Below are 144,179 nucleotides of genomic sequence, written 5' to 3'. Positions count from 1 at the left end.
AGCTGGGGGTGGCGATGACCGACAGGAAGCTCTGGCGTGGGCTGGTCCATGAAGTCACGAAGAGTCAGAAGCAACTAAACGAATAAACAACAACAATAGTTTGCAGAAATGCAGACCTTCCCCCCCCCCATCTATTCCAAAATGTGACTGCTTCCAACTCTGCAATTCTATGAAAATATTGACCAAGTGAAAAATGTAAATTCCCTGTTGGGAAATCATCTAGGAAAGAGACTGAAAGAAAAATGATGCCTTTATACCAATGAACATGGTTTTAGAGAAAAAGACATATTGGACAGCAGGGAATCCTATAGAAAAAGTCAGCATAAATGCTGAAGTGACTAATTTAGGGGGGAAAAAAACAATGGCTGGTTTCATGCATTATATTAAACCATAATCTGCTTTGATCAGTTTTGGTTTAGTGTGATTTGTCATCCCAGCCATTGTAGTTATGAACCATGGATTATGCAACTTAGTCAACAACTTATAGTTTATTTTATCTTATCTTTTATTCCTTATTTTTGTTTCTGATTGTCTTTTTTTTTAAATGTTTTTACTTGTGAACCACCTAGAGTCATTGGGAGGCAGGCAGTGTACAAAATTAATATTAAAATAAATAATAAATAAATAAATTTAAAAGAAGCCATGGTTTAATATAATGTGTGAAGTCTGCCAATTTGGGGGGGGGGGGTTAGTTTAGAAAAAGGTAACAAAGAGTAGTTTGGACAAGAAGATACAGTGTGGAAAAAGTGAATGAAGAGACTTTTTCATTCCTTGGTTCTAATACTAGAACCAAGGAATCATTTGATGAAGCTGAGGAGTAGGAAAAAATTAAGACAGATGAAAGGATGTGTCCTTCCATCCTGGAACACAGTTAAATTACAGAATTTACTACCACAGGAATGTGCTGACTACGAACCAACTTGACCCGTTTTCTTAAAAAGAACTGACACAAAGAATGGGCTAAGATGTGTTTGGCTAGGTTGTGGATCAGAGTGTTAGACCAACCGAGCCAACAGAATTTATCATTCAGCCTGTTCTGTGAACACAGATAAATGGGTTAATTCAATAACCCATATTTCAGTAAAGTACAAGATGAGGAAATATAGACAAATAGGAGGAAGCGATCAAGACTCAGGCATGGCAGATACATATAACTATATTTCCAGAGGTAGCAAACCTTTCAGTTCCAATTCCTAAGATTACATAAAGGGGAGAGTCATAGCCAGCTTCCAGTGGTTCAAAGCATATGGCCGGTCATTCAGGGAAATAAGCTATTGGCCCAGAGAGGTATTCCATATGATCCACAGGACTTGTATGTTGTTAAGCTGCATTTTGGCTTAACTATCAAAAAAATACTATTTGTTACACAGAAATTTACTAGATCTGGTTTGCAAAAACCTGAACAACCACTAGATAGCAACACAGTTACAGTTGTTTTTATATCTATCGTCTGTCTATCTATCTATCTATCTATCTATCTATCTATCTATCTATCTATCTATCTATCTATCTATCTATCTATCATGCCATCTAATGGACATCTGGATCTTTGTAGACCAGCTGTGAATGTCTTAGATCTATGGAACTATTGCTATCCCATTTCTGTATTTTTGTTTTTTTATTAGGAACAACATTTTCCTAGTAGACAAGTGGGTTAAAATTGGAATTTGGAAGATGTGATTCAGAAAAAAAAATCCACTTGGCACATTACAGTTTGATTCAGCAAATCCTAGGACAGCCCTGCTGTTTTCAGCTGGTGGTAGAGATTTTCCTGTGACATTAAAAGCAAAATGTTTCCAGATGAGTAATGCCCATTCACAGCAGACATACACTGGAAAGGACAAGGGAAAAAAATCAAAGAAGGTGTGGTTTCATGGTTTTATTGCTTGAGCAAAAGTTGAAATAAACACAATTTTATTCCAAAAGTCTCTGCCTTCTAATTATATTTCCCAATTGCAAATGCCCCTAAGTTCTTTCTCTGACTACCATCATTCCAATGATTTAAACATTTTAGTTCTATAATATTTGAATGAGAACTAACAACCAAGCTTTAAAAACTACTGGAACCGAGTCTTCTCTCAGAGATGCATGAATTAGTATGGGAAAAGGAACGTAAGGTGACCAAATGAAATTTTATTTGCATATTTATTTCATTATTTGGCTTCAGATTCATTTGCTGGTCATTTTGTTGAATGAACAGGTGTTTTGATTTACAGAGGAAAGTTATATGATCTTTAGCAGATATTCTGATTTTGCAAGATCAGTTTCCAGCTGGTATCAAAAGCTGCCAGGACTCATTGCCCAATCAGGCCTAAAGTAATGCCTATCCTTAAATTTTCCCTTAATAAAAATGTTGTAACTCAGTATTAGGATCTGCTGAATTTAGTTCCCCATTTCAAATTCCCACAATGTCCCTAGCATAGCGTCACTCTTTTCCTTTCAGCTGTTTATTATGTCTTCAAGTTCAAGTATATCTAAAGTTCCTCGGAACCTGGAATTGCTCTCTAACCTGCCAGATAGAGTTGCTTTGCATCATGAAAAAGAAAATCTTCACTATAAAAGAGGACACCGTTCACATGTCCATAAAATACAGACTTGTTCATTTGTAGGAATAGATTCACATTTTAGAGATAATCCATTTTAAACAATGAAACAATGAAGCCCACTGTTGTGAGAAAGACTAAGGCAGGGGTGTCCACAGTGGAGGACCAAAAAAGTCAAGATGGTGGCTATGACAACACAATCAATGTCCTGCCTCTTTTTTTTTTACATGTATTGATTTTTTAATCATCTTTCACCTTGTACAGTTTGGTATATTGTCTGTCTTTCTGTCTTTCATCTGCTGCATTTATATTTTGCCAACCAGTTTGGTGGGTGAGGCTGAGAAATAGTGACCTCTGGTCAGCAGTAAGTTCTACAACTGAATGGAGACCCAAACTTGGGGCTCTGGGTCAAAGTTCAACATCTCACCTTCTGCACTATACTGGTTCTCCAGGGGATTTATACAAATGGATTGTCCTTCATCACTCTAGATCAGTGTTTCTCAACCTTGGCAACTTTAAGATATAAGGACTTCAACTCCCAGAATTCTCCAGCCAGCATTCTGGCTGGGGAATTCTGGGAGTTGAAGTTCACACATCTTAAAGTTGCCAAGGTTGAGAAACACTGCTCTAGGTCATTCCAAGGAATGACTTTTAATGTACAGTACATGGAGCAATCTTGAAGGCATGAGAGCTATGCCAGGAAGAGATGGAGGGAGAAAGCAGATAAATCTATTCAGCTATTGTACTTCTGAAATATTTAATGGTATTAATATTTAATCATTCCCATAATAAAGCTATTCCATTTCCTTCCCTCCCCACCATCCATTTGTGCTTAATATATGTCATTGTTAATTTGTAATATTATGGACAGATCAATAACTTCAAATTTTTTAAAAGTTTAGTGTTATTCATTTGTGCCATTTTTTTTCCAGTAACAAACAAAGAACTAGTTTATAAAAAGTCAGATCGCAGTGTAAGGATGTTCCCATCCTTTTTGCCTGGAATGAGGCTTAGCAGCTACACCACTGGAATAACTGAGCCAATGCAGCTTTTTCCCTTTGCTCGGCTTTATGTCATGGAAATGCTGGCAGCTGAACGTCTGCCTCTCAGTTAGCTGCTCAGGATGCAGCACTCCATCAGAGCAAACCATTGCAATTGTAATGTATTTTGCAGTTCATTCCCACAAGGGGGGCTTTAAGCTACAGTAGAGTATTAAAGTAGATGAAGGACATCCTGAACAGATGGCTCACATTCCCTTTTCCAATGAGTGAGCTGTAGACCAATACCCAATTTCAGACCACTGGTGAAACTTTTATAGCATGAGATTGGGAGAACACCTAAAGTGTCCTATTGGGTCATCATGTAAACCAGTGTTTCTCAACCTCAGCAACTTTAAAGTGTGTGGACTTCAGCTCCCAGAATTTCCCCAGCCAGCTTTTTGTCAGCCTCTTTAAAATTTTAGTTGGCATTGTCTAGAGTTTATTTATGGCCATTAATGGGCAAAATGGCTTAAGCCATCCATTGCTTCGCTGGCTGGTGAATTCTGGGAGTTGAAGTCCACACACCTTAAAGTTGCTAAGGTTCAGAAACACTAATATAAACACACCAGAAAATAGATTTGCTTCTCCACTTTGCCATATGCCAACTTCCCCCAACTGGGCATCCCACTCCCTCAGATATGGTAGTTCTGCAACTCACTCTTGGCATTCTAAATTAGCTTGGTCTGGGTGGGAAGCCAGGAGTTGCATTTTCAGTTATTGTGGGGCTCTGGTTTGGGAAAAGCTGTCCTGTACTCTCAAACTGAAGTACATGAGAAGCTTAGCTTGCAAGTTCCAGCTTGAGAATATCACGGTATAGCAGCCCCTAACAAGACAGCCCTCTTGCAGAAAGAAAGCTGAATAAAATGTTGGCAGAAAGGGGCTCATGATTCTCCTAGGGCTGCCATCTTTTTCCCATGGGTTCCTTGTATCTTTAACACAATGGCCTTTTTGTATCTTACTTCAGTTGACTAAGGATGGCAGGAGAAACACGAGCGCAGCCAAAAAACTGGGCAACATGTCAGAATTCGCCAAAGGTGTCTTCCCAAGTGCAGGAGTTGAGAAATTGTTTTGCCTGCACCATCATAACCATGCAGCAATTCACAGAATCAGTCCGTGCACACAGACCATTCACCCCGCCACCTCCATCTAGACATCTCTTTCTTATGAACACTACTTGACACAAATCCAAATAAGGCAGCAGCTGGAACGTGTCCTGGTTGCATCAGCTTTCTTGGTTGCCATCTGCTTCCAGAATGATTTAGTTGCACTTTGCTGAGGAAAAGAATCAGAAAATCAGAATTCCTTTCGAAGGAGCAGAAGGTGAAAGAAATGTTTGTTTGTGTGCATTCCTTTCCTCTTGTGTATCTCCACAACAGATCAGCAATGGACCATGTGCAGCCCTCCTTAGCTGACGCATTCAACTGGACCCAGCCCCATCAAGCATTCCCAGTGCTGAGGGATGATGGGTGAATCTAGCAGCACCTGGAAGACCACCCATTGCCTAGCTGGGCCTCCGAGGCAAGGATGCCCAACTTTTGTCAGTTTGGGAGTTGCCAAATGTGCGGTAGCAGGTTGAGGACTCAAACCAAAAGTGAGTGCCAGGACAATTCTGAGGGAGGTCTGAGGATCTGAAAGCTTCCATGTTTTTTTGCCCCTTAATGGTCATAAATAAACTCTAGACAATGCCAACTAAAATGTTAAAGAGGCTGAAGAGATTGGCCCTACCAATTCTAAAAATGGATAGATCAGAGATGAATAGGCCCACTGCAGAATGAATATGGATACTGTTCATCAGTAATATACACACTCATTGATGAGCAATGCTAGGATGCCATTTATTGCATTCACAAGTCTGGTTTTTAGCTTCTGAATAACTGGTCAGGCCAGGAATCTGAAAAGAGCTACAATCTCCAGGACTGTCAAAGAGGCTGCAGCAGGTGAGCCCATTTTCTGTGTCTGCACCTTAGCTTCCCACTCTCTTCTTCAGTCTCCCCACCTCTTCCTCTTCTGTGGTCACTTTTCTCTCATGGTCTCTGCCCCCAAATTCCTGTTTTATTTTTGGGTTTTTCTTCCATCCATCCATCCATTTATATAGCTGCTTATCTCACACAAGTGACTCTGGGTAGGTACAGGATTAAAACAGACATCACCCCTAGCACCCAAGGATAAACAGTGACCCCACTCCCCATCAGTACTAACAGAGCTCATCTACACACCTGACCCAGATGCCTAGGGATATCTGTCTTTCTCCTCTGCCTGGGGCTAGCCTACTTCAGTTTATTTCAGCCACTTCCATCTCTGATGTCTCCTTTTGCTCTCCTACCACTCTTCTCAGCATTGGTCCACAGGCCTGGATCTGGCTCTCCTCTTTCATTCCTGGCCCCCATTCATGGATCTAACTTCCCCACTTGGGGATCCAGCCCTCTTTCCCATTTCCTTGCCCATAGCCCAGGATCCATGTTTATTATTGTTGTACAATTACTATTACAGTCATATTACTACAGGGAACAGGCAGTGAAGGGGATGGATCAGTAGGAGCATGGTGAGGACTAGGATTCTTATGTGCTTGTGTATGTGTTGTATGGCTATGTGTCTGATTGTTCTGTGTGTGTGTGTGCTCAAGAGAGTGTATGTTTGAGTATTAGTATGTTAGGCCAGTGGTTCTTAACCTTGGCAGCTTGAAGATGTGTGGACTGCAACTCCCAAAATTCCCCAGCCAGCCTTGGGAATTCTGGGAGTTGAAGTCCACACATCTTCAAGTTGCCAAGGTTGAGAAACACTGTGTTGGACTTTGATGGGGAAAGCCACTGTAAAGTCCCCACTTGTCCATGAAATGTTCTGGATGAGTTTATACCATTCATTCTCTCAAATTATTCTATTTCACCAGGTTGTTTGAGATATGAGGGTAGACACCTCCACCTAAGCCCCTCTGATTTTGCAGAGAACAAGCAAGATATAAAGGCAAAAATATATAAATTTCTCGTAGGAAACTAAGCACGGCACATTAGGTAAACCAATTTTCTTCCTTTTTTGAACACTCAAAAATATACCAAGGGTCCCATGGGCTTCCTATGGATTCTCAGAATTTAACAGAAACTCCATGCAAAACATAATTTCAGGTTGTTTTTCTTTTTATTCAAACAACAGACATAAAAGCTGGCATTTGCTCAGCATTTACTTTCAATTTCCCAGCCACATTCCTTATCAGAGCTAGCAAACATATTTATGGCAAGAGATGCCAAGCTTTCCACCACCCTTCTTCCCATTTCCAAATAAGCCATAGCCACTTGGGATTCTAGACTGGAGAGTAACTTAACTTGTTTTCTTTTTACTTAATATTAGGTAGCATGAAGTTTTTCTATCTGGATATGTATGCACCCTGAAATGTTGGAGACACACATACATACAGTTGCTGTATTTCTACACTCTACTTACTTCCTATTTAAGAATTAAGGAAGGGCTTACAGATACTGGCTACAATTTTCCCTTTGGGAGTCAGGCTGGCAGGTGGCTTTTCTCTGGCTGGTAGAATCTTTGATCTTCCATCAACTTCAACCCCTACCAGCACCGTCTGCACTGGGTAGGCAGGTCCCATGGAGCATCTTCCTCTTCGGCAAATGTCTCTGGGTCATACTCTGTTCTACTTCAGGAGGCTTCAAACTCCCCTTAAACCAATATCCCAGAAACAATCAAGCTTCAGCAGCATAACAGTCCGTTTTAGCATCTGTATGTATTATTAAAACTATATATCTTCAACAGCCTGTAAGAGACTGTGAGAATCACCTTGGGAGACAGGAGGAAGAGCTGCTGCCTGGACAACAGTCAGACAAGAGATTTCTGAGCCCATGGAAGGAATGGGGATGGAGAAAATGTCACAGAAGGGACCCTCCCTAGTTCTCTGGAAAGTAAAAGCAAGGGAGGGGAGAAGTGCTTTCAGACTTGCAGGATTCTGTTACTGTAATCTAGTTTTTCTCAACCTTGGCAACTCTCAGATGTGTGGACCTCAACTCCCAGAATTCCCCAGCCGGCATAGCTGGCTGGGGAATTCTGGGAGTTGAACTCCACACATCTGGAAGTTGTCATGGTTGAGAAACACCATTGTAATCTTACAATAAAGGTAGTGTTCATATTCATGGTTTTGGTTTTCTGCCTGGATTACCGTGAAGGGCTGATATTGCCAGAGCTGTCTAGGTCCTTCATTTCTGCCAGCCATTACCTCCCTCCCACCCAGTTCCTCGGGTAATTTAAGATCCACCTCTAATGCCAGCCCAGGATGGGGTGGAAATCTATGTTTCAATGCCTCTGTAAAACTTTTCCAAAAACAATATCGACTCTGTATTGATTCTTCAAGAGACACAAACACTAGGGGAAAAAAAATGAGCGAGTCCTAACTTGGCTAATGTAATTGGATGCAATCTAATATTAGTGTGTGAAGGAATGATGATGGTTCATAATTTATCTGCTCTGTATGGTCAGTCCTTGTGACAGTTCTGTGGCCCCTTTTCTGCAATGTCTCCATGAGTAACCTCCAAATTAAGATATGAAATCATAAGGTGAATATATTTAAACAAACTTTAAAGAATCAGTTCTGTAACATCAATATGTAATCAGCAGCATTAGACATTGATGGATTTTAATATCTCTTGGCTGTATTTATATTTAATTTTCTGTATTGTTTTAATTGTTTGAGTGTTTTTTTATCATTGTGAGCTGCCCAGAGTCACCGGTCTGAGATGGGCGGCTATATAGCTTAAATAAATAAATAAATAAATAAATTAGAACCAACAAGAACAATGATTAAAATAGAAGAAAGTCCATATTTCACAACTCCTGTTTTAAATCCCTCCTGGACTTTAGGAAACAGCTAAAGACCTGGTTCTGTAATTATGCCTTGGGCGGGAGAGAGAATAGCCATTCGTGGGGATGGTTAGTTTCTTAGAAGGACCCAGCTCTGCCTGCAAATCATAAAGAACTTCCAGCCATCGAGGTTTTTATTATATTTATTTTATTGTGTATTATAGTGTTTTACAGTTTATATTTTTATTTATGTTTTATTGTAAACTGCCCAGAGTCCCTTTTGTGAGATGGGCAGTGATAAATTTGATTAATAAATAAATAAATAAAATAATTTTTAAAAATCTTTTTCTGGGCTATTTAGATTAGTTTGATAGTTCTTCCCAGGTCAAATGCAAAAAAGTCCTAGTGTTTTAAATGCAGCCAACATTTGTAGGAGTGATATACAGTATATAATAAATAGCAAGAATAAGCCCACTTTCAAAATTATTCAAAAGAAGCGCTTTGGATTGTTTAACAATATCAATACCAATATCTTATTATGCTGTCTGACTCCCAGTGAGTTTCAGGCGTGGGAATCGGAAAGCAAGGTTGTGCTGCTTTCATGAAGAGCAGAGAGATGGTGTGCCCCTGGAAAGACCAAAGCGATTCTTCTGAATCATTTTCCAAGCATGGACAGCCCTAATTATATACATTTTTGTATAACTCGGATATGTGAGAAATAATATTTTTCCCCTGGTTTGAGAAATCCAGCAAACCGCTAGAGGGCAATCACGTCTAATTTATCACCAGCAATATTACCACTGCTTGGGCAAGCATTTAGCATCATTTTTTTCCTTATAGTATTTTTACAGCCAAACATCTTGCGGAGACATGTGGATAGTCTCTTGGCGTAGGATCATCAATAATTGCCCAATATATTTGCAGGTGGAAATGCAGGACACTAGAACAGGGTTCCTCAACCTTGGTTACTCTAAGCTGTGCGGACTTCAACTCCCAGAATTCCCCAGCCAGCACCTCAACCTTGGCAGCTCTAAGCTGTGCGGACTTCGAATTCCCCAGCCAGCACCTCAACCTTGGCAACTCTAAGCTGTGCGAGCTTCAACTCCCAGAATTCCCCAGCCAGCACCTCAACCTTGGCGACTCTAAGCTGTGCGGACTTCACCTCCCAGAATTCCCCAGCCAGCACCTCAACCTTGGCAGCTCTAAGCTGTGCGGACTTCGAATTCCCCAGCCAGCACCTCAACCTTGGCAACTCTAAGCTGTGCGAGCTTCAACTCCCAGAATTCCCCAGCCAGCACCTCAACCTTGGCGACTCTAAGCTGTGCGGACTTAACCTCCCAGAATTCTGGGAGTTGAAGTCCTCACAGCTTAGAGTCGCCAAGGTTGAGGAACCCTGCACTAGAACAATCATCTCTCTGAAGTTGGTGATTAACTATTCATTTTTAAAAGATTATTTTTTGCTGTGTCCTGAGTGTGTCAAATAGATTGCATGTATTTCTTAACTGGTGGGATGAGGACAATAAAATGTTGCAGGTAGTCTCCAGATTGGAGGTTCTAGCTTGTACAGAATAGAGTGAGCCTGCTTGGAAGGAAGAATAATGTTACTGTAAATTAGCTTTACCTTTACTGAATTTCCCTTTCTTATCTCATTCTTTTAATTTTTTAATTTCTATTTATTTATATTTCAAATTTTGTCACTGCCCATCTCAAAGAGCAACAGTTCCTGTGGTTTGCTATTCCTTCCTCCTTGTCTGTGCTTTGTTTTAACTGTTTTAACTGTATTTTAACGGTTTTGGTTTTTTAAATTGTTCTGATTGTTTGGTTTTCATTATTTTAATTGTGCCTGCTGCCCAGAGTCACATATGTGAGATGGGTGGCTATACTGTATAAATTTAATAAATAAAATAATATAAAAAGAGAACAGCATGATGGGTACACATCCACTGTTGGCTTTCTGTTTTAGCATCTCACATAATACGCTGAGCACTCGATTTGTTTAGGGCAGGGTTTCTCAACCAGGGTTCTGTGCAACCCCAGGGTTCCACAAGAAGTCACTAGGAATTCCCTGGGAGATCACAATTTACTAAAAAAAGTATTTCAAATTCAGGCAACTTCAAGTTAAAGAGTGAGTTTCATTATTTTTAGTTTAAGAACACTGTTAATGCTCATATACAGGCCTACCCATGAAACAAATATAACTTTGTAACTTCTGGCCTGTATTTGAGCCTAAATGTGCAGGGATTCCCCGAGGCCTGAAAAATACTTCAAGGTTTCCTTCAGTGTCAAAAGGTTGAGAAAGGCTGGTTTAGGGTAATGTATGCAGCTTTCCTGTACTACCACACATGCATGAGTATTGGTCTTAGCAGAATTTGTTTTCTCATCCTATCTGAGGAATTATTTGAATACTGTATTCTGATCCTTGTATCCAAGTAAATTGCATTGAATTGACGGAGTGTATAATTTCTGGCATGTGGCATGCAGCAGGAAGGGAGTGGAGAGGAAATACTGTTTCTAGTCTCCTGCCCAGCCACAACTACTTCCAGAATCAACAAGACAGATTTGGAGAGATGAAGCAGCTTGCTTACACGAAAGGGAAATGCCAGAGGGCGGTAGGATGATGCTCAACCACAAATGCTTGACTTTGATTTTGGCAGTAGCGGCAGTACAACCACTCAGAAGGAAGAGCAAATCTGTGGGCCATGCACAATTGGATGGGGCTTCTCAGAGGCTGAGAAGGAGAATGGTGGTTTACAAAACATTACAACTGCACATCGTTCATTTATCAAGGAAACGGTTAACCATCTTCCCAGTGCCTTAGTAAGCAATTAGGAAGAGATTAAAAAACTCTGTCTCAACACATTTAAAGATAAATTGGGTGCTAAAGTAAACAGTTCTTGTTCCTTTTTGGCCCACCAGGAGTTCACGCAGCAATTGATTATGTCCGCTTATTTCAGCTGTCTTGCACTTTTTCCCCTGCCAAATGGGTTAGGGTTAGGGCTGTTGATCAATGGATGACAATTACCTCTGTGAATCTATGTACCAATGTTGTAATTGCAAAAAGGGTACTGCACCAATTGGTTACGTCCACTGATTTTGGTAGTGTCTCTTTGGCAGGCGAAAACCGTTTTGGACATTGCATTTTATTGCTAGTGGTGGGGGGAAAAAGGGACATGAGACAAGGAAAAATACTAGCCTCCAAGATTTGTGTCCCCTTCAATAAATCTGATTAAAGAAGACCCTTTGAGTACCTTGCTTTTTGGTTGTAAGTTGCTACTAAGGGCTCAAGTGGCCATTAGCAGAGGACTATCCAGAGAGGAGTACACAGGCTGGAGACTGAAGAATACGTTTTTATAGCTCCCATCATGGACTTACTACGTTTGTTAGGCATGTGCTTGTATCTTTAATGACAGTGGCTCAGAGCCTTAAGCAAATGAAATGTGTTGCATTTACACAGCAGGAAAATCATGACCTATGGCACTGTTACTCTACCTGGAGAAAGCCACCATCACCACCGTCCTGTTCTACACAGGAGCATCTACAGGCTCACTGCTTTTCACATGCCACAAGCTCTGCCCCTTTAGATCATGATAGCAACATCAAGTTGCATATAGAAAAGGGGTAGGGCTTATGTTGTGACACTGCAATGCTGTTTTCATCACTCTGTTCCCCCTTGAACCCCCTCCCTGTGGACACTACGGCTCCGGCAGCAACAGCTCTGATCAATCCAGCCTGTCCATCATCACCACATCCAAGTTTGCTCTCCTGACCTCCTCCCAACCACTAGCCTATCCCCATGGCTAAATCCCAAGATGTCACCATGGGAGGTTTCTTGGTGCTTCTTGTTCTTCTGTTGTCATGAGTAGTCAAATGCCTCCTGAAGGTGCCACGGAGTGTTGGGAATTAGGGCACCTGATTAATGATTATTTGGGGTGGTTTGGGTTTTGTTTCAGCTATTTTTGCTTTGTTAGACTTAACTGGTTTAATCCGATTGCTGGCTTGTGTGCCACTCAGAATCATGTCTGACTAGACCAGCATGTAATTTAGCAATTAATGAATGTCTTACAATGTGTCTTAAAAGCATAGAAATAAGATGAAGGTGGCAATTTTAGAGAACTTCCAAATAATCAGATTTTCTCTTGTCCCTTTTGATTAATTTTTCAGCTATTCTAGTTATTTTGTCATGAGTACTGATGGTGAGCAGGAGGGGGCCCCTATCCAGGGGGGAAAACGCATGCGTAGTTTAGAGACTTTGAGCTGTCATTCAAAGAAACCCAGAACAGACCCGCCTTGAGTTTTGGGGTTTATCTGTCTGGGTTTTCCCACGCTTCTTCAGTTTGGTAGGATTGTCCATCTACAATAGCAGTTAAATAAAATGCTAGAGACTTTCTCCTCATCACGGCGTGGTCTTTGCTTAGCCAGGACATATTTTTGGATTTCTTTGGCTATCAGGCCACAGTGGGTATGTTCACATGTTACTTAGTCTAATCCTGGTTTCTCAACCAGGATTCTGTGGCATGCTAGGGTTCCATGAGAGGTCACTAGGGGTTCCCTGGGAGATCACAATTTATTTAAAAAATTATTTCAAATTTAAGCAACTTCATATTAAAGAAGTAAGTTTCATTCTTTATTTTTAGTTTAGGGACGCGGTGGCGCTGCGGGTTAAACCGCTGAGCTGTCGATCGGAAGGTTGGCGGTTCGAAACCGCGCGGCGGGGTGAGCTCCCGTTGCTCGTCCCAGCTTCTGCACACCAAGCAGTTCGAAAACATGCAAATGTGAGCAGATTAATTGGTACCGCTTCGGCGGGAAGGTAACGGCGTTCCGTGAGTCATGCTGGCCACATGACCCGGAAGTGTCCTATGGACAACGCCGGCTCCAAGGCTTTGAAACGGAGATGAGCACCGCCCCCTAGAGTCGGACACGACTGGACTTTACGTCAAGGGAAACCTTTACCTTTACCTTACACTGTTCATGCATATATACAGACCTACCCCTGAAACGGATATAATTCTGTAACTTCTTGCCTATACAGTATGTGAGCCTGAACATGCAGAGGTTCCCTGAGGTCTGAAAAATATTTCAAGGGTTCCTCCAGGGCCAAAAGGTTGAGAAAGGCTGGTCTAGGAAGTTACACAGAACCCCCAGGGCTTGTCCTTTCTGACAAATCGTTGAGACCAGAAGACTCTTCACCAATCAATGTACAGTTGATCACGAGCCTAATCTTAGGCCCCCACATCCTCAGACACACATCCCTCCCACTTCCCCAAAAATAACTTTTAAAAAATTACACATTGCTTCTATGTTCACTATGGTGGCAAGCCCCTGTCCCCTCAGTGGTATCTGTAAGGGGGTCAAAAAAGTCAAGCTGGAAGCCACAACCATACAATGGAAGCCCCACCTCATTTTTATATGTGTCGTATGCACAATGCAATGTAAAAAGGGGTGGGACTTCCATTGCAAGGTTGTGTATGCCATCTTGACTTTTTTGACCCCAACCCCCACTAAGGGTTCTGGGTTTTTTGTTTGTTTTTTGTATTGTTGTGCCTTCGAGTCAGTGCTGTGTCCTGGCAACTGCCTGGAGAAGTCCCTGCAGTTTTCTTGGCAAGGTTTTTCGGAAGTGGGTTGCCATTGCCTTCTTCCTAGGGCTGAGAGAGGGAGGCTGGCCCAAGGTTGCCCAGCTGCCTTTGTGCTCAAGGCACGACTAGAACTCACAGTCCCCCGGTTTCTAGCCTGCTGCCTTAACCACTACACCAAACTGGCTCAAGGCTCCTGTATTACCTTCTAGACTTCTAAGTGCATCTGTGTTTCTTTACTGAATTGAACATTCCACCGTGATGGTACATGAAACTAACAGCTGTGATGAGCCAATTCCTTTCCACTGGGAGCAGAGGTTACACTGAAGCAAAAGATTTCTGAGCTGACGTGGGCTGCTTTTGTGGAACACCAATAACTCACCAGAACCTCTGTCTATGGCAACAGCTGGATACAGAGTCATTTCATCCCTAGGACAGAGGCTCATCTCCTGCCAAATCTGGAGCTATGCCTGTACTTAGGCTTCTAAGCCACGGGTGAGAATCCTACTTAATTTTGAAAACACCGTGGAAAGGTTTACACAGAAAACAAAGGAGTTAGAAGTGATAGCAAATTGTTTCCTAACCAGAGACATGCAAATTCTGGTTTATCTTTTTATTCTCAGGTTTGTTTGTTTGGTTTTCTCTCTTTCATTTCCTTTTACAGTTTTCCCTTCCATAAGAGAGAGAAAGAGAAAAGAAATGGGAAGGATAATCCAATACTGAGGTTTATTTGAAGTATCTTTGCTCAGCCTTATTTAGAAATGCCTCTTCAAATTCTAAATTAATCCATGAAAATAACAAAAGGAGCTCCAGATGGTTTGGGCAATCACCATGGAGATAATCCAGTTTAAATAGTATGCAAGAACAGCGCAAACAAGATTAAGAAAAACTCTGAAATGGCAAAAATGCTTCCAAAGTTGCCAGGGAAAAGTTTGGCCTGCCCACAAATATGTCATCCATCAAGGCAGAGGGATGAAGGAGCAGGCTAAGAACTACTTTGTCAAAGTGGGTGAAGATGAGACAATAATCGGGTCTGCACATAGCAATAAGACACAGTGCGATTGGTCGGTTGGTTTACCTCAGTGTTGTTGGAAGTCCTGGCAAATCCAGCATGCCTCATTTACATGTGAATTTGCATGTAAATTGAGTTGTCCCACAATACAACTCTGAGGAAGCTGTTTGTTGCCACTTTCCACTTCTTCCTTTCCTTTTCCCCTTCTTCTACCCAGGGAGAAGCAAGCATGCTGCTCTGCTTTCCATTCATCAGGGCCAGGTGCTCGGGCCTTGATGAAGGATTCTGCCCCTTTCTTCCACACAGCTCTTGGCAGCTGTAGGGCTGAGAGTTTAGGGCAAACTAAGTATTTAGAAAGAAAAGAAGAACAAAGAAACTTCATCTTTTCCACCAAGATGGATGTAACGGAACAACAAAGCATAAAGTCAGTAAGAATTCTTTTACTTATCTTAACCTATTCTATCTGTGTGTGTGATTCTGTATGCTTGAGAGGGCTGAATATGTAAGATTAATAACCTGTGTTTTTCTGACATGCTCATTGAAGCTATGTAAGATAATTTTCTTTTTCTGTGCCAGCTTCTCAGCTGTGTTATAAGCTCTGCCCCATTTCAGTGGTTCTAACAGGCCACTAAATTGGCTTCAAGCATGACATGGTTTCTGGACAAACCCAACAACTGTAGCTCGTTCAGCAAACTATAATTCATAAATGGCAGGCCATTCATTCTTAAATGAATCATAGATTCATACAGTAGTTCAGCAAACTATGATTCATAAGAGCCTGCAATAAGAGTCTGGGCTCACAGATTGTACCAAGCTGTGGCTTGCTTACCCAGAGTTTATTAAATAAACTTCGCAAAGTCTCTAGCACAGTGTTTCTCAACCTTGGCAACTTCAAGCTGTGTGGACTTCAGCTCCTGGCTGGCTGGGGAATTCTGGGAGTTGAAGTCCACACAGCTTGAAGTTGCCAAGGTTGAGAAACACTGGTCTGGAACATGACACATAAGTAGAGGCAAAGGGACCCACGTGTGTCCTTCAGTAAGTGTATACTGTTCCCCAGTTACTTGGACTATTTCCAGGGAAGAAAACAGTCCCCCCTACATCTCCTTTTTGCCAATAACATAGCCCAAATTTCCAATTATGCCAACGGTATATAGCCTTTGATCTTCAGGTTGAGTGCATAGCAGTGAGGGATGCATTAAACATCACATAAACAAAAGCCAATATCCTGGAATTATGTAAGAAATATGAAACCTGCAACGTCTGAAATCAATAAACTTCTAAATCAAGCTAATCAAATTATCCTTTCAAAAAGGAAACCAGGAGATGGGGGTGCATAATGAATCAACACAGGACTTTTCCCTGGTACTAGATCACAGCCTTTTGAGGAGGATCCTATGGCAAAGGGCCATATTGGAAGCATATTGTTACAGTAGTGAAGGCATAATTAATGGAGCTCTTAATTAAAGAGGTCTTCTACCAACAAAGCAATCTGCATAACTTGTCTGGCTCATACGGAGGGCTGCAGTGTAGTAAAAGCAAAGCAAAACAGCCCAGGTTTTCTGTGAACACTTACATGCAGGAATCTGTTTTCAGAATGGTTTTCTTTGCCAAGCGAGCCAGGGGGAGGATTCAGACATATTTCACCTACAGAAATTACTCTTTCCGGCCAACAAGAACTTGGATCGCTTCCAGATGGAATCCGGACTTTGAAGCAACTGTGTCTCCGTAGGGAGAGCATTGTATATCATAAGGCATTTAGCTAAAAGGGAATGGAATGTAATTCATTGCCCCAAGTGCGCTCAGGTTCACTGAAGGTGGCTTTGTCAAGTCCTCCTTCTCAACCCCGTTTGTTTTCTGTTAATGGAACCAGTATGTTGTCAGGGATAGAAGGTTGCTAAAAGAGGAATGTAGGCATCGGTTTAGGAGACAGCCCATGGAAGCAGTCTGGGGGGAAAGAGACACTTGGGGACAGTGGGGGACCCCAACCCGTAGAGAGTTGGTTTACACAGGTCGCATCAACAGCTTGTCTGCTCATTTAGGCCTGGAGTAAATGCATCCAAACCTATTTTGCTACATTATCTTGGACATATTGGCGAGTTTCACATATTAAATTAAGCCATAAGGTGGTTTGTTTGATGTTGGCTAAACATGTTGGGTTAGCCCAGCTATTGTGGTTGTCAAAGCATGGTTTATTCTTTTACCTAGAAAGAAAACAGATTCCTGAATCTTTACTGTGAAGTGAGGAGCCATCTTTGTTGTAGTATCGGCTGAGGCAGTTGCAGAAAATCCCAGGGTGTTAGCAGCAACAGTAGTGCACGTAGTTAGCGAGCAAAGTATTGGCTAAGATATAACTTCCTTGTATCATTATCCCTCCCTATGTCCCTTGATGTCACTTCCTTGCCTGTTCAATAAAAGGGAGGTGCGCAATTGTTCTGGGCTCTCTCCCGCCTAAACGAACCGTTGTGCTGAGTGTCATTCTTCCCGTGAGGAGCCCGCCCGATCAGACCAGGCCGGTTGCGCCATCACCTGTTGGCACCACATCCCGCAGAGGACCCGCAACGCCACAACTGGTGACCCCGACGTGATCAATTCCAAATACATGGCGTGACCCCTGTCTAGGGGTGCGCTGCCTTCACTCTCATACTACGCACCTGGCATAGGCTCGCGCATCGTAAGTATGGGCTCCGCACTCTCTCAAGTTCAACGCAAACATAGGGATGAACTTCTCTCATTAGTGAAGAAGGCGAATTGTTTACAAAAGGTTAACGGCACAACTGTATACCCCGTGTCAAAGAAAAATCTGACCCTCTTTTTACAATATCTCGATAAGCATTGTCCAGCTTATCCGGCAGAGGGGACCTTTAAGCGTTCCACATGGGAACGTATGGGAGTTTGGCTTCATAAATCGCCTAGAGCTCCACCCGACTTCCTTTGTGTGTGGCGTGCCCTTATGGCAGCCCTCACGACTTTATACCCCGACCCTTCCACCCTGCCCCTATTAGACCACGGGACCTCTTTGCCACCGTCCGACTCCTTGTCTTCGGCTGAAGCCTCAAAGACAGCCACCCCCAACCCCCCAACCCCTTATGACCCTTCGGCCTCAGGCCCCTCCACTCTTTATCCGTCGCTACCGCCAGAGCCGGCGACAACACCCACTGCTCCTACCCCAACCCCGTGTCCGCCTCTAGATCGCCACCCCCCCCTGGTGTAGAACACCCCCCAGGAGGGCACATCTTACAAGCCTTGCAGACCGCTCACTTGGCGGGCGAACTCGACCCCGATGAGTTCGAGACGTGCGCCGCTTTTCCTGTCACTTGGGGGCCTGCCGGGCAGCCGGCCCATTCCCCCTTGAATTGGAAGCAGATTAAGGATCTTAAGGAAGCGGTCCGGAATTATGGTCTTCAGTCCAGATATTCTTCCGGCCTCCTTATGTCAATGTCTTCCCACAACCGAGAGCTTTGTTTGGGGGATTGGCAGATGCTTTTTAACATGATTTTGACCCCTGCCCAGTATGTTCTATGGGAGTCGGAATATGGCAAACAGGTCATTATTCGCGTCAACGCTGGCCTGCCCCCCTATGTTACCGTTGATGACCTCAAAGGGACCGGTAACCGGTCTACGATAGCCCAACAGCTTATGTCTGCCAGGGCCTCTTTCCCGCTCATAAAGGAGTGTGTCATGGCGGCACTGCGGAAAGTGGATGACGTGCAGTCACGGCCCGTTCAGACCTTTTCCAAAATCATCCAGGCCCCGACAGAAGATTACTCCTCCTTTGTCTCTCGTCTGCAAACAGCTCTCGAGAGGCAAATTGACAACGTGGAGGCCCGCCATGAGTTGCTTTTAAAGTTGGCTTACGAAAATGCCAACTCCGATTGCCAAAAGGTCTTGCAGCCTATCGCTACCAAACCGGGCGTGACCCTGGCCGAATTTTTACAGGCTTGCAGAATCGTTGGAACTACCGACCACAAAATGGCCGCCCTCGCCTCCGCCATTACCACCACCCTGCACCCGCCTTCATTTCCGGCCGCTAACGCGGCGGAAACGTATCCGGTGGCCCGCCCTCCAGGAAATTGTTTCAACTGTGGTAAACCTGGCCACTTTAAGGCGCAATGCAGAGCGCCAGGAGGGGGAGCCAACACACCAGCCCCTAGACAGCCTCTCAAGCCGAAAACAGTTTGCCCGCGGTGCAGGAAGGGCTTTCATTGGGCGAGCCAATGCCGCGCAGCCCCCCCTTCGCCGAGTCAGCCGGGAAACTATTAAAGGGGCGTTCAACCAGCCCCGCCTCCAAGGTTGACCCACTAGAGGGCGCTGTGGTCCCATCCTCCGTAGAGATGGTTGCTAACGATACCGTCACTTATTCGTTGCCCGCTCATGTATACCACCTTTTTATTTCGCCCCGCTCGCCTCTCACATTGCCTCCGGGCCTACCAGTCCTCATATTCCCCAACCTGGACCTTGTATCTCAAGGAGTACTTGCCGCGCCGTTTTTGCGCAGCTCTGACTCCTTTTCTGATTTGGCTTTAGCAATTATGATAAATTCCCCGATAACTATAACTCAAGGCGAAGCAGTAGCCACTATGATAGTACTTGATCGCCCCGCAGATTGTCTGGCTTTAGAGCAAAATCTGAGACCCACCCGACCTACGGCGACCTTTCAGCTCAACGGCCGCTCTTTTTCTGGTCTTTTAGATACTGGAGCGGATGTTTCGGTTGTTTGCTCGGCTGAATGGCCCGCTGACTGGCCTACCGACCCCGCCCCGGCAGTTCGAGGGGTAGGCGGCACCCAGACTGCCCTTATTAGCACTAACTGGATTGCGGTCACTTCTCCTTCTACCGCTGCCACTGCCTTCATCAAACCCGTTGTGTTGCCACTACACACCAACTTATGGGGAAGGGACTTGATGTCCCAATTTCAGGCTAGACTCATTCTAAAATAGTCTCCCCGTCATGCCTGCCCCCTTTGTGCTCCGCTTGGACCTATTATCTCAGGCGCCCGTTTGGGTAGACCAATGGCCCCTGACTGCCGACAAACTGCAGGCCCTTAAACAAATGGTCCAAGAACAGCTGGATAAAGGCCACATAGAGTCTTCTACAAGCCCCTATAACACCCCAGTGTTTTTATTAAAAAAGAAGTCAGGGAGCTGGAGATTGCTGCACGATTTGCGAGCCATTAACGCCATCATCAAACCTATGGGAGCGCTTCAATGCGGCCTCCCTAACCCGAATTTAATCCCCCACTCTTATGATATGATGATCATCGATTTGAAAGACTGTTTCTTCTCTATTCCATTGCACCCTAAGGATACCCACATATTTGCCTTTACTGTACCGGCCCTTAACTATTCCCGCCCCACTTCTCGCTTTCAATGGAAAGTCTTGCCGCAAGGGATGTTAAACAGCCCCACCATGTGTCAACACTTTGTGTCTCAGGTATTACAGCCTTACAGGGATGCTTATCCCGCTTTTTTAGTCTATCATTATATGGATGATATCCTGGTCGCCGCACCGGGACCAAAGGGCACTGTTTTTAAGACCTTGCCTCACCTACAACACGTATTACGCCAAGGGGGCCTATTCATTGCCCCAGATAAGATTCAAATTGCCCCCCCTTTAATTATTTGGGGCATAAGGTCCTTGCATCACATGCCACCCCGTGGCTACCTGACATTCAATTACCTGCCACCCCGACCTTATTACAATTGCAACAATATTTGGGGTCCATTAATTGGATACGACCCTATTTAGGCCTCTCTACCAGCCAACTCTCCCCACTTTTTGCAGCGTTAACAGGAGGCAAACGCCCAGCAGATGTCGTTCCATTGCAATCTACCCAATTGGAAGTTGTTAAATTGATTAATCAGGCCCTGCTTACCAAATGGGTAGACCGCATCGAGGACAACGTCCCGTTTTCTTTATTATTAATTAACACCCTCACATTACCAACTGCAGCTTTGGTTCAAGTGACCTCGTCTCTGTTGATCCTTGAATGGATCCACCTCTCGCACACGCCACGGGCGACCTTGACACCCAAGTCCTCTCAGTTTGCCTTTCTTATTCATAAAGGCCGTCAGAGGTCAAAAGCCTTGGCGGGCGTGGAACCCTCCGCGCTTTATGTGCCATGTTCGCTTGCAACGTGGGAGCTTTTATTCGCCTCCAGTGAGCAACTTCAATTTGCTCTTGTTGACTGGCCTGGCATTGTCTCTTGCCATCCCCCCCCTGACCCACGTCTCCAACTGTTGAAGACCACGCCTTTTGTGTGGCGCTCGCCTTTTTCTTCATTACCCCTTTTGGATGCTGTTACGGTTTTCGCCGATGGCGGCAAGACCTATGGCGCGTGCGCCTGGCGGCAGGACAGCCGTTGGCACACCCAACTTACGCCCCCTCAACCCTCTGCCCAACGTGCAGAGCTTTATGCCTCTCTACTTGTTTTCCAAGAATTTTCTGACCAGCCCTTTAACCTCATATTGGACAGTCTTTATGTCTCTCAAATTCTTTCTCACCTTTATGAGGCTTATTTGTCCCCCTCTATTGAACCCACCCTCATGTCCTTATTTTTGTCATTGCAACACTTTATCTCCGCCCGCATCCACCCTTTTCATGCTTCCCACATTAGAAGCCACCAGCCCTTTCCTGGGCCTATCCAGGAGGGCAATGATGTTGCTGATGCTGCGGCTGCGGCTGCGTCCTCTCTTTTTTGCCTTTCCCTGACCACGGTTACACCATGGGAAAGTCACTCGTATTTCCATCAGAACAAGAAAGCCCTTATTAAACAATTTCAGATCTCTCCAGGAGAAGCGACGGCCATTGTCCAACAATGTCCAGCCTGTAGCAAACAAGCACATTCAATTCCCATGGGGGTCAACCCTCGTGGAACTGAATGTTGCCAACTCTGGCAGATGGATATAACCCAATATGCTTCCTTTTCCCCTTGGAAGTATTTGCATGTTTCCATCGACACATTTTCAGGGTTCATCATGGCCACCCCCCAGAGAGGTGAGGCCGCTAAACATGTGATCAATCACTCTATTCGGACTTTTGCGACGCTGGGATGCCCAAAGCAAATAAAAACAGACAATGGGCCCGCCTACACGGGCGGTGCTTTTGCTGCCTTTTGTCAAAAATGGGGAATCACTCATAAACTTGGCATTCCATACAACAGTCAAGGCCAAGCCATAGTGGAAAGAGCAAATCAGACCTTGAAACATGCTCTCGATAGATATATTGACAACAAGGGGAAAGGGCCCCCCAGCCTCCCAGCGGTGCAAGATATTCTCAATATCTGTCTCTATACTATCAATTTTCTCAACCTGACCGGACAGCCAGCGGCCTCTGCCGCTTCTCGTCACTTCGCATCGCAACCCACTGCTGACCGCCAACGACCACCTGTCTATTATCGAGAGCTTCCTGACCTGACGTGGAGAGGTCCTGTGCAACTCATCACTTGGGGCAGAGGTTACGCTGCTGTTCAACTTCCAGACCGTGTTCTCTGGGTCCCTGGACGTCACATTCGACCGTACTTGGTGAAGTCCGCCCCTCAATCACTTCCAACCCCCGACCTTGCCTCTGAGGTTGACACAGGTAACCTCGCCTTTCAAGATGCTCAAGAGGAGTGATGGCCTTGTGTTTGGCCTTGTGTTTCTTTCCCTTCCTTTGTCCGCTTTGGCGCGACCCCCCGCTCATGAGGCCCACCGACCTGTCAACTATACATGGACTGTGCGAGACTTCCAGGGTGTGTCCCTATTCAGCATTTCAAATCGAACTCTTTGGCCGTGGTTCCCTGTTCTTCATTTTGATTTTGCGGAAATGGGCTCTGGTTCCACTGCTTTTATAGATAAAAGCTCCTGTACCCCATCGCCAAAAGAGGTGTCTCACTTACATCTTTATTTTTGCCCTGAGCAGCCTGCGACGCCAGCCCGGTCCAACCAGTGCGGAGGCGCAGGCCATTATTTTTGTCGACAGTGGTCCTGCGTTTCCACCGGTGACATATATTGGGACCCCCCAACAAAACGGGACTATATAGCGATAACGCGAAGCCATGGTAGACCCACCATGTCTTGCAGGGATTGGCACTGTTGTGGCCAACGAAAAAATCCAATGAACATTACCTTCACGTCCATTGGTCAAGCGGTTCCTCAAGCAACATGGCTTGCTGGCGTGCGATGGGGCGGCAGAAGATGGAGCGGCGATGGTGATACCGGACAGATCTTTTCAATTCAACTTTCTATCACTCCTGGGTTTTCGCGACCCATTGGCTCAAACAAAGCCTCTCCTTCCAACCCCCTTATTGTTCCTGCTGATCCCCGACGAAACACCCTTTATAAACTTCTCGATGCCTCTTACCACATGCTTAACACCTCCCGACCCAGTCTCACTAATTCATGCTGGCTTTGTCTCACTGCTACCCCTCCTTTCTATGAGGCCTCCGGATCTTCAGAAGAGATCACCACTAGTACTCAGGACACTGGCTGTCGCTGGGGCAACACCTCCCAAACGATTGCTGGCCTTTCGGGCCGCGGGTGCTGTCTCGGCCTCATACCTGCCAACCTCACTCAATATTGCTCCAACTCCTCACGCTGCGATATGTATACATGCTTCACACCCCGCTTCGAAACCTTCAAACCTGTCTGTGGTTGGGCCTCGCCCTGGCGATCCGCCCAGTCAACTGCCAATTTTTCCTCTGCGTTTGCTAATCAATTCTTTATACCAGGCAATGACTCTATGTGGGCATGTTCATTCGGCTTGTCGGCGTGTGTATTTGCACCAAAACTCGTGACTGACAATCATTATTGTGTACAGGTTTACCTCTTACCCAAGATTTCATATCATACTGACTCTAACATGCTTTCCTTTTTTGCCTCACCTAATCCTACTGTTAAACGTGAGGTGGTCACAACATTAACACTGTCTGTCCTGTTGGGTTTGGGGGTGGCTGGGGCAGCCACAGGCATCGCCGGTATTGTGGCTGGTCAACAGAGCTAGCAATCTCTTCGTCTCAGCATAGATGAAGACCTGGAGAAGATCGAGACTTCCATCCTACATTTACAGACATCCCTCACCTCCCTCTCGGAAGTGGTGCTCCAAAACCGCCGCGGTTTGGACTTGTTATTTCTGAAAAATGGAGGGTTATGTGTGGCCCTTCAGGAAGAATGTTGTTTTTATGCCGACCATTCTGGGGTAGTCCTAGATTCTATGAAGGAGCTCAAAAAAAGGCTCACTGATAGGAAAAGGGAACGCGAGGTACAGCAATCTTGGTTTGAGGGATGGTTTAATATCTCCCCTTGGCTCACCACACTTATTTCGGCTATTGTTGGCCCTTTGATTTTGATTCTTATTATCTGTGCTATTGGTCCTTGTATATTTGGGAAACTTATAGCATTTTTGAAACGTCGCCTGCTGGCCATAGATACCGACATTACAAAGATCAATTTGCTGCTCAAAATCGAGGCTGATGCGAGGCTCTCCTCGGAAAAACAATCCCTACTGGCGCTCTCCTCTGATTCGGATGACTCAGGGGAAGAGTTCCCGCTCAAAGACGAAGGACCTCAAGTTCCCATGTGTCACCGAGCCCTGGACTCGGAGGAGGTTTAGCCCCCGGAGACACAGGAATCGAAGGTCTGTAAACAAATAAAAACAGAGGAGATGTTGTAGTATCAGCTGAGGCAGTTGCAGAAAATCCCAGGGTGTTAGCAGCAACAGTAGTGCACGTAGTTAGCGAGCAAAGTATTGGCTAAGATATAACTTCCTTGTATCATTATCCCTCCCTATGTCCCTTGATGTCACTTCCTTGCCTGTTCAATAAAAGGGAGGTGCGCAATTGTTCTGGGCTCTCTCCCGCCTAAACGAACCGTTGTGCTGAGTGTCATTCTTCCCGTGAGGAGCCCGCCCGGTCAGACCAGGCCGGTTGCGCCATCACCTGTTGGCACCACATCCCGCAGAGGACCCGCAACGCCACACATCTTTAATATCAGATTAGATTAATTCCCCCCATCGTGTATTCGTAACAACAGTGTGGAAGTAGTTACCATTACCAACTTCCAGGGTACTTTTACAGTTTCTGAGTCTAGCTTATGGTCCTTGTGTTTCCTGGTGGTCTCCCATCCAAGTACAAACCAGGTCCAAACTGTCTTAGACCCGAACCCCAACTAGGTTATCCAGGTGCTGCTATCTCCTGAGACCCTAAGAAAAACTAAAAATTAGTAATGCAAAACATGCATAAATAATACAAGCTTTGGTTCCAAAACAACAGGAGAGCAATCTTCTTGAAACTGTCTTCTCTGTGTCCTTCTGTCAGTCCAGGACTATGGCTCTGGACCAGTGTTTCTCAACCTTAGCAACCTTAAGATGTGTGGACTTCAGTTCCCAGAATTCCCCAGCCAGTTGCTTAAAGTTGCTAAAGTTGAGAAACATGGTCTAGACCAGGGTTCCTCAACCTTGTCAACTTTAAGATGTGTGGATGTCAACTTCCAGAATTCCCCAGCCTGGCTGCAGAATTCTGGGAGTTGACGTCCACACATCTTAAAGTTGACACGGTTGAGAGACTCTGGTCTAGACCATGATGGTGGTTCCTCCAGATTCTTCCGCATCTGTGGACTCTGTACATTATGGTTCTTCTGGTGCATTAGGGGATTTCCAAGGGATGATTCAGTGTCTCTATATTGGCACAGAGTTGGAAATTAATGTTGACCTAGGACAGTGGGAGAAAGGAAGAAAGCGGGGAGGAGATGCTCTTCCTTTTCCCCCAATTCCTTTGGGAATGTGTAACATCTATCCTGAGGAATGGGTTATACATATATTCTGACATCTAAGCAACTTTTCATGGAAAACCGCACAATCATTTCTTCATGGCAGAAAATAGTCTATTCCAGGTCAAGACCACAGATTTTCCATGTAGAGTGTTATCTCAGTCACACTTCACCATATAGTTAAGGAGTTTTTAGGCTGAAGGCCACTTTGGGGGCTTTGAGGGGTATACCATGGGGCACACTCTGAAAAGTAATGGGTGGTACCAAAAGAAACATCTGATTTCAGTTCATTTCCATCCCATTTAATTAAAATTAATTTTTTAATATAGCTTTTTATTTAACATATTCTTCCTTCTGTCACAATAAAAATTTTGGGACAAGTTTTTAAGTAGTCAGTTTGTAAGCATTTGGAAAAGAATGTACAGGTAGTCTCTGACTTATGACCATTTGTTTAGCGACTGTTCAAAGTTATGACAGTGCTGGAAAAAGTGACTTGCAACCATTCCTTGCACGTACGACTGTCACAGGGTCCCTGCGGCCACATGATTAAAATTCAGGCACTTGGCAACCGGCTCACACTTACAACAGTTGCAGCATTCCAGGGTCATGTGATTGCCATTTGCAACCTTCCCAAGCTGGCTTCTGACAAGCAAAGTCAATGGGGGAAGCCAGATTCACTTAACAACCCTGGTGATTCACTTAATGACCACAGTGATTTGCTTGACAACCACAGAAAATAAGGTCATAAAATTGGGTGTGACTCATTTAACAATCGCCCCGCTTAGCACTGGAAGTTTCAGTCCCGATTGTGGTCATAAGTCGAGGACTACCTTTATTGCTTGGCAGAAGCCAGCATGGGTTTATCAAGACTTATATCATGCCAAACCAACCTGATCTCTTTTTTTTGATATCTTGACCAGCTTAATTGACCATGGAAATGTGGTGGACATAGCATACTCTGATATTAGCAAAGCATTCAGCAAAGACTCCCATGAGATTCTAGTAGAGATTATGGCAAAATGTGGGATGGACTATGCTACCATTAGACAGATACAAAGCTGGCTAAACAATCATATCCATCAACTATATGTCAATGGTTCCACATGAAGGTGGAGGGAGGTTTTGAATAGAGGACTTTGCCTAGGTCTTGTACTCTTCAGCATATTTATAAATGACTTGGAGGAGAGGTTAGAAAATAGAATCATCAAATTCTATTGGTGTATAACACCAAGATGTGGGGGGGGTGGGCATAGTGAGGGCTAGATTCAGAAGGACCATGAGGAGCTAGAACAATGGGCAAAGACCACCAAGTTGAACTTCTACCCTATATTTGGTTAAGAAAAATCAAAGCCACAAGTATAGGATGGGGAGAACTAAACTAGGCAGCAATCACGCAAAAAGGAATTGTGTCCACAAGCTGAACATGAGCCAACAATCTGATGCAGCTGCAACAAAAGCAAATGCAGTTCTTGGTGGCATCAACAAAAGTACAGTGTCAGAGAAGTTATCATTCCTCTTTATTCTGCATTTGTTAGACTGTACTTAGAACACTGAGCCCAGTTCTGGACACTGCGTTTTAGGAAGGATGTTGACGAACTGGAGCATGTCCAGAGGAGATCAACCAAGATGACAAAGAAAAACAAATGAGAAAAGACTAGAGGTGATGGGAAAGTTTAGCCTGGGGAAGAGAAGGCCACAGGGAGATGTGGTAGCTTTTTTCAGGTTTCTGAAGGGCAATCTTGTAGAAGACAGGGCAACATTTTCAAAGCTGTTCCAGAAGACAGGACAAGAAACAATGGGTTTAAATGACAAGGAAGGAGATGTTGGTTGGATATCACAAGCAAGTCCTAATAGTGAGAGCTGTTCAGTACTGTAATGGAACAAACTGCCTTGGGGGTGTTTAAAGAGAGGCTGGATTGATTCATACCCACAACCACAAGCCGGAGTGGCTGGATTCACACATTGTACTAAACCAAAACTTAATTCAAACAGTACAAAGAGTCAGTGACCTCTTCTGAAAGCTAAAACTGCCATTGTTTCCAGGTCTGGCCTGTCCAACCTGTGATCTCAAGAGCAAAGGCAGCCAATCACTAGCCGTATATGGTCGCTTTCTCAGGGTTTGATAAATTTCATTCCGCATAAAGCATTGGCGCCAAGGGGAGACCAAATAAAGTCACCAAAGAGTGCTGTCAGAACACTGGCTAGCATACAAGACTTGAATTTTGACATGTTTGCTCTAATTTCAGAGTGATCGTGCTTGGGATAGACTGAAAACTGCATCTTGTGGTTAATTCTGAGTAAGCATTAATAAAACTTGGATTGGGCTACAGACCCTGCATTTTAAGTGCTTCTCTCAACTACATGAGTAACTGTGCCCAGTGTTTGCAAAAAAGGAGATCCACACTAATTGTTGCTGAAGCTATTTCAGCATGGAGGGCCATCAAAGAGGGCTAGACAGTGAGGTGCTAGTGGGCACAGTGTCATCAGATATTCCATTGGTGCCCACCAGTTTTTTTGTCCCTTGTGACTTTTTAAAAAATCTTTTAATAAAAATATTAAATAGGAAGCTAAATAGGAAGCTTACATGCAGCAAACCGGAACATCAACCTCTGACATCTTAGCTATTTGCAGGAATGCCTTTGACCCCACAAAAATGCCACTAGAATGCTAGAGAGCATCCTTTTGATAACATGCATTTTATAATTGGCCATTGTGGCAACCTCCTTGCAGGTAGGCAGTCTCCTGTGATAGCCATGTCAGTGTACCCAATACATGTCCTCAAAATTCTAAATATAAATATATAAATATAAATTATAATCTGAATTTGAGCTGCAATAGGTCCCCAATCTTAGACTGGCTTACTATCTTAAATGTGACTACAGTCCTTCTGGTTCTAATCATTTGTGGTTCTAATCATTTGGGTTCATTTTTAGACATTTCTGTACATTAGTCTTCTTTTCATCATTATGCCAGACAAATCAGATTGCCACTAAAGTTCATATATCTTGTCAAGCCATAATATGATTTGTTCAGTTTGGCCTGCATGTGATATCTAAGACTAGCCATTGTGGTCTGTCAAGTATAATTTATGACTTGTTCAATAAACTAAAGCTAAAACAAACCATTTATTGACATGATGTGTGAACGGACAGTGTCAGACAAGAGATGGTAATTTAGCCCCCAAAACTTTGGGAGCTTCATCCAATGTCTGGGCCTTGTGTAGGGACACCAGCAGTTCACAAAGTCCAACTTGCGCAGAGATTTGTCTAAGCACAACTAGACTGAACCATGAGCTGTTGGAATCTTTTCCCTCCTTTCAGACTGGAGTTGGTTTTCCTTTTTGTTTCATTTGGGACAGAGTCAATCTGATAGGGCTGTCCAGGGCGTGATTGTTGCCTTAGGAAAGTTGGTGACATTCCAGAGAATTTTCTAGGGCGTAAGGCTGACTTGACTGAACACGCATTCCAAGCAAGCACTGAAGGTGTGACCTTGTTTAGGACAATAATCTCCCTTTAGTTCAAAGTGGCCAAAGGAAATGAATGCCAAATGTGACTTAAGAGACTGTGTTCTTCCTTGAAGGATGTGGGGAAAGAGAGACTCCTAACCTGACATGCCACAGCATGCAGGGTAAGAGATTGTCAAGCCACATTTAACAGGGCAAGATCAAGCAAGCAAGGACTACGCAGATTTCAGTTATTTTTAACACTAGTCATGGGGAAGGGTAAATACATAATCTCGGAAATTGCAAGAGGAATTTCTAATCTTCATTTATCGTGAATTCATTAAGGTGGAGTCTCTTAGAATGATCAGAAATACTTCTTCACAGGTTTCTTGCCATCTGAGCTATGTTGCCATTTATAAGATAAGCGGCCAGCTGACTCACCTGCGCTCTTGACTGTTTATGCCTACTATCCCTTCCATTACTTTCCAGCCTCCCCACAATGCTCTCACAGAGATCCAGCCAGAATTGTTTGCAACAGTGTAGAGCAGAGGGTTTTCAGGCTAAATAAATAAATAAACAGGTATGGAGTGGGTGTGGGTTAGGCTGACCATACGTCCCATTTTGACCAGGACAGTCCCGTTTTTTTAGTATTTCCAGACTGTCCTGTTGTTTTCACATAAATGTCCATTTTGTCCCATTTTCTTTAAAAACTTACTTAAAAATGTGAAAGTTCCTGCGAACCTGTCAGAATGCAGTCAGACTTTGAGTGGAAGGAGGGGGAGCTCAGCAGAAACGGTGGGAAAAAAAGCCGCAGAGCTCAACCTGATGGGAAACCTAAAAAGAAAAAAACAGGATCAGCTGATAGGCAGTGATCAAAGGGCAAGCCGATTGAGTCCTGCCTTGAAACAGTGGTAAGAAAAGAACATAAAAGCACAGCCAGAGGAGGAACAGCTTGTCGGGGACAACCGTTCACTAGACTCTCCAGCCCAGCCTTACCTCTCGCAAACGAAGGAATCTGAAGATTCCCAGCCTGAGAAAACCGGAGAAGTTCCTGCCTGCCAATCCAGCCCATCGCCTAGCCCTGCCCCATTTTGTCATCCCAATGTCCCGTTTTTAACCCCATCCCGTTTTGCCATTCCAATGTCCTGTTCTTGTCTCAAGGAAATATGGTCAACCTAGTGTGGGTGGCTGTGTATTTGTAGGTTAGAAAAAATTCTGTGCATGTCCCTGGCTGCATCCAAGTACACTTTTTTCTCACAGAACCCCATCAGTTTGAAAAATCCTCATGCAAGCCATGGTATTCCCTGTGACCCTTTATGGAAGCAGTGAAGGTTGCAAATGGCAATCACATGACCACAGGATGCTGCAACATCATAATTGCGAGCCAGTTGCTGAGTGCCCGAATCACGATCATGTGACTGCGGGGATGCTGCGATGGCTGCAACTACAAGGACCCATCACAAGTACCTCTTGTTCAGCACCGTTGTAACTTTCAATAGTCACTGAACGAATGGACGTTAAACAAGGACTACTTGTATTATACCTAAATTTGCTTTGCATGTTTGCTTTTATGTATATTTTAATGTATTTTTTATCTGGCTATGTTTTAATGCTATTTATTATAAACCGCCCAGAGTCCCTCATTGGGGGAGATGGGCGGTGATATAAATTTAATTAATAAATAATAAATAAATAAATTCTGCATCCATTTAGTCATGCAGTTTCTAATTTGTTCAGTTTCTGAGTGATTTTATATAGAAGGCCCAACAAATGCTCTGAATTGTGTATAAGGATTTCAAATTCAGCCAAGTCACTCAATATTCCCCTTCTTTTTCTAGTTCTTTCAGTGCTATCCTGCTTATTTGAAGATTCTGAAACTAGTCAGGTGCTTCTGGCTATTCTGAACAGAAAGTCTCTGAAGACTTTGCCTTATTAATAATTTAATTTTTGCAGTCTATTCAATCTGTTATCTCTCCACTGAGTGAACTTTTGCTGTTTATAAGATGGCTTGGGATGTTCTGTTAAAACAACCATAACTTTATTCATAATACAAAGTATAATAACTGTTGTATGTACAGTCTTTGGTTTTCTCTTCCTAGTTCTCAAGCTCTTTCATTCTGTGGAGTCCTTGGTGCTCTCTGAACTTGGTTGTTTCATTGCAGATGTTTCATTTACCCAACAAGGTGACATCATCAGTGCTGGTGAGTGTGGGGTATGCTCCCTGTTTACATACAGAAGTTTGCCCTGCTAATGTTGGTGGGGGTGTGGTTCTCCCCTTGGTAGTTCCTTGATTAGGCTGTTGTTTACTGCTTGATTGTTTGTCTGGTCTTTGTATTTCCTTCTTAGCTTTTTGTTGTCTCTTTTGAATGGTGTGTAAATATGGTTTATTTCTATGTGTCTATTGATGGCTGATAAGTCTGGGTACCAAGCTTCCAGGAATACCCTAGCATTTTTGCATTTGGCTTGGTCTAGGATGCTCCCAGTTGCCCAGTTGAAACTATGGCTGAGTCTGTTCATGTGTTGTGAGATTAAGGAGTTTTTCGTCATGTTTTCTGGCTGCTGGTTGGTATTCCTGGATGCTGGGGAATTCTGGGAATTGAAGTCCATACATCTTAAAGTTGCCAAGATTGAGAAACACAGTTCTAGAGGAATCAAAGTAAGAAACAGCTGAGCCAGTGTTTCTGCACAGTAGCTTGATTGACAGTCACAGATGCAGAGGAGGCTCATGGGGTAAAGTGGGAAGGTATGCCCCATGCAATCCCTGCTTTGTGCCTCTTTCCTGTCATCCTCAAATTATGGAATGTTTTACATGAATATTAAATTAAAGATGGATACGAATGTTTAAAGTAATATATGATGGAAGTAAAAAATGGATGAGAGTAAAACTGAGTGCTTAATGAATAGTTCAGCACTGAGCAGGAAGTAATATAAGGATATGTGATGTATTCATGGATAAATGTATAAGGAGTGTTTGTGTTGACGTTAGAGGTGTGTTGTTTGGGAATATGAATGTGTATGTATTTTTGTATGCAGATGACACTGTGTTGTTAGCTGGGAACACAAATGGTTTGCAGTGAAATGGTATGCAATGAAGAACATGGATCTCAAAACTGATTGACTGATTGATTGATGAAGTCATTTACAACTCCTAGTGACCACGTATAGTTTTTCTCCATGACGATCTTTCCCTAACCTGTTCTTTCAAATCTCCCAATGGCGCACTCATCATCACTGTAACTGAGTCCATCCATCTTGCTGCTGGTTGTCCTCTTCTCTTTCCTTCACCTTTCCCAGCATTACAGCCTTTTCCAGAGAGCTGGGTTCTTGAGTCATGTGTCCAAAGTAGGATAAATTGAGCCTGGTCATTTGTGCTCAAGTGAGAACTCTGGGTTTTGTTTGATGATCCAGTGTTTTCTTGGCTGTCCTCAGTATTCTCAGGAGCTTTCCCCAACACCAAAGTTCAAAGGTGCCAATACTCTTCCTATCCTGCTTCTTTAAAGTCCAACTTTCACTTCCATAGAGTATCACAGGGAATACCATAGCTGGCATGATTCTGATCTTTGTAGGTATAGACACATCACAGCATCTGAATGTCTTTTCCAAGGCCCTCAAGGCTGCTCTACCAAGTGCTAGTTTGTGGCGTATTTCTTGACTGCTTGTTCCTTTACTGTTGGTGATTGATCCTAAAAAGGAGAAGTGATCCACCACTTTAATATCTTCACTGTCAACTCTAAGGCTGTTTATTCTACTTGTTGTCATTAATCTGGTCTTTATGTTTAATTTTAGTCCCATTTTTTCACTGTGCTCTTTGACTTTTAAAATTAATGTATCAAAAAACCAATAGTTTTGTTTAACCAAGAAAATATAGTGAAAATTTATATAGAAATCGTGAAAAACTAGAGCAGGCAGATGCATTTGTGTACCTTGGTAGAATGTTTACTTAAGAGGGGGAAATGGATGGAGGGATTTTAAGATGCGCAAATGCTGGTAGAAGGAGAGTGAGTAATATACGGTTCTGTTTATCCAAAGAAGTGAAAAGCGTTCCAAGAATGGTCTTCTGCCCACTTTATTATATGGAAATGAGAGTTGAAATGTCAGGAGAAATATGAAATAAGTTGAATGCAGTAGGAATGAGGGTCTTAAGAACTGTGCATGGCAAAACACGAAGAGAGAGGATGAATGAATGTGGGATGAATACAAAAGTGAGTGACTGGTATAAAAGAAGTATGTTTTCATTGTTTATGTATGTATATGAATAAAGTCCCTGGGTCTGGATTTGTCTAGCACAAGAAGAAGGGGAAAGCGGCATTTAAAGACCCAAGCTATGAATCTGTGTGTGTCAGAAAGCAACAATGACCATAACAGCTGAATTTGTCATCAGTTCTATTTATCAGCCTTGGTACTCAAAGGGTAAGTATATAAATGTAATATAATCCTGGTAAATCTTCTATTATTTATGAAGGATGCAGATGGGACAGGAATTGCTTGACTGATGGTTTATTAACTCCACAAGGAAACAGGATGAATCTCTCTCCCCCACAACTGATTTTCCAGGATCCTGAAAAAAGGATTTAATGGTACTGTTTTGTATGTACTATTTAAAAAAAAACAAAAACCTACAAGTTAGTACAAGGGGTACAACAGATTTAGAAATGAGATAACAATCTCTTACAAACCTATAAAAGAAATCCATTCTTCACTTTTCACATTACACTGGAGTTTCAGTGATAATGGGGCAGATCCCCAGCAATATAGTATTCATTTCGGTTCTTTTTACTTACTTTAACACCCCATCAGTTCAGCCTCCATTATGTTTTAGAAGTGTCTATTTGTGGCTTTGCTTAAAAGTGATTAGAGTACATCTAATAAATTATTTGTAGCCTGCATGTTAGCCACCGTTCAAAATTCTGCATGCTTGTTTGGTTAAGAGTTTTTTAAAAATAAGATTTTGAATATTAATCCCAGTACATAAGAAAAAGATTAAATTTGGCCTAAATAAATGGATGCTACAAACTGTAACTCTAAAAAAGCCTTGTGTGCCAGTTATATAAGAAATTCAGGATACAGAAGTTGAATGCCAAGCTAGTTATATTTCCATTTGATCTTAAATCATTTTATATAACACAGCCTTTTGAATATTGCACAAGAATGTTTTTTCCGGGTAAGCGTACTACAGACACTCAGCCTTAATTTAAAAAGTATTCAGATTTGACTTGCATCTTAGTAGTCTCAGAGCATTCCTCAGCTGCACCTCTGTTCTAGGCAAGCTAACTCAGAAGAATTTTTGCCAAGCTTTTCTACTGTCCTTAGCCAAAACCAAGCCAAATCTTGGTTGAGATTTGATGGTTTGTTCAACAAATCTTAATAAAGCAAACCATAGTTTAGTCTAACCTGTAAGAAAAGTGGGCTCACAATGTACTAGCCATGGTTTACTTAATTATGCTTTATTGAACAAGCTGCAGTTGATTGGGTTCACACAACCTGCTATGCCCTAAAACATGGATTAGAAACTAATGGCAGCCTTCACACATTGTGATGCATGGACCCAGCAACCAACGCCTTGAAACTGTGACTATGTAGCTTAGTGGTCACACTTAGGCATGAATATCCCAGGTTCAGTTCAAGTCTTCACATTTCCCAGGAGTTCTGAAAAGGCCCTGTATTGTGTGACGCCAACCAACTGCAGTATATTCAGTCCGGCATCATGGCCTGGGAACCTTCTCAGCAGCAGTGCAGATCTGGCCAACGCTGCCATTGACCAAAATATAAAGATATGTACCACTTTTAGCTTGCTTAATTTAGCCCTTGGAAAAATCATTCCATAAGTATACCGAAGAATAGCATTTTGAGGCTCAAAAGGAGAGCCAGAGAAAAGACTGAGGTTGATGTTAATGGACTTGCCAGAGAAAGACAAAGGGAAGTTGTTTAAATCTATCATTAGCTAGTTAATCACCCTAGTTAACTGAGTAATGCTTTCTGGTTAACAAGAGAAAAGCATCATGGAAGGACTCAAACAGAGGTGCGAGAGAAAAGAAAGCTGGAAAATAAAGCAAAAGGCAGACAAAAGCTGAAAGCAGATACAGGTAGTCCTCGCTTAACAATCATTCGTTTAGTGATGGTTCAGACTTACAGTGGTGCTGAAAAACCCGACTTGTGACCAGTCCTCATTCTTACAACTGTCACATGATCACAATTTGGGAGCTTGGCAAGTGGTTTGCATTTATGACCATTGCAGCATCCCATGGTTGCGTGATCGCCATTTTCAACCTTCCTGGCCAGCTTCTGGCAAGCAAAATCAATGAGGAAACATGTGATTCGCTTAACACCCACATGGCTCGCTTAATGCCCACAGTGATTTGCTTAACGGCCACCACAAAAAAGGTGTAAAATTGGGTTGGATTCACTTAATGACTGCTTCACTTAGTAACCAAAATTCCAGTCCCAGTTGTGGTTGTTAAGCAAGGACTACCTGTTATTCTGCAGCCCTGGGCTGCAAATAGCGTTTTCTGCATCTCACTGCTGCCACCTAGTAGCTGGCCTGCTTCCCCGCTTACCAAAAAATATATAAGATCAAGGAAAGGGAAAAGAAAATGGAAACCTCCAGATAACAGTCAGGACAAGACAATTATTTTCAAATGCTGCAAAAAATCAAGCCCGTTATTCCTCCCCACTCCCACCTCCTATCAAATGAATATATTAAATGAATCAAATGAATATATCAAATCTGGGTTAGTAAGAGAATGTTTAGTGCAGGGATCCTTTCTGCTGTAGACCCCTGGTTACGGTCAGACCAGTGAAGCAAATTATTGGCATAATTTAGTCTGATTTGTTTAATTTGTCATTAAAATGGATTTCTATCCCATTAGATTTATAGCCTTTTAAGGACTTGGTTCCTGCTGTATTAATGCTTGTCTTGTACAATCAGTTGTCGTGCAATGAGTTCCTTGTCTAATCCCTACTTTATGGAAGCTATCCTAGAGTACAAAGAAGGGGTGCTATTGATTAAAACAGATCTGAGGAATTTGAGAGATAATAGCTATACTTCTGCACACATAGGAAGGTTTCTTTTCAACGTAGGAGAAAGGGAAGTCGTGCCTTTAGGACAAATAAAAAAAAACACCAATGTATTAGAGCAGGCACACACCATATACAGCTACAAAATAAAATGCAAGTGAGCTACCAGCCATGTGCGGTTGCTCGCTAGGAAGATAATAAATATCCTGGTTTTGCTCACTGCCTGGAATCAGAAGACCCAGCAGGGGAGGGGGGGAGGAGGGGTGACAAGAAGGCTGTTTCCAAGGGCTGATGCAGTTGCCTTCATCTTAATGGGCTACAACTTACGCTGGTGTGTATTGGTGCATTTGCTTTCATAAAGTGACATGCAGTAAATTGGAGGGGGGCCTCCGTAGCTCTGGAGTCACGCATGACCCACTTGCGTGCCTGTTTTTGATCATCTGCCATGCCTGTACCAGATGTTCGCAAATGAATCATGTTTATAACACACACCTTCTTCTCCAATGGAAACTGACTCCATAAAATTTGACCATCCGCTTTTTTTCACGGTAAGTCATAAATGGGGATAAAGCAGTTGAAGTATCAGGGCTGGGAGGTGTGTAGTGAAGCTCTTTGCCATAGCTGCTACTTACAGAATAAAATACATGTAACGGCATTGATGCAATTGCCATATTTACTTGAAAGGAAGATGGGCCTGCATTTAATGCAGCCTTCTTAAATGTATTTATATGTTTCTGTTAAATATTATATTCAAGCAAACTTCCTTTCCTGATCACCTTGCTGAGTAGGGTTGCCAATTCCCACTGAAATCAATTCTGGAGATTGCCCCACCCCCAAAAAAGTGTGTGTACATGCCTTGCTTGGGTGCATATTTGTAAGTAAAAGGAGGGTTATTTCAGGGGGTACGAGTCACGCAAGCACCATTTCCATCCTCCCCCCAGGCACTTTGTATTTTTCAGAAGGTTTTAGGCTGAGCGGGTCCTGCAAATTTAAAGCAGCTGCCTTCTTGCCTCCTTTTAGGAAACTTTGGGCAGAGCATCAGGATTAAAGAGATTCGAGATGGTGGTTGTTTTGAGTTTGGACCACATAATAAGCCTAAAACTTTAGATAAAACTTTGCAGCACTAAGTATGTTGGATAAACACAGCCATAATGTGGCTTGCATAGTCTGATTTCTCAGCTGTGTTCTGACAAAACAACTGTCCCAAGCAGCTGTTACCTCAGAGGAAACATCTCAGGCTGCCTGCAGCATATGGGTGGAGATGCCCCAGAGAATCATTTTTGACCAACTTCCATTTGCCACAAAGGTGGCTGGGAGGCTATCTCTGCCACAGGGTCAAAGCCACCCCGGGCCCCTACCCCTTTCTTCTCATACTTACTCCACACATGACTGCAGCAGGGTTGAAAAATAAAACCGTCAATACAATGCTGTTTTCTGTCTTAGAACTTAACACGATGGGGAATGCTTGCCAGTGAAGTGGGCAGCCAAAGGATATGTATGTTCTACAGAACTATTTATAACTGTGATTTCCTGGCCATTGCCAAATATTTTAAATATTCAGGATGACATTTAAAGTTTTCTTCAGGTTCCCAAGTTTGAAACTTTGGAGGAAAATAGTTATAACTGAGCTTAGCGTATCTGTCAAATCTTTGCCACTTTCCACTTGTTTTTGGAGCTTGTTGTACGTTAGCTCAAAGGCAATGGAAGATTGCCCTCATCCAGCAAGAAAGAATGAGATTTCCAAATCCCACAGAAGTGAGCACATGAGACATATGCCTATGTGCATAGCAATGCTTATCTAGGTCCACTGGATGTTTTTTGATGTCATATCCCTGGTTGCCTCTATTTTGCTGGGATCACAATGTCTTGACAAGATCTACCTATTCTGAGCTCTGTCGGATTTGTAGTTGGTCTGCTATACATTTAATTAAATATCTCCATGAGTTCAATGTGAGAGTATGATGCCACATGCAAAACTTCTGTTTGCAAAATCTATTGCCGTACTTTGCTTTCTTTTGACTCTTGGTCAACCTAGAGGAGCAGCCATAGAGGAGCAGTACTCCAATCTAGATCTTCTAGTTCAGGATTCCCAAAGTCTCCAGTTCAGAATCCTCAAACTCTGTGGCTTTAGTAGAAGCCCATAAAGCTAGAAGTGACAAGCAAAGACAAAATCCAATCCAAAATCTTAGTACCAGCTGATGTTCCTAGAGGCCACACCTAGTTCTTTCGGTTCCTGAGAACAATAATACCATCCAACGGTAGCTCATTTAGACAGCCTAAGTTCTAGGGTCCTAAAGTTTGAAGACTGCCTCCATCACAGAACACATGACTCATCCCACTCTCCTGATGCTGCTTTTTTGAAAAATTGGGGAGTGGGGATATTCCTTCCCTGGCTGCTTTCTTAACAGGTCTCATGTATCCTTCCAAATTTTTGGTTTTCATAGCTGAAGTCCTATTCATTTAATTGCTTGGGGAAGATGCATATTGTTTTTAAAAACAGTAAAGATTAAGATGGGGCCTTTCCTACAGACCAGAGTTTCTCAACCTTGGCCACTTTAAGATGTGTGGACTTCAACTCCCAGAATCCTCCCACACATCTTAAAGTAGCCAAGGTTGAGGAACACTGCTATAGCCATTGTGAAACAGAGAGGAGATTATTAAATGGACTAGATTGGATTCTGTGTAAGACATTTTCGAAAGAATGGACAAAGCCTTGAGAGGCAATGGCATGCTTCCCTGAAGGATAGGTGGGCGAAGAAATACTGATTTCTTTTTAAAACAAATCTTCAAAGTGCTGGAATGTAAGAATTATGGTTCGAACTTGTGCATATGCACAGACAGAAAAATGAATTCCAAACAAACATGCCAGCAGCTAGATTCTGCAACTGGAACTTATTGGGAACATTTATGTTTTTTTCTAGCATCTAGATTCTGCACTCAGACTATAAATTCAGGGGATATTGCCCCTTATTATCACATGCCTGTTAAGCAACAGTTGCATTTTAGAAAACTATCGTGCATAGAAAGGATTCCAACACGTTCCTGCTCAGGATTCTCTGTATATAAGAGAAACACAGCAAAAACTTTTGTTTTTCTTTCATTGTAACTGTATGTAATTACATCCTTCTTAATGCCTCTTGGATGGAGAAGGCTTACACAAGGTTTATATCTGTCCTCACCCAAAGTGCAGATGTCCCCCAGGTCCTACTTTAAATCACAAAAGCTAAATTTTGGACAGCATCCTGCTTTCCATCCCTTTGATATTTCCCTCCAATGCTTTGGGACATGCGATATACATTATCTCTTCCCAGAAAATAAAAAGAATGTGGTTCTGAATTCCGTTTAAACAAAGACCAACTTTTTTTTATATCACTTTGTCCTATAATGAAAAGAAGCAGTATGGTCTACAATGGGGAAAAAACTCTCTTTTTTTGTTCTTAGTCGGATAAGCTCTTTATGTTGAGGTATGGAGGGAGGGTTTAAATGCAAGATCCTGGTATTGAAAATACTGAAATAATTTAAAGGATGCATTAGATTTTTGAACTTTATCTTGGAGAAGATTTTTTTTTAAAGAAAGAGGGATATTTTGCATAAGAATTTGAAAGGAATATATATGGGAATGTTTGCACCAGAAGTCATCTATAAAGCACTAGTTATGTTGACATCTGAAAGAAAGTTACCAATAGTCGGTTAGATATTCATTTTTGTTCATTTATCCATTTTCAGCAAGCTGGACAACCCACAGGAAATAAGACTGAACACATGATTTATAGTTCATAATATGCTCCCTTTCATTCTTCAGGCTTATGTCACTGTATATTAAATAGCTGTGGTTTTTTACACCATAACAGTAAAAGATTTTCTGCATTGTGATAGATTCCTCCAAGAATTCTTCCTTCTGAGCATATGTTCTAATTATTATTTGCGACTCCTTTTTTTCCACTGGCTGTAGTAAGCCTGCATTTTTGTTTGATTCGGTTTTTATCAAGATTATATCCTGCCTAAATATGGATTTGTGGGAATTATGTGGAAAATCCAAAGAAGTTGAATCTACTTCTGAGCATTTGTAACATGACCGTTGATTTATTTCCACGTGATGCTTGAGCCAAGATCTCACAATCACAGTCACTGATATTCCACTTTGTTGTGATATTCTGTTGACACTGTGTAAATGAACTATGTGTGCAAAATGACATGGCTGTGGAGGATATGATCTAGAGAACTGTCACTACTTCTGAAGCCATTGGATCTTGGCTTTGGTGGGATCCTTCATATCTGGGATAGCTCCCTGGTTGAGTATGACTTTCAAAAAAATGTACCAGGACATTATGATGGCTTTGAGTCTTGAAAGCAGTTTGACCTCAGGATGTTCATGATAATGTTTCATTCCTAAGAGAGTCTGGTGTATTTTTATATTATACCAACAGATTAGAAAGTAATAGGAGGACAATGGAAAATGAATATTACGTGCTTTTACAGTCACAAAAAGGTTGATACTACAAGGTGGGAAGAACATTCATTAGGGTCAGTTATACAATACTCTGAAGAACTTACCTTGTTTTCTGTATCCAAATTAGTATTTTACTGCCTTAAATCTTGTTTGGGAAAATAATTAACATTTGGGCTGTAAATACTTGACTAGAAGTTCATAATATACCAGAGGGAGGGAGTTTATACATGTCTCTATACTTAATTTATCTTGTTGCCTCTTGTTGAGTGCACTAACTTAAGTATTAATAAGGTAACTGCAAAACATGAAGCCAATATATAGGACATCTTTTTTAATACATAAGAGATGTATGCTTCTGAGGATTTTTATTTCTTTTTTCTTCTTCTCTCAAAATGGATCTAATAAAGATTTAGATTTAACATATTTCTAGGAGAATGCCTGCTGTTATCTTGTATTTCCCTACAGATGGATATGCTCTGAAATTAATTTAAGAATGAAATCCTTAGAAATATGTATCATTAGGAGAGCATCTGCAAAAGAAGGATATTAGGTTACTAAGGCCCAAGAGCTAGATAGAAACTCCAGAGGAAAAAACTCTCAAATCATACAATGATGCTTTGGGGATATTAACCAAGGTCACTTTTCCATCTTCTGAGCAGACTACAAAAAGCTGATTGTCAGTCATAACAGCAAGACAATATATCCATTCTTGGTGTTATGATGGAATCAAATGAAGGGAGAAGCATGCTAAATTCTCTGTCTGTAAGTAGTTGTAATATCTTTAGGTAGATATTTTAAAAATTCAAACACTCTTCCTCTTGGACAGAAAAGAAGTACAATATACCCAAGGAAGCTGAAAGGCAATACAGGAAGGTCACAATTAGTGCAAGTTTGAACTGTGTGAAATACGATTTAGTGTGATTTATAAATTGATACCAGATTACGTTTAACACGAGCCAAAATTCAATTAGTGTGAGGCTAGCATGTGCAGTTGAGGCATGAGCAGTTGCCATTGCGGTTTTAGATGCGAATTGTCATTTGTGCAGAATGGAGAAAAGGGAGATTCCATTTGAGGAAAGCTCAAAAAAGACGACACTCATTTTGAAGAACTACAGAAGAATACAGGAGACAGCAGATACGCTTTGGATATGGGTTTATCCTCTTTTACTGTTCTACAATATCTCATTAATAAACATATAAAAATTACGTTTAAAAATTTTAATTCCCTATTTCCAGCGAGCTGGAACCAATTGCCCTATTTCCCATAGAAATATCACTTCGAATAGTGCAAATTCGAATAATGTGACCATTTCATGGGATTCGTTAACCACACTAAACTGTAGATACAAATTAAAAACATGTTCTTTGTTTGGTCTGGATGCATTAGCCACCACACTCTCTGGCTTTGAATGTATTGGAGAAGGGTTTTTACAGAGGAAAAATCTACAGTTCAATATTGTCAACAGTTAAAAAAAAATTATTTAACTAACATTATTTCTAAAGGAAAATAACAATTTAATCGTCAAAACCCAAAATCAAATGGACTCTTTGCCACGGTCATCACCTCTACTTTTGCAGAGCTCTCTTCAGTTCGCCATACCTCCCCTGGAAACCCCAAATGTATTTGTTGTTCATTGGTTTCTCCTCTGTGCCCACTTCTCTTTCATTTTATGTTTTATTTATTGCATCCTATTATTGTGTTGATGTTTTTACTGAGTTAGCCACCCAGAGTAGCTTATGTGAGATGGACTGCAATATAAATCTAGAAAACAAAACAAAACAAAACAAAAAGCATTTATCCAGTTGTGTTATCCCCTCCATATTTTTTTTCTTTGCTTCGCTTTTTTCCTGTGGTTTTTCCTGCTTTAAGTATTCCATTTTTATTATAAGTACCATTTTAATATCACTCAAGAAATTATTGTTTTTAAAAAAAGATGGTAAGTGGATGAATCAGCAAGAGGATATGACAGTGTCAAATGTATTATTTATTCACACCGACCTCAATGAGATATTTGCCCGAGCCACTGTGCTTCGGGCAGAGTTGTAAAGGTGCTAGAATGCCAAAAATCTCAGTCAAAAAGCATAATTAAGGTACACACGCTAGAGGAGCAAGAAGGCAAGATCTGAGGCTGGCAATGGGCCCTACTCATTAAAAAAGAAAAAATAGTAATTATCCAGCTTTTGCACAGAATGTCCAGAAAGCAACACAAAAGAATTCTTACATTCCATTGTTCTTTCAAAGGGATCCACTGACAATTATTTGACCACCCTGACATTTATAATGTTCAAATATACCATTGGTTAAAAATAACACCCATTTTCTTTAAAAGGCCTCTTTAATTGTTACTTTTACAAAAATAAGCTGACATGGTTCTTTGTGCAGAAATAGGTTGTTTTTTCTTTATTGTGACAAACTCTTGTTTTGAGTTTTGCTTTCCAGACACAAGAAACGGATCACAGCTTTTCCCAGAAAATGTTTGTAAAAGATGCCCGGATCTTCAACCTTTCCGTTGCTCCTTATATGGGCCAAAGCCACCAAAATTTCTTCCCTGGCACTTCCATGCTTTGAAGGAACTGGTTTAGATATTATTAGAGTCAACTGGAGAATGGTTTCTCCTGCTAATCTCAACTATTGTTCAAGGAGTTGTCAAAATTTATTGAAAGGTTAAGTAACTTTCTGGTTCCTCAGTTCCACTGAGGTGGTATGATTACAGTAAATGATTTGTGTACACATGGGGTTAGCATTATTAAATGGAGGACTTGCCTCCAACACCCTACTGGCTTAAGAGCTCCAGTGTGCTGTAGTGGTTGAAGGATTAGACCAGGATGGGAGAGAGCCCAGGTTCAAGTCCATCCTCAGACACTCACTGGAGTGGGCCTTTTTCTTTCAGCCCAACCTAGCTCACAGGGCTATTGTTCTGGAGAACAATGAAAGAAGGAGTGCTACCTTGAGTTTTTGGAGGAAAGGAAGATATAAATCTAACAAGCTTGTGCTTTTAATATAATCCCAACTGTTTATATTGGGAAATGCCTGAATATGGCTTTCATCCCCTTTCTGGTCTTTCTTTTTTAGTCCCCTAAAATCCCTCCTTCCCTCCCTCCCATATGGCCATCTATCTCATATAATGATCCTAGGTGGCTCACACAACAACCATTTCTTGGCCTCTAGTACACTTAAGCACCCTAAGAAGATGCTCTTTGATTCGCCTTTTCTTACCTCAGTTCCCATCTCCTCTGACACACAGAATACCTTAAATCTCATTTTCTATCCATTCAGATTCAGTTTTTCCTTTGTCTGTTGCTTAACTGCATCCTTCCTTTGGCCTCCTTCTTTCTGGGTTCACTGTTCCTTACTTTCCTGTCCTCCTGGGACCTTTTCCCAGTCAACCTCCCCATGTGACATTTGAATCCCAACCAAACTATCAAGTTTCCCTTTTCTCAAAGAGGTCCAAGGATAAACTGCTTTGTTCTCTGAGCAACTGGACATTCCAGTTCATCTCACAAATTGCCCAGTTAGCATCAGAGTGTATGAACACAATCATGCAGAATTAGGACTTTCCAAGAAATTATAGACATTAGCAAAATCTTTCCATAGAAACTCATATGGATTCTTCTGCATCTTGAATTGTTTTTTTTTTCACTGAAGGTAACCACCAGGTCTGTCAGACTTAACTATATCCCAGAATTCCACATTGGAGTAACCCAAATCCGGTGCCTAGAAAAGCCATCCTCCAACCCAAGTATGAACATTGTACAAATAAAGCACATTTTCATAAATGTGCTCATTCTGTGCATTTATGAAAACACGGAGTCTGATCTTAGGGCCCTCTTCATAAGTAAGTCCCATTTGATTCCCTGGAAGTCCCAGGAATTCTTCCTGAACAGTTTACACCTGCTTCTGATGGTTGTGGGAAAGGAACAAAAGGTCCGTGCTTCATGCTATTGTCAGCTGAGATTGGAAAAACATTCTGCTTCCTCTTTTTCACCAGACATGGCCCATGCACTTTTTGCTACCAAAAGTGTGGAACTAAAGTTGTTGTCTGAGTTAAAAAAATAAAGATTTTTTTTTCCACAACATGTACTTAAACTTTGGAATTTGCTACCACAAGATGTGGTGCTGGCTTGAAAAATAGTATTAAAGATAAAGGAAGACTTGTCAGGGTTGTGGTTTCTGAAATGAGGAACACGCAGTATGTCTGCATGGGACAATTCATGGAAGTCTTGGGGATCGATGGACATTTGCCTTGCTGGCAGTAGGTCTGCCTCTGAAGGCCATCTGCTGGGAGACTAGTGGGCTTCCTTGGGCTATTGGTTGGCCACTGTGAGAACAGACTGCTGGACTAGATGGGCCTGAGGTCCAATCCAGCAATAAGATCTCAGGATAAAAAGCTGGATTTTGCGGCAAAATTAGATAGTGTGAATTTCTAGCCTTCTAGGCAGAGTCTTACTGAAAAAAGTAATAAGGCAAGGGATGATATTTTATGTTTAAATATTTGAGAAGTGGTGAGATGAACATACCAAATGGAAACCTGCTCATACACTAGGATGTCTTCTTGCCTTCCTCCATTGGAAGGCACATACCAGAAAACTGTCCTGGAAACCCTAACCCTATCTAGCATTACTCAGTAAATGAAATCAAGAAGAATCCTGTTCTCATGAGACTATATCTGAACTCCCATTCAACAGGCAGCTTATTGTTTCATAGCAAGAACAAGGTGAAGGGAACTGACTCACCATCCTGTAGAAATGCAAATGGAGATCTTTTTAGCTCAAAGCAAGTGCTGATGGGAAGAGATGCTGATGAGTCATGAAAAATATTCAAAAATGGTAGGCTAAACAGGGTTGTGATTTTCAGCTAGATGATGCCAAGAGGTTATACCTTCCAGTTGAGGCTGGACCATACAGGGAATCTTGGGATTTCTTTGGATCAAGCTGCACCCAGGCTAAGCATCAGAGGATACTAGGATTTAACTGGCTGCAAGAAAGCTTAGATGACTGACAACAAAGTTATGTATTGTCAAACTGGCTATGAAAGCTGGATTCAGAAAGCCTGAATTAAGAAAAATGGATGCCTTTCAACTGTGGTGCTGTAGAAACTTGCTGAGAATATCTTGGATCGCAAGAAGAACAAATAATTTAATACTAGACGAAGTAAAACCAGACAGTCACTGGAAGTGTTAATAATGAAACTAACACTTAAAATATTTTGGACACATAACATAAAGGCAAGAGTCACTGGTGCTTGGAAAAAATCAAGGCAACTAAAAAAAGGCCAACAGAAGACAAGGAGGTTAGATACAATTACTGATGACACAAGTGGGAGTTCAGAGAACTCAAGCAGCTGTTCCTGATGGGCAAACTGGTGAGGTGTCTGAACAACAATAGCAATGTGGATGGTTACAGACATTAAAATGAGCTGGACAATTGATGCTAGGCATGGGGGGATAGATGAAAAGAGCTAGAGTGGTATATGCAAAATAACAGACAGCTTTTGGAACAGGATAAGGAGGAAACCATTCTATCAGTAGACACTTACCATTGAGTAAACCCACAGCAATGCCACTGAACATGATCAGACTGGAGAACATACTAGACAAGATGTCAACAATTCATAATTCGACTTCTTGCCCATTACCTTTATTCTCAGAGCAGACAAGTGGGGACATTGGTCTTAAACCATGGGCAAAGAAGTGACAGTCCTGGGTTGGTCTGAGGTACCTTGATTTAAGACATCGAATAAGATGACAGCACTAATTTCATCTTCCTATGCAACTTTACTGGTGATGCCTCCCCTCCCAGTTCTAATGTTGCCCACATACAAAGGAAACAGCTAAATTAGGAAGTATAGGACAAGATATGTGCCATGTACTGTAGTTCTTTCCTCCAACATCTCCTAGCACCTGAAGCCTGTAATGACTGCCTTACTCTGTTTAATATTACACCAGCCCCGCCCTGTGGATTTGTTTCTTGGCTGGACTAATGTTGTATGAGTTAGTGCGTAGAAAATAATATAATGGGAATTAAAACTGCTGAGGCATCAGAGTAAAAATTAAATGAGTTTTTTTTTAAACAAACACCCCACACCCATCTGAAATGAAGAAAATAGCAGACTACAATTAGCAGACTACATTCCTGGGATCTTGCAAAAAGGTTGGTGTGTAATACTGAAATTGTATATGTAGGTAGTACCAGAGTGTGGTTGTAGTTGTGGAATGGTTCCAGTTTTTCTAATTGCCGCATGGGCATCTGGAGGAAGTTCTCACTTCCTCTGATTAGACTGAAAGCAGACTAGAGAAAGAAATGGACAAGTCTCAGAGGACCAGAGAGGAGCAGAGCGCTGACAAGCTTAGGGCTTCCGAGTAAATATTAAAGGAAGACTTGTCAGGGCTGTGGTTTCTGAAACGAGGAACATGCAATATGTCTGCATGGGACGTTTCCCCACCTGATGCCCTCCGGAGGTGTTGGCCACAGTGGATTGGCCAACATGTCTGGAGGGAAGCAGGTTGAGGGAAGATTGTTGTATGCATACGCATCTAGTGTCAGACAACATTTCTGATGGATCTGGGAACAGAGGAATGGCAAGAATTAAATCCCGTTATTTTATATCCCGCCCTTTAGAATAAGGGATATCAGGTCCTGACCGGCTTCTGTATGACATTTGTTCAGGTATCTGAAGAGTATGATTGTATGCCCCCTCAGCTACCTTTCTCAAGATTAAACAGATCCCCCTTCTTCAGTCTTTCATAGGCCTTTGTTTCTAGTTCCCTAATTATCTTTGCTACCCTTCTTTGAACCCATTCCTATTTCGCTGAATCCTTATTGAAGTGTGGTATGGTTCCCAGACCTAGACAGAGTATTCAAGATAGGGCCTGACCAGCACAAAATAGACTACTTTCCATGACCTTTAAATTATTACTATTTTTATTAATACCTTCTAAGATAGCATTTGCCACCTTTGCAGCTACATAACACTTTTGGTTCACATTCAGTCTGCAATCACTATTCCAAACCCTCTTTCATAAGAATTATAACCAAGTCAGCTATTCAGCTATCTGGGCATTTGATTTTTGTTTCCTATGTGAGGAAGTTTGCAGTTAAATTTCATTCTTTATTTGCATATGATTTTCCATATCAGGTTGGAATTTCTGTCTTGAAGGGAAAGAGTAGACTCAGCTGCTGCCTAGATAAAAGCATGGGCAATTTTCTTATGGTGGGCCCCACCCTTTCTTCTTCCATGTGGTCTCTCAAGACCTACAGAAAGCTTGGCCATGATGTCATCATATTGGGAGAGACCAAATTTTTAGCAGGTGTTTGGGGTAATTCTATTAAGCCTTACAAATACCCATTTGGCCTCTTAATCCCCTGTTGATGAGGAAAATCAACTATGATGTGGCTGGATAATTGACGGTTCAGTACAGTGTGTGAACCAAGCTTAGGAATCTTTCTTGAGAGATGGAGAATGAAAGAAAAAAAAAATAAAACAAGTGCATCTTTTCCAACCAAGCAGGAACAGAGTCATGTTAATCTCTGGCAGCCAGCCTCTCTCTGATCTTCTTTGGACAAGAACTGGGCCAGTAAAATGAAATCTGTAATTTCTTTTTTAAGTATTTGGATAATCTTTTTCACTTGAAAACAATGGTTTAAGAAGATTTGGTGGACTACTTAAGAAGATTTAGGCTACTTCAGAAGATGTCTGATAAAATTCACCTGCTCAAAAAACAGAGTAGAAAATCATTACAGGAATGGCAGAGTTTAGTCTTTTTCATCTATGACAATCAGCATATATGAAAATTTTAAATTAAATGGCCGGATATAATCAAAATTTTAAATTAAATGACCGGATATAATAAAGGAGAAGCTATTGTGTTACATTACATTAATCCTAAAAATTCTAAAAACAATTCCGTACAGTTTATCCTGACCTATGCCACACACTGATTTCAGAGAGGTTTGGGCCATGCAGCCTTATAAAATACCTATTTCTTTCAAATGCTTATAAGCTGTGTTTTCTGACAATGAGGCATTTGTAGCAGCATATTACCACAATAAAAACAACCAGGAATGAAAAGATACCAACACTACAAATCTAAAAACAAACCCTAAAAACCACAAAGCCAACAATTGTTACCCAACAATCTTGAAAAAGAAATAGGCTGGGTTCACAGAACCTGCTCAGTTGAAATGTTCTTTGGCTTTTTTGTGACTGAACTGTGACTAATGTTTACATGAAGCTTCATACAATGTCTGCATCCAGTCAAATGGGTCTACCCCAAGCATGTTAATCTAAATACTGGCTGGGGAATTCTGGGAGTTGAAGTCCACACATCTTAAAGTTGCCATGGTTGAGAAACACTGATCTAAATCCATCAGCCTTCTGCAACTCTCTGTAATTCCCAGCCAGGGTATAAATCAGATTTAAAATACTATATTCTGCAGGTGAATCAGCACTTGAGTGTCATTCCATATAAATTCAAAGAACTCTTATTTCAATGTCTTCCATGGGATCAACTGCTTTTGTTATTTTTGCAGCCTGGGGAATATGTTTATTTAGAATTAATCCCTACTGATTTAAATAGGAAGTACTACCAAAGAAACTTTGTAGTTTATTTGAAGCCATTTATTATTCTGGTTTATTCATTCATTAGGTTTCAATCCCAGCTTTCCTTCAGAGCAGGAGATTGGGGGGCATAGCGCTCCCTATTCAATGTTATCCTAACAACCCTGCGAGGTAGGTAGGATTAACATGTCCTTGGCCCAACTCATCTGGGGAGCTTCCATGACTGAGGGTGGACTTGAATCTGGATCTCCAGAGTTCTGGTGCAGCACTTTATGACATCCTGAACTAGTTGTCTGATGCATTAGCTCCCAGTTCATCAGAAGTGAAATCTATCAACCAGGGTAGGCTCAGAAGAGGAATTAGGCAGAATTCAGAAGCCAGTCTGAGAATTAATTCCAACGCACCTGAACAGAAAGAACAATCAGCCTTAGAACTGACAAGGAAGATATCAAAGTGGTGGTAGGATCAACCATCAACAGTAAAGGAACAAGCAGTCAAGAAATACCCCGCATACGAGCACTTGGTAGAGCATGAAGGCCTTGGAAAAGACATTCAAATACCCTCAAAGACCAGAACCAGGATAATCCCTCTGACTCTCTATGAAAGCGAAAGTGGGACTTTGAAGAAGCAGGATAGAAGAGTATTGACACTTTTGAACTTTGGTGTTGGAGAAGACTCCTGAGAATACTGTGGATAGCCAAGAAACCAACACTGATCATGGAATAAATCAATCCAGAGTTCTCACTTGAGGCAAAAATGGCCAGGCTCAAATGGTCCTACTTCGGACACATTATGTGAAGACTCAACTCTATAGAGAAGGCCGTAATGCTGGGAAAGGTGGAAGGAAAGAGGAGGGCGACCAGCAGCAAGGTGGACGGACTCACTCTGACAGTGATGACGAGTGCACCGTTGGGAGACTTGAAAGAACGGGTTAGGAATTAGATCGTCATGGAAAAAAACTATGTGGTCAGCGGGAGTCGAAAATGACTTGATGGCACATAATCAATCAATCAATCAATCATCTGAACAGCATCGGATTAGGCAAATAGATTTAAAGCGATTTCGGTGCAAGATGACCTGCTTCGCCAGCCTTTCAGGAGACACCAGCCCCGGCGCTCCCGGGCATCTCTATCGGCTGAAGCCAAAGGAGCGGGCCCGAGCAGAGGAACGGGCTTGAGGGGTTTGCTCCCCACCCGCAAAAACGAATTCCCAGACCTGACCTGCCGCCAGAGGCGCTAAAGAGCAATTCCGACTGCCAATCAGCTGCGAAGTTCACAGAATGGAAATAGAGGGGCCGAGAGAGAGAGAGAGGGAGAGGGAGAGGGAGAGCCACGTGACCGACCTCCAGCCTGTTCGAGGAGCGCCCCAGGCCCGGCGCCACGCGGTTCCCCCGAGGCGGAGCAGCGGTGGCGGCGCCTTTCGCCGTGCTCACGTGGTTCCACCGTGACGTAATTGCCCGCCCACTCCGGGGCATTTAGAACGCCGAGAAGTAATTCTCGAGCTTCAGCTAATGGGCGGGCGTACGGCTCGGACCGAGCCAGCAGCAGCAGCAGCAGCAGCAGCAGCAGCGAGCGCCGAGGGGAGGAAAAGCAGCGCGATTCTTACCTTTTGCAAGCGGCAAATCCGCCTCCTGCATCCGAAAGCGCCGCTCGGCGGCTCGCGGCGCTGCAGCCGGAACCGGCATCAACTAGCAACAGGGTGCAGCAATCGTCTATGGGGTGAGTGGGGTTTGCGCGAACTTTTGGACGAGCCGGCTCTCCCTCGCTGGGGATTTTCGCTGAGCTTCGGATTCCCGTAACTCCACGCCCCCCCCCCCGGCCTTCCTTGCCTTTTTTTCCTTTTGTAGCTGGGAGTCTCTTGGGGAGGGGGGGCTTGACGGCCCAAGAAGGAGCGAGCGAGGCGGTGAATGGCTGCATTGTCTCGCCCGCCCTCGGGAAAGAATGAAGGTGGCTGGAGCGGTGGACAGAAAGCGGGGGAAGATGCCCGAGGCGGTGCAATTAGGCGGGGGCGAGTCCGTGGATTTGCCTTACCGGGAATAAGAGGTGGGAGGTGCTTTTTGCCCTAGCTTCGGTAGCTTGGACTTCAGCTTCCATCATCCCCGGCCCGTGGAAGGAACGATGGGAATTGCGGTCCAGCACACCCGGAAGGCGCTGGGTGGCCGGGGAGCGAGCGGGGTATCCCGCGTTTTTGATGGGAAGATACGGCGACGGGAGGGGGCTTCTTCCCTTTTTGCGCGGGGGGGTCCTTCGATTTGGACGGAAGGGGGCGACGTCTCTGTAGGTGAACCAACCCGCCGCGAGCGCCCCGGCGTTGCAGGCGCGCGCGCTCGCCCTTTTGTTCTGCGCGGTTCGAAGCAACCTTTGGATTGTGCTGTCCGCTCAGCGGGAAAGTTCCTCGGCGGGAAGGGAGCCGGGCGCTCGCAAGTTTCCTCGCGAGGCAGGGGCAGGGGACCGCCTTCCGCCTCCCAGTCCCTGCGCCCCGACCCACCCCCGGGAGCCTTCCGGGTGACTCGGGGCAGCCTTTAGGTTTAACCTCCCGCCCGTCCTCTCCTTCGTACTGCCGGCCGTGGCTTGGAAAGTTGACAGCTCCGCCGCTTCCACGTGAGTCATAATTCCCGGGGAAGCTCTGAGGGCTCCGGGGGAATTCAGCATTCGGGGTGGGCTAAGGCGGCCTCAGACGTTTGATTTAATGGGGGGGGGGGAGCCCATTCCGGTGAAGGGGTCTGCTCAGCCTGAGTGGATGGTTTATGCATCCCAGGTCTGAATTCCTGCCATTTTAATGAATATATGCGAGCCTTTTTTTCAAGAGGTTTCTTTTACTGCTGTTTGCCAGTTCTTAATTGCTTCTGCTTATTGAAACTCAGGAAATAGCCATAAGGATGAAAAATTATCCCTAAGCTTTAGCCTGCAAAGTTTCCCGCTGGATCGTGCTAGTAGGGCGAAAGAATCCGCGTCTTTCCTTCTACTGCTTAATCACTAGAAATCTCAGTGTAAGAAGTTCAGGCATTACGTAAATGTACAGGGGAGATATCTTTGCCTCTCTCTGATGGGTTGTTATAAACCAGCAAGGATTGCATGAGAAGTTGGTGCTGATTTGGGCTTTGAAAGGGGTCCTTGCTTCCTTAAGGCTTTGGTGACTTCAGGAAGTAAGGAGCAGCCTTCATTTTGTTCAGTGAGGCTTCTTTAATCTTGGGGAGTTCACCTCATTTCTTACCTTACAGAGAAGCAGTCCTGGCTTGTGAGCATTCAAACAGGAGGAGTCAGAGCCAATTTCATCATGTTCTGTATGGTATGCATATATCTTTTCAGAATACTTTATCACATTCCCATGCTACGCCTAAATGTTTACAAGGAACTATAAAGCAGTTCCCTATGATCTGAGCCACCTGTGTAGTGCTAAGCTTTGGTTTGTTGAATAAGCCACAATAGCTGGGTTCGCAAAACCCAGGAAGCTGCACTAGGCCTTGGAATGATGTGTGAATCCTGCTGTTTCCTTTGACTCCAAGGCTACTGAGATAGCATTTTCCTTTGCATTAAATACCAGTGGAGGTGCTGGTAAGTTTCTGTAAAGCAGGTTGCTGTGTTAATTGAGGACACAACTGCATCACTTTCAACCATCCTTTCAGTTTGCATTTCATGGTTGGCAAATGTAGTAGCTCAAAGTGACAACGAAGCTAGAAGGGAGCTTGTTTGTTAGAGTGTTGTTCACAGCACAGAGCTTCTGATGGCAACTGTTGAAGTTGGAACACAACCCATCCACAGGACCAGAGGACAATTGGTGATTGTGTCCTCATTTTTCTTTAAAAAAAGTAGGCTTTATTCATTTGAGGAGAAAGGGGTGCTTTTTTCCTTCACTTGCATCTCCTTTCTGATTATTTTATTGAATTGTTCCTCAGATCACTGGAATATCTAAAGTTAATGTGTGTTGAAGGTAAGACCAACTTTGACAAATAGAAACAATCTAATAAACTGCTAAGTTAAGTTTTGCTAATTAAAAAAATCTACACCTGTTAATGCAACAAGGTGGATGAAAAGATGATTCATTGTGCATAGAAAGCAGCTTTTTAAGCTATTTTTAAATACATTGGAAACAAATGCACTGTTCTGTCTATGAAATGGCATACAAGCTTTGTAAAGGAATAGATTCAGGAATGTTTAAGAGAGGGCTAAAATTGTAGGAGTTATTTTGAAAGATTCCCCTTTTCCTATCTTCTGACTAAACCATTAAACTGAAACCTGTGGTTTATAACAAATGCAAATTGGCTCTAAGGAAATTACAAAAATACAGTATTGGATGAGCCTGTTAAACCTAAGAGCTGTAGGTTGGTGCAGCTTTATCTTATTTGGTTATAGTTCATTTATTCATTAGATAAAGAACCTGCCTTTCCTTCCAGAGGTTCAGGATAGTTACCTCTTCTAATGTCATTCCCCACAACAACAGTTTTGTGAGATAGGTTGGCCAAGAGATAGTGTCTAAACCAATATGTGGTTTCTTTGGTTTTGACTTTGCACAGTGTGTAAATGTAACCAATTATATCTTAGTCAGAAAACCACAGTTTAAAAAAGTATGGCTTAGCTACATTGTTGCATGTGAACTAAATGTGAACCTGGGTCTCCTAGTTCGATTTTTTTTATTTATTTTTTTTAAATTTCTATCCCGCCTCTATTATTTTATAAATAGCTCAAGGCAGCGAACATACCAAATACTCCTCCCTCCTCCTATTTTCCCCACAACAACAACCCTGTGAGGTGAGTTGGGCTGAGAGAGCGGGACTGGCCCAAAGTCACCCAGGCAGCTTTCATACCTCTGGTGGGACTAGAGCTCTCGGTCTCCTGGTTTCTAGCCCAGCATCTTAACCACTAGACCAAACTGGCTTTAATACCTGATTTAATTAATTTAATACATGATCTTCCATAAAATCATATTTAATAAAAAGCAAAGACCCTTGTTATGCTGTTGAGTAGATATCAGTGGAGCTTCTGTTCTTACATCAGAATTTTGTTCATTTTGACAGTGTTGATGCAGAAAAAATTCCTTGGACGGTTCTTCTATTTCCAGACTTGGGATATTTTTTTCTCTGTCTCATTGAAAGGAAGTAGCCTACAACTTTTACAGAAGAGAAACCTGTTTCCCCTCGCCAGACCAATACTCCCAATTGTCCTGTTCAAAGAATTGTAGCAGTTGGTTTTTTACTGATCTTTACTATATTTTTATTTATTTATAATGATTTACTTGTCAGCCTTAGCTGATGTCAAAAACCTAAGCAGAGGTAGACCTGGTTAGTACTTGGCTGGGAGGCCAGAGGTGTAGATCAGGCTGGGAGAGTGAAAAAAAAAATATTCTGGAAGAAGATAATAGCAAATCACATTTTTATTGTTGTCAAGAAAGCAGTATGGCTGTATCCATGTATTCATTAGGAGATGAGTTAATAGAGGCTTTACCTATATTGCTGCAGGCTTTTTAATCTAAAAAAAAAGATATAAATAATTGAGTAATTACAATTCAGTTATTAGTCTTGACTGTGCCCATACTGTGTACTGACGAGAGCACCACAGCCCAAATTCTATGGTTAATAACAAGGGTTATTAATGCATGGTCTTACAAATATTGCTGGTCTACAATTTATATTACAGTACTGTCATCATCTAGCAATGTTTTTTTTTTCTGTAGCCAGTTCATACATTCAGTCATCATCAAGTGCAAAGTTATGCATGTACTTAAGGTAGGTAAAGGTTTTCCTTGACATTAAGTCCAGCCGTGTCTGACTCTAGGGGGTGGTGCTCATCTCCGTTTCAAAGCCGAAGAGCCGGCGTTTATCCGTAGACAGTTCCATGGTCATGTGGCCGGCATGTCTAAACGGAACGCCGTTACCTGCCCGCCGAAGCGGTACCTATTAATCTACTCACATTTGCATGTTTTTGAACTGCTAGGTTGGCAGGAGCTGGGACTAGCAACGGGAGCTCACCCCGTCACGCGGATTCGAACTGCTGACCTTCTGATCGGCAAGCTCAGCAGCTCAGTGGTTTAACCCGCAGCACCATGTGATAAAGCTTCCGGAACTGACAATTTATTATAGCCTAGGACAGGTAGAGTTGTTCCCTATTATACAGTTACAATAGGCTGCCCATCCTTGTGCTCTCTGGAAAAACTGGATTCTTGTGATGGTTAGGAATTCTAGGAGTTGAAATCTGTCATATCTCAGGAGAACCTGATGGGGAAGGAGGAACGATAGTGTAGTGTACAGTATAGTATAAGGGATCAAGAAAAGGTAATTTCAGCTGTATCAGATTATAATGTCAATATGGAGCTGTAGACAATATTTGGTGAGTTATTATGTACTTTATAATGGCTGGAGTTGGACACAAATTTTTTTAAACTATCCCCCCTTTGTGTGTGTTGGAGGAAAATTCTGAGAGTGCCTTGGACTGCAAGAAGGTCAAACCAGTCCATCCTCCAGGAAATAAAGCCAGACTGCTCACTTGAGGGAATGATGTTAAAGGCAAAACTGAAATACTTTGGCCACATCATGAGAAGACAGGACACCCTGGAGAAGATGCTGATGCTAGGGAGAGTGGAAGGCAAAAGGAAGAGGGGCCGACCAAGGGCAAGGTGGATGGATGATATTCTCGAGGTGACGGACTCGTCCCTGGGGGAGCTGGGGGTGTTGACGACCGACAGGAAGCTCTGGCGTGGGCTGGTCCATGAAGTCACGAAGAGTCGGAAGCGACTAAACGAATAAACAACAACAACCCTTTGTGTGGGCAAGCATAAGAGGGTCTTAAAAACTAATATCAAATAATCTCACTACACTAAATTTGTAAGTGTGGCTTCAGTCATAGGTTGGATGAATTCATATCCACTTTAGCAAAATACAATAACTATATATGAATGCAAAAATATAAAAATGGCTCATAGTTGCTCCCTATGAGTTGCTGCCTTCCAGATGTGTTGGATGTTCATCTCTCATGGTCTGCTGGGAATCAAAATCCAGCACATTTCAAAATCCAGAATTCTGGCTTAAAGATCTCTTCCCGCCCTCCCTCAAGTAGGAAACTGTCTGATGTAATTGAAAATGAGCACTGCCCAGCTCACATTGTCCACATGGAGAGTAGGCATAGAAGAGAATTTGGTGCTGTAAGTTGTATTTGACAAGCTTGGAAATTTAGGTTGGCAAGAGAGCAGTGTTGTCAGCGCAAGAGCTGGCCTAGGGCAAATTGATGGAACCACCCACTGCCAACAGAACTTAATTGGTTTGGAGACTCAGAACAAGTATTACCTTTTAACATCAAATGAAAGTGAAAGCGGCATTGGAGGTATAGTGAAATATTTTGGCATATTCTATATTCTGATCTTTTATACAGGCAATAGTTGTGTGTTTACTTGTATAAATTGAATGGGGTCACTTGTTCAGAATGTATTTCTTAGACTGATACCATATCTACCTTCAGTAGTTCTGGTTCTGCTAAGTGGCTTTGCCCAATTCATTTTATCCTTGCTAGGCTGAGAGATGGGGATTTGAACGTGGGTCTCCCCAGACCTAGTCCAACATTCTGAGTAGTCTGCCATGATGCTGTCTCTGTCAATAATGCATAGAAAGCACATGAACACTTGCACCTGATATTGAATAGGTTAGCTATGATGAGAATTTAAAATATGTTCTGTGACTGTTCTAAAAGATGGTCTTGAGAGATGAACCTGTTTAGATGTAGCCAGGAAAGCATACCCTGCTGGTTTCAAAATACAGTTCCAGTAATATAGCAGAGGAAAACAAGCAATCTGGGCCATTTCACTTCAAGATCATCAGTTTTCAGCTCCTCCTCTTCTGGAATATTCCAGCAGATCATAAGACCTCTGCAATTAATCTGCTTTTTCCTCCCACTCAGTTCTTTTCCTATTGTGTTTTGTCTTCCAGATAATCCCTACTCTTGGTTTATAGACTTGTTATTGACCTTGTAAAGCCTTGAGAATTCTTCCTCTTTTTGTGGCTGATGAGCGGATAAAAATGCTTAATAATAACCTTCCTCAACTTGGTGCCATTGGCTATCCTGTTCATTGCAACAATATACAATGAAAAATCTCTGAATCACACTAGGGTAGGGAGTTACATTGACCACCAGGAGGCAGGCATCATGTGACCAGCGTCATCCTCTTCGGGAGTCAAAAGATGTCAGTAGCCAGATGTTGTTCTGTGGGTTCAAACCCTCTACTGGGAATTGAACTCACAGATGGCTGAACTTTAGATGACAAAATACAGCACATTAGCTTTAGGAGCTATCTGTGTTCCGGTGGTCCGCAGTTGCAGGAGGGAATACCTAGAAGCTCTTGGAATGGTATATACTGAGAGCAGAGAGATACAGAGGTTATATTGTGTCATGTCCTCATGTACGGGGTACATCCCAGTTGCATCATGTGGAGCCTGAACTCTGTTTTGCAGTCCCCAGAAATAATGCTGTTGAATTTTTGTGTAAAACCACTGAGAAATTTTAAAAAATGTGATTTTGTGACTTTATGTGTGGGGGAAACGATAAAAAAACCTAGGGAGTTTTGCATCTAGTTGGGGAAACTTGGGAGTAGTGTTTTCCAGCATGAGGTTCCCTCAACTGGACAGAAAAACTGACTGCATCACAGCCTCATTGGATATTTTGCTCTTGTTCCTGGATGTAATGGGACGCGGTGGCGCTGCGGGTTAAACCGCTGAGCTGCCGATCGGAAGGTCGGCGGTTCGAGACCGCGCGGCGGGGTGAGCTCCCGTTGCTCGTCCCAGCTCCTGCTCACCTAGCAGTTTGAAAACATGCAAATGTGAGTAGATCAATAGGTACCGCTTTGGCAGGAAGGTAACGGCGTTCCGAGTCATGCTGGCCACATGACCCGGAAGTGTCTATGACAATGCCGGCTCCAAGGCTTAGAAACGGAGATGAGCACCGCCCCCTAGAGTCGGACACGACTGGACTTTACGTCAAGGGAAACCTTTACCTTTACCTCCTGGATGTGCGGTTAGGTTTAAGTTTCATAAATCTTTCCCATTTCCCCATTCCCGGTGTTCACAAGGCTGTTTCGTATTTTGGATCTGAGTTTTAAAGTGTTAATTTGTTGCTACGTTTCTGTTTCTCTACATTTCTTTATGTGCTTCTTATGTCCCATGTGCATTTCTATGAAGGAACGATGTGCAACAACTGTATGATGTGTGTTAGGGATTTTTAACAGACTTCTGTGTCAGTGCAGAAAGGTATCCAGGATAAGTCACAGTGATGTCACATAATTGCTTAAATGATGTGGATTACGTTATTTGCATGAGTTGTAGCCGGTCACTTGCCTGATGATGTCACGATGTGGGATGCTCATAGATTTTTCTGTGGAAGGAATTTCCATTCTGAAAGCACAATAACTGTGTGATCATTAGGAATTAACTAATCTTGTTTGGAGATATGAGGGTCTTTAATCTGACCTTTCCCAACTTGGCATTTTTCAAATATTTTGGACTTTCACCTCCCATAAACTCTAACTGGCATGATCACTGGTTGTGCTGCTGCAGGATTATTGTTATTGCTAATTTGTGTATACTCCCTTCAGAACCAAATTTTCCTAGAGACAGTTTACAAATGAATTTAAAATGTAATTATGGGAGCTGATGTCCAGTGTCTTTGAAGGGTGCCAGGTTGAGAAAGATTGGTTTCACATTAAAGGGAAGCTAGTACCAGATTGGCTGTTTTACTTCATTTTAAAATAAAAGGTTTATTTGAATTTGAGTAGGTGGTGAGAATAACTTGCATGAGTATTTCATTTGCTTTTCCCTTTAACTGAAAAAAAATCTTGTATTTTTATTACTCTCCAATACTGTAATGATACTGATACTGAGTTTTTAAGGGCCCAAGTCTATAGAAATACCCCTTGATTAGTTGTTCTAGTGTTATCAGTTTTTTCATGCTTGATTGTTCTTGAATGCTCAGGATTATTTCATTTTCTTTGGCAAGTGCATGTCTTCCCTGCTTCAGCACAGCTCAAAGCTTGATCCCATCTCCACGAATATTGCCAAAACTGAATTCTTTAAAAGCCTCTCCCTAATGTACATGGAACAATCTATCCCCTTATTGTTTTTAAAAGACAATAAAGAAGATAGCAAGAGGATCTTGGGAATTGTGAAGCACTGATTTTCTTGTCTCTGCAGAGGGAAGGTACAGAAAATATACAGGTCAAACTTGGTTATATATAACCCCCTAAGCTTGGAAATCTGGTGCTCCTCTTGTTGATTAAGAAAACCCCCTTAATGATGGGCAAGTCACATGTGATGGAAGGGTATATTTTGTATTGCAAATACCCAGGTTTGGGTGCACACTCAGGGTGTATCCTGCATCTGTACACAGACAAGTGCTGCAAGTCCTTCCTGGCCAGTTACCTATTGTTGGATCTGAGTTTTACCATGCTTGCAAATCTTCCGGAGGACGTGGGATTTCCATTTTACTTGTCAGAACGCAAACAGTTAATTTATACCAGGGAAGATGAAGGAGATGCTGCATAAATCTGGTTCCTGCATCCTGGGGCTATTAAGCTGCTAAAGAAGCTCCTACCTTTATTGTCCCTTTCTGGATCAGCTTGCAACTGCATGTGGCCCCCAGGCCCTTTTTTTGCATGCTCCAGAATTGCATCACCAAAAATAGCAACATCACCTGTTTTTAAGTTTGTTCCTTCAAGCATTTTGGAAATGTTTCCAGTTCAGAATAGCCCTGTTGGAGTTTAAAACACTTACAGAACAGTTGGATTTTCATTTCAAAGTAAAGCAGCTTCGTCAAACTTGAAACTTGCAGAACTCATAATGTTTTGCATGTTCCTCATTGGAAGAACCCCATTTCTTCAAAATCTTAAAGAGTTTTTTCTTTCCCCTTGGTAACCCTTTCTAGGTTAGCTCATGATTGGCACCGTTTCCTGACAGCAGTGAATGCTAAGTGCAGGCTTCTGCATATGACTAAATAAATTCTCCAAAGAATGAGGAAAGATCTCCAGCCAGATTGATTTTTTTTCCTGGATTGGCCAAGCATGCTGATCCATGCAAATACCTAACTTTGCATTAAACCCTTAAAGGAGCATTTGCTTTCCCCCCCTCCTAAACGGGCAGAGGAGGCAAGGCATGTTTTGGCTGTCTTTTGGCAATCTGTTGTTTTAGTTGCAGAACATGTTTTTCTGCCTGCAGATGGCCACCAAATCAACTGCTGTTTTTGGTTAGAAAGGATCTCTGAGAGCAGGCTGAAAAAGATCTCTAGAGAGCCCTGTCAGCCCAACTACAATATTGGACCACACAGGTAAATAATGAGAAGTGCTGTAAGGCAGATTCCTCCTTGGCATCCTGTATAATAACAAAGAGGACCTCCTTGGGAGGTATAGAGGACTCTGTCCATCACTCCTTCACTCTCCAACATGAAATTCCTTGTCACCAGACATATATTTAGTGCTTGATGTCTGCTAGTAAGGATCTGCAGAGAGAATTGAGCACCACAGGTATTCCACCACTTCCCAGATCCACTTTCGTTTCTTGCATATTCAGGTGCCGCTCATAAAGTACAGATTGCTGCAGTTACACACCTGCAAATATAAATCAGCCTTGAGAATATAGGATACACCTGGTCTCTAAAACAGCTGAATCTGCTTGTAAATATTCATTTCTTGATGTATTAAAAATCCAGAAAGGCCCAGGACCTGCATCCAAGTGTTCTTTCTTTCTGTTAGAGGTCACTTGGCGCCCACACACAAAAAGCTTACAAGGTTTTTAGTTTCACTGTATTATCCTGGTTGGTTTTGCAATTCATGAATAAGTGTTTTCCTTGCCAAGTAACACTTGACTGGTTTGGTGTGTTTAACAATGCAGGATTTTATTTTATGTTTTTGAGAGAAGAACAGGACTAACCTCTGGCTAAAGGCATTTGCAGTGATTGTGCAATGAACAAATTCCTTTGACACACAGCTTTATGTTACTTCACTTTGCAGTTTTTACAGCTTGCATATACAAATAATCCAACTTCAGTTCTGCAAAGGTGCACTGTGATCCCAGATTTTATTCTTGTTAGTGAATAGGCTACACAAGGCTACTGTTCTGTATTTCTTAATTTTGGAGCCAAGGGTATTTAAATCCACATTAAGTAAAGTGTAGGTGTAAAATATGCTTTAATACAAGTGTGCTCATCATAGAGCCCATGTTACCTCCCAAACCACTGGGTATGTTTCTCCCTTCTGCAGGGGTGGACAGTGTTTTGCTCCTTTCTGCAGATTTAAGGACCTCATGCCATCTGGATGACATCTGCTGGATTGCATGCAAATTAATTTTTTAAAACCTGGCTGAAGTTTCACAGAATTTCAGTGTTCATGCCCAGTGTTCAGGGCAAAATGTTGGTACTAAGCCAATCTTAAAGTGATTTTAATAATGCTTTTTGTATTTGAAGGGGAGAGGGCAGGAACAAAGCTTTTGTGGGGGGGAGCTTACTGGAGACTTAACACCCTTATTTTACAGCTTACTTTTTTTTTTTTTAGCAAGGTAGAAAACAGGGCCTCTGAGATTTGGCAGAGGAACACTCCAAGAGCTGCATGGTAAGGGGTGGGGGGATTGTTGGCAGGGCACAAGTTGCCTCCTTCCAGTATTGCTTTATTTGATAGAGGTATCTCTGCAAACATTCATCCCATGCAGAACGTCTCAAAACTGCAATGTTTGACATGGATATTCAGAATGTCAGAGAGGTGACAAGATTAACTTTGTGCACTGTGTGAACTTACCCAAGACCCAGAAAGCCTATTAATAAAAGGGGGTGGGGGTGGGGAACTGTTCAACACTTTTGTGTTGTGTTGTTATTTGTCTGTTAACTGTGCACTGTACAGATTTATACATCTTGCCTTCACCCAAAGGAAGATTTCAGGGTAGTATATTTAAAAATGAGACATTCAGTTCAATAAGGCCATGTAAAGTGCAATCCCAATACATTAAAATCACCTAAGAAAGCACAAATATAAAATGTCTAGATGAATTAGACTGTCTATGTAAGCAGAAGCTAATATTTCTCAAGGCACAAATATTGTGTTTTTTTCCTGTACTGTAAAATGAAAAATGGTTGGGGCAGGGGACTCCCGCTTGAGAGCTATGCATTTCAGAGCAACAAATCTTACAACAACCATTATTGTTCAGTGGGCACCTGGGTTTCTCTAGGGCCTAGATTTTCATTTTGGGACCCTCTATTCAGAATACCAGATACCTTTTGATCTGCTACTAAATACGCTTTCCATGTTGATGGAGTCATAAGGGTCATCTGTTCCAGCCTAGAGCTCTTTAATGCATCCCAATTCCCCCAGTACAGGTGGCATATTCATAGAGCTGCATAGATGGACATGTGTTCTTCAGTAACACGCAAAACAATTACTTATGGCTTTACTTCCTTATTTTCTGTACTTTACTAAAACAACTTGGCAACCTCAGGAGCTGTTAGAACTGCGGAGTTTCTGTCTTGCTGGGGAATTCTGGGAGCTGTAGCCCTAGTATTTGTGGGCAAAGATATGTTGGGGGTTTTGTGCAAATGAGAAAGGTTCAAATTGACCAAGAGGCGTTCCTCCAGGATATGCTGTTGTGGAAAAGAAGCCCTTGGCCCTGTTAAGTTGTAGCTGTAATGGACATGGACTTAGCTGACGAGGAAGCAGCCAAGTTGGGTGTTAATACATTCTGTTCCAATTGAGCAAGATAAGAAGAGGCAGGCCTTGCTGTGGGATGAATCACTCTAGGCAACTAACCTTCTATAACATGGCCAATAAAACCTATGAATACTTTTCCAGGCATGTTATTAAATGCTTTACACCTTGATGGGGGATATAAAGAAACAATTCTTTTAGAAATTTCATTACTTTACACAGATGGTATATTCTTTACTGCTTTGGAGAACAATGCCAAGGTGTTATAATCACAAAAAGAAGATTGTAATTTCTTCCTGCTGGATTACAAAATACTAGTAGAGCAAAAGGCAGGAGATTTTGTCATACTTATTCAGCTTTGCTGCAAGTACTTTGAAAATGCACATGTAAAATGAGATCTCTTCTTCCATTGTTGCACAGAAATGTCAGTGCATATAAACTTCCTAATTTTTTTGCTATTTAATACAGTAGGTGAAATTGAGCAATAGATTCGGGTATCATTTTTGCTTAAACTAACCGTGTACTCCACTTAAGGAAGTGAGGCTGATGCTCATTACAGTTCAACCAAATGTAGCTGGAAATTTACATATTCTTTACACCCCTCTGTTTTTTCTCCCTGCATAGGTGCTGAAAACGTGTAAGGCTTGAATGGAAAAAGCATGAAGAGTTTGAAAGCCAAGTTCAGGAAGAGCGATGTAAGTATTCAGTGGCTCCGTTTGGCTAACTCTCATCTGTTGCTCTTTGGTATAGAAACATTCTTTCACTTCCAAGTTGATAAAGCTGAAGGTTAATAACCTACAAGGGCAGGAGTGGTAAAGCTTGTAAAATGAGACTGGAAGGAGTAATAGAATGACAAATTGCTTCTGTTCAAGACAAATAATTATGAATTAATTTACTAGGATCAAATCACAGGCCACCGAGTCAACTTTAGTTGATCTCAGAAAGCTAAGCTGGATCAGACCTGGTTAGTGCTTGAATGGGAGACCAAGGAAACACAGGACTGAGCTAGACTAGGAAGTCAAGAAAATGTCCTTGAAGAAAGGAGTAGCAAACCAGTCACATAGTGTTGCTAAGAAAACTATAGCCACCAGGAGTCAAACTTGATTTGAAGGAGATTTTTATTGTATTGTGCACAATACATAATCAGCTTCAGGTATGGAAAAGATGTATTTGTGTTGGCATGAATGGCTTAGCAATCTAGGACTTAACTTTAAATTAATCCACTTCATCAGTTAATCTGAAAACAGCTACTGTTGCTCCAACTGAACTTTGCTGCCTGTCACACCAGCATATGGTGTGAGAACTGAGAACCCCATGTTAGGGGAAGGATTGTATAGTGGAGCACGTGCACTAGATTCAATGGGATACCTTCAGGCAGAGCTGGAGAAAAATCACCCACTTGTGATTTGACTCATGGTGGCTGGTGGTTTTTCAGGTCTTCTGGTTTGCATGAAGGTATGCTGAGCGTGCTCAGCCTTGCCTGCCAGACAGATCCATTCGTACAATGACTCTGGGTCGTCCCTACACAACGCCCACCATAGGACGTCCCGGTTGAGTCCCTCTTTAAACCGTTCTATTAAGGTTGACTGAGACCAGTCGGGGATTTTCCCAGATAGAGCCTTAAACTCGAGGGCGTAATCAGCTACAGACAGTTGGCCCTGGGTAGGACCCTTCAGTGCCTTCTTAGCTCTTGCCTTGGCTAGAGGATCCTCAAAATGTAGCTTTAATGCCCACATGAAGTCCTCAAAATAATCAAGTGCAGGGGAGTCAGCCTCACTTAATCTTAATTGAACATACCAGTCAGCCGCTCGACCCTTCAGCTTGGTGGCAATGACAGTTATCTTAGCCTCTTCGGAAGGGAAGTATGCTCCAAACTGCCTCATGTAACTTTTAGCATTAGTTAGAAAGAAAGATGCTTGGTTGGATCCCCATCAAACTTGACAGGAAAGTCTCTCACCCCCACTCCTGTTGGAGCAGAATCGGCGGCTGCTTGAGTGGTTGGGCCCCAAGTTACAGTAGCTCTCCCTCTTCGGGGTGGGGACACTGGTGGTCGAGCCCTGCGGGGTGGAGATTCATCCCGGAGCTGGCCCTGCTCCGCCGGCGGTCCAGCTGGGAGGATGGGGGATGGTTGCGTGAAGCTGGGATCTCCTCCACGCCTCCCCTGCCCCCCCAATGACAGAGACAGGTTTCTTAGCATGTATTCCATCGATTCTATTTTGGCCTCCATCACTCCTAGCCTTTCAGGGGTTTGAGCTTCCTCCCTCCCTCGCGTGTTAGGCTGTCTCTCTGTTGATACCGTGGTAGATTCTACGTTTGGGGTCAGCGGGAACCGATACTTCCAGGACGCCTGGGACGTCCCTGGCTGGGGTTCTCCTGCTTCATCCCAGGTGATCAACTCTGCAGGCGATTTGGTGGGTGCCGGTTGCTCTGGTTCTCCCCCATTGTCAGATTCCTCTACCTCGGGACTGGAACTCGATTCCTCCCAGAAATCTGAAGGTTCTGGGGTGAGGCTCAGTTCTCCGCTCTTGACCGTCGACTCGGGCATCAAACTAGCCGTCTCCTCAAGTCCCCCGGTCGTGAGCTTGGACTCGGCCATCGCTAACTATTTTCCCTCACAAGAAACTAATCTTGGTAGGAGCTAACGGTACAACTTTGGGGATTCTCAGCTTTATGTAATGGTTGCTATTCTAAAACACTATCAGACTCATGAGCAGGAATTCAAAGATATCTGATTTATTAAAGAATAGTATGCAGGATCACAGAGAAAGCTGAGAATGATAAAAGCACGCCAAATGCAAACTAAAAACCCTCGGTGTAAATGAAATCCCTCCCCCTGTAGAATCTTCCCAAGTTCACAATCCCAGGTGCTCCTAACGGTTTCTGATGGTCTGCGGGAAAAGGCCTTGAACAGAGAACATAACCCAAACACATTCCATTGTAATGAACACAGATACAGAGCTTGGTACAAGGTTTCACAGCAGCTCCCTCCCAAACAGAAACGCGCATCAGTGCCATGGCATGTGAAACGTTACGATGTATAATATACATTGAAACAGTGAACATGACAGTGATCAGACATGTAACTACTTCTGGCACTCTCTAGAGTCACAACTGCTAGCTCTTTTCTGGAGTTTTATGTGTTTTCTAGCTCAGTGTTGAGCCATCTACATGTGTGGTCTTTCTTGTCCACTAACTTGGTGGCTGTTTGAGAATGCTTTTATTCTCAATTAATTTGGAACGGAGTTACCACAATGTATTGCTCTACAGCAGTGATAGTCTCACTGTGATTTGGGACCACCACATGGTCTGCTGCAGCCTCTCTACCTTCATCACCTAAAGTCTGCTCATGGCCCCTTCCTGCCCAAATATACTGTCAATGATCTGGCTGGGCAAAATCATTCAACAACTCAACCCTCTTTCTCACATCCACCAGCTGGGCAGAACAAAACCTGCAATTGGTTTTGGAAAATAGATCAGTGGCTGAAAACGTGTACATTGACACATACAGTTGATAATAGAGGTAGCAAAGTGAATGTGGTACTAAGATTGTGAAAACAATTGTGAACAGGACTTAAGTGCAGTTACCAACTTTGAGGCCACAAGTGCTATTTAAAGTTGTAATGGTATGTGGGAATGACCTTGGGAGACTGGGCCCAGAGATGCTGCCTAGGGAATGGTCAGATAAGAGCTAGCATAATCTGCAGCTGGATAGCTGGTGGGGCAAGAGGCTCAGAAGGGACCCTCCCTAATTTCTCGGGGATAAAGGAGATGGGAGGAGTATACTTTCAGACTTGCAAGATGTTGTTAATGTAACCTTACAATAAAGTAGAATTGGCTGATTTGCCATGTTTCTGGTCTGGTCTACCTGCAAGGCTGACATCACATTCTGTGGGCAGTGTCTCTGGGCCCAGTCTCACAAGGTCATTCCTACATGCCATTACATAAGTAGAACTATATAATCTTACACTTCTCCTTTGGGGTTGCCTGTGTAAGTAGGAAGTACAATTATGAATATTGGAAAATGGGATTTAATTGAGCAGGAGATCCACTTCCCTCTAGTCCCTTTGTATTGAAGAGATTTCTGTTGATGAATGTTCTTGACCAGCAAGATTATTATTATGGCACGAATTGTCATATAGTTGAGGGAGTGGACTTGTTCTCTGATGTGCAGGAGGGCAGGGTCAGACCCAATAGTCTAAAACTATAGGGAAGTATATTCAAGGTAGGTATTAGGAGGAATTTCTTGATAGTAAGAGCTGTCAACCAATGGAATAGGTTGCTTTATGATGTGGTATGTTCCTCTTCCCTTGGGAGAAGAGCAATGACAAATCTCGATAAAATAGTTAAGAGCAGAGACATCACACTGACAACAAAGGTCCGCATAGTTAAAGCAATGGTGTTCCCCGTAGTAACATATGGCTGCGAGAGCTGGACCATAAGGAAGGCTGAGCGAAGGAAGATCGATGCTTTTGAACTGTGGTGTTGGAGGAAAATTCTGAGAGTGCCTTGGACTGCCAGAAGATCAAACCAGTCCATCCTCCAGGAAATAAAGCCAGACTGCTCACTTGAGGGAATGATATTCAAGGCAAAACTGAAATACTTTGGCCACACAATGAGAAGGCAGGACACCCTGGAGAAGATGCTGATGCTAGGGAGAGTGGAGGGCAAAAGGAAGAGGGGCCGACCAAGGGCAAGGTGGATGGATGACATTCTCGAGGTGACGGACTCGTCCCTGGGGGAGCTGGGGGTGTTGACGACCAACAGGAAGCTCTGGCGTGGGCTGGTCCATGAAGTCACGAAGAGTCGGAAGCGACTGAATGAATAAACAACAAACAAATGTTCCTCTTCATTGGAAATCTTCAGTGAGAGGCTGGATAGCCATCCACCCAAACCATTTTAGCAGATTCTGCAATTAGCCGAGTTGGATTGGATAATTGCTAAGGTCTTTCCAACCTTTGATTTAAGTGTTAAATAACTGCCTGGTATTGAATTAATTTATTTGCTACAAAATTGGGTTTCAAAAAGTCTTTAAAAATGGAGGGGATGAGAAGGTATATACAACCCATAAATGTAACAGTGATCACTATTCTGTTACCTGAAAAGCATGAACTTCCATAAAGAGGGAAATTGGGTGGGGGTGGGGAGTGTTTGTTTAATTGTATGATCCCTACATTTTCCAAATCTTTATTTAGTGGTCCATGGTTGTAGAAAGTTTGTGAATTACTACTGCCTAGTGTGCCACTCCAGTTCTACTCTTCAAGATCAAGTTAGAAATGTACAGTGCTGCTTTAACAAGATACTGATAATATGTTGAATATCATGGTGAACTCAGCCAGTTACAGGATAGCTATGCACTCCAGAGAAAAACAGTCTGTGTTGCCTCTACTGCAGGAGCAATGTGCTTATTTGCCATTAGATATCCACATGTTGAGCCCAGTGGTAGCAATTATTTTAACTTCTGCATCATTTTCCTATCCCTTTGAAATAAGTACTGTAAAGCAGGTGGACCAAGTGTAATCACAGAGCTGCTTTTGTTCTAAACTTTCAGAAAAATAATAGAGAAAAAAAGTCATGCTCGGACCAAGAACATGAAAATCTGTTTCTAGTATGTAAATTTCCATGAGCAGCGTTAACTGAAGAGGAGGGGAAAAAAGAAGAAAAATGTTTTTTGTTTATTAGGAGAAATGAATGCTTCCCCCCCACCCCAGGCTTGATTTGAGAGTTAAGAGTCTAAAGGACAGCTGGCTCTGATCTTATTGACACCTCTTATAAAAGACTTCCTTTTAATCCAGCCAGAATAAATTCCTTGGTTTTTATTTACTGAAGATTGGACTTGATTTATTAAAACAGCTCCTGGCCTTTAAAGATTCCAATGTTAGAGTCAAAATAAATCTGTAATCCCAGACTGGCATAGAGGCTGATTCTGTTTGAGAAATACAAAGTTCTGGTTGTGGAAGGAAAATAAGAAAAGAAGTGAGTGAAAGCAAATTGGGTTGTAACAAGCTTTCACTGAAACATGCAGTGCAGACTTTTGAGGTTGGCCACCCTAAGCATAGGTCACATTTTAGAGTATACATATTCCCCCAAAATTGTTTTTTGAGAATCTTTTGAATTTTATCACTGCTACATCATATTACCGTAGAACGTGCAATTAATGTTTTATGAGCGGAGGATACAATGGAGTATGGGAATTCCCACTGGAATCACATGGAGTACTTCACTGGTAACACACTAACCCCTTTTTTCATTTTCTTTTGTCAAAACTATTAGAAAACTCAAGCTGGGAAGCAAGTGAGTTCTCTTAATTGCCCTTAAGGGGTGTTTACTTAAGAGTTGGAGACAGACAGCTCATCTTCCAGTCACTGCTTGCAAAAGCTGAGTCTCCCACCCTGTATTCTTCTACTATAAACTTGGCCTGAATGATCCAACTGCCCTAGAGGTGAGGGAAGGGGACAGTAACCTCTGAATGATTAATTAGCAATTAGTCCAACCCTGAAGTCTGACTGAAGAAAGATAAAGATATGATAGTAAAGGAAATATATTGATAATAAACCAATTCCTTACTATCATATTGGTGTACGTGAATTCATATAGCCAACACGCTTGTGCTTGGATCTTTTAAGCATTCAAATGAGCCCCTTCTCTCAGAAAATAACTAGCAATTCATAATGAGCTTTTTGCTGTGCTTTGTGTTGTTGATTAGAATGATCATGGTTGATAGTTTGGAAGCAACTCATTTTGGACATAGCTTCACATATATGAGATGTTTATTGAACAAAGCAAATCAGTGCAAGAGTGGGAAGAGCTGGCAGGGATGTGGTTAATCTTTTTCTGTCCCAGTGTCTTCTGTATCTCAAGAGGACACTGACTGGGTTGGTGGAAGAAGCATATGAAATGGGACTGCTATTAAAATTTCAGACTTCCCAGATCCATTTTGTGAAATCTCATTTCAAAGCTATCTAAGCAGAAGTAGGATCTTCGTCAACATGATGCAAGGTCTGTCTGTTTTGTACATGTATTCCACATCACAACTTGCATACAAAAAGGGCAGAGCTTGTGTTGCATTGGGGCAACCTTGCTTTCATCATTTATCTCTCTGAGGTGGCTGCTGCATCTCAGCAAAGTTATTTAAAATCCTCCAGAAACAAGTTAAAAGTCAATGCTATTGCAACTTAGTATATGAATTTGCAAAGGGAACATAATTCCTTTCTAAAAATACAGTGGAATTCGTATAAATATGTGACTTTCTGTTGTTATTAGAGGCAAAGGCTTGGAATATGGGATCAACCAAAGTGTACTGCTGGGATTCAGGGATTAAACTAGAAAGCTAAATGCCCAAAGCTGCAGCTAAGAGTTAGCATTTTGCTTCCTGATCTAGAAGAGCAAGATGGTGTCTCCTCCCCTTCTATAAACAAAAATTAGCTTGATTAGCACTTAAAATTTATATCACGCTGGCTTTTCCAACTCAGTTTTCTTACAAAGGGGAACGGCTGAGGAGTTCAAGCGGAAGATAGGAAGTCGAAGAGTCTACCACCACAGTCCCCAACATCTACCACTTAAGGCAGTTGCCTTACACTGCTTAATGACAGGGTTAGCTCTGCTTGGGCCTAATTTAATGAACATTCTGATTTAGTATATATTTCAGACATTGATAAAGGCAGATGTGATAAGTAGATAACAGTTTTTGCAGTTGGTTTGGGTCAAACCCAGTATGAACTCAGTTTGCTTACCTTTTGTCCATGTATAGTCAACAGAGCAGTACTTGCCCTTCAGGTTCAAGCCCAGGTTCAAACTCTCTCTTCAAAAACTTGAGTGAAGAAAATATCCTCATCTAGTAAGAAAGTAATTTTGCACATGTAAGTTTTAAGTATTTATGCACAAGTGAAAGCAAGTTCCCCTGGTGTCCCAAGCAGACAGAGTGATGCCAGATCCATTCATTACCAAAACAAGTGACAGGTGGAAATTATCCCTCATGTCCGAAAGAGATGACCTTCTAGCCCATGACATTACAGATAGGAGAAAGAGGTACAAGAATTAAAAGTTTGATTTCACTATAAATAGGGCTTGCATTTGATACACAAGAGGTGCTGGAATTATTTTGGCTTCATTAGCTTTTCTGTAGTAAGGTTACTTGTCTGAAATTCTTGTATCCGTGGATGCCTTTTGAACTTTTTCTTGTCCAGCTTTCCAAGAGAAGCCTGACAATGAAGTTTGAATATCCATATTATCTTACAAATGTGATGAAGGCTGGATGCATGCATCTATCTCCATTGCCAGGAAATTGGTACCTTTAGGCTCAGTAAATATCTGAATTGAACTCTTTTGCCTTTGTTGGAAGCCTGATCCTCGCCAAAATGCCTATAAAAGAGGAACATGTAACAAGTAATTCTGTTTTGCCTATTTATCCTAAAATAGTGGATGGGAACGATTGCTTTTAGTATGAGAAAAAGTGGGCCCCAAATACCTGCGTCTGGCTTAATGAAATTTGGAACCCGGTTGCCTTTCAGCATGTGATCCTTTATATCAAGCCAAGAGTTGGCATCATCAGTAGTCGAGAATGATGGAAGGCTGTGGATCTTTCATTTCTGAATTAAATGATAGCAGCATAAAGTCCAAGGAGAATATCTGTTGAAGCATTATTATCTTTGTCTACATTACAGCTATGTGCTGACTCATCCACAAGTCCATTGCTCAGAGATAAAGCACAGTCTGAACACAGCTCAGAGATGTGAAATGTTGCCTGTCTTTGTCTGAAAGATTTGCTGTATATCAGCAACACATTTTCCAATATGCCTTTCCCTGGTGGCTCAAACTCTAGGAGGTGGTAGTAAGTATCAATTTGTAACTGCTATAAGAAGTTACTAGTACGAAGCGGCCGAGGTATGAAATAGGTCTTGGCTTAGAGTAGAAATTCACGAATCCTTTTTCGGTGGGAATCCAGAAATGAGGCAATACAAATGAGATGTCTTGAAAGAATCTGACTGGGTGTATCAGCGTTTTAGTTCTGCACGCTTAGAGGATGACGTTTGGCACGTTCTTCTCCCCACCCGGCATCGTCACCTTCTGCAACCTGATGTGATGGGGAAGGGCTTGCTGTGGTAGACTTATTTCATATGCATGCAACCTGTTTGCCATTATTCATAAAATAGTTACTGTTTTAGCCATGTACTTTGCTACCATTTTGAACAGTTTGTGCTAGCCCTAATTAGAAATGAATAGATCCTGTCTCTACCCTTCTGCTTGTACCAAACTGAATCACCTTTAAACTGTTGACTTTTGCCTACCAAACTTATTTTCTCTGTGCTAAGCCTGTGTTTTGCTTTCCCTCTTCTTAATCAAGAGTATCAGCCAGCATGAAGGGAATCCGTTGCACCGTGCCAGTAGGCTAAAGGGATGTAGTCAGGATGCAGTGTTCAGATTCCTGTGGGAGTGAACATTGAACCAGCCTTGCTTTGGCCTTGGAAAATGTATGTTCATTTGCCATAATTATACTTGTACTGATTGGCAGAAAATTACCTACAAATGCCAGATTGGAACACATCTGCTGTGGCAGATTTTTTAAAAATTACATGTAATCCCTTCAGTTTCAGTTTTCTCTGGCATGGCTATTTAGCCTGCATTGTTGATTGTGTACTTAGCATGCTGGGATTGTCAAGAGGTCATTATAGCTGAGTTTTTGGTGCTATTAAACTTGGCAAACCAGCACAGTGACAACTTTCTGGCAGTTTATAGCTGCAAGGCACCTAGTTGCAATGGGATTCTTTTTTTCTTCTCAAAAACAGCACAGTCAGAAAGCAGTCAGAGGCCAGATGATTTCTTTAGTTAGTTTTTCCTTCAATTACCATAGTTTTAAAGCAAGTTTGTGTGTAGATCTCTGGATTGCTAAGTGTATTTACAGTCGTGCCATTAAAAAGATGCCTACATTGTTTCTTCACTATTAAAATCCTTGCTTATCACAGTAGCATTGAACAATCTTGTGGTGGTTCTTCAAGAGCCTCTTTGTTTCGGTTCAGTTCACAGGCTCTGCATTAGGATAGACCATGTGTTTGCTTTTTAAATTTTCTCTTCTTAATGTTCACGCAGATGGAGGAAGCCCAGAGGCTGAGAAGTAAAATGGTGGGAGATTTAAAAATAACAACCATTGGAAAAAAAAGTTGAGGTAGAAGAAGACAGGGTTAGTAAGTAAGTTAGTTACTTAGCATGCAAAAAATAAATAAAGATGATTTAGCATCAAGGCAATACTATACAAAAGATTTTCCCTCCATATACTTTGTATTAAACACCTGGTATAGGTAGTCCACACTTACAAACCGCAATGGGGACCAGCAACTCCATCACTAAGCAACATGGTTGTAAAGTGAAACATCACATGACTGCACCACAACATCAGTTCTGGCTGTGGTCGTTAAGCGAATCACTGCAGGTCATTAAGCACAATGTCATGTGACTGCAACTTGCAACTTCCTGCCAGTTTCCCTATTGACTTTGTCTGTTGGAAGCTGGCTGTGAAGGTTGCAAATGGCAATCATGTGACTGTAGGACCCTGCAACCATCATAAATGCATACTGGTTGCCAAGTGCCTGAATCTCAATCATGTGACCATGGGGATGCTGTGACAGCCACAAGTTCAAGGACCGGCTGTAAATCTCATTTTTCAGCACCGTTGTAACTTAAGTAGTTGAACAAGCAGTTGGTAAGCAAGGACTACCTGTAATATGAATTCAAAGAAATGCTAAGTAAGTCAATTTTTCTGTTCTGTCTTACTATTTTTCTTCATTGTACCTCCAGTTTCAACAAAGAAGGAACCATTCATAAGCCTGCTTTTCAAAAAGGGAGAGGGTGCTAACTACCAGCAGAATCAAAAAAGTTTGTAGAATTATGCGATAGCTTCAGGGTTACCTTTATGTACAATTACTCCTTTCCATTCCCACATGTGTCTTCACTGATCCGACCAAGCCAAGGGAGAGCATCAGCACTTCAGATGTTTCAGTTTGATGGGGAGCTGTCTGAGCAGGAGAATTCTATTATGGAACCCTGGGTGAATGTTTAATGGGTAGGGATTCCTGACACTCCATGGGTCTCACTCCTGGGACTTGTGGTAATTTAGTAGAATGCTGGGACTGAGCTGTTGACTCCTATGTTGTATCTGAAATATCTTTGGAAGTCCCTTTCATTTCAAAAGCAGTTTGCCATAAGACTTGGGGGGTGATGTTAAGGGAAATAATACAGCCTTTAGCTCATTCTTAGTTCCTGGTTCGGGGCTCTAGCTCTGAATGCTGCAATGATTGAGCCTTCCCTAAGTAATTACCCTCCAGTTTTATTGGACCAGTTTCAATCAACATAGTCATTAGACATGCTGGAGTTCATGGAGTTGTAGTCCAATACATCTGGAAGGAACTGGTTGGGGGAAGGTTGGACTAGATGGGGTTTTTTGGTCTGGTTGAATATGTTTTGTTCTAAAGGAGAGAGATTTATACCAAACTTCCTCATATTTTTGTCACACAGCCTCACTCTAAGTGGATCATGGGTTTGAAGAACAATGCCAGCAGAAATAGCTTTAAGTAATTTCAGATCTTACAATCATCCCTGCTGATTGGTCTTCCATTCTTTTTCTAGATGCAATTCCATTTCCCCAACTTTTTCCTTCCAGATGTATTTTAACCACACTTTTAACATCTCCTGTTGGGTAGGGGTGATGAAAATTGTAATCCAAAACATCTGGAGGACTGTAGATTGGAAAGACTGGGGTACTCATTCCAGTCATGCTCCTGAACTACACTATTTTGACTGTCTTCTTTATGCACCGCTTCCTTTTTTTTTTTTAACACTTTGCTATCATCTATGGCAGTGTTTTTCAAACTTGGCAACTTTAAGATATGTGGGCTTCAACTCCCAGAATTCCCCAGCCAGCATGATCTATCCCAAGAATAAGTCTTGGAGAACTAATGGGGACAACTGTTTCGGATGCTCTTACAAGAGGGGTGGAATTGGTGGCCTAGACAACAATTGCTGCCACTGTGGACACAAATAATCACAAAATACCAGTTTTGCCTCTTGGTGAGAATACTATTTGGTCATCCCTTCCAACCCCCTATCACGTTAACCTATCTGTGCTGTTTTACTCAGGGGCTGGAGACACTTCTGAGCCAAGCATAATTTTGCAGTCACCTTCCATATGTATTTATTTTCTGAGAAAGCTAATATGTGGGCCCAGGGCATAATTTTTTTTCAGCTGGTTCAAAAAAAGAACTTGGCCCGGAAATTTTGGCATTTGTCTCTCCCGCCCCCCCCTTTTTTTGTAACATAGGAATGCAATTGTTCAGCCATTATGCATTTTTCCTCTGCATACCAGGCAATTTCTATGGTGAGAAGCTTAAGAATAGTTTCATATCACATCTCTGTGTATGTTTCAGCCTTAAATGAATCATACTGCTTGACCTTGCCTTAACTTGTAGTTATCCTTGAAACATTAAGTTGTCCCCCCCCCCCCGCAAAAAAAAACCATTGTCTTCAGAAAGGTGGTTCTTGGAGCTGTGTCTTAGAAGAGCAGCTGAGTGTTCTGTCTCTTAAGTGTTACTTGGGGGCTGATTTACCTCTATAGTAAACTTCTGGAATGAACTTTGGATAAGCTGTTGGGTTCTCATGCAAAAGTTGAAATCATGTTCCAACAGTTACCATATTTTATGAAAGCTCTCCCGTTTTGATGCTCTCAGTTGCAATGCAATATTTCTTCAATTTTCTGAAAGCCAAAAATGAGTAAAAGGCATATGCATACTGTTTATCCCAGTGTTTCTCAAGTTTGGCAACTTTCAGATGTGTGAACTTCAGCTCCCAGAATTCCCCATCCCATCCATTTGGTAGCAGATTATAAAGTGTTGCATAAATGCATGTTTTATCAATTGTACATTGGATGATACTTATTCAGTCATTATATAAAAGGTGAAATAGGCTGGCTTCACACTCCACAGTGCACAATTATTTGTTTTTCGCATAGTGTATTGTTTGAACCCAGCCGTTGGGTTTAATCTTTAGCACACTGGGGAACTTAGCCAGTTGTATTTATTTAATAAGCAATATATCAACTAATAATGGCTAGTAAAATATACAAATCCATCTCTTGTCTGTACAGAGCTTGTTATTTTTCCTGATTCTCAGATCTTTCACTTTTCAATCTCAGTTTCTGTTTCAGCCATGCAGCAGGCCCTTCTCATTCATTTTTATAGTTCTGCTATCCAAAGAGCTAGAAACTTGGTATTCAAGTATAACATTTCAGAATAGTTCTATAAGTGTTTCCAGGACATGAGCCCATGCAAAGTACATTCCTTTGTAACCTTTAGCTAAATTTTGGTATTGATGTTTTTAAAAAGCCTTAAAATTGCAGATAGCGTTATTGGCCTGAGAATAAAGTTCTAATCTGAAATCGAGTATTGGATAGTTGACTTGCTGTGTTCATAAGCTTCCTGAAATTTCTGGCTAACTATGGGATTGAGGGAGATCTTGGAATAGACTAGCCCAGGTTTGCTCTACACGCTAGTGATCAGATTCTCCATGCTTCAGGAGATGAATAACAAGGTATTGATCAGATTTTCTTGCATCCCAGCAAGCCTTCCTCAGTTCAGAAGTGGGAATTGTCTTGCAATAATTGCCCTGGAGGAGATCTTTGTCTTCTCCAACAAGGAATTCATATACCTACAATAGTAAGCTTTTAACATGAGTCTTCCTTAAATAGCCACTTTTGGCGTTTTCAGTTCTGCACATCTTGCTTTTCAGAAGATGTCTTCAAAGTGAAACTGGCAAACATTTAAAGTAGAAATTCCTGTGGCCTAACATCTTTCATATTCAGGGAATGTGTTTTGTCCTTGCAATAACTTTGTTGCATTGTTCAAGCCCAAAGATGATATGGAAGATGAACACAGCCTGGATCCCTGAGTAGAAGTGCATATGATGTTTTCAAAGCGGTTCAGTGGAAACTGAAATTTACTTTCTGTTGCTGCATGGCCAGAGCTGGCCCAAGCTTGTAAAGTTAGTCTTTTCAGCATCTGAAGGAGTAATTCCTCAACAACTGAAAACCCTCTCCCCTCCAGAAGATAAGCTTTTTAAATAATCAGTAACGATCAGACCAAAAGTGGAAGGGAAGGAATGTGGTCTGGCTGTGGTCTAACGATTGCGGTGACCCTATCTTTGAGATGAATCCATTCTTTTTCAGAAGACACATGTCTACAGAAGTGCACAGCCTTGCTGCAGACAGGAAATGACCTAGCCGGTGACCTGGCCTCTTGGGGAAAATCAGAACTCCTATTAACGTCCCCCTCTTCACCCCAAGGAGATCAGTCCCTGTGGATGAAAAAAGTCAGATGAAAGACTCTCTTTGTAGATTGGTAGGACTGCAGCAGGAGATGTGAACTGCATCTTATAAGCAAGCAAATAGATCTGAAATTCCAGATGAGAAGTTTAGAAGTTGTTCAGCAAGGAGAAGCAAGATTTTTTAAAAAGTCCTTATATATTTGATTTATATCATGCCTTTCACTCAGATGCTCAGGGCAGTAAGTCAGTGGGTTGGGAGTATCTTTTTAGGTTTTCTTTTCATGTACATCTTAATAACAGTACAGTCGTGGAATTATCCAGCTAGAATTATCACCCTTTTTCTTCCTGTTCATAAGCGAAGGCAAACATTGAAATATGCACCTGTGTGTGTATCAAGTATTCAGGCTGACTTAGTCCTGAGAAGCATTTAGTATGCAAAACAAGAACTGGCCATCTTTAATATTGTGGCGGACTGAAAGGTGTTGCCTGACAAAGCAAAACATTGCAGCAGAGACTTTGTGAATTGTGCTTTCTGGGATAATTTTGAGCAGCTTTTCAAAGTACAGGTAGTCTCTGAGCCTTGTTGTTTTCTTGCAGACATTTCATTGCCAGACTAGGCAACATCTTCAATGCATTGAAGATGTTGCCTAGACTGGCAATGAAACGCCTGCAAGAAAACAAGGCTCAGAGAGCACCAAGGACTCCACAGTTCAACCCTGAGCTACAAATATTTACTTCAAAAGTACAGGTAGTCCTCCCTTAACTATGGTAAATGGGACCAGAATTTTCATCACTGAGCAATGTGGTCGCAAAGTGAAATGTCATGTGACTGCATCGCTCAGCGACAGCAATCCTGGCAATTCCCCTTGCCATCATTAAGTGAATTTTACCGGCTGTTAGCCAAGCAGCCCCCTCTATCCAAGCCATTCCCAGCTTGGTCCCTCCCAGCCCCAAGCCCCGGTTAGGTATGTGACTGCCTTCAACTCCCCCTACCTGCCTTTCCCCCCCCCCATCTCTGCCCTTTTGGCTGCCCTGAACCCTGCCTTGTGGGGTGGCAGGCGACCCAGAACCACCCAGCTCTGGGGCTGCAAGAAGTCCCTGAGCTGTAGCACAGCACGAGACTGCAACCAGCCCAGCCTAGCTGTGCGAAACCACCCAGGAAGCCGCAGCCGCCCCAGCCTGCATTTGTTCACCCAGCTGCCTTCTCTCCCAGTTCCCTGCACTGACCTTTCGCCCTGTTTTGCCCAGCCGCTGCGGATGAAGCAGAAGCGCCTTGCTGCCTTCGCTGACTCCTTTTTGGACCTAGCTTCCCTGGCAAACGTTTCCTGCACGTGGCTCCCTTCGGAATGCTGTCTTTGGAAGCTTGTGCTCTCTTCTCAGAGGTTTCGGAAAGAGGCAGCTCTCCGAAGTCTGCGCAGCGGCCGAAAGGGCAGAGATGGGGAGGATAGGTGGGTGGAGGGAGTTGAAGTACCCTTGCAGTCGGGCAGGTGGGCTGCCAAGCACCCAGTTTTGATCACGGGACTGCAGGGGCACTGCAACCATCATAATTGTGGGCACAGGTCATAAGTCCATTTTTTCAGCACCGTTGTAATTTTGAATGGTTGTTAAGTGAGGATTACCTGTAATTGTGTGAACAGGCCAGTGCTCTGAATTAGGAAGGATTTTTTAGGTTTTTGTTCCTGATTTATTAGTAGAACATGGCATTAACTAAATAAACTATTAATCAGGATTTAGAATTAATCCATATTTATTTTAAAACATTTCTTGGAGTCACATTTACGTAGCAGAGTCCAGTGGTTTATATCTGAGTTTCATTTTTTCCTCTTTTTAAAAGTAAATGCGACTTGTCTCTTCAAAGAGTAATTAGAGAATGTGTACAAAAGGAGATCCTTTCAACACAAAATGGAAACTAAACTTTAAACTCTGTGAATCTGAAACACTGCTTGCACATTTGGATGCCAAATCAGAGAGGCTACAAATTACAGAAATTGTATAACAGGTTCTGATTTACAGGGTGTCCTTTAAATTAAAATGTTTTGGTGCAGACTGTCAGGATTCTATTAATATACAGCCCATGGCCCGATATTAAAGTTTTTCCTCCCTGTTTCCAAATGTCATGAAAGGAAACATATTCCTGTGGGAAAAAGATACCTGGGTTTCAAGGATTTTGAAATCCTGGCTGTCGCTTTCAGAGCTCAAATAAGAATGATGAGTAAATCTGGCATGGAGACGGAATAAAACTTTTCCAGGGCAAGTGCACTGTTGGTCTAAGTCTGCACCTGGAGGTTGTAGGTAGATAGGCTCTGTAGTCTGTAAGCTGTTAGGGCTGGGTTTCTGGTGGACAGGTAGTTAACTTCCCAAAACTGGCAACGCAGATTTAGTACAGCTATTGGCTACAAAGGCTGGGAATTCTGGGCATCTAGTCTCAGCCTATTTGGAGGACACTTGGTAGAAGAAGTTGGTCTTGGTGACTTGATTTGCTCAGGTCACCTGGCTGAGTTTTGTTGACTTACTGTGGATATTTCTGTGTCCCATGAGGCAGGGCCTTTGCGGCTTGTCTAGTAGTTTTATTTTCCACACATCTATAACTAGGCATGGTAAAAGGTAAAGGTTTCCCTTGACGTAAAGTCCAGTCGTGTCCGACTCTAGGGGGCGGTGCTCATCTCCGTTTCAAAGCCTTGGAGCCGGCGTTGTCCATAGGACACTTCCGGGTCATGTGGCCAGCATGACTCACGGAACGCCGTTACCTTCCCGCCGAAGCGGTACCAATTAATCTACTCACATTTGCATGTTTTCGAACTGCTTGGTGTGCAGAAGCTGGGACATCAAGAAGTTACTATAATGACTCACTACAATCTGATTTAGGCTCTCTATTTCAGTTGTAATCCTTTCTCACCTGATTGGTCAGAGAGCCAGTTTGGTCTAGTGGTTAAGGCAACGGGCTAGAAACCAGGAGTCTGTGAGTTCTAGTCCTGTCTTAGGCCGGCTGGGTGACCTTGGGCTGGTCCCTCTCTCTCAGCCCAAGAGCCAATCAGGCGTAGTAGGAGAGTTCTAGTCCCGCCTTAGGCCTGAAAGCCAGCTGGGTGACCTTGGGCCAGTCCCCCTCTCAGCCCAAGAGCCAATCAGGTGTGGTATGAACGTCGAACTGCTATCCCATATGATTAAAAAAAAACCTGATTGGTCCATAATGCAAGAAACACAATATTATGACTACAGCCTATTGAATTTTGCTTTCAGCTATGGGATATAAATACATATTAGATGTACAATTAAATATTATATAAAATTAAAGTTAATTAGCTAAGAACTTTTTTCCAGTCCACATTGTAACAGGACATTAAACAGCAGACACACACACACACTCACACATACACACGCTCTGATGCAGCACCTCCAACTTCAACCCTTCCCCACCCCCAAAGTTTTGATGTTTGAAGGGGTACATTGCCATCACAATCATCTATTAATCACTAAAATTGAGCAGGGTCATCTCCCCCCAATCTCCTTATTGGTGTGCTAGATGTGTTATCATGCTTGTCTTTGTTATTTTATCTACCATTATCTATCTGCTAATGGTACATCTGAAGGTTCTTGGTCATCAAAGTCAATGTCAGGCTTGATTTTATGGGTCCTATTTTAAGCTTCTTGTCTAACACAGTGTTTTTCAAACTTGGCAACTTTAAGATAGGGGGCCTTCAACTCATGCTGGCTGGGGAATACTGGGAGTTGAAGTTCATACATCTTGTTGTTGTTTATTCGTTTAGTCGCTTCCGACTCTTCGTGACTTCATGGACCAGCCCACGCCAGAGCTTCCTGTCGGTCGTCAACACCCCCAGCTCCCCCAGGAACGAGTCCGTCACCTCTAGAATGTCATCCATCCACCTTGCCCTTGGTCGGCCCCTCTTCCTTTTGCCCTCCACTCTCCCTAGCATCAGCATCTTCTCCAGGGTGTCCTGTCTTCTCATTATGTAGCCAAAGTATTTCAGTTTTGCCTTTAATATCATTCCCTCAAGTGAGCAGTCTGGCTTAATTTCCTGGAGGATGGACTGGTTTGATCTTCTGGCAGTCCAAGGCACTCTCAGAATTTTCCTCCAACACCACAGTTCAAAAGCATTGATCTTCCTTCGCTCAGCCTTCCTTATGGTCCAGCTCTCACAGCCATATGTTACTATGGGGAACACCATTGCTTTAACTATGTGGACCTTTGTTGTCAGTGTGATGTCTCTGCTCTTAACTATTTTATCGAGATTTGTCATTGCTCTTCTCCCAAGGATTAAGCGTCTTCTGATTTCCTGACTGCAGTCAGCATCCACAGTAATCTTCGCACCTAGAAATACGAAGTCTTTCACTGCTTCTACGTTTTCTCCCTCTATTTGCCAGTTATCAGTCAAGCTGGTTGCCATAATCTTGGTTTTTTTGAGGTTTAGCTGCAAGCCAGCTTTTGCACTTTCTTCTTTCACCTTCATCATAAGGCTCCTCAGTTCCTCTTCCTTTCAGCCATCAAAGTGGTATCATCTGCATATCTGAGATTGTTAATGTTTCCTCCAGCGATTTTAACTCCAGCCTTGGATTCCTCAAGCTCAGCACATCGCATGATGTGTTCTGCGTACAAGTTGAATAGGTAGGGTGAGAGTATACAGCCCTGCCGTACTCCTTTCCCAATCTTAAACCAGTCCGTTGTTCCGTGGTCTGTTCTTACTGTTGCTACTTGGTCATTATACAGATTCTTCAGGAGGCAGACAAGATGACTTGGTATCCCCATACCACTAAGAACTTGCCACAATTTGTTCTGGTCCACACAGTCAAAGGCTTTAGAATAGTCAATACCATACATCTTAAAAGTTGCCAAATTTGAAAAATACTGGACTAACACATTGGTCCAGCTTTGATATTCTCAGTATTAGTTATACCAGTAAATATACTCTTAGTTACTTAGGGATCTTGTACCTTGTGTACATGACCAAGTAAAACACCAGAGAGATAAAAGGCCTGATTTGTGTTGTCAAGTAGAAAACTCCAGCATCCTCCATTTTTGCTCTTGAATCAGCATTCGTGCAAATTTCTCACAGAATGTTAACAAAGAATAACCACCCAGACTGAGGGGACTAAAAGCTACAGATCTAGGGTAATCAGGATCTCAACAGCTTGATGATACTGGGATGTATAAATTACATTTTATTGTGCAAATCCTATGGAGCAGGCCTTGCGAGGAGTCTTTTGAAATGAATATAGTTGACATATCTGGAACATAAAACATTTGCTCCTCATGAGGGCTGTGCTGGAGCTTGAAATAATCAATTGCATCTGGACCTCCAGGTCCTTACTTGGATCCTTACTTAGATCTCCAAGATTATTTGGTGGGTCACTTGATTTAGGAAGGTGAGCTCAAAACATAAGAAAAAGAAGATCCTGCTGTGTTGATCAGGTGAGAGAGAAGACTAGGCTTCTAGTTATTTATGCCAGTTCAGGAACTAAAGTCACACATGTGGAAAGATTGTGGAACTAAAGAACTCAAAATTTCAGATTTGCAAACTGATTCTAGCTCACTCTGTTTCTAGTTTCAAAGCCTAGGATTCTCCAGCATGATCTGATTTTCAACCTCAGCTGGAAAAAGAACAGCAGAGAGACAAACTTCCTAAATTATGGTAGTTTGTTTTGTTTTAATTATTATTTGAGCAAACCAGAGTCAACTTGCAGACAAGCAAAGTAAGCATGGTTTGTTTGGACAATTTCTGATTTCTTTTGGTGTTTGTTATCCCTATTTTGCATCTCTCTGAATTAGTTTGAGGCACAAAAAGCAAATCACAAATACAGTAAGGAAGATAACTAACTATATGCATACATTCATATATCATTCTATGCCACAATGGCAGTTAATAAGCCAAACATTAGTCATCATTTCCAACTGTGCTTTACTGCTCTAAAACAACATTTTATTCATCAATACTTTGACCAGATCACTCTAAGCCAAAACTAAGCTAACTGCATTATAGCTCAGCATGAGATCTGAATCTAGCCAGTATCTAAAGAAATGCTATGAAGCATTGACACTGATGTAGGCTACATTGTGAGACCTAAAATAGTAAATACTTAGTCTTGGGAACATGTTTTCAGCTACTTGTCTCTAGTATTTGAGGGGAAAGTGGGATGGGGGTGGAGAATCCGTTTTGGGGTCTTTCAGAGATCATTGGGCAAGTCCACAGAAAGTCAAACAAGTGTGTGTAGATAAAGAAGCAGCTCGCGTCCAGCAATTATTGGTAGTGGGAGGCCTGAAACCCTACGCTTACAGTCCTCATTAACAGTGATTGCTTGGCTTTCGGTAACATATTATACTTTGGGGAGTCTGCAAAGTCAGATGTTTCCTTCATGACATCATGGAACCTAAAATTGTTTTAATATTAGTAATTGAGAAAAGCTGGGATCAGGAGAAGGAGGCTGGAAGAGTTCAGGAACGTTTTACAGGAATTGACTGGAAGAAAGAACTTGAGGGTCGTGGCAGGAGATAGGCAATTTAAGGACAGTCCAATAATTGCTGCATTTGCTTTCAGATTTGCAGAAGACCTTGGCAGCGGTACTTTGGCCTGGAGCCAAAGATTTATGGGACCGTTTCAATGAGCCTGGAAGGTTTTAGATTTTTTTTTTCTTTGAATGGCCTTCTGTGCAGGTGGCAACTGCTTTATTTATGGAGCTGGGCTTTTGTGCATGTCAAAAACCACTTGCAGTGCTGTAAGCAACTCTTTCTTTTACTCAGAAGAAGCAATGAATGAGTACAATCTTTTGGACTACTGTAGCATAGTTCTGCAGATTCTTTAGTGCATATGAATGTCCACGATGCTACAAAGCACTTTTCTGTTCTAGATGATTTACATCAGGAAAACTTTTGGATTGGTGTGATCCAAGTGAAAACCGGAACATTTCATCTCTGGAATGGGAATTCTCATACCCATTTGGTGCATACAGCTTCATAGACCACCAGTTTAAAAAGCTTTCCATTGAAATGTATCCCTATTTTTGTGCTACATGTTGGCTGGGGGGGCAGAGCAACAGTTGGACAAATTCCAGAAACTTTCCCAGGCTTGGGATGGAGAGAGTAGAGATCAGCAGCCTAATACTAGGCCAAGTCCATCTACCTTTTCAGTTCTAACACTGGGATGGTGGCTATGGCTTTTCATAGTCACTGAAGTGTTGTGGCAGATTTGCTATGGCGAGTGAAAATATAAATGGGTGATAGATAATCTGTTGAGGGCTTCTTCATTGTTCCAAAAGCCACAACGTGGCTTTGTTCTAAGAGAACAAAAGAAAACATTGATGATGGAGTCTTAAGAAATGTATTGGTTAAGCGGTTGGATCTAATCTATATAAGTTATTGTACATACTTAAAGTAAACAAGTATGGGATGACTCTGGTAATAGCATTTGTAAAATAAAGTCTTGGATTAGTAGTTGATTACACAGCTGACTCATATTCAGTTTTTAATGTGGCTGCATTTTAGGCTCCATCAATAGAAGTACAATTTCCAAATCATAACACATCATGCTTCCACTCAATTCTGTGGTAGTCAGTTCCATCTTGAGTATTGTGTCAGTCTGGGACACCACATTTTAAGAAGGATTGAGGAAAACCAAACAGGTTTAGAGAAGGAAGCAAGGATGAGCAGAGGACCAGAAACTAAGACCAATGAACACAGATTGAAGATGCTCAGAATGTTTAGCCTTGAGAAGATAAGGCTGAGAGATGATAATCACTCTTGAAATACCAAAATGATATAATACAGAGTCTCAGAGCCTGTTCTCTTTTGTTCCAGAATACAGGACACAAAAGTTACAAAACAGTAAGTTACAGGGAAGCAGATTTCAAATGAATGTTAGAAGAAACTTTCTAACATCAGTCCTCCACTGAGTAATTGGGGCCATAAATGTAATGCTTTTGTTTGGATTCTTGCACTGAGCAAGTTGAACTTGACAGCCTAAATAGCCTCCTTCCAACTCCATGATGTTATGAAATGAATGTTTTGTAAAATTAGAAGTTTGCCTCTGTTAGACAAACTTGCAACTGGTGAGTTTGTTTGGCAGCTCACAACCATCCTTAGCTTGTCTTTAACAGCAAATGGATAAGGAACTTGTGGAGGACAAGAGTCCTGCCCCCACACTTCCAAGGGCTGTGGTGAAGCATGAATGTCTGATTGGGAATGGTCTCTGAACATCTCTGATGTTTCCAGTTGTCTGGGGCAATTTGAATGGACTCTTGTTTCACTAAAGGAAGTCTTGGGGGATTTGTGGTGAGGAGAGTAGGGTCCTGAGCAGTGCATTATACTGCTGAGTATATATTGTGGTCAGGTCTGTTCCTGAATTCCTCCTATGCAGGAATGTGCTTCTGGCAGAAAGTATGAACTGATGGCATAGATTCCATTACAAAAATCTTAAAAGTGTTTGGTATGGTTCTAATGTAATCATCTGTATACTGGCAAATGATCACTGTTTTACCATTATCCTTGTGCAATTCTCAATACCAATATTTGTCTTTTAATTAGAAGTCATTAAATGTGTGAGAAGGCTCCATTGTAGCCGGAGGAAAGCAAGGATCCCAAAGTTGTGCTTGTTTTATAAACCAACAAGCAGTGCTCTGATGCCCTTGGCTCTTATCTTTATACACTGGTTGTTTATGCATGTGGAATGAAGTACATATGTGACCTTTTATATAGAGCACCATTTAACTCTTCGTGACCCCATGACCTCTGGCTTATTGATCCTCAACTGGGGAATGGGAGGATTTATGAACACTGGTGGGGATTTATGTTACTTGCCCCCAAGAGAATTTTCAACAGCATATAGCAAATATTTCTGAGTCTGCCCATACTCCCTGGTGGACATAAATTTTCCCTTCCTCACTTCTACAAATGCAATAACTCAAGGAGGGGAGGAATAAATTGAGTTTTCATTTTTGGTTTTTGTTGCAGTCCACCCTTCTCTTCTTATAAGAAGAATATGACAAGTTCTGCTCTTACAATATGTAATTAGCTATTGTGGATAAAACTGGTTATGTTTCAAAAAGCACCCCTGCTTTATTTTTTTGCCCCCATCCCAAATTCAATTGGAATTTATTCTCATAACCCTCCCTTTCCCCTTGACACATGGTAGAAATTTTCTTGGAAACGCTTATACATGTCAGATGTAGTAAGCTAGTGATATGTCTACCCAGAAATTTGGCTTTTGGCATTGCTTTCTCAAAGTACTTTTTCAGTCCTTCATGATAGCATTTTTTCAGTTTTGTTCTCAGGTTTGCTGTTATTGTCATGTAAGCTATCCAGAGAACACCTCATGTTGAAAGATGCTATTTATTTGTTTTTTGTTTTAATATAAATGCTATTCTCTTCAAATGGTAGTGGGTTCACATTAATTGACTTCTTCAGCTCATTGTCTTAGGGCTGTGCAAGATCACTATAAATCCATTCTGGGTTAATGTATGAGTTAAAGAAGGAGAAAATCTGTTGGGTTTTTAATTTTTATTTGTAAAAAAATCTTAACAGAAACCTGAATCCATATCATTTGCAACTTTCCCTGGTAATACAGGAATTTTCATATAGCATTCCCTAACATATGAGTGGTTTATTAAATCTTCTCTAGTTTGTGGTTCTTTGACTGTATGAAAGCCAGATGACACAAACCAGCTTAAATTTTAGTAGGTAGCAACAATTTGCGCCTGTAAAAGAAATCTATAACTGGTTTATTCTTGCAGCTATTGTATCGCTGATGGAGTAGGAAGAAGATCTTACTAAGAAGCAAGTTGTATTTAAGTCCCTGTAAGTCTCTTCAAATGTTAATTTAGGATTGTACTGAATATCAACATGCATATATCCTAAAGTGTTCCATTCTGCTCCAAAAGTACCTAAAGGAGATTCCAGCAAGGAAGGAGCAGAATTAAACAATGTCAGCCCTTCAGGGCAGACCAGACTAGGAAACCAAAGTCATGCATGCTAATATTATTTTTATTATAAGCTTATTGTAACAGAATCTTGCAAATCTGAATGCACTTGCCCTCTTCCTCCTCCCTCCCTTTATCTTCATTAGAACTAGGGAGGGCCTTGTCTGAGATGCTTTCTCAGGTTACAATTCTGTCCCAGACTCAGATATCTTTTATCTGACTGTTGTCTTGGTTGCAGCAATTCCTCCTGTTCCTCATGGTTATTTGTTCCTCCCCTTCCAAGCAGTTAATCAGGCCAGAGGAATTATGGGCCTGTTGTTCATTACAATAAAAGAACATTTTGAATCTCATTTCTTTTCTCTTTCTCTGGTAAGAGAATAAGCTCTTCTGGTAAATTTTATTAAAATTGTATAGCTTCATAGTGATGTGTTAACATTTATTTTTTAAGCAAATTCCCATGAAATAGTAACTTCTTATGTCTACCCTTGTTTATTTAAAACAACAACAACAAAACTAATTTAGGAAAAAATACAGACTGTTTGCAAACATAAGCAAAATTGTTCTGGCCTGGTGAAGGAAAAGCAGCTTGTAAGTCTGTTTGGATTTATGAGGTGACGTTGTTCAATGCTGTTCTTGAATGTCTTCCCAGCACAGATGTTGTTTTCAAGCCCATTATTTAAGCTCTGCAATTTACTTGGTCTGGACCACCATTCCCACTTATATTCTGCACACTTAAACATAAGCTCTAGCTACCATTGACTCTGCCTGCTGTATTTCCAAGAATGTCATCTTGCATAATGTCAGGATGTATGCTGAGCGTTGATAAAGCTCTGTTAGACTGGCTGTCATCCATCTTCCACTGGAATCTTCCTGTTTTGACATTAGCCGTTTAGGAAAAAAATTCTTCTTCAAAGGAGTGTGCATGTGTGTGTTTAGAATATAAAAGAAAAGTCAAAAAAGTTGTTAATGAGCTATCTGGTTCCCAGAAAATGGTTCATATCTATAACTTTGCTGTAGGCTCTTTACAATTTTGAGTTTAGTTAAAAACATTTGACAGATCATGGCACCTGTCCACAACATAGCACCCTCCAGATATCTAGATGGCAGAAAAGATGGGAAAAGCCATGTTAGAAAATAGTCATATAGGCCATTGCTTTCTTTAAGAAAAGTGGTATATGGGAAGTTATTATGTCTTGTAATAATCTGGCACGTTGGCACATGCCAGAGAAACACAAGTGGAAGTGCCACTCTGGAGCATGTCTGAACACTTTCCCTGCAGAGTTTTATGGTAATGATTACTGGGGCAATCACAGCTGTCAAAAAGGGTAAATCGTGATTTCCCAGTTTAACATGTTGGGATTCAATCCCCTAGACTTTGAGAGAGAGCTTAAGCATGGCCCCTGTTCTAGAAAATAAGCCTCCCCAACCCCCAAGATCTTCAGTCCCTCTTTCCAACAGATCACCAGTGGAAGAAAAATATAAGTGTATTCTCTAAAAGTTTTTTTCCAAGTCAGTTTTTTTTTTAAAAACATGGCAGCCAATGAAAAATCCATTGAAAAATTTGAAAGGCAGTCATATGCAGCCTTCATGTAGAGCACTTCAAAGAATACAGCTAGGCTGTTCTGTTTGCATTATACCCTGTGTGATAGTGGCTTCTGTAAGAAGTGTAGTTTCAGGATAGTGAGAATATTTGCTTTCACACAAAATTAGTATCCACAATATAGTAGAATAATGGTTAAGTTGGTTTAAGGCCGTAGATGTCTCCCCTGCAAAGTTGCTGTCCTTTTTATTGATAACAAGTAATTTGCAGCTAGTGACAAAATGTTACATTGCTAAATAAAATATTTGCGGCTGCTGTAGCCAACAAGTTGGGTTTGTAATGGCTACTGCACAGTGTGGTAGAAGGAGAGCTATATTAGTGGCATTGTTGGTTACATTGATTACATCGACCCATCCTACCCGGTCCAGCAGGAAGGGCATGTTACGGACACCATTGGCTAAAGAATTTTGACCGGCAGGGTCTAGGAGGAGACCCTTTTCTGCCATTGCCCCTGTCCTATGGAACATCTTGCCCCCTGAGGTGAGGTTGCCCCCAGTCTTCTGGCCTTCAGTTAAGAGCATTAAGATCTGGCTCTGCCATCTGGCTTGGGGATCCAGTGGTGGTAGGTGACCCTGGGGATGGTTGGTGGTTTGAGGACGCCCTATTTGCCTTTTAGCTTTTCTCTTTTAACTTTTAACTACATTTTTTGCACTTTTTATAAGGGTTTTTTATGGCCTTTTATTTGTAAGCCTCCCAGAGTCACTTGCATAGTGAGGTGGGTGGTACATAAATTTGATTGATTGATTGATTGATTGATTGAACGAATAAATAGTGGCAAAAAATCAGGAGCCTGGTAGACCCTTTTTCAAGTAAGAAATGTTATTTAAAGGCAGAAGCTTTTATGAACTGCAGCCCATTTCATCAGATTCACAGACATGTTGCAAGGTGCATGTCACTGTATTTCAGTTATCACTAATATCAGCACTATTGATGTCTTCTGGAACATCCTCAGGACATCTTGCAAACAAATAAGAAAAGCTAGATCTGTTCTGCTAGTGAGATGCTTGATCCTTTTTGGTAGGTAAACTTTTTTTTTAATTTCCTGGCTGTGCTTTTAGGTAATAGTGGCTATGTGTAGAGGGGGTTATTAATGATGTGGTACGGTTGTCACTGACATTGGCTGAAGGATAAACAAACACTGATGAAACCTTTCATTAAGTGGCTGGCCTCACACATCGTTTTAAGTCATGATGTGGTTTGTTTGGTTTCGGCTTAGTGTGATGTGTGAACTAAATCACTGTGGCTAAAAACCAGTTTGTGGTTTAACTTAGTGCACAAACCCAGCTGCTTGTGGTTTATTAGCTAAATCAGGTTTTATGGCTTGTGTGATTTATGAACTAGGCAGTATTTGCGCAAGCATTGAGTGAAAGAAGGTGATGTGGCTCAGCATTATGGGAGTTCTCATTCAGTAGATCTGGGAAGCACTGGCTGTAGGAAGTTGCTTCATATACTTCAGGGTCACTCGTCCTCTCAAGGTGTTCATGCTCCTGGAGATGTAACTTGCCTTCAATGCCTCTTTATGTGAACCAGGTGGAGAAGCCTCTGCCTGGCAGAAGGGACAGGTACTATACAAATTGAACCTCAATTATGAGAACATGGAGGGATCAGCAGCAAACGATCTTAGATTCCTTGAACATTCTGGCTCCAACCTTGGGGTTATTATGTGTTAAAAAGGAAGGATTCAAGGTGTGGTAAGGGCAGAAAGGTAGATAACTGGAATTTATTAACAAATCTGAATTCTAAACTATAGTTCTTGTTCAGCCTTCTGCTTCTCTCTCCTTTCCTGAACCTTGATTTCTCCCTTCCTTGGATTTTATTTTTGGATGGTGTATCAAGCTAGAGTGACTTAAGGAAAGATGGCTCATTATTAAGACAGATAAGACAAGAAGGGATTGTGTTGTGAGTTAATAGCTGTAGTATTGTCTTGCTTTTCTTTTTAAAAGTCACAGTGTCACACGCTGAACAAAAATTGTGCACTGGATCTTATGGCCCTGGAGTAGAGTAGAGACTGCATTCTCACTTCAAATAAACATTCCATTTTGCTACTTAAAACCTGGCTTGGAATGAAACCTGGTCATGTGCAGAGTAGACCAGTGAAATCAATGGGAGTTATGTTAAACATGAGTAGCTTGCTCCTTTGGTTTGAATCTCCATCTAAGCAAGACAGAGTCTTCAGCAGATCAGTTTTAAGCATGATGACATCTGGATCCAACCCAGTATTGTAGGCATGCTTAATGTACCATCTGACACATGGCTCCTTCTTTGCAGTGGCTCTCACCTGGCAGGTATATTTTCAAGCAAGAAATGATGAGAATGTGACATTTATTCCTGACCCAAAGTCATGACTACCCAGTCAAGTATGCCTCCTCCCTGTACATCTTCTTGTTCAAGATGTTCAAACTGATCATCATTAGCCTTACCAACACATCATGCATTCTTTCCATGCCAGTTATGTTAGTCTCAGGGCACATGTAATTGTCAGCATTCAACTGGATAATATTCAAGCTTGAGCTGGCATATTTTTGATGGTTTGGACTAGTATTCCTATCATTCCTGGAGGCCAATGGCTGTGCTGGCTGAAGATTATGGGAATTGGGAGTCAGATTGAACTAAGGTGTGTTTTTCCACCTGCAATAGTTCCATCTTTCAAGGAAACCCAGCAAAGAGTTTTATTAATTTCTGCAATATCATCAGGACTAGAGTTAGAAAAACTGTGTGAGGAGCATGTTATGCCCTCTGCTGCTCAGTCTTGTACTTTGTGCTCTCTATTAGATTATGGGAGAATCACAATTTTAATACTGTAAGCATCTTGCTTACCAGGGCTAACCAATGCTGTGATTTCACGCCAGCATTGGGCCTTTGTGCCTAATTTTACGCACAATCTAATGATTTATAATGGTGTAAGAAAGGATAAGTAGAGAATACTGTTTATTTTCATTTTGGAGACTGTTTGGCTGAGATTATTAATGTATTTATATTTAACATATACATAGAAGAGGATCTGTGTATGGTAGAAAGTTGTCTACATCAAAAATTTAGAAGGGGAGGAAAATGAGTTTTTCCCCCATGGAAAGTCTCCTCTTTCATAAATTCATTAGCAATAATGGGTGGGTGAGTGGCAAATAAAATATTAGGCAAATTTGACAGCTCCAGAATTGTCAGTGGTTTTTAGGTGGTTAATCCTAGCAAGTAGGTAGGAAAAATGTATGTCATTGATCAGAAAATTTTCCCATGCAGTTTTTCCTGATAAAAACTGGCATATTTTTTGCCTAATTCAAATAGCTCAGAATTTTTCACCCCCACATCACTGGGAAAGTCCAAGGACCATTTCAGGTGTCCTACTCTTTCATTCTTTAGATCAATGTCATGTTAGAATTGATGTATTGGTCTGGCAAAACAAGAAATGAATATGACTTTCAGAGTAAAGTTAGCATTTTCTTTACTCTTCTATGGTGTAATCAGTCTTCCCACAGTGTCCTTTCGAGGGTGTGCATAATTGTTGGGCAAGGGCAGGATATGCCTCTGGAAGGATTCTTGTGTGAAATTTAAAAAGTTTCTTCCTGCAGATCTTAATGCAGATTGATGTAACATTTTGCCTGTTGTGTGGTACTTTGGGGAAAGTACCTTCTTCTAATAAGGGCAGAATGCTGCCAAAGGACAATAAAATGACAGATGTGGTACAAAATGCTAAGTGAATCCCTTGTAACATTTGCATTTTAGGCAGAATTCTTTTTAATTTTGCTTTAACAAAAAGCTGTTTATATACAGTAGATTCCAAGAACAGTCTTCAGAATGTTTGTTTTGGGTTTAGCATGTCTTTATAATATAGTAAGTGTCTTTTGCAATACTTTTTTTAAAAATAGCTAAGCAGCTGGCTTCCAGGAATACTTGTCCATGTCACATATATCTGACGCCTTTCTTGTCTCTTGAGGCCACACTACATTGCATATTTTATGATTACAGTGGAGCTTTTAAATGGATCTCTGCCATATGGCTGAATCATCTGCTCCATCCCCTGGTTTTGGGAGGATTATGTGTGGATCTTCCAATGGTTATGAAACAGTTGGGGTGGGGATGGGAAATGAAATCCTTACAGCACAAAGGAGTCCAAACTTTTTCATTAATCGGATAATATTGTCTTAAGCTAATGCAGACTTGGTAAAATTAACTGTATTTCAGATTTTAGTTTGGAAAGAACCTCAAATGATACGCATTTTTGGCTTTTTTAGAAATTTGGACCAATGGGAGATAAATTGAATTAACTGAAAGTTAATTGCTAAATTGGAAGAGACTAGGTATACTGCTGAATAGTTGCTCTGAAGAACACCACAGATGTTCAGAACGAGGACAGGGAATTTGACATTTCAAAGTTCTTTTATTTTTTTATTTGTTTGTTTATTCAATTCTTTTTTATTTAATTTGTTTATTTATTCAATTTATGCCCAATAGCAGTGTTAACTTCTCCATAGTTCAAACTATATGTTGTGACTCTTCCTTCCTTTACCCAAAACAATTGTTTCTTCCCTGGTCTACAAATGGTCTCTTACTCTCTCTGCATTAAACTAGGTCAGAAAAAGTAGAGAAGGGTCTTGCTAACGGAAGATATACTTGAGTGTGAGATGCACCATGGAAGCTTGTTGTCCAAATACACTCCCAGCATCTCTGTCAACGCCTGGTACAATAATGCAACACAAAGGGCTATGGATTGGAAAAGTCTGATGTAGAAGGTTCTTTCCAAGGAAATTGTTCAGTCTGATCTAGGGCAAGCCCTGCATCCAGCTTTATATTCTTTCCCAATGGGAGAACTTAAGGGTAAAAATAGGAGACTAAAATTTTGTAGTGGCTTCAGACTGTTTTTATCATCAAAACTCAGTAGATGCGAGGAAACAAGTTAGAAGGTTCCACCAATGGAGAATATTAGATTAGGAAGTGTTAAAATCATCATTCTCAGCAGTTAATGGGCAATCATGTGTACTAAGTAGTTCTGTGATGTTCTCATCCTTGTTGCTATTTGCAGGGGAGCATCTTCTCTACCTCATGAGAGAAAGGAAATTGCTCCCATTTTCCATCATTTTCATTTCATAGTTGCTCTATCTAGAAGGATCACAAGACTCGGAGCCCATCCATCATATATAGTATTTTGCATTCTTTTATGTTGTTATTAGAACTGTTATCCTGCTTGGACAAATTATAGTGTTTGGAGGGCTTACTGCCTTTTTTTGAGGGAACTGTCTTGATTTTTGTTGTTCTGTATGTGTGCTCCTACCACACCCTGTCACACTCCACCCTTTGGCACTTTTTCCTCTTCCATCTCAAAGAGGCCCATGAGTCCAGACAGTTTATTGTGCTTGGCTGAGTTCACAGGTGCAAAGCCACTATCTCGGACACCAGTCATCTGCATGTTCCTTTTTAAACTCATGGACTCACACATGTTTTCATGAGCTCTTAAACTTGTTGTATTATGTCTGCATTTATGATATATTATTATTCTGGCATCAGTTTTTAAATCAGTGTTTTTTGCATTCACGATTAAATAATTTTAGATGCTTTGAATATATCAACAATGTTTTCCAGTAGCTTTTGGGAGCAGAAGAAGTATGTACAGACTTTGAAGAATTGTTCATAGTAAGCTTAGTTGTGCATAGAGACCCACTATGCTTTGATTTTAAAAAACTGAATTATAATTTTTAGGATTTGTTTGAAACAAACAAGGATACCTCTTTGGATGTTTTGCAGAGCACAGAAAAGCAGTAAGACATAGCAAGCTAAAGAAGTAAAGGCATGAGATAATAAGAAAAGGAAGTCTAAAGAAATCTAGTTTACAATGACACGATTCACTATATATCTTTCTATCCTTGCAAATCACCCTTTCTTCCACCACATCTGTGCACTCCTTCATATAGTGCCTTTTGTTCTTTAAATTCTTACCTCTTGCTTTTTGAAGATCTTATCAACTTCAACCACAACTTTTTCAGTCTTAACATTCTTCTTGGCTCATTCTGTTTTGCAGTTCAGCCCTCATTCATCTTCTTTCTGCAACAAAGCCACTTCAGCATACTTCTGACTATCTCATCTTTGTTTGGCCACATAGACTTCTTATACAATCTTTCTATTTTTTACTGCAAATCATCAATAACACACCATCACATTGCCAACTAACAGACCTGTAATGCCGCCATAAGCATACATTATATAATTATCCATAAAGCATCAAACAGTGAAGGGGATATAATTGCTGAATATTCATCCACTTACTAGCCAGCACTATTAATTTTAACCAATAGATTCTAAAACAGAGGGCTTTTCCATTAGTTGCTACCCAATCCTTCCGCTTTGCAGGGATTGAATATGAGTTCTTCAATATGTGAAACATACACTGTACCATTGAACTGTTGGTCTTTCTGCAGAACAGCCAAAACTTATATTGAATTGGGAACTTCAAATTAAGTGCTATATTAAGATTAAAGTGGGAGGCCCTGTGAATCCAACTGGAAATACTGGGCCATTACTGGCTACCTATTTGTAGTGGAAGAAATCAATTGATTGCCATGCTGAGGCTGTGGATCAGGAACCACTCAAGGTGCCTGTACGATCATGTTGTGAAGGAGACCTGTAAACTTTAGATTATTTTTGGATGCAGATATAGGGCTCACTCACAGTGAGCAATAAATCATTCTTGTTTCAAGTATTCTTTAAGTTTACTTCCAGGTCATAATGCTGAACTGTACTTGTTCCAGAAGCCTTCATAACTCTGCTGTGTGTATTGTATTTTTAATTTGTTGACACTGTGATGCTGTGGTGGTCTTTTTGCAACCAGAGTGTATCAAAGCAGTCAGATTCATGATATAATTTAAATGTGATCTTTGGCATCTTCTGCCAAGGCTAGCAGTATGCCCTGCAAAATCACTTAAGCCGAACATCCCATTCTGAAGTCTAGAAAGGGATGAAGGAACAAACATGTAAATATTTGTGGTTTTGAAGTCTTGCCCAGTGGAATTGGATTGTGAAAACCTCAGCCTTTAGAAAGTAATGTGGTGGTCCAGTGTGATGCCTGTTGCCTGGTGCTATCTGATTTCTCTATTTTGAAAACTGAATTTCTTTTTTAAAATTCTTTTCAGTTTTTGTTTGAAAACCAGCATTTTTTCCACTCCTAGTGAGAGGCTAGTTGGGTAGGATTTGCAGATATGTAATCATTGATTTTTGCAATGGGAAACCACGTAGGTACAGAATCTGGAGAAAGATTTAGCAATATTGCAGGAGTACTGAATAACTAACAGATTTTATTTTATTTTATTAAAATCAGAGAATGCCTTGCCATGCTTGTGCCACAATTCCAGTTTTTGTGTGTGTTTCCTGTTCAGCTGCAAAAATTGTGCTAACTTTAAGCAGCATTTACTAAACAGATTGTTGAATTTTCAAAGGTTTGGAGAGAGAACAAAAGCATACAGTACATTGGGAGGACAGAGAATAGATTTCAATAGAAACAAGAAGCTTGGGAATCCAATACTGATAAACCCCTATAAAATAGAATGTATGCAGGGCTGTTTGAATAGTGTTTCATGCAAGTACATGTTTTAGGGGAGATTAATTCCCTCCCAACTTGCTGAGAAAGATGGGTTGCACGTGATAGAGTAATTGCTCTTGCCTTGTCTTTTCTTGAGAAGTATTGGAGATAAATCAGCAATCATTTTATTGCTGACTTGCAATTTCAGCAACATGTTTGGCTGCTCCCTTTTGTTCAGCAATCTCCAAGTCGCATCCTGCCTGTGATTTTGGCTACAGTTTCTGTTCTTGTCTTGTTTGCCTTTGCAGGATCTTTTCTGCTGTGCACATGTGGGAGTATGGGAAGTTGTCACATGTTTTTAATGTCTATGTTCTAGTTCCTTAAGTACTTGATAAATCCCTGGGGCATCTGGTTTCCTCTCTGAGGGAACAAGTTCTAGCTGGCAAGAATAGTTTGGAAACTGAAAACTGTTAAGGGTTACAAAAGCATTGTCTTAATTGTTCACATTTACAGTGAATCATGGGTCCTTCATAAATCATCTAAGCAATCTCAACTTTGGGTGCGGGTAGTCCAGAGTAAGACATCCAACACGGAAGAGCTCACTGTGTTTTTTTTCAGTTTCCTCTTTATGCATTTTTAAAAATTGCATAAGCAAGGTTCACTCCTTTCTGTCGTAGTACAGGTGGAAAAGGTGGAAAATGTCTTACTAAATCCCTAGGCTCCACCGGATCCCATGACTTTGCTATCATGTGCCATGATAAAGAGAATATACTTCTGTCATTTTACCTTTTGGGGCTCCTCTTCTGAATCCTTCCCCTACTGAAAACGTCTGAATCATATCAGATAGGAAAGGGTTTTGCCCAGAGATGTAACCCAGATTCTGCAGTGACTTTTTTCCGCCATTTCTATTGAAAATGTTAAACTAACATGCTTATCTTCCTTTCTTTATTCAGCAAAACTACTTAATGGCAGATGAAGAGCTAGGCCAGGGATTGAACAGGAACATGAACAGTGTTTTTTTAATAATTTGGCATTCCTGTATTTCTCCTAATGCCCTTTCCATTACTGTACACTTCCCACACTTAGTCTGAGCACTCCCTTTTAACATACATAAAAAGCTTCCTAGAAGTAATTGTGCGTGGAATATCGGTGGACTGAAACAAATTATCATGACAAAAAGCTGCTTGGAATTCAATAACCGTGAACAACACTTTTAAATGAATTTGTATTAATCACAACAGCATCTACCTACAGCTGAAAAATAGTGTTGTGTACATGTGGAAGTATATTATTCAGTGTAGAGCCCATTACTATTTTCCAGGAAAATAGCCCCTCTGGCAAATGTCTGCAGTACCCCAAAAGGGTGGTTACCTCTCTCTCATTTCATTCTTTTGCCACCTCACACAGGCTTGTTCAAAAGGAATTTAAAAAGGGAAAAACGAACCAGAAAGATTTTTGCTGACCACTCCCAACTCCCCATATCCCACACCTTTGCTGTTGGTTTCTTTTTTAATCCCAGGGAGTTCTTTGTGCATGCTTAGAGGACCATTTCTTCCCTGTTTTGCTGCTGGGGGTGGCCGGCCACAGCTGGCAGATGTGTGCAGGCAAGGCAGGGGCTTTTGTGAGGCTGGGGGTGCCTTGCAGCCTTGCAGCTAGGCAGGGGCTTCTGTGTGTGTGTGTGTGTGTGTGTGTGTGTACTGGAAGCTGATAGGCGGGTGAAGGCGTTTCAGCCAGAAGAATGCTTGTGGCCTGGCTGATGAGAACCATGAAGGTAAACTGGGGCGGGGGGGGGGGCTCACTCCACTTCTGCAGTGCGGTCTCTTTGTCTTGATTGATTATGTGCCATCAAGTCGTTTTTGACTCCTAGTGACATTGGTAGATTTTCTCCATGACTATCCCTAACATGGTCCTTCAGCTCTTCGGATGGTGTGCCTACCGCCACTGTAACTGAGTCTGTCCACCTTGCTGCTGGTCGTCCGCCTCTTCTCTTTCCTTCCACCTTTCCCAGCATTAGAACTTTCTCCAGAGAGCTGGGTTCTTGAGTAATGTGTCTGAAGTAGAATAATTTGAGCCTAGCCATTTGTGCCTTGAGTGAGAACTCTGGGTTGATTTGTTGAGTGATCCATTGGTTTGTTTTTGTGGCTGTCCACAGTATTCTCAGGAGTCTTCTCCAATCCCAAAGTTCAAAGGTGTCAATACTCTTCCTATCTTGCTTCTTCAAAGTCCAACTTTCGTTTCCATAGATTGTCACAGGGAATACCATTGTTTGCACTATTTCTATGTCTTAGCCCCACCCCCAGCCCCAAGATGGGAAGAGGCTGGAGAAAAGCTCTTAACATAACTCCAGGGTCTGAGGGTGTGAGGTGTCAACATTATGGGTAGCTGGGGGTGAGGGTGGGCAAGGAGAACTGGAAGGGACACATTAAGCAGTATCATGGGTTTGGGGTCTGGTTGTGGGGTAAGGACATTTATGGGCAGCTTTTAGGGATCCAAAGCAGGCATGGTATAGGCAGCTGGGCAGGGCAGATTATAGCTGTGATGCAATGGGGAAAGCTAGGCGCAGATTGCATATAGTAGAGAAGTATCAATGCAAATGAAAAGGGAGGAAAGACCAGCTTTAATTAGTTGGCCTTATTTCTTCAAACCCCCTCCCTTCTAGGCCTCCACTCATATCTTTCCCCTCCCACTTGACTCCAAGCAGCTAAACATCTTTTGTCAGGGTCTATACCAACAGAAGATTTGTATGAGTGGGCTTTTTGTTGTTGTTGTTTGTTTTGATATTGTTTTCCATCGTTTAGTGCATATCCTAGAGCCTTGGCCACTAACTCTGCCGCCCCAGCCCCATGGTCTAAGAGCCACTGTGCTCCACCTTCAGTAATTTATTAGGCATTGTTTAAGCTCTGTCTTTGTGGCCTTAAGGACTAGAAGCCTGCTTTGCTTAAAACTAGGAGACATTAATGTTAATCCACAATACAGGTAGTCCGGGTTTAGCCACAACAATTGAGACCAGCAACTTGGTCATTAAGCAAAGCCGGTCACTGAGTGAAACTGCAACTGTGCTTATGCTCTTACTTCATCTTTCCTTTGCTTTAGAGACATGTGAGGACTGGTCATAAAGTTACTTTTTCATTACCGTCGAACTGCAAATGGTTGCTAAACAAGGACTACCTGTATATCATCAGTTCCTGATTATAGCCATGGTGAAATGCGCTTCCCAACTAAAAGCATTCAGAATATTGGCAGGGCACTCATAGAGTAGCAGGCAGGGATGAGTGGATTAGCTTGGATTAGACAAGTTGCTCTTCTCCCCCAGAGCAGTGCAGCAACAGGAGAAATTGCTGCTCCTATCCTTGTGCGAGGGTGGCAACTTTGCTGGCCTCCTTTTGTGGTGTGGCAAAAGGACAGCTATTGGAATGGCAGATTTCCACTTTGCTGAGTATGAGAAGAAATCCCATTGCTGGTGGGATGGCAAAGAGCTTGTATCGATTATCATGATAGATTTTTTTAAACCCACTCAGCCTGAGCAGGAACATTGTCAGAATTTGCTCCGGCACTTTGCTCTTTTATTTATTAAATTTGTATGCTAGAGAGCCAGTTTGGTCTAGTGGTTAAGGTGCTGGGCTAGAAACCAGAAGTCTGTGAGTTCTAGTCCTGCCTTACGCATGAAAGCCAGCTGGGTGACCTCGGGCCAGTCACTCTCTCTCAGCCCAACTCAGTGCAATGTAGACTAGCCTCCTCATGGTGCACCCCGGGCATCGTGACTTGTCATGGCTAAATAGTCTACACATCTGGCTGCTGGACCTCACAATGATTTCCCAGCAAGAAAAAGCAGCATGAGCACCAAACTGCTATGCCATATGATTTTTTTAAAAAAATTGTATGCTGCCCAACTTCCAACGACTCTGGGCAGCTCATAACAGTCAAAGCAAAGAATTTGCAACAAAACCAATGAAAATAAAATGGTAATTTTATCATATGTAATATTTTTCCTGTCATGGTCTTGTTTCACCTATGCTTAATCACTTTAATGGGTTTGTAAAATGTTTTAATTCCTGGTTTTGTACGCCGCCCAGAGTCACTTCATGTGCGGCGGGCACCATATGGATATGACAAAATCAAATAAAAAATAAAAGGAAGAAAAAAAGATAAAAGACGGCAAGAATTGACAGACTGGATGGAAACAAAACAAAGGGTCTCTCTCTCCCTCACCAAAGGCCTGAGTGAAGAGCCAGGTCTTCATGGCTCTTTTAAACAACAGCAAAGTGGAGGTTCTTCATTTTGCCTGCATTACATCCTGTGGAGAACCCCTGCAATATCTAGATTCACATCTAATTATTAAAATTACATTTATTTTTTGCCCACCTGCAGTGATTTAATTGGGATTGCTTGCCCCAATTCCTCAATCACTTTAGAGCAGTGTTTCTCAACATTGGCAACTTTAAGATGTATGGACTTAAACTCCCAGAATTTCCCACCCAGTCTTGCTGGCTGGGGAATTCTGAGAGTTGAAGTCCGCACATCTTAGAGTTGCCACAGTTGGGAAATGCTGCTTTAGAGGGTTGTAGGACTGCAGATTTCAGAAGCCCCGCCCCTTGGAGGGGAGTGCATGGTATGAGTGCACCTAAAGCAAGCAGCAATTGGGGGGGGGGGCTGATTCTCCCAGTGCCTCTCTTTTTCCCACTCAAAGGGCAAACTGCTCTCAACAAGAGCCTTGAGTTAAGCAAAGGACCTCAGATTGCCTTCACCTGATTTCAGCCTACGATACAGGATTGTTCCTTTTTACTTTGGTCAGAGTTGTTAATTACAGTTGTCATTATGAAATTTAGGATCATCTTGTTGAAAAACAAAGTCTTCCTGATTCTAACTAGAATGCTATCTCTGTGCAGACTTCCAGTGACCCTGGGCAACTGTCATCTAGATGTTGGATTGCTTGGCATATAATTATTAATCCCGTCGTTTTATTTTTATGTTGACAAACTGAGTTTTAAAATGGAGGATTAGATTTCTAAACCATCAACTAGACGCTAAGAGAGTGTGTTTGTGTGTATTTATATACAAATAATTTTTGGCTTCAGGGCAACTGGAACAGATTAATATTTCCCAGTCTCTGCACACTCCCACTTTGTTGACAACAGTTAATTATTCATAGAATGTCCTGACCTTTTCCATGCTGCTAAGTTAATGTCTATAGCACCTTCTAAAGATACATTTTAAGCTTTTAAAATGAGCTTCCACAAACATAAGCTCTCAACAGCAGCTTGAGGAGAACTTCAAGTACATGCCAAATTGTTTGTTTTGGGATAATTCAACTTCCATAATTCAACTTTGGAGGAAGTTTTATAAACACATTCCTTCTCATTTCAGTCTTTTAGGATATAACAGAATAGAACATTTGCAGTATCCAGCTTAAGATAAACAGTACAGCAGGTGGGAAATCTTGCATGGTTTTGTGTTTAATTCTTTAAGAGATGATAAATAAAATTAACGCCTCATAAAACTAATCTCTGGGCCTTGTATAATTATTACATAGTGTTACAAGCATAACAAAATAGGAATTGCAGTGAATGTACAAGAATAATGGTAAGCAGAGGACTGTATCGCTGTGAAAAATACTGAATCACAGGAGAAATCCCAGTGCAAAACCTTCAGGATTAAAACCATCATTCAAAAAACAAATCTAAAACAAGGAAGAGCAAACTAATTGTTAGCAGGTACCAAGGCAAGTTTTGCGAGCATTTTTAAGTTGGGATAATTGCTGTCTCTTATTGCTACCCTCAGCCTCAGATTGAAGATGGCACTTGAAGGGAGTCCTTAAGCTGTAGATGTGTTTGCATGGTGGAGTTCCTTCAGGCCCCAAGATCCCATACCGTGTTGTATTTTATAGAGGCTGCAGTTGTATGACTTTAGAGTAATTTGAAGGGTCTGGAAATGAACTAGGAGCCCATGCAGATTTTGGCTCCAATTACAACTTTCATGGTGGTATTTTTGCACTAGCTGAAGTTCATCCACTGCCCTCCAAAGCAGTCCCATACACTGTACCATGCATTATTGTAATCTAGGCAGGAAGATAACAATGTGTGGGTTACTGAAGTTAAGCCTCCAGTTAAAGTTATGACTAAAGTACTGGCCAAAGTCAATTAAAAGGGCTCTTTAACACAAAGGCCACATGTGGCCCTAAGGACAGTAATGGATCCCAAGGCACCTAAAGTTTGGATGCATTTTAACTTTCTGTCTTCCAGAAGAAATTCCTGTATGTGGGAGTACCTAATACAGTGCTCTGTCTTGCTTCGATAGTGCTTCAGGGTTTTTGTTTTTGTTTTTGTTTTGGTCCCATCATCCAGTCCATTACTGCAGCCAGGCAATCCATTCTCTTCTTTCTAGCATTCTTGATTTAAGTTCCACTGGCACGTATTGCATTTAAAACACAAGAGTGCAGATTCTTCATACTTAGAAGAACAGACTCTAAAGTGACCCTTAGTTTGTACTCTTGCCTGAGAATATGTGAAGCCACTGTAGAAGAGAATATATGTAGTTCAGGGTTGAACTGTGGAGTCCTTGGTGCTCTCTGAGCTTTGCTGAGTATGGGAATCCCACTCACTAGCACTGATGGTGTTACCTAGTTGGGTAATGAAACATCTGTAAGCAAACAACCAAGCTCAGAGAGCACCAAGGATTCCAGAGAAGGCCCTGGCTGGGTCAGACCATGGTTCCTCAGTCCTCTTTGATGCTCTCCAGACATGTTGGGCTGTAACTCCCAGAATTCTCAGCCTGTGTGCAAGATACCATGTGAGGTAGGCTGATCGGGTCCCATGTTCTTTATAAAAGTGGTTCCCCAACTGGAGATTGTGACACCTTGGAGGGTTGTGAGTAAATTTGAGTGGGGCTTGCAAATTTCCAAGTGACCAAAAGTCTTGAAAGGTGAGTGGATGGGACACAAGGACTGCAGATCTCCCATTCCTCAGCAAGGTAGGCATCCATGTTGCTAATGAGAGAGGGCAGACACAGGCAGGGGCACCTCTTTAGAGCCAGGAACACAGTATTAATTTGGGTAGCCTCTGATATAAATGGTACACTTACTTGGCTACCCATCAGTGTCATGATCATTATTCATGTACCCATTTTACTTATTTATTGATTTCTTCCATTTTTATGGCCACACATGTATCAAGCAACTCTGGGGGCAAATAACAAGCATATCGCACACTAAACGGGCTTGTATAACATCCCAGCCATCTAGTTTGGCTGTAAGAATGATTGATTCAAGTGATGTGTAGCCACTGAAAATTGGTCACTGGAGTATAATATTTCATTAAGATTTGTAAAAAGTTTTATTTTTTATTTCCCCAGTTGTGCCGTTTTTGTTGTTTTTTTTGTTTTATTTTGAAAAGTTGAAGTTATTGTCTGACTAACAGTTCTGTGAGATTTCTTTTTTCTGAATATGGGCTGTCAACTTACCAAGTTGCTTGTTTAGTATTAAATTAACTCTGCCGGCAGATAATTAAATGTTTATGAACTTTTTCTATCACTAAATCGAACATGTCCTGTAAAGTGATAATGTAAAGTGATAATGACATTGTCACTGCTGTTTCAAGTCTGAGTGATTGATTTGGCTATAACACCTCCTTATGTATAGCGGGTTCTTCAACTTGGTATCCTCTAAACCAGGACCTGCAGTCTGCTGGCATTCAGACACCAGTCTCTTAGATGGCAACTATTAATCTCTATTAAAAAAGAATGAAATAAAATAGCCATAATACCATGGGGTAGAGAAATTCCATAAGGTCTTGGTAGATTTATAGGATATCTTGCAAGTTCTGTTGTGTGTGTGAACTGCTGCATTCTTGATATTCTTGAAGGGAATTAACAACGAAGGGAGCAAAGTCCATTGATAAACGCTTATCAAATGATAACTGGACTATGAAATAAAATAGTACAACCTGCCTTTCAGTAAATAGCCCTGGCTTGTGGTATCTGTCTGAAATCTTTACAACCTCCAGTTTTGAAATTCTTGATTTGCTGTCTTGCTGGGACATGGAAAGTGGAACTGCTAGAGTTCAGTTGCTTGACATTTGACTACTCGAATGATTGTCTAGCTAGCAATATTTGACCATGGTTCAAAATGCCATGGAAGTAAAGAGGCTGTCCTGTAAAACATGAGTGGGGCTACCTTTTATTGGCCGAGAGTTACAGTCAACATGTTTTGCAGCACTGGTTGCTGCAGTGGGAAGGGAGGGAAACTTGGTGGTGCTGGGACTGTTTTTTTCCCCTCTGGGATTATGGGAAATGAGTAGCTTTCTTTACGCTTTTTTAAAACAAGTAATGCATCCTTTTAGGGCTTACAATGCCTTTTCATGTGTTTTCTACCTCAAAAAGGTGAAAACTTCCACCATTTTTCAAAAAGAACAGAAGGCGCTCCATACAATCCTCAGGCCACAAGTTGCCACCTTGATATAAGCTGTTCTGTAATTTTAATTTTGAGATATTCTATGGAAGCTCATGCTTAAACATGGAACTCCAGGTGGAGAGGGTCAAGCCAGAAGATACCAGGCAGTGAACCTTTTGTTATGCATTTCCAAGATGGATGCACTGCTATTAGCTGAGTGATTTACAATGACTAAACTTTGGCTTGAATACTGAGAATTCCGCCCTGATATTGCATGTCTCTCTCAAGGACAAGACTTTGTTTCAGAGCTTTCCTTTTCTTTCCTTGAAAAACTGATAAGCTGATAACACCCAGCAGACTGGCACATGAATAAGGTTGCTCCCTGGGCTGGGCAGCAGACCAAATCAACTCCAATTCCCAATTTAGTACATTTAGTACATCCAGCCCAGAGGAGTCAGAAATGGTTAGCTGCCATTTAAAATAAAACTAGATGTTGCTAACAAAAACATACCAGAATTGACCACCTAAACTTATCCAGAATCTTGGAGCTTGAGGATACTTAGAGGATGATTCCTTGAGATTCTGAAGCTGGGCCTGGGCTTGACTCTCCACCAGCCCCTTGAAGACCAAACCTCCACAGAGTTTTTGTGGGGTTTGGGAAGAGCTTCCAAGGGGGGAAATTCAAATTTTATTTATTTAGATGTAAAGGGCATGCAGCTCTGGATGGCTCACACTTTAAAAGAATAAAAGCATTAAAAAAAGCTGAAGAGACCTTGTATGTCCGGACCAAACGTAACTACATAAACAGTAAAACATAATGAACAGGGGCTCTGCAACCACCCTACACCAAGGCATGGGAGAACAGAAGTATGGAAGTCACACAGATACCTAGGGGGATGCTGTTCCAGAAGACCGGTGCCATGACAGAGAAGGCACACTTCCTGTGTTGCAATAAATGGCATTGTTTAATTGACAGAGCCCAAAGTGCACTGTGTCTGTCTGATCTTACCAGCTAGTTAGTATCCAATGATCAATCAGTGTCTTGCATTACCTAAAATGGTATCCATAGTGATCCCATAGTAACTGTTCAGATTAAAGTTGAGTAGTAGGAAAACCAGCCCAGGATGTAGATTCTGGTAGGATTTTGATTTGGGCATCTCTGTATATCCTATATTTGAAGGAGTGGAGTAGCAAAGGGGTAGTTTGGATGCATCACATTGAGCTTTAATGCTGTCCATAGAATACAGGACTGAGAGCAAATGTAAGAACCAGCAAACTCTTCAGAGGTCCTTTTATTTCTTCCTGGCATCAGAGTAGATTAAAAACTTTCTTGGTTTCTAAGTACTTCTGAAGCCTTAAAGTAAGAGACAAATGCTTACTTTGCATCAGACATGAGGATGCTCAAATGCTAGGAAAACAATTCTTTGTATTCTCATTTAAAATTAGAGGCTCTCCCTTACAACTGATGCATGTGATGTTCTGGTCACCAAACTAGCAACTATGTTCCTTGGTTCATTTTTGGAGAGGAGATGTGAACCCCTTATGATAAAGGCAAATAATAGTATTTGTCTCTGCATCTCAGTTTTCATTTATCTGGCAAATTTATGTGCTGCCTAATCCTGATAGTTTAGGTAGTTTAAAAGGAAAGCTCTGTTTAACAGATAAAAACATTTGAAAATAGCAGCATACAAATTCTATAAACGTTAAAAAAACTGGAGCAAAAAGATGTATTTTAAACTGGCTGTAAAAAGAGGGCCAGCTTCAACTCCAAATGGCAAGTTGTTCCAGAATATAGACTGTATTTAAAAAAAAGGCAGAATCAGTTGTTGATGGGGTTGGGGGACTGCAAAAGTGCTCCATTAAAGAGCATAAAATAAACTATATGGAGTTAGGTAGACTTGCAGTGAATAAGTTACCGAATGAAGCCAGCTGAAGAGTCACAGCATATATAGTCAATCATGGGGGTGGTTGGCACCTTGATGAGGTCCTGAGGAATTTTTTTCAGACTGTTTGTTTCTCCATCTTGGATTTTATATTTTATATTTATATTTTTATGATGAACTTGTTTTTATGGTATTTTAATCTCTTGTTATTTTAATTTGGTTGTAAACTGCCCAGAGTCGCTTTGGTGAGATGGGCGGTGAAGAAATGTGATAAATAAATAAATAAATAAATTTCTGCGGGGGTGACTTGCTCCCATGTGTTCCCAGATACCAGCAAAAGGTTCATTAATTGCTCCATGTTGAATTGGGAAATCCAAGAGAGGACTATCCATGTGTATAAGACTAACAGTTGGACGTAACAGCCAGGCTGAACTTCAGCAGCTGGGTCATAGTAGCTTGTTCCAAAAAACTTTCTCATTTTCAAGTTTTGGATTTTGTGTTTAAGCCACAGGCTTGGCTTACAGCTGCAACAGAATCTGTAGTTCATTAGTAGTGATGGAAACTCCCTTCTGGATTAAAGTCAGCCCAAGCTGTCAAACAGCATTGTCTTACTGAATGTTGTGATGGTGGAAATGTTAGTATAAATATTTACAACTTCTCTGCATATGGAAGATTGGCATTGCCTTCTGTTTACAGAAAACCCAACTTATGGCAAGGCACCAAAGGGCACATTTCTTTCTGAAGACTGAGGTTCGATGTGGGTTTCTGTTTGTTTTTGTGAAGTAAAAATGCTTTCAAGCAAAGGCATCTCCACCCTTAATTTTTCCATGTGGACCAACTTGTGAAAGGCCAGAATGCATGGGACGTTTCTTCTCTAACACATCTTGGCAGTCCACTTCCCATGGATTCTGCTGGGCCAAGCAAGATCAAAAATCAGATTTGGTGCAAGATTCAGCTTCCAAAACTGCAGTACCACAACCCACCAAATATAACCAAAGATAGATAGATAGATAGATAGATAGATAGATAGATAGATAGATAGATAGATAGATAGATAGATAATTTTCTTTATTGCATTACAGTTCTGTGTAACCTTAATATAGGGATGTACAACTAATTAGCTGCATACAGTTACAAAACCTTTTTTTTAATGGTCCATGATGATTCCCCAAATTGCTACACTGAAATTCAGTGGCCAACTAACAATAACTGTGATGCGGTTTTCCACAATAACTCCAGCAATTGCTCAAAAAGAAGATGACTGTTATTAAGTTGATGACTAACTACTACTCCTAGCCTGGAAAGATTTGACAAAAAGAAATAGATTTAAAGAAGAATAAAAAGAAATGGATTTGAAGAAAGACAAAAACCAGTGCCTAGGCTGCATACTCAGTCGTCCAGGGCTGTCAGCTCCTGTCGTTTCTTGAGATTTATTCCATCCCCCCAAAAAACCCTACTGATTAAAATAAGTACCTTTATAATAAGATGCCCTGTTCTCATTCACAAACACCCACTGTGCTCTCACACGTGTACATACACACTATGCTTCACAGAGAGAGATCTGATACATAGCTTCAGCAAGCATAAAGTTGTACATGTGTACTCTGTAGTAAGTCCCATTACATTGGTTTTTACTCCCAGGTAAGTACACCTAGGCTATTGCTGTACTAAACCTTGAGCAATTTATTCCTTGTTGCCATATTACTGGAGAATGTCAGACAAGTCTCTCCATGCCTACATAATTATTTGGAGGAAACATCCCTTAACTTTCTTTTTGGTACCCTTTCCTTTTAGGTGAATACTGTAAATAAAAAGATGGAGTAAGCTTCTAATAGGCTTAATATTTATCTATTTATTTATTTTTATTTTATTTTCTATCCCACCTTTATTATTTTTATAAATAATTCAAGGCAGGGGGGAAACCAAGGATACTTTATTCGCCTTCTTAATCCCCTGAAACTATGTTTTTTTTTCCCTTTTGCAGACCAATGAGTGGAATAAGAATGATGACCGACTCCTACAAGCTGTGGAGAATGGAGATTTGGAGAAAGTGGCCTCCCTTTTGGGCAAAAAGGGAGTCAGCGCAACCAAACACGACAGTGAGGGCAAGACTGCGTAAGTTTACTTCACCTTCTCAGTTGAATAACTATACTGGAGTCCAGGGATGGACAATTGGTAGCCCCAGAGTTCCAGACTCTCTTCTGCTGTGCTGCTAAATTCTTGTGACAAAATTGCTGAAAGTTGGCTAGCTTCATTTCCTGTCACTTTGCAGTGGGAAATAGAAGAAGAAATAGTTTTAGAACAATTAAAAACAGCAACTGCAACCCAGAAAGAGATCCCTGCTGGTGGGAAAAAGTGTGGGGAAAAAAGTGAAAATCTTGGCCTGCTGGTTGGAATAAGTGCCAGCCTCTTTGAGCCATGATGCGTCTGCTACAGTCCTTAACTACCCCCTAAGTACTAAGTGCATGAGAGGAGCTGGCCACCTAAAGATGGCCCACTTGTAGTTAAACAGATCATTTAGCTTGAGTTTCTGGTTGCCCAAACTAGACAGGTCATTCTCAGAGTGGATTCTGTAAAAGTTAGTTGGAGCAATAGCTTGCAAAGTAGAAGGGAGTATTGTTGAAAGTACAAATGAGATACATGTTTTCAAATGAGATCAGAGGATCTTCTTCCATTTTACACCCCTTCCCCACATCCAGTATATCTTTCAAGATTACTTTTCCCCTCTGCTCGCCCAATAACAGAAATGGAACCATGTAGTTAGAACAGCGTTTCTCAACCTTAGCAAGATGTGTGGACTTCTAACTCCCAGAATTCCCCAGTCAGCAATTCTGGGACTTGAAGTCCACACATCTTAAAGTTGCCAAGGTTGAGAAACACTGAGTTAGAGAGACTATAATAGAGATTGGGGCTTGGTGGATAGAAATGGGAGTGTTCACCCATTAGTAGTCTCTCTTTATGCATTCAAAGGAGGTCTATGCAGAACTCCTAATTCAAGGGACATAATGTGATACAGAGTGTGCATAGGCGCCAAATAGCACCTGTCATGAACATCTTCAAGAGCTGTGTCTTTTCCTGGACTCCCACAGCTCCCTCTGCAGCTGACACACAAACCTAGGAAAACACGTGTTTGGTTTAAGGTGTTTTCAACAGATAGAACATGTGCCCTCCAAATCATGTTTTGCCCTTCAGACCCGGATCTCTGCACAGCCCTGATGAATAGCGCCCACTCTTTTTGCTCTGAGGCTGATCCACTTTTAGATATGTGTAGGATGTGGAATGTGTCACTCTGTATTGAATAACATTAAAATTATAATTCTGCTTTTAAAAAAATGGGTCAATCTGGATCTTCATCTTCTTTATCTTGATGGCTGTTTGTGTTCCAATTTGAGTTCTGGTAGCTCCTGCAGGGTGTGTTGTGTTTTCCTTTCTTTTTTTTAAAGGCAAAAAATAATATAAATAGTTCAGCATTGAAAGCTGCAGAAAGAATTGATTTCACTGGACACTTCAAAAATAGCTTAGTTTCAAGTCCCTTGATGAAAGAAAAGCCCTTTGAATTGTGCGTGGGTTGGGAAGAGGGAAGCAGCCAAGGCGAGAAGACTCTGGGCAGTTTATGGCAAAGTCTGAAGCTGAAAAATGGAGCTTGCTTGCTTTGTTTACAGAGCCATGTTCTTGGCTAATTCTCACTTGCTCTGGGTTTGCTTTTGCTGCACTGTCCAGTTTCTGTTTGGATGAAGAAATGAAGTCACAACTACGAGTGACCTGAGCTGAAAGCTCTAATGTAGCTTTGAATTTCCCAAATAAGGCTTTCTCCACATCTTCATATGGCATTACAGGACCTAGTTAATCCTTTTTTTTTCCAATGTTTTAGAGGGGAGGAAATGGGAATGGGATTGAGTGTCCAAAACAGCTTCCTTTAAGCTGGTATCCTCCTTGTGTATTGGACTACAGTTGGAGAATGATGGGAGTGATAGTTCAAATATCTGCAGGGCACCTGATTGGTGAAAGATTTTTGAAGAGCAGGGTTGGCCCTGTTGTCAACCATTGGCAGAGCGAAGCAACCATGTCAGACAATAGATCTTGGTTGTCATGAAAAGGCAGCAGATTTATTTAATGCGCAGATATTTTACAGCCAACGATGGGAAGGAATATTTATGTGATTTTGTGGGCCACATACCAAAGTAATGTGCTGTCATTATTCTTGTTTTGGGTGGAAGAGGGCCTCCCATTAACCGTAAACAGCAAAATATCTTAATTTAAGACAGATAAGTACATATAATTTACACTGCCCTGTATGTTACTTCTTTACTATATAATATCTATAGAAACCTCTCTATACAATGATTTATGACTCTCTGATTTCATTTCTGCAATCAGTCTGCTACCTTGTTCTGAGGTGTGTTTAGTGTTGATCTTTGCCATTGACACCTGTGGCTTTATACCAGCCTTCCCCAATTTGAAGTTGTCCAAATGTGTTAGGACTACAGCTTTCAGAAGTTCAAGCCAATGTCCAGCTGACTGAGGAATAAGATGTGTCCTATAGCAAAGCTGGCTGGGGAATTCTGGGAGTTGAAGTCTACACACCTTAAAGTTGTCAAGGTTGAAAAACACTGCCTTATAGAGAGACATGGAGATGGCCTTGAGCTCAGTATTTAGAAGCTGTTACTAAATCACAAAGGGCAATAGCATTCCTTGAGCTGTATTAGGAAGAGACTCAGGCTGGCTGTAAAAATATTTGAAAGTTGAGGAAGGTGAACCTGGATTCTAGGAATTCGTAGAGATTATGGAGGATGGCCTTGACAGAGAGAGGGAAGATCCATTGCCAAGGCAACAAACATAAATGTGGCTTTTTAATCCGTTCAATCATGTCCAATACTCGAAGACTGCTTGGACAAGTCTCTGCAGTTTTCTTGGCAAGGTTTTTCAGAAGTGGTTTGCATTGCCTCCTCCCTAGGGTTGAGAGAGAGTGACTGGCCCAGGTCACCCACCTGGCTTTGTGCTAAGGTGGGACTAGAACTCACGGTCTCCCAGTCTCTAGCCTGACACCTTAACTACTATACCCCCCCAAATAAATTTTTTTTTAAAAAAAAAAATCAAAAATCAAATGTGGCTTAAACTCATACAAAGAGTTTTACAAAAATGTCTCAGACAGGCATCCCCTAATTCTCAAGTAGATAAAAGAGAGAGGAGGGGAAGCACATTCAGACTTGCAAAATTCTGTTACTATTGCCACTCTAATAAAAGTAGCTTTAGACTTTATTGGTGTCTGTTTCTTGATCTGGTCTACTTTGTAGGGCTGACAGAATTAGAGCCCTGCAACTCCTTTGAAAGAAGTGCTTTGCAACATGCAAGATGAAGGTGAAAGGTCCCCTGTGCAAGCACCGAGTCATGTCTGACCCTTTGAGGGGATGCCACTTTTGCAACGTTTTCTTGGCAGACTATAGCGGGGTGGTTTCCATTGCCTTCCCCAATCGTCACCTTCCCCAGCAAGCTGGGTACTCATTTTACCAACCTCGGAAGGATGGGTTGACCTGAGCCAGCTACCCAAGAATCCAGCTTCCGCTGGGATCAAACTCAGGTTGTGGCAATACTGCCACCTACCACTCTGCAAAGCACCAAATCATAACAGTAATTGCATCTTTTGTCAGGCCTACATAGTGCAATGCAAAGCATCTCTTTCTTAGAATTTGCACAGTTCTTCCAGGAATGAGAAATATCTTGTTCCTGTATATTGATGATACTGAAACTGTATTTAACTCAAGGGGCAGCAATGTCCCCATTTCTACCTCACTTAGTGTCCAAGAAACTCCTGCATGTTCTTAATTGGTTTAGAAACTTTTGATCAAAAATGTATTGGAAGTTGGCAGGGTGCAAAGCAGAACACGAGTCTCTGCAACCATCGTTATTTCCAGGAATGTCTGTGAGCTCCACAGATTCTCTTAGAAAATAGTTGGCTGCCTTCCAGGTCAATAGTTAAAAACAGTTCCACCTGTTCAGGTTAAAAGCAAAAGGCAAAAGTAAGTTGTGGTCAAGAACATCCTACTAGAGCAGTGTTTTTCAACCTTGAGAACTTTAAGACATGTGAACTTCTTCTCCAGCCAGCCATGCTATACTAGAGGGAGCTACATAGGAAAGCTGTGCAGCATCCCTACCTATTTGTCAGGATCTGCCAGGATTAGTGCTAATTGTTGCCTCTCTTTTTTGTTTTAAGGCTGTATTTAGGGATCAAGTTTCTGGAGATGTTCCAGATGCTCATTATATTGGTTTTCTTAAAAACAAAAATATTTTCGTACAGTAAAACTGGAGCATGTTCTCAAGTTAGTTGTGTGCTTCATAACTAAAACAGCACATACACCTAAATTCATGTGGCTGCACAGAGCGTAATGTTTTTATCAAAACACTCTCCTCCTCTCCCCCAATAATTTATCTTTAACAAAGTGAATTAATTTGTTAATATATTGACAGAAAATTCATTAATGGAAGTAGACAAATGTGTATTTTTCCTGCCTGCTCTTTCTTCTGGAGGAAGCAACATCGTAATTTCAGAGTAAAGTTCCTTCCTTTCCTTTCAGGTATCTGTTGCAGTTTTTGTTAAGGTCATGACTATAGAACCCATTGTAGCCCTGGAAGGTTTTTCACTTGCACCAATACATACATTCAGTGTTAGTGCCCATACTTGGTGTTACTGTGAAGAACAGTTCACTCTACCACTAGCAGAATGTTTTTGGAAAAATTCACCCATTATAAATTATGGATAAACAACTGGTTTTAATCAAGCCCCATAAAGTAAGTTAACTTGCTTCAGATGAACTTCAGTTCATAATAACCACAGTTTATTTTGTTCAGGCAACATAAAGCACAGACAACTGGTAGTAAAACATTTTGAACTTCTCAGGTGCATTCAAGGAAGGAGGGAGCCTGGGGTTTTCATTAGATATTTCTGTGATAGGCAGTCATGGTTTACTGTGATACCTGCGTGTAGACAATGATGAGTAGTTGAAAATGAAAGATACATTCTGATGTCTTCTGCATAGACATGAGTAAGTAGAAGAAGCTCTTGAGCCCAAGAATTATTCATGTAATACCAAGCTATATTTAAGGTGCAAACTAGCAACAAATTGGTGCTGGACCATGTTGCATCCTTGCTATTTTGGTCTTAATTAGCATTTTTTTAACCAGCTGTTTCTAACTTTGATTCTTTCTTCTATCAGCCTAAACAGAGAAGCTTCCTTGCTCTCATTCCAATTTGCAATGCAAAAGCTTGGGTTTCTGTCAGATGATCATCCACCTAAAAAAATCTGATGTAAATCACTTAGAATCATAGAATTAGAAAGGTCCTTGGAGATCATCTAGTTGAAGCCCCTGCTTGGTGCAGGATCCACTAAAGGACCTTGGACAGATGACATCCAGCCTGTTTGAAGACTCTAGCAAAGGACAACTCACCACTTTATGTGGCTGTCATGTCATACCTTTGATATATCCAAATGGCTTCCAATGAAAAGAGTTGAATACAGCTGGAGTCTGTTTTGCCATGGTTAATTTACTCTTTTATATGTGTGAGACGACTCTGCTTGCCATGATCAAGGTATGGAGGAAGATCCCTTTGTAAACTGGTCCTAAGAGAGATCAGTTTCGTGTTACTGCATCTCCTGGTTGAGTCAGCGTTGGTTTGGAAGCACAAGCAGAAAGTGTTGGCTTTGCTGAAGGTGTGGGACAAGTGGAGACCTTGAGCTTTGAGCCAGAGAGGAAGTGAAAGGGATTGTGTTCTCCCCTTTTCTTCAACTCTCTTGGAAGGCCACAAGCACATAAAACAGACCCGTCTCCATGGCAGCTGATGAAGGGCCTGTGCTTTGATAAATAGTTTGTTGTGGTTTTAGGAGCGATAAGCCATGTAAAGAAATGTTTGTTGGGATCTTGGTTTCTCTAGCTTTATCACTGCTGCTGGAGAGGCGCTGACATCATTGCATCTTTATTTCTGCAATTTCATTTGTCTGTGGCGAGATTGGTCCATCAGGAAGCTGTAGATCATTAAGTTGTTGGCAAATTAATCCTGATTTCTTGAAAGGGTCTGAAGCAATGCATCAGGAAAAGTCAAGGGAGAGGGGAAAATAGTACTGTTTTCACTCAGAACAAGCCTCTAGTCAGTCTGCCAGAGTGTACAGTAACCTTCATATGATGCTATTGCAAATAAATATCTCTTAATCAGTACTTAATGTAAAGCAAGTGGTATGCTTGTAGCTTGGAAAAGCCTTTTGGGATCCTTGTAGCAACTGCCGCCTGTTTCTGTCTGCATATGGAGTTCTGACCACAAAGTTTACCCTTCAGAATATATGAAGAGGAGCTGAGCTGGTGACTTTGGATCACCTTCTCTGCTGTTGACAGAGACAAGCGTCATCCATGAGCTAAAAAAGACAAAGATCCTAAACTCTCATGGAGTTTTGGCAATCTCATCCTGAGATCTTATGTAAAAAGACCAAAACTCTTATTTGGGGATAAGATTTGGTGATGATGTGAGATTTTATTTTAATATTTTATTAGCGGGTTGCACACCCCAGCATCTGCAACAAGCCATTTTGTGACCTCATCTCTGGCAGCTCTGACCAGTAATTCAACTCCATTGATAGATCTGGTCTAGGAGGCATGTGTTAAATTCAGTCCACCAACTCCATGACAGAAGAAAAGATTTCATTATCCATTGTATTGCCCTCCAAATAATTTTACATTATGAACAGATAAAGCCCCCTTTTCTTGGTCTTTAAATTCCAGCAAGGGAAGCTTGTGTATTTTATGCACATTTCACCAGCAGCTTTTTTTGTTTGTCTCTAAAATGAAAAATCAAATCATTACAGTGAAATGTGTTACACTTGGCACGGTTTCTTTCACAAACAGAGAAGCTGGCATGAAGATTAAATCTGTCACTGCTTTAGCCAAACTGTTGCTATGCAAGTATTTTAATTAAGGCAGATACTGCTGAAATATAAACTCCCCTGAAGTGCAGTTTGCACGTTCCTACTACAAGATATCTCTATCTTGCAAACGTCTTTTGAGTTTAATATATTTCATTTTGTTTGGAAATTTATATTGTCTTCTCTCTCAGCAAAGTTAGAAGTTGGGCCATTGATGAGGACGTGGTCTTTTCCCTGCCCATAGTTTAGGGAACATTTCATGGGACAGACTTTTATAAAGTTCACCCTGTTGGTGCCTTGGTAAACAACATTTTGTTCTTGGTCATTATTTCTCATATAAAAAGCATTCTTTCAGTGAGTTCTAATATATTTCATAAATTTCTTCGCTTGCGTATAGACCTGTTTAGAGCACAAAGTTGTTTATTACTTGTGTGAATTTTATTCATGTTTGAAAACACACCACTAGAAAAGCAAGGTTCTCACAAGACCAGGCTTGCCATGATGTGCACTGGGAACCAAAGCATATGTTATACATGAAGAAGTATCACCATAAATTGCTTTCCTATAACAAACCCCCCTTCCATTTTGCATGGAATAACTAGTGCCAGAACTGCTGCCATTTCATAACTTTCTCCCGGGGTGGAGAAATATGCATGATGAAGACAACACTCCACAAATTTGAAGAAATGGACTGTAGTTCATAAAAGTTTGTGCAGCATACGAGTTAGCTTTTACAACACTGAAAAGTTCTATTCTTTCTACCACAAACCAACACAACCTAACACAATTCTGGAAACAGAATACAGGTAGTCCTTGTTTAGCGACCACAATTGGGACCAGCAACTTGGTTGTTAAGCAAAGTGGTCGCTAAGGGAAACTGCAACTGTGTTTATGATCTTACTTCAGCTTTCCTTTGGTTTACAGACCTGCAAAAGTCATAAATGCGAGCACTGGTTGCAAAGTTACTTTTTCGTCACTGTTGTAATTGTGAATGGTTACTAAATGAGGCAGTCACTAAATGAGGACTACCTGTACAAGCCTATATTTCTACATAAACCAGATTTTAGATTGCCATTTTATTGGGGTTAAATGTTTTAATTTTTATTTAGTTATGTACATAAACCATTTTGGGAGAGCTTCAGCATACAGTATAAGATAGCTTAGAAATCATAATGATATCTGTTTGGAGAAAGGAATAGGTGTGACAACAGGATATCATTTGGAATGGTAGGTTTTATTGTGAGTAAGCATGTGGCACCATACAATTTCAGCATCCTGGCTATCCCTGTATAGATTTATATCAAAATTCTGCAGAGAATTGTGTATTTCTTTAGGAAGGAGAGGTAAGTATGCCTTTTCCATAAGATTCCAGAGTTCCTATAATCAATGGATCTTTTCAGTCTTTTCAGTTGTGAGTTTTTGTAATGTTGAGATGTCAAATATTAGTAGCTTTATTTAATGTGCAGTTATAACTAAGCTCAGAACAGAAGTTTCACAATCATTAACATCTTGTGTTTTTTTTTAAAGTTTTAATATTAAATTCTTCTGAAGGCCTTCCCCTCCCTTAGACATTTGTAGGAATATAATCTTTTTTCTCCCTGTTTGAAATGTTTGAATGTGGAGGTCTTTAACTCTCCCTAGAATGAATTTCCCTCCTTGTCTATAAACATGGTCTTAACAGATCATCTGACTTAAGTTCTTGATCTTTGTTATAGTGAAAATTACTAGCTGACTGATTTATTTATTTTTACTGATTTTACTGATGAAACCTTTAGCTGCTCGCCATTATTCCCAAGAGCTTTCAAGAGTACGCATTATGAAGTAGTTGTACTAAGGATGTTTATGAAAGTCATCTGCTCTAAGCATGATCTTTTATAAGTGTCATTCTGATAAGTAGGTCAAACTGCGGCTGGGGAAACCTAGGTTCAAGTTCCTCCATGGCTGTGAATTGTGTTGGGTGACCCTGGGGTGTTCAATAATGTCTTGTAGCTTAATTTTCATCTTACTGTGAGCACATTTCCTTCAGTTCCTAGAATAAAAGTGGGAGGTACATATATTATTGAAGCAAACTCTTTCAAAGGCAGAGGTTGACTGTGATCCATCAAAACCCTTTTCTCGTCACTTATTATGGAACAGGCCAAAGACATTGTAATTGCTTTCTTTCAGCTTCCATCTTGCTGCCTCTAAAGGACATAGTGAATGTCTCAGGATTATGATTACACATGGTGCAGATGTAACAGCTCAGGATGGAACAGGTACTCAGCCTCTCTGACTTAATGTGAAGTGATATGATGCGTATGTGTCTGCATGGGCATGTTCTCCTTGGCATTCTTTGCTTTTGTGGTACAGAGCTACTGTAGAGGGAAGAGGGAATGGCCTTGAGGAACAGGAGGAAGAATCACTGCCAAGGCAACAGTCAGATAAAAGAAACCTGAGCCCAGGGCAGAACTGTTACCTACTTAAACATCTCAGACAGCCCTCTCCCAAGTTCACACAAAGATAGGAGGAGGCGGGGAGGCACATTCTGACTTGCAAGATTCTGTTACTATAACTTTACAATAATAGTAGTATTGGCCTACATGACTTTGGTTTCCTAGTCTGGTCTACCTTGAAGGGTCGACTTCTACCTTCTCTAGTATGGTGCCCTTGAGGTACATTGGACTACAGTTCCTATCATTTCCAGCCAGCCTGTCCCATGTGACTTAAATACATCTGAATCCCAAGTTAAGCAAGGCTGTGGATGTAGCTGAACTGACTTTTGGATGCTTGGCACCTACATATCGATGTATGAAGATAATTTCAGCATTCCCAAATCAGTGCTGCCCAGGTGTGTTGGACTACGGTTCACACTACAGTTGGTTGAACGTTTGAGTGGCAGCCAGCACTTCTGAAGAATACAGGAATGGAAAGGGTTGCATTACGCTAAACCATTCTGTTTTGTGCAAATATTTCTATCCTGATTAATAGCAGCTTTCCAGTAACTCAGGTTAGGCTCCCCAGTTGTCTTACCCAGAAATGCCATGAAGTGTATCCGGTTATTATTGCATCCTGTTCATGTGTTCTGCCACTGTATTGTGCTCTCTTGCCCCCTGTGTTTCGTTTTGTTTCGTTTTGTTTCGTTTTGTTTTGTTTCATTTTGTTTTGTTTGGGATGTACCATAACTTTCACGGCTTGGGGTTGGGTTACTTATGGGATCATCTCTCCCCAGTTGTTTCTACTGGTTCTGTTTGGTCTGGCAGGAGAGGTGTGGTCCAGGTCCTGTCTTGTAGGGAGTGTCATTTGGCAGGGCCAGAAAAAGAGCCTTTTCTTCTGTGGCACCTGCCCACACTCGGGAATATCATCTCTCCGGAGATTAGATTGGCCTCAACCCTGCAGGCCTTAAGGCCTTGAAGACTTGGTTCTGTGCTTGAGCCTGGGGCCCTGAATGTGTGATGGAACTCATCACCTGGTTGTGTTGACTGTATGATGTTTTTTGTGATTTCTTCTTGGCAGGCTGTGTGTTTTATGTGATGTTGTATGTGGCTTTATTATTTTTAATACTGTGAGCCATCAAGGGTCATGTAGTTGGGATGGACGGCCATATACATCTAATAAATAAATGAACTAAATGCAGCTTATGACCACTGTGACTGGAATCAACATATCTGTTAGCCAACCAACACTCTACAAATACTGAAATCTGAGTGGAAATTTTCTGCAGCCTAATAATAGCCTGCTCTTTGGTTTAAGTGCTTCAGAATCTCTGAAGCCTATCTCTTTATGACAGATACGTAGAGTTTTAAGCAGGCAAGGGCTTAAACCAAGTACAAAATGATGAAGCCAGATGCCTTTGGTTCTCCTTTAACTCTAACATGTACTTAACTTTGGAGGTAGGGAGAAGAATATTGGCACACGTGTGGATTATATTATATTTCATCAGCATGCTTAAGAGCTATCCATAAGGATTTTTTGAATCTAAAGAGGCACATGCCCACTTAGTACTTCAAGCTCACGAGTATGAATAATATTCATTTCATTTTAATACCTTTTTCAGTGGGACTGAAATAATTCTGAAATATTTACATAGGGCACAGCGCTTTGCATCTTGCAGCCAGGAATAGCCATGCTGACTGTGTCAAGAGGCTTCTTCAGGTGAGGTGCTTTATTCCCTCCCCCCCATACTTATGATTTCCTGATTAAATGTCAGCCTATGTTAACTTTCTCTCCACAAGTAGCTAATTAAAGGGATTTAAGAGTTTGCAGCAGGGTCCATCTTAAACACTGAACTGTTTTGAGACTAGGGCTGTGAAAGGAGATCTTTAGATTATACGGTTGTGTGCTGCTTTGCCTTGTACCACAATTAGTGGTGCCTCACTAAGATGCCTGCTCCACAATTTCTTCTTGCTCATATGATCTAGTGGGTACAGTTCAAATAAAATGGCATATAATTATGTGTACCAAGAGTGGTAAATTGTTGACCTTTAACATCTGATGAGAATGCTTTGATGTCAGGCTAGAGCAGTGTTTCTCAAGCTCAACAACTTTAAGAAGTGTGGACTTCAACATAGCTGGCTGGGGAATTCTGGGAGTTGAAGTCTACACCTCTTAAAGTTGCTGAGGTTGAGAAACACTGGGCTAAGGAGTAACAAGAGCTGCAGTTGCCTAAATAAATGGTTTGTTGTAGAAGGTGCTACATATGGTGCTTGTCCAGTTTGTTCACAACCACATCTGACAGCAGAGTTTAAGCAGTGAATCAAGCTCTTCATTTCTGTGTTTGGGAGGAAGACTCCTGTTGGCTGGATTCAGGTATAGACCCATGCAATTAGATGCTGGTACATCATTCTCCACTTTCCCCAAAACATTACACTACAGAATGAGATGGAGAGAAGGACAGTCTCTAAAAATCCAGTAGCATTGTCTCCTGTGACTGGAGCTCAATCCTCTGTCTAATTTTCTAATACCCACCCCTTTTTCTAATTCAGTAGGCTCACCATAGTCTTTAGTCAGCATTTTTGGCTAGGACTGGTATACAGGGGTTGTAAAACCACCTACAAAGTTCAGAACTTTGTGCTCAGAAGCTAAGCAGGCTTGAACTTAGTACTCAGATGGGAAATCAAGAAATTTCCAGTGCTGTAGGCCCAGTCCAATCTAAAAGCATGCTGGAATAAACCAATGGCAAAACACGACTGTATTGCTGCCAAGAATTCTCCATGCATGCGTCCATAAAGCCACCAGGAGTCAAGTTTGATTCAAAAGTGCAACCTCTATCCTGGAACCCCAACATCATCAGAAGAACTTTATCAAGATGAGACATCAAAGCTTCTACAAGCATCCAGTTACCACAGCGATAGCACTCCACTGCCCACAGTATTGTGAACCTATTTAGCCATAAACTGAGCCAAGTAGAAGAGTCCTGTCCTTTTGACCCAGTAAACTCACACAAAGTATACAACTCTGTGGGGACCTTGAAACTTTTTTTCCCCCCTTGAGACTTAAGGAATACTTTCAAGACAACCAGGAACCAGACATACAGTCATTGTCAATCCAGCACACCCTAAGACAAACACAACTCCAGATCACACCAAACTCCACATACAATAAAAAAAAAAATCATGGATGCTCCCAGATGGACACTGAATTGGATTTCTGCACAGCTAGAATATTAGGTTTTATGGACTCAGTACTTAGATTCGATGCCTCCACCACTCCCAGTTATATAAGAAACTCCATAGACTTCCTAAGAAAGCTGAAATCTGTGACAATACCATTTGTCCATTTATTTTTGTTTTGTTGGAAATCTAAATGGATTTTCAGTCAAAGATAGACCTCTATGTTTTATTAAACACTGGTAATATTTTAATATAATTGTTCACCTGTTTCTTGACATGTCCATTCTAAGTTTCAGCCAGTCAAAAGCAAATCGCCTCACCTCTTGTGTAAAACCAAGTGGTTTGGATGATCAAGTTTTCAAAATGGATTTGATCCCTCTCTAAAAACGTTCAGATTAATTTTGTCCTGAATATCTAGATAATTCTGGATAACTCTCAAAACTAATCTGATATTCTCACAAAAGCTTTTCTCCCATGCAGTATTGTAATCTGCTTTCAAAATCTCCTGTGCTTTGTATTTTACTAAAGCTTCTTTTCTCCCACTCTACAGTCCAAATGTCCTGCAGAGAACACAGATAGTTCGGGGAAAACAGCTTTACACTATGCAGGTATTACATAATCTTCTTGCTTCCACACATTAGCATAAATCTAATAATTTGAAGGGTGGGACTGAATTGACTACATCAGGTCACTAATTATTTTGATTGCTTTCATTATGTTCACGTAGTAAAGATATAGTTGAATAGGCTTTGCTTTGTAAATTTCCACAGGAAGCTGATATAGTCCTCGCTTACTGACTGTTCATTCAATGACCAAAGTTACGATGGCGCTAAAAAAATAACTTTACGGCTCATTTATGACCTTCGCAGTGTCCCTCAATTATGTGATTGCCATTACAGTAGTACACGTTTTGTGCCTGACCTGTGGTTCCCCCCACCCTTGCAGAGCAGATTGATTGGAGAGAAAGGGATTGCAAGAAAGTAAGCAAACAACTTACTTTGCTTCTGCGATCACTCCAGCAGCCCAAGGCTGGGAGCCGCAGGTGTGCTACGCAAACAGCTTGCAGTACTCTCTTGAAATCTCTTTCTCACCAATCCCTCTGCTCTGCGAGGGGGAATGCAAGCAATTTCTGTAGGCAATCTCTCCTTTGCCTGACCCTCCGCCTCCCCCCCCAGAGCAAAGAGATTAGAGAGGGATTTCAAGGGAGTACTGTAAGCTGTTTGCTCTTCTGCACATTGAAAGCAATACCATCACACCTTCAGGAAAGGGTCAGACAAAGGAGAGGTTGCCTACAGAAATCGCTTGCTTTTTCTCCCTCCCCCCTCCCCACTTGCAGAGCAGAGATTGGAGAGAAAGAGATTTCAAGAGAGTACTGTAAGCTGTTTTCATAGTGCTCCCACAGCTCCCAGCCCTGGGCTGCCGGTGCAATCGCATTGCTTTCATTGTGTACAAGACAGTAAGCAGGCCCTTGAGCATTCCAAAGGGTGGGGGAGTGGTTAGAAGGCAAACTAAAGCCAAAGGTGTGAAACTGAGTGGTCCTGTCTCTTTCCAGCTGGAAAGCACAATTACGGTCATGTGATTTCCCACTCAGCAACTGCTTTGCTTAGTGGCAGAGTTGCCAATCCCAATTTCTGAAGAAATTAGGGTAGTTAAGCGAGGACTACCTGTACTCTTCCTCCTTGCAAAGATTCTTGCTGGACTCTGGACAAATTACTTGAGGTTCTCTGGTGATCCTATAGAAGGGATGGGCAAGCGATTCTCACCCCTATTCCCTTTCTTCGCAGCCTCTGGAGCTCTTCAGAAATGCCCACTGGAATTCAGTGGCTAACCTCCAAGTAATAGCAGTGCCATTTTGGCTTTTTTGTTTGCTTGCTTTGGGCAAAATAGGTACTTTAGATAGACTTAATGCATCTGTTTTCTTGAATGCCTACCCATCTCACCCAGACATAAAGGAAAGAAACAGGCAAAACATTCTGCCCCCCTCCCCGTTCTGGGTATGTGACCACGTCCACACCTTGCTCCGTGTATCCTTTGGGCATGGATTGTAAACTGAGACAGCTCCTGGTTGCAGAAAGTTTCTGCTCAAGAATGATGAGGCGGTGAAACTTGTTTTGCACTTTCTCATCTGCTCCTCCAGAGTGGCATGTCTATTGGCTCAAAGGTCATACCATATATCAAGAGCCATACTTTTAAAATGGGCAAGATCAAGGCCGACTGTCGTAGGCTTCAGAAATGAGCGTCTCTTAAAACCTTAACACCTCCCCAAACACAAAAAACAAGGTTGAATTTTTGACCCCCCCCCCCACACTCTTGAGGTGTTCTAAGGCCACAAAAAGGTTGGTAGACCACATGAGGCCATCAGGGTATGTATGTTTACCACTGTACTACCCAGGTTTCACATTGCCCTCACATTTCTTGTACAGATCTAGCAAAAATTAAATCCTGATTTAAAGGTTTATCAAGGTTCTAGTCAGGCTGAAGACTATTTTTTAAACAATGAACTTTTTATCACTGAAAAGAATAACGAATATTGCTGTGCAACACCTTGGATATGAAGGCAAAAAGGTATTTTGAAATGTGGGCTATGTGGCTGCTTAAATCAGAGCCTGCTTCTACCTGGGATTATGCTGCAGCTGTGGATGGTAGTTGCACTGTCCTGAGAAAACTTGAGGTAGCTACATTAATGTGCTGCATGCTCTGAAGCACCCTTTTGACTTGAAGCCTGAAGCACTGCACAGCTCTAGCAATGAACAATGGTCTAGCCCATGAAAATCTAGGCTGTGATGAATATAGTTGCCTGGTACAGCTCCACACCAAAATGACCTTCTGAAAGGGCTTTAAAAAAAATCTTCTAAATTTGCAATTCTTTTTTCCGCTTCTTAAGCTGCCTGTGGCTGCCTTCAAATAACTCAGCTCCTGTGTGAACACAAGTGTCCAATTAACATCAAAGATGTGGTATGTAATCATGATCTCACTGGCAATTCTTGTACCCTGTTAAGCTTTTAAGTTCTTTCAGTTCATGGAATCTTACTTGAAACCTAGTCAGCTATTTCGTTTGGGGCTCCTTATTCTACTATTTTTAATAATTTTGCAGCTGATGAGCCAAAGAGGCATGTCCAGTTACAGATTCCCTCCACATGTCCCCACATAGATATTTATAACCACTCATTTCACTTTCAGATGCGCTGTTGTTAATGAGAAAGCATGCAGTAGAAAAAATGGCATCTGCTATATAAAGTATCAGCCAGCTTTTACTTTGGGATCTGTTTCTGCACCAGGATCACAAATTCAGAAGGCATAAATGAGAAAATTTTATCTAATTATCAGAAGGATAATGTTGGAACGGCTTCATAACTGTGAGGAGGCTTGATGCTGTACAACCAGCCAGCACTCATGGGTCACATTTATTTCCATTTGATGACTGCAGCCATTACAACCTCTTCATTTATGGGCGTTTCTGTTTCTTATTCCATGCCTGAGATATCTAACTCCATTAAGCTTCCTGGTTCAGGTTTACATTTTCTTACTTGCATGAATTGCATCTAAAGCAATTCATCCAACTCAGTTCAGAGAAAGAAGGCTGAAATTAGTTGCCAAGCAAAGGTGGTCTGTCAGTTCTTTCAAGGATATCTTTATGCATAAAGATCAACAGTGATGACAGTCTCACACAACTTCTCCTTTAGTTAAATCTTAACTCTTAATCCAGTAACTGGGTGGTGGTTTTGTTTAGTTTCAAGTTATCCACACCAGTCCCCTGAGCATGAGAGCAGCAGAAGTTGCTTGGAGGTTCTGCTTAGGTTCAGTAGACAGCACTTCGTCACTTGTCTGGTTTGAAGATAAGCAGGGACAGACCTGGTTAGTACTTGGATGGGAAACTACCAGATAATACCAGGCTAAAGATTAGACTATGAAGTAACCCCGCCGTCCCCCAAAATAACAGTAATTTGTGTAGTGCCTGGAATATTGACTGGGTGTTTCCATACATTACTATAGGATGGATAACAATCCTATAGCAATGGGTAGGATGGATTTTGTTACAAGGAAGGTATATAACATTTGTGTAGGAAAGGATACAGCTGGTGAAGATAAGATTTTAAAGGTATGGAGCTGTTTATCATGGCCAAGTTTTTCATTTTGCTCTGGGTTTTTTTACTGGAATTCTGTTTGGTTGGGTTTTTTTTTAAAGTAATCTATTTTAGGGGTTAGGCTACAGTTGTGATATACTCAAAATGGCAAAAAAAAAATATCCACATGCCATCTATTTTCTGCAATCACGAGGTGTTCTGGAGATAGCAAGTGAAGGGTTCTGGGCCACACGTGGCCCTAGGGCTGAAGGTTGCACATGCCATATCCAAGTAGGACCACTTCCACACTAGAGTTTTGGTAACTGATGCTGTGTGTAGAGTTTCTATACAGCTAGTTTCTGAATAAGGATTATATTCCCTTGTTTCCAGTTTCTGCATGTTTCCAGCTTCTGTAGTACACATCTTGTTATAAACGTGTTGAATTCTTTGAGTTCAGTTGAATAATCGATAGGGTTTAACTTTTTTTTTTCCAATGTTTTCTCCAGGATGGAAATACACCTTTCTTACTTGCAGTGCAAAACAGCCACCCTGAAGTATGCAAATACCTTCTGGAGCATGGGGCAGATGTCAACTCCAAGGACAGAAATGGAAGGTAGAATTAAACGGCACATTCCCCATCTTCTTCGGCAGTAACTAGGACTCTGTATTTTCATCAGAATTTTTTTTTCTAGAGAGGGATTGAAATCAAAAGACAAATAGTATACATCAGATTTTCATGAGACTCAACTTTCAGAGATAAATCCTGATTGCTTCCAAATATTTGCTGATGTCCTTAATCAGGAAGGAAGGAAGATCTTACTTTTCTTTGCTGTGAGAGACAGCAAAGTATTCTCTCAGTTCCCCTGTTGAAGCTTATCCTGAGGCTTACATGTAGTTAAACAACTTGGTTATATTTATTAGAGATGCATGAAGTAATACATCTTGTTTTATGTAAGACACAGCTTCCACAGTGAAATTCACAAGAAACATTTTATCATAGCCTATGTATGAGGAAATGTTTCAGCTTGTCATAGCCATCCATGTTCTTTTGCTATAGCTTCCACCATTAGAGGCCAAGTACCCAAAGGAACATAGTGCCAAAATCTATAGACAGAGGATAAAGGTGGTTAATTGCAGATAATCATGGCATATATAATCTCTTGACTTGGCATGCTTCTGGATACTGGTTGTTGAGACATGTTAATGGGAAGTGTTGGTTCTCACTTGCCCTCCTCTGGGCTTCTCAGAGGCATCTGGTTGGCCATTGTGGGATGAGAATGGTAGATAGACAAGACTTTGCCTGATTTAATGCCAAAATATGTTGTGAGATATTACATATGATTGGTATGGGATCCTGTCCTTCAGAGATATCTGGACCAGCTAGGCACTGATGTGGGTGTAAAATGGGCAGCCTTTCCCAAGCTAGATGTGTGGAACTACAGTTTCCATCAGCCCTACCCAGCATGTTTTAGGAATTGAGGCCCAACACATCAGGAGGGCTCCAAATTGGAAAAGGATTACATGAGGAAGGCAAGACTGGCATTGCACATTTTTAAGCTAAATAAATTCCAAGCAAAAGTCTCCTTCAGGTCGAACTGGTGACTTCATCCAAGTCATGTTCTTGGTAACAAAATGGAAATGTTTTGCCATGCTCTCCTTCTGAAAAACAGTTTATTTGCTTATTTTGGTTTCCCACTTTATCCTACAGCAGCCATTAAATTTCCTAGTGATCTCTCATCAAAGAATACAGGAAAATAATACAGTTTCAGCCTAAACATACTCTAGGCTGTACTGATACATTATGTTCACTTGTGGAACTATTTGAGGCTAGAGGTGGAACAGTTCTTCCCAATATGTAGAGCAGGCGGACAACCAGTTTACCCTCCCAAGCAAAACTAGTCCCCCAGTCTGGGTGAAAGTTCTGAGCCTCTCAGAATCAGCATAAGAAACTTCAGATGCTAAAATTGATATATTCTATGTACAGTTTGTAGGACTCATAGACACTGGTTGAGATTTAACTGGGATCCCTTTGTTCCATGGCTTACCATAAGAGGGGTATGATCTGGCAACCTGAACTACAGCCCTTTGTAGGCTGGACCTGCATTGGTCAGTGTTGCCTTTTAGAAATAGTTTTGTGGTCCTTAAATCTTGGCCGTGTAATAAGACCTTGGATCCTCAAACTGGTGCTTGATGTGCTGGCACTGCAATTTTCAGCATTTCCAGTCAGAGTGGACTTTCAGCAATGCAGTCTGGGAATTTTGGAGAGCACCAGACTGGAGAAGGTTACTGTCCAAAACATCTGCATTGCTCAGCATAGTCTTCAACTGTTAAAGTTTACTGATTCTATCCCAGATGTTTTGCCTCCTATTGCAGATCAAGCCTGGGTAATGCTAGAAATTTCATTATGTTCGATGCTTTCGTTGAGGGTACTCTAATGACAGCTGGAATAGAACTGCCATTATGTCACTGAAGGCACTCGCTGCTTTTATCATCCTGAGCATAGCTGGCTGTTCAGTATTGTGCAGTTGATTTAACCTGGTGGTGCTTGTCCTCTAAGGAAACAAATTATGCCTTGAAGTCACAACTCTGGCGCGGTATCTCCTTGCCACAGGCTCATGCGCCCTTCATGGTTAGTCTTCCTAATTTCTTTAGAACTGCTTTGATGCTGGCCTGTGAAGCTGGAAACCTGAGCATTGCGGAAATCCTGATCCGAAAAGGGGCAGATATAAATTTGGCAGATGCGCTTGGACACAATGCCCTGCATTACTCCATACTTTCTGAAAATACAGGAATTCAGAGTCTCCTTCAGTCCAAAATGGTTCAAGATGTTGGTATGTGTACGTTTCTTAAATACTTCCTAAAATATACATCTGAGGCCACACAGGTAGTCTTTGCTTACCAATGGTAATTGGGACCGGGAATTCCATCGCTAAGCGACACGGTCGTAAAATGCAACATCACATGACTGTGCTGACTTACGACAGCAGTTCCAGCAGTCCCAGTTGCCGTTGTTAAGCAAATCTCGGGGGGTTGCAGGGTCCCACAGTCATGTGATCACCATTTGTGACCTTCTGCCGGCTTCCCTATTGACTTTGCTTGTTAGAAGCCAGCAATGAAAGTCACAAATGGTGGTCGCATGACTGTGGGATGCTGCAATGTTGTCATTGTGAGCCAGTTACCGAGAACCTGGATCACAATCACGTGACTGTGAAGACACTGCGACAGCCACAACTACAAGGACCAGTCATAAGTACCTCTCGTTCAGCACCGTTGTAACTTCGAACAGTCGCTGAACAAGTGGTCATTCAGCGAGGACTACGTGTACAGCAAAATACTGCAGATTAGAGTGTTTCTTTTCAAGATTCCAGATGCTCCATTCTCCATTTCCATTTCATTCGGTTATGACTATCCTTGATTTTCTTCCCAGTTAACAGTCAAGATTTTATGTCTAGTGAGTGTGCTTTGCTATGCACCTTTCTTGCTTCTGCCCCCCCCCCCCGTGTGTGTGTGTGTGCTTGAGGGAAGTGGTTTAGACTGGGGAGTGCCAAAACTCAGTGTTTTCTCCATTGATCTTGATGGACTGCTTTCATTTTCAAAAAGCTTTTCAGCGTGAGCTAGAGAATTCCCTGTCCAGACAGTAAAATGGCTCATTCAACTTTTAATCTATCTGTCTCTTCCTCTCCTCCTCCCTTTTCTAATCCTTCTGGCCCATTCTTCCTCCTTCCTGTTGGAGAGCGGGTTTTCCCCCCCCAAACTCAATGTTTTGAATGCCTGATGGGCCATCTGAAGATGCGTCCTGTTACATTTTCTTTTTTGCACTGTTTTTTTTGAGGTCTGTACAAGTTGGCGTCTGCAGATAAACTTAAGCTGCTTTTCTAAAAAACTTGTTAGTCTGTCCGACAGAAGAAAGGGTGCTGACTCAGCCATCTTATATTTCTGCATAAATCTTGCTTCGTTGTGTACAGCGGAGTGATTACATGCCATGGAGTATGGAATGTGTCTAGCGTTATACTTGGATTGCTTCTTCATTCACACTCTCGCTGTGCGTAATGAAGTAGTCAAGCTTGGAAGTATAAGTATAGGTAGGATTATTTACATGTCTGGTATGAATTAAGGAAGTGATTCCAAACGGGTGTCCACGGGATGTAGTAAAAAAAAGTCGAGGAGGCAAACACAGCAATGCAGTTGAAGCTCCACCTGTTGTATATGTACATTGCTCCTTTGTAGCTGCCATCTTGACTTTTTTGACCATAACCTGTGGACACCCCTGACTCCAAATGTGTTCATTTGTACCTCAAGATATATTGAAATCAGGGCATTGACTCTAAAATAATGGTAAACGTAGGATCTGGGTTTACATTTGTTAAACAGATATCTCAAACAACTTAACTGCAGTCTTTCTTTTCTGCAGGTGCCAAGTCACCAGCCAAGCCAAAGCAGGTAAAAAAGAAAAAGACAGAAGATAGCTTGATAAAGATAAACATAGCATAAATACATGCCTAAGAATTAAAATCGTGATGGAAAATTAGTTTTGTAGAATTTTTAGGAATATATCCAACATGTGTATTGAACAGTTGTGTGAGTCTCCCATGTCTGTTTAAGACATTATCGTTTCCATCTCCCTTGTTTGTTTGTTTGTTTATTATTAAATTTCTCTGCCGCCCATCTCGTACACGACGACTCTGGGTGGCTTACAAAGAATAAAAATAATATAAAAGCATATAAATATAAATATCGAACATAAAATATAGAATTCAAAATGGGAAATAAGAACTTATCCTGGGACCCTCACGGGGCCAACCACCCCCATGAATAGCTGTTGCCCCTCCCATCCCAGGCCAGGTGGCATAACCATGTTTTTACTTCCTTTTGAAATGCCGGGAGAGGGGGGGCCTGTCTCACTCCAGGGTGTAGCTTGTTCCAGAGGGCGGGTGCCACGGCAGAGAAGGCCCTCCTCCTGGACTCTGCCAATCGGCAGTCCCTCATGGACGGGGTCCGTAGCATGCCCTCTCTGCCTGACCGGGTGGGATGGGTTGATGTAGCGGGGGTGAGGCGGTCCCTCAGGTAACCTGGCCCCATTGCCATGTAGGGCTTTAAAGGTGATAACCAACACCTTGAATTGGACCCAGAAGCAGACTGGCACCCAATGCAGCCCGCATAGTAGAGGTGTTATATGTGCCCTTCTAGGGACTCCTAAGACTGCTCACGCAACCACATTTTGCACCAGCTGTAGCTTCTGGATACGCTTTAAGGGTAGCCCCACGTAGAGCACATTGCAGTAGTCTGTGCAGGAGATGACAAGGGCATGAGTGACCGTTTGGATAGTCACGGGGACCAACATTTCATTTGAGGTGGAGCTTCCATACTGGGATGTCCTCTTAAAAAATATTGATTGCTATGGAATCGTGGCATGTGGGATCAGTAATGCCAGGATAAGACAACTTCCCTTTATATTATTTGCCTGATTAAAATCATCCATCAAAATTCTATTTGCTCACAGGGGTAATTACAGAGAAACCCCTACATTACCTAATGGGCAGATAGTTTCAAAGTGGGACAGTTTCACTGCGACAGCCAAAAGAAGCATTATATTCATCTCCCCTGTCTATACCTCTAATCATCTTCTGCAACTGGAAGATCCTGATTGTAGATTTTCCACACTGGGGATGTTTTGTGGAAGACTCAGGATATTTAGAAGGTGCCGTGTTAAAGAAGGCTGTGTCAACCCATTTGAACATTTTCAGACCTCCTTGTAGGAAGGTTGGAGAAACATGTTCTAATCTCCCTGCAGCCAAGCTGGAGGAAAAAGCAGAATGAGACTTTCATACTTGTTCACATAACATAATCTACTTGGCTTAATGGTGCTTAGGAACCATTTCAATGAAACAAGCCTACAATCCTGAAATAGCTGCTCAAGCTTTATTGGGTTGAGGGGACTTCTTTGGCCCATTGTAAGAAGTTGCAGGAAATGGTCCTGTTTCCTTTGGAAGTCATATACAGCTTCTAAACTAGGGTTGGTATTAATTACATCCAATTGGTTGCAGTTATGAACTACTGGTTTGCTGTGCTGAGTTCCTCTGTTCCTATTTTGTGGATTCCAACTGTAACAGAGAATTCAGAAGGCAGGCAGGCAGGCAGAGACAGAAGAAGGTGGTGGGTAATACTGGTGGTTTGACCTGGAGAATGTCCAGTTGTATATTTTGCAACAATAAGTTTAAAAGTGGAGTGCTCCAAAGGACTCAAAAAATGGCCCAGGAACAGGACTGAGAAGAAAAGTCTGTCTCTGTCTTTCTGTCCTGGGAAAGGCAAGGCAGGAATCAGAAGGTTTGACAGATGGCTTGAGGCTGTGAATAGCAGTGCCTCTGAAATCATGGCTCAGAGGATGGGGTGTGCCTTTATTGACTGCAGCGAAATGTACAGAGGCATGAATTTAAAAAGGAAGTGGGATGAGCTCATGCTTAAGCATGTGTCATATCCTCACAGCAGCGAGACAAGGCATGAATGTTTGTTTTTTAATGTCTTTGTACCTTTTTAAAGAATAACTTTTTAACACAGTCCTTACTAACAAACTAACAGACCTCCCTTTTCTGGCCTGTGAAACTTCCAGCATGATCAAGTCTCTAGATTAAGTTCAGAAAGAAGTGGAACTCCAAAAAAACGCAAAGCCCCTCCACCTCCTCCCATCAACCCTATCCAGGTAAACAGCCAAGTCCAGCTTGAACATGTTGCTATGTATAGAGAGGGAGGGGTGGTGGAGGAATGTCCCGTTGGGAATTGATCTGGTTAAATTTGCTTGGTGCAAATCCCCCCCCCTTTTTTTTTAAATATGTGAGTCTCATGTATCATGAGTGAATTCTCATAAGAATAGAAATAGGATGGCCTGTTGTTGGGGGAAAAATCACATATTAATTACCACTTTGCAGAGAGAGCTGCTGAGATGGGACAGGATCCTAAGTTTAGACTAGTGGAGCTTATAAGAGTGACCTCTGAGGCTGACAGGCTTGCCTTTTAAACATCAGCTGAAGGCTCTTGGACATGCATAAGCAGCTTCGCACATGGGAGCCCATAGCATTTTAACAAAAGTTTAATATTAAACTGAGTGGTTACTCAGGTGATTGTTTGACTGCATGCCTGCTGCCGGCAAACAATGAGGGCTGTGTAGTCCTGCTTATCTTGAACTAACAGAGAATGATGACTTCGACTAGCAAGAGGCAATTTGTGTCCTTAAAATGCATCCATCTCTTCCAGCTTGCTGATCGCTCTTCATCACATTCAACAACTTCAACCCCAGGGTCTGGGAAAGGCCAGCTCTTCTTTGCCCGACAGGGATCCAAGGTATATTCTTTCTTTTTTTCAGTCTTGCTGCTGATTAAATATGAACATTGTCCTGTTTGTAGGACAGCTTTCCCTACTGGGCTTTCCAGTTGTATTGGTTGCCCCCTAGGAATTCAGAGAGTTGCATGCTCAACATATTTGAGGGGCAACCTGATTGGGGAATGCTGTTGCAGAGAGTTGAGTGATGTGACATGATATTTAATTAGCTCAGGTTGGGCAGAAGATTTGCTCTTATGCAAAGGTGCAGGACAAAAATAGATAAAGCTGGAGAATTCCAGCTTCTTGTACTTTCTGAAATGTTACCTGCCCATGAGATTAAATAAGTCACTTGAAGCAACGATGGGAGGATAGTTGTGGAAGGATGGTCAGGATTGTGCCACATTGAATGGGCTAGAGGAATTTCCTTCCAATGTCAATTGTGATAAAACGTCCACTGCACAAATCCAAGTGCTGTGTTTCACACCATGTTGCTTGGCTAAGAACAAGGAACATCTCAGTGTTTTAATCAGTTGAGTTTTAAGATTACTTTTGGTTAACATATTTCTGAAAATAAAAATATTAAAGATGACCTTTTCTCTAAATAATTTTGCTTATTAAGCAGTGAATTTTACACTTCCTTCATTTTCTTGGGAAGACACTTCCCCTTGCCAATTTCTGTCATTATTTATTGAAAGCACTTTTATCCCAACTTTCTGTATCCAATATCCAAGGTGGCTTGTCAAAACCAGAACATGACAGCTCAAGTACACAAGGGCACACACACCCTTCACCTATGTAACACTAAAGCTACAAGAGCTTTATTGGCCACTACTTTGCTTCTAGGTCAAATTGGGGTGCTGGTTGTCATCTTTAAAGCTCTGAATGGCTCAGGACCTGGGTAAGAACCAATAAGATCTAGTAAGGAGGGTCCTCTTTGAGTCTCACCTCTGCAGAGTGTTAGCATCAGGGGCCACCAGGATTTATCTTTTGCACTGCTGCCCCCCTCCTTTGGAACTGTGCTCCCCCCAAAGTCAGACTAGCACCGACCCTGCTAAGCACCTGCTAAACCTCTGTGGCCTGACTATTTTGGAAGGTTTAGGAGTGATAGAATGGTGACTCTCCATCCCGTAGTAGGTGATTGGTTGTTAGCTGAGAATTGTTCTTCAGCACGATGAAAAATGTGAAAGTTATTGTTGCAAGTATTGTTTGTTTTGAATCAAGTTACAGGTATTGTCTTAATCTTTATCGAATTGGAATGTAAGCTGCTTAGAGTCATCTGCGATTGAAGTGGTACATAAGCGTAAATAAATGAAACCAGCAACTAAATTATAGTGAACAGTTTATGATATGCAGACAGGTATAGATGTAATCAGCCAAACATCTGCCACTTAATCAGTTATTACTGAAAGATGGTTTTAAAGTTAGGGTTGTTTGTTCAAAGGAGCGTTCCACTTGAACAGTATTTGAGTTTATTGTTGAGTAGTTCGGCAGGACTGGATTCTTGTTTTTAAGCAGTCATGGTTTATATTTGTCTTTCCGCAGGAAGATACCAGTGCAATTCAGTCTGAGTGCAAAGATGGGATGAGTGATAGCACAGCAGGTAAGATGCAGGAAAGGCGTGAGGATGATTATCTCCGTCTCTCCCTATGGTAAACATCATGCAGTATGGCTATAGTAGAATTAGAGTTTGCTACTTCTCTGCAAAAAGGTACTGTTTGTGTCAAGCATCCACAGCAGTGTTGACTCATTTCGTCTCAACATCTCCATGAAAGGAGATTCCATGATTTGCCCCTATATTTTATTGCTTTAAGTTGGCTTGGTTCTGGGACTCCCATGTTTGAATCCCTAAATGTCACTGATTCTGCCCTCCCAACCAAGCTCACAGGACTGTTGAACACTTGAGTTTTTAGAAGAAATAGAAGGGTCCTGGGACAAAAACCTAAAATCGTTTTGATTTTAATTCATTTACTTTAAACAGATTAAATGCAGTTAATAAGATCACTCCCCGTGCATTCATAATTTCTTCCTTCTTCATAATTATGTTACAATTTGGCACAATTTGGCACCAGATTTTGGAGGAGTCCCAATCTAGCACACCCACTCCTATTTAGCTGCAAATCCACAGGTACTCTTTGTTTTTACCTGAGTCTGTTTGTTCTAGAATTTTTCGGTACTGAAAGTGTTTCAAAGGTGTTCACAGATTTCCAGATTCGCACAGTTCAGTAAAATACCTTCCAGAAGCCATAGCTGCCAGTCGGTTACCCTAAGTCAGGTTTCCATGTGGCTTTGCCAGAATTGGCTAGCTAGTAAAAGATAATTGTCTATTTTCATGTTGCCGGTTTGCTAAATGGAAGTTATCTGAGAGTTGTAGCAGCACTCAAAGTTCAGATCATAAATGTACTTATTTTTTCTTGTTTCTTCCCTTTTCTTTTTTAAAGGTGCTGATAGCTTCTTGGATGTAAGTTCAGAAACAGATCGGCAAGATTTGCTTCTGTTGTTGCAGGGAAGGGTTGCTTCTTTGACACTACAAAATAAGAAATTGCAAGAAAAACTTCAGGTATGTGTTCAAGAATAGCTTCTAGCACAAAACAGAAATGGTGTCTTTTTACAAAGGATGTAACTGCTGCAGGGAAAAAAATATTAAACTGAAACCTGAAGTGAGACTGAGATACAAAATGGGCCTGTGCTGCAGATTCAGATTGGAAATTTCTGGCCCACCGGTTGGTCCATGCAACAAATGGAAGCCAAAGCAGAGTTCCTCTAGTAACGCCCCCACTCCCTCCCTGGCAGTGTGAACCACAGTTGTGGCTTATTTGCATGTACGGTTTATATCACACTTTTCCTTCAGGAGCTGGAGGTGGCTTGGATGAGGATCTCCTTTCATTTTGTCCTTCCAACAACAAGGGCTGAGAATGTGTCTGGCCCAAAGCCATTCAGTGGGTTTCCATGGCTGAGGTTGGGCCTGGACTTGGACCTCTCCACTCCTAGTCCAACACCTTCGCTACTACCCCACACTGGTGCAGCTCTGCCATTGTCTGTGCAACTGCAGGTGGAGAGCAAATGTGTTCTTACTTGCTCCTGCAGAGAGGAAGCATTTTTTCTCCATGAAGCAGTAGCTTGAAGACCATTATTTTCTGCCTGGCCCTGCAAAGACAAAAGCCTTTTACCCTGCCAGGCCAAGCAGGAAGCAACAGCTCTCCCCCCTTTAGCCATGTGGAGATAAGTGCTCCATGCAAGACCCAGTGGGGGAACTGGTCCTCCGCTTTGTCATCTACAGACTGTTTCCTTTCCGTGCAGCAGCAGACCTGTTGCTTCTCCCTACTCCTTCACGGAGTAACATTGGTGTGTTTGTGTCTTGGGGTATGTGGCTGACCCTTACTAAAAGCCCACCCTGGCATCACCTGGAACACATTCAATTCCCCACCCCCTATTCTGTGTCCTCATATCTGTGGTTTATGCAGTCAGTATCATCTTCAGTATTCTGAATCCAGAAATACAATCCAGACTGCATTGGAAATGGGAACTCTTGGGAACAGCCCCACCATAACATCATCCTCCTGGAAGAATTGGAGTGGTGGAGGGAGAGGTTTGCTGGCTGAATGGAAATCACATGCTGGCCATTACTTTGATCAGTAATGATCAAAGAGGGGAGAAAAATGTAGTTCCTTGTCTTCTTGATGGGGAAGGAATTCATTGGATTCCATTAGAATTAAACATAACTGTTGAATACTGCCATCTGCTGTATCTGCAGGCAAGAACCCTCAAAACCGAAGATACAGATGCCATAGTGGATTCTTTTTGTTCCACCCACACGGAGTTTGATCCTTTGACTAACAGGCTAAGTGAGGGTTCGGCAGTGGCAGCCGAGGAGATAAGCACATCTTCCCTAAATCTGGCACAGGCTCAGGAAGAAGCAAGCCCTAATGAATTAAAAATTAAGCAGCTACAAGAAAGCTTGGAGGAAGTGCAGAAGAGACTAGATAGTTCAGAAGCAAAGAGGCTGAACTTGGAGTCACAGCTTCAGTCTGGTGTGCTGGAGGAGGCTCACTTGTTAAACAGCTCCGAAATTTCAGAGAATGGCTCTGACCTCAATCAGAAACTAGACAAAACCCAAATCAAAGATGAAGAGTCAATGAAAGAGATGCTTCATGTCCAAAGACAAATGAAACCAGGTCTGGCAACTTCAGAAAGCAAAGAGGCTGACCTGCAGGAGCTCAGGACAACCTGCGAGGAGGTTGAGCTGCTGAAGGAAGAGCTGAGGAAAGCTCAAGAAGTTGATGAGAAGCTGAAGGTGAGGGTGAAGGAGCTAGAGATAAAGCTGGAAGAAAGGGAGAGAAATGCAGCTGGTATAATGTCTGTGGAGGAATGCGAGGAAATGAAAAATTCTTATTGCTCAGTTATTGAAAATATCAACCAAGAGAAGGCATTGCTGATTGAGAAGTATAAGGAAGGACAGGAGGAAATCAAAAAGCTCCAAGACAGACTGAAGGCTCAGAGGGAATCAGGGCACAGTGATGAAGCTGAAGAGGTGAAGGATGCAAAGAACCAAATGATAAACGAACTCAGTAGGCAGGTCAGTGAACTTTCCCAAATGTACAAAGAAGCCCAGGCAGAACTTGAAGATTGCAGGAAGAAAAGCATCCCAGAAGACCTGAGTTCAGGATACATACCTCTGGAGGAATATGAGAAGCTAATGGAGGCCACCATCGTGCAGAGAGAGCAAGCTGAACATGCTTTGTTGGAAATGAAGACACAGTATGCAAAAGTGTCAAGTGAAGTGACACAGCTCCAAAACCTGCTTGACACGCAGTCGAAGAATTCTGTCTCCATCACAGAACATCTCCAGATGGTTAGTGCTCTCCAGACCTCAGTGAAGCAAATGGAAGAAGAAATAAATGAGCTCAAAGAGCAGATTCTTCATAAGGAGAGTGAAGTGCAGCGTCTGCAGAAGGAGTTGTTAGAAGAAGAAGCTGCAGTGTGTGAAGCCATGGTGCCCAGAGTACTGTATGAAGAGCTTCGGTCTTCTTCAGAAAATGAAGTCAACTCCTTGTCATCCACACTGAAGGATTTGATGAAAGAGCGGGAGACCTTGTCTGCCGATCTTGCACAGTTGAGGAAGGAGATCTCACACGTGAAGGGGGAGAAGGAGAATCTCCAAGCTCTTCTCCAAGCCAAGGAAGAGGAGATCAAAGGACTACTTCATCAATATCATAAGTCTCAAGAAGAACTCCTTGAAATGAAAAAAGCTGCTGAGAGTGCCTTAAAAATGGATGAAGACAAAGATAAAAAGGTTAGTAGTTCTTACATCCCTATCAGGAATGGCTGGGTTTCCCATGGTCCAAATGTGCCTCTGAAGCGGGTTCATTCATGGATTAATTAGAAGATTACTTGGACATATTTGAAACAAGAGTTACTGTGCTAGGTTCTTTGCTGTCATTGGAGAATCCTGGGCTAGACTGGATTCCTTTGGTTTTTTTCTTTTACCTGTAACAGAATTTTGGTGTAAATGCAGAAATGGTTTCTTATGCTCCAAGATGGTTATGTACAGTAGCTTGAGAACCAATGTGTGCCTAGAGTTGGGGCAAAATTTGAACCAAAAATATTTCACAAACTTGAAATATTCATGGTTCAAATTTTAATTGTTTAGAACTAAACTCATGATTAAAAATTAGTTTGGCCACTGCAGTGTAAACCAGCAGGTTGAACAGTATATAGTCACTGATTGCATTATTATTAGACGTTGCATCTGCATCAAGTAGATGATGGTGGCAAAGGCTGTTCTCCCTCCTCTAAAGCAGATCTCACTGGTGCCAGGACTTAACCGTTCTTTAATGTACTCCGGAATAATGAAGCTTTTTCCTTTTTCTATCTCATAACCAGATATCAGACATGTCTAAGGAAGTTACCAAGTTAAAGGAAGCATTGAACAGTCTTTCCCAGCTGTCTTACTCAACTGGTACACCCAAACGGCAAAGTCAGCAGCTGGAGCAGTTGCAGCAGCAAGTGAAGCAGTTACAAAACCAACTGGCTGTAAGTTTATAGCTTCCTTACCTACAATTGCTAATTTTTGTAGTTGGAGATCAAGAGCTTCCTTGAGATTAAACTGGGTGTAGAAACACCCTCTGAGATCAGGGAATCAGAGCAACAGTCTCGGTGAGGTATGTAGCCTTGGTTTGTGCACTGATGTTTTCTTAATTAGGGGGTAATGACAGATCTTTTCCCTTCCACCGTGCCAGATCTCGCTGACAAGAAAAATATGTTTTTTGGTTCTTTCAAATCAGTGTGGGAGCCTGCCTGTAGAATTGTAGGATTTCTACATTTCTGAGATGTCAAACCAGCTAGAGCAGCATAACGTTAAGTCTGAATGCCCTATGGGCCAGGTTGTTACCTCTGCTGATCGTTCTTTGTACCAATGCCAGGTTTTGTAAGGCTCGCATAAGAGTGAGTAGCGGTTTCCAGAATATTCTGAGGTTGAGTGGTCATCAGCTGCTTTAGGACGAAGGCATTTGCCCTGGTTCAGCCAAATGAACTATGTTTTCAATTTGGAAGTTGGCAGCGTGGAGCTAAAGAGAATCAGAACACCCGTCAAAACCCCTGAGAAGTGCCAGTCTTGCTGATCTCAGTTAAGATATTTGGCAAAGAACATCAGAACCTCATGAGATTTCAATGTTTTTTCCTTCCTTTCTTACGCCCAGAAGAGGTTACTGGGTCCCCTTGTTTTCATTGATTATAGTTTTCTTCTCCAACGATGGACTCATGCCTGCTCTCCAAAGGCACGTGTGGTTGAGGAGAAATATATGTGCCATTTAAAAGCCAATATGAGTATTGGAAAGGTGAAACATACCTGTAATGATGTAGAACAGCTTTAACTAGACAGTGCCCCTTGAATAGGAACCTTTCATTTTGAAAAATGGAACGGGGGGCTTTCCTTTTCCTCTTGATCTTCCTCCCCAGAGGTTTATCCTCTTACCCAAACCAGAAATCTGTTTTCTGTTTTGCATGCCCAAGTCTGGAATTCTTTCCCCTGTGGGCTGGACAGGGGAGAAGCGAGGAAATATCTGGGATGGCGGGGCACAACTGTGCCCTTGGATTGCCATCACCAATGTATATGTTGTAGATTATGGCTTGAACGAATTACTATCACATTCTGTTTTACATTATGTTGGTTGAAAGCTACATCAGAGTTCCTTTACAATGCTAGTGCATACTTGTTGATTGATTATCTTTCTTTACAGGAAACCAAGAAGCAACATCAGGAGATAGTTTCTGTTTACAGAACTCACCTGCTTTACGCTGTGCAGGTGAGAGGCTCTTTCCTTCAATTCTCCTTGAATTTCTTTCAAGGCTATCACCTGGTTAAAGAAATCAGTGGCTTATATTTGTGTGCTACTGCTAAAACAATACCTGATGCAGGGATATGCTTCAGCAAGACCCATTGTACATAACCATTGTATGAGAATGAATGCCTCCTCTGAGTTGGTCTGGCCAAATCATTGTAAATGAGGGGTAGTTCTAATTTGACTAAAGAAATATCTGTAATCATTTTAATGGGAATGATTGAGTAAGGGTTGCCATCCCAACTTGTTATTTGCTAACAAAGGAGAACATTTTAGCAAACATAGCAGAGTGAGGGATGCTTATAGTTTGGAGCGTGATTGATTATTGTAATATAAAATGAATACTTGTTTTATTATTACAATAATTTGTAATATTACAAGACCATATATTATAAGACATTAATTAAGAATTTGGCTTAATGGTTTTTGCTCAAATGTTGCTAATATTATTTCCCTATTCTGCTTTCCCCCCTCTCTAGGGCCAGATGGATGAAGACGTCCAGAAAGTGCTTAAACAGATTTTAACAATGTGTAAAAATCCATCACAAAAAAAAGGTGAAACTGTTTTTGTGGATCCTTGATGGTGCTGCTGCAGAATTTGATATTATTAATGAGTTGTCCTGTCTTTCTTCACTCCAGTCATATGTCCAGTGTGCTATTTTTGCACCTTGGACACAAATGCAGAATTCTCCAGAGATTGCAGTTTACTATAAATCAGGGATGATCAACATCTGACCTTCAGTATTAGGATGTGGTTCTGTGTTTCCTTGGATTATGATGAGTTGAGGCAAACTTTCACCATGAAATGCATTTTGGTTGTGAGCAGCTGCACCATTTGAAGTTGGAGGCAGAAATTAATTGTTTGGTTCCTGGTTATGTTAAATGGATAAAATTACCTTCTTTATATCTTTAGGCCTTCAGATGCCAGTATAACCTAGAAGCAACTTATTAATGGTAAGGAAGACAACTTCATCTTGTTGAGTAAAGCCAGCTGCAGTGTTTCCTTTTTATTTATCAAGTAATTTATGGACTGTGAGAGCACCAGATTTGTCATATGTATTAAATAGGTGACATAAAATATAGCCATGTACTAAAGCAAGTAAATACTTCTGAAAACAGCTAATTGCTAAAACCTCAGTTTCATTGTCAAGCAGGAAATCAAACTATCTATGCAAATGTTTGCAGTTCTATTGGAAATAGAACTTACAAGAGGGAAAACGGTATTCCAAATTGTAAGCAAGGGATCTGAATGAATTCATGATGTTTACAGTGAGTTATCTTACCTCACAGTTCCAAACCTCACTTTTGTAATAAAAAAAAAAAAAAAATCTCTATGATATATTTTTACTGGCCCTCAAATTTAGAAAAGTCTTTATAATGAAAGTTGTTTGCTATGTAATACATTTTTCTTTTTTTGCAATAGACTTTAATAACAATTTAAGCAATTGCCTTCTTGGTGTTTTTCCCTTAATCCCACTCTGTAATGAAATCAGTGGAAGTAGTCCACCCTCTCTAGAAAACTTGTGTTGAAATAGAACTGTCATGTATCCCAAACTGTGTTGTTGTTTTCTTTTCCAAAATGCTGTAAAAATTAAAGCAGAGAAAACCCTGTTTCCCAGAACTGTTTGTCTCATTAAATATATATAATATAGGAATGATCCTACAAATTGTGATGGTGCCTAAAAAATCATTTGGCTGCTAAATTTTAGCAGAAATAAGTAATTGTAATAGAAACACAGGATGATGATAGCAACTTGGATAATGATGATGATGACTAGTAGTATTAGAATATCATTTTGAGACAGCAGGAAGGGATATGTGTTTCTGTTTTATCTTCTGTTTTAAGGACATGTTCATACTGTTAATTGGTTTCTGGAATCCGTTTCAAACCAGTGTGGCCAAATTTCAAACTAGTCTGAGCTTGACAAGAGCGTCAGTTATTTTGTGGAAGAATATCACATAAATACAGGATTCCCAGTATTCAGCTGATGCATGCTGTAATTTTCAGAGAAACTGTTTAAATCAATTTACACTTCTAGTGTAAACATGGTATTTTCAGGAGCACTCTTATATTTCAGAAACTGATGGTGGATGCCACCTTTGAGAACTAAGAGAGCATTGATTAAAGTCTTTAAGTAGCATTGGAAAATGAGCAAGTGTATTATTCCAGCTGTCCTTGGGTTGAAAAAAATATCCCAAATCTAAACAATTTATATTTTCCCTAAAGCAAAAACCATTTTGTGTCTTTGGTTTATGGGATGATTTAATCATAAAGCAGCCTCCTACAGAGATCCCCAGTGCTCTGTAATAAGTGGCAAGTAATGGTTCAGTGCCCCTGGGCGACTAAATTCACTAGGCACTTACGTAGTTCTCCCATCATCTTCTTCCTATTTCGTTTTTTGTGCAATAACCAGAATTCTGAACTCCTGGATCTTTTTCTTCTTTCTCGTTCTCTCTTTTGTCTTTCTCTGTGTTTGAATAATTTGGGACAATATTTCTTAATTCAACACTTCTTTTTAATGCTTCAAAGATGTGGGAAAATGTTGCAGCATTTACCAGCCAACCAAACAAAAAATGACAACTCTAACATAGGCCAATAAATGCTGCCAGGTGTAAAACTTGAGGAACTGTTTTGTAGGTTTGCCTAACACACACTTTTATTTTGTCTTGTTAAATGTATTTATTATGATTATTCTTGTGGAGACATTGGAAATTGTATACTATAGCATAGTAACGGTCCTTTGTACATTTACAGAAGTTTCCTTATTCAGAAAATAAAAAGTTTTTTTTCCCATCCGTCTTCATTTTTAGATCTTTTGTGTAATGCTTTATGTTAAGATACTGCAGAAGAACCAAGGGGGGAAGCTTCCTCAAGGAACACGTGGAGATATTAAGATGATTTGCAAAGGCCCCAATGTCCTTAATCCACAACCTGGTTTCTGCTGCCAACACAACTGATAGGGCTTAGTTTGGTGGCAGGATTGATTAGGGAAAGATCAAAGGTTCTTTGAGTCAGCCTTGGCTCCTGATGACTTCATAGACACATCCATGTAGTTTCCTTGACTGTGATGCAGAAGGGCTGAGCCACTGATGCTCTGGGAATTTGCTTTTCCTTTTTTTAAGTATTTTAACTTTTCAGTCTAGCCCACAGAACTGGGGTCTTCTGATCCTGTTCCATCCAACTGCAAACCAGATTCAGTCCTGCTTGGCTTTTTGAGATCTTGACCAGGTGTGGCTTTAATTTCCTGGCATTGCCATCCTCATTCTATAAGCCCTGCTTTGCCTGTAACTTTTGCTTGAAGTGGTTAAATTGGAATGAATTGTAGTTTTAGCTAAATATATTTTAAAATCAAAATATAAAACAACTGATCAAGCACTATTTCCTTGCGGTGGAGTCAGGCTTATTTAGTAATTCAGTTCACCTTATTTAGTTTTCATACAGTTTCCCCGCAAAAGTATAGTTTTTTACCTGCAGTTTCTCTTGAATATTAGCTCCCCCTTTTAGAGCTAAACCAAGCAATCACAGATGTGACACTAATGGGGGGCAGTGAAATTTCTGTGGTAAAATTCAAGTCTCGGAGACAAACCAAACAGCTGGGGACTTTATGGAGACATCCTGTAGGTTTTCTGGAAACAATATTGAAGTGGTTTGATATCTTTGGGAATGTTTTTTCAACTTGTCAGTCTAGCCTAAAGACTAGGAACTTCTGGTGGGAACACCCCCCTCCCTCCCAGTAGTAAACAGGTCCAATTTTGCTTTGCTTTTTGAGATAGTCAGGGTGCTGCATGCAGCTAGATAACACAACTGAATTTAAGCACACAGACACAAATATGTCTTAGTGGCACCACAGCCAAGCCATTCCCTCTGGTGATGCTTCTGAGCACTGCCCCAAGCTTATGTTCCTGTACTTTTCAGCACTGGTATTTCAAGTACATCAGCCTGGCCTGTTTCAATTTTACTATCCTAACTCTAAGATGTTGCCCTTGATCAGTGAGATTTCACTTACATTAGCTTGGTCTTTTTAAAGATTTGGTGAAGCGCCATTTAATTGGGCCTTTTAAAGCATGCCTTAGATGCACTCTGATTAATCTGTTGTGTTACTGTATTGTACATGTAGTTGCTCAGTACAGTGTGACTCTTACAGCTGCAGAATGCTCTAAAAATAAGAGCCAGGTGGGGCAGCTTGCTGTACCTGAAGCCTAAAGGCATGTCAAAAGTGAGAGTAACAGAAGGGATTGCATGGGTTTGTCTATGAAGAGGCACAGCATTTATTCTGCAGGGCAGGGTCGATAACGTGTCAGCCAAAATGGCAACCTGATCAATTGCAAAAGGGGGAAAAATGGCTTTTTCTTCCTGGAGGCAAAAGTAGAAGCAGGACAGCCGTTAAAACTCATTCTGTCAACTTGACAAGTTGCTTTTAGTAACCTGGAAGCCGAAAATTCATTCAGTGTATCACTCCAGTTTTGAAGTGCTCATGTTTCACAGTAGCTGTACTGGTTGTGGAACTTTTAACTTGCTTTTTAATTTTTCAAACACACACACACACACACA

The 144,179-nt window shown here is 41.6% G+C and overlaps 1 protein-coding gene across 1 annotated transcript; it reads left to right on the top strand.

Annotated features, from left to right (window-relative positions):
- The first annotated feature begins 50,664 nt into the window (after positions 1 to 50,664).
- RAI14 (retinoic acid induced 14) lies at positions 50,665 to 142,418 on the top strand. Its single transcript, XM_063295764.1, has 18 exons — positions 50,665 to 50,885; positions 63,448 to 63,518; positions 108,403 to 108,533; positions 117,491 to 117,579; positions 119,391 to 119,455; positions 121,463 to 121,520; positions 123,797 to 123,867; positions 125,483 to 125,589; positions 127,629 to 127,807; positions 129,388 to 129,416; positions 131,584 to 131,673; positions 132,225 to 132,311; positions 133,833 to 133,890; positions 134,729 to 134,847; positions 136,042 to 137,580; positions 138,171 to 138,320; positions 139,526 to 139,591; positions 140,107 to 142,418. The coding sequence occupies exons 2-18, from the start codon at positions 63,483 to 63,485 to the stop codon at positions 140,206 to 140,208; spliced, it is 2,976 nt and encodes a 991-aa protein (XP_063151834.1). The 5' UTR covers positions 50,665 to 50,885; positions 63,448 to 63,482; the 3' UTR covers positions 140,209 to 142,418.
- Positions 142,419 to 144,179: the final 1,761 nt, after the last annotated feature.

The sequence above is a fragment of the Candoia aspera genome, chromosome 2 (genome assembly GCF_035149785.1).
Source record: "Candoia aspera isolate rCanAsp1 chromosome 2, rCanAsp1.hap2, whole genome shotgun sequence".
Lineage (NCBI taxonomy): Eukaryota > Metazoa > Chordata > Lepidosauria > Squamata > Boidae > Candoia > Candoia aspera.
This window is presented reverse-complemented; position numbering and strand designations above follow the sequence as displayed.

Bases quoted from the DNA above. Each gene is read 5' to 3' on its own strand.
- RAI14 (XM_063295764.1), top strand. From the start codon at position 63,483: ATGAAGAGTTTGAAAGCCAAGTTCAGGAAGAGCGAT. The intron at 121,521-123,796 runs GTATTACATAAT...CCGCTTCTTAAG, and splicing joins AACAGCTTTACACTATGCAG to CTGCCTGTGGCTGCCTTCAA. The intron at 138,321-139,525 runs GTAAGTTTATAG...CTTTCTTTACAG, and splicing joins AGTTACAAAACCAACTGGCT to GAAACCAAGAAGCAACATCA.